The 144,179-nt window shown below is 47.4% G+C and overlaps 1 protein-coding gene across 1 annotated transcript; it reads left to right on the top strand.

Moving 5' to 3' along the window:
* Positions 1 to 11,581: 11,581 nt before the first annotated feature.
* Positions 11,582 to 58,898, top strand: LOC140408758 (uncharacterized). The gene is made up of 2 exons (XM_072496397.1): positions 11,582 to 11,719; positions 56,478 to 58,898. The coding sequence occupies exon 2, from the start codon at positions 56,500 to 56,502 to the stop codon at positions 58,450 to 58,452; it is 1,953 nt and encodes a 650-aa protein (XP_072352498.1). The 5' UTR covers positions 11,582 to 11,719; positions 56,478 to 56,499; the 3' UTR covers positions 58,453 to 58,898.
* The last annotated feature ends 85,281 nt before the right edge of the window (positions 58,899 to 144,179 follow it).

The raw sequence follows: 144,179 nt of genomic DNA on the forward strand, positions 1-144,179 counted from the left end.
CATTATGGAACAAACGACTGAGGGAATAGAGGGTGTATGTGTCTATGTAGATGACATTATCATATGGTCATCAACAAAAGAAGGACCTATCCCAAGACTGAGCAAAGTTTTTCAGCGCATACACAAGTTTGGCCTTAAGCTGAATCAATCCAAGTGTAGTTTTGGCACTTCTACGCTCAAGTTTCTTGGAGACCAAATTTCTGAAAACGGTGTGCGACCTGACGCTGACAAAATCTCAGCCATTCAAGAAATGAAAGTCCCAGAGGACAGTAAAGCAGTTCTACGTTTTCTAGGCGTTGTCAACTTCTTAGGCAAAATCATACCTAATTTATCAAACCAAACAACAGCTCTTAGAAACTTGATCAAGAAATTGACCACTTTCAAATGGACAAATGATCATCAAAAAGAGTGGCTTGATTTGAAATCACAACTGTGCCAATATTGGTATTTTTCGATCCAAACAGGGAGACAAAAATTCTGACCGATGTGAGTCAGGACAGAATGGGAGCAGTGTTGTCGCAAAAAGACAACAGTTCGTCTTGGGTTCCTGTTGCATATGCATCCAGAGCGATGACGCCAACAGAAAAAGAATGTCTTGGTCTACTAACCGGCATATTGAAGTTCCATGTCTATGTCTAAGGACTCCCCACTTTCACTGTAGAAATGGATCACAGACCATTGGTTCATATTATACAGAAGGACCTCACCGACATGGCTCCGTGACTCCAGAGAATTTTGATGAAGCTCAAAAGATACGACTTCGACCTCATCTATACACCAGGAAAAGATCTGATCATAGCAGATGCGTTATCACGCTCCATCACTTTACAAAGTGAACCACTTGAGTTCATACAACATGTTGAATCTCAAGTACAGCTGTGTGTAGACAATCTTCCGGACTCAGATGAACAGGTCAACCTTATCCGAGAGGAGACAAAGAAGGATGCATTGCTACAACACATCATACACTATATCAATAATGGATGGCCGAAAGGGCAGTGTCCTCAATTTAGAAATGTTCAAGCAGATTTGACGATCGTGGATGGTCTACTTCTTCGACTCGACAGGATAGTCATACCACTGCGTCTCAGACCCATGATACTCAGATTCAAGAGTGTCACCTCGGAATTGAGAAGTGTAAGAGAAGGGCTAAACAAGCAGTATACTTGCTTGTTTAATCGGGACATCACTGACATGGTACTTGGATGTGAGACATGTCAGAAGTTTCAGCCTGCGCAGTGCAAGGAGACTCTAGAGTAACATGAGTTGGAAACCTCTCCTTGGGCCAAAGTAGATATAGACCTATTTTATTCAAATGGTCGTGACTATGTGCTCATTATCGACTATTACTCGAATTATCCGGAGGTATTAAAGTTACCTGATCTGGCATCCAAATCTGTAATAAAAGCAAGTAAAGAAACCTTCTCCAGACATGGAATACCTACCACTGTCATGTCAGATAATGGATCGTGTTTCGACAGCAATGACTGGGCCGAGTTTTCAAGACTCTACAATTTTGAACACATCACATCAAGTCCACAATACCAGTCAAAAGGAAATGTAGGAAAAGGAGTACACCTCTTGCGCTGCTACCCTACAGAGCAACTCCTTTATCAACAGGATTGTCACGAGCACAAATGCTCATGAATCATGATCTGAGACCAACATTACCATCGATACAACTTCCAAATCCAGATCATTTGCCAGTGATACAGAAAATGAAACAGCAACGTAATCATCAAAGAATGTTTTATGACATGCATGCTACCAATCTGGACTCACTACTCCCAGATGACACCGTCAGGATTAAGATACCTGATGGAGGTTGGTCTGCTCCTGCCAGAATCATAAGACAAGTAGCACCATGCTCATACATAGTCAAGACAGCTGAAGGAAACATCCTATGTAGAAATCATAGAGCACTTCAGAAAATTAAAACACAGAAAATTTTTCCAGACCAGCAACTCAATGAAACAATCGTTCAAAATACGCTAACCAACAATCAAAGTAGTGATGACATGCAAAGAACTGTGAAAACATCATTGTCACCTCCTCGCCCACTAAGAAGATCAACGAGACAAAGAAAAAACCAAATAGACTGTATTTGTAGATACTTTACAGTACATTGTGTGATCCTTACTCATTTTGCTATAAGAAAGAAATATTTTAAAAAGGGCGATGTAATGATATGTATATATGTAGATAACTAAAGGGTTAATTATTACATCTCAGTGTAACACAACCACTAGACAGCACCACTGGATCCCACTATAAGAACACCTAGAGGATCTTGGTCTCTCTCTCTCTTCCCACCAGGAGTGACTAGACAGTAGAGTGTAAGATAGATAGATCAGAGCATAGTTTAGCACGTGTAGTTTGAATTAGTTAATACTTTAATGTAAATTACTTGTGGGCAGCTCGGTGGTGCAGTGGTTAGCACAGCTGCCTCACGGCGCCAAAGCCCCAGGTTCGATCCTGGCTCTGTGTCACTGTCCGTGTGGAGTTTGCACATTCTCCTCGTGTTTGTGTGGGTTTCGCCCCCACAACCCAAAGATGTGCAGGGTAGGTGGATTGGCCTTGTTAAATTGCCCCTAAATTGGAAAAAATGGATTGGGTACTCTAAATGTATAAAACAATATATATAAATTACTTGATTACTAGTTATAGTTCTATGGAGTGTGCAAACTCAATATTAATTAATCATTACTCAATAAATTAGTTTGCTTTAAGTTGAAGACTCGTTGTTGGTTTCTTCAGAATCACACCATCAGATCGTTCTGGATAAGAAGCAAAGAGTAATGAGATATATTACCAAAAGAGTAATATAACAACCACTGGCCAAATTTAAGTTGTTACGTTAAGGGGTGTGACTGCCTCCTGAAACACAGTGTCCAGATACCTCTCCCTCTCCCTGATGTGTCGCAGCATCTGAAGCTCAGAATCTAGGTCATCAACTCTGAGCCGGAGTTCCTCAAGAAACCAACACTTACTACAGATGTGGTCACTGGGAACCACAATGGGGTCCACCAGCTTGCACATCATGTAGGAACAACACAGCACATGACCCTCCATTTCTATTTTATTGAATTTGTTTTTAATTTGGTTTTTAGATTTAACTGTCTGTTTGTTTGCTGCTGCCTCTTTTGCTTCTGTGGTTTTGAGCAAGGAAAGGGGGGGAGATGACTTCCTGCTGGGGATGGATAAGGGGAAGGGCTGGTGGACTGATCCAACTGTGCAACTTGCTGAAGGTATTGAAGAACTACTTTTTCAGATTGCTGGTGACTTTATTGTACTGTTGACTGTTCAATGTTTAATGTCTGGAAGCAGTATGTATGTTTGCTGCCACCTCTTTTGCTTCTGTGGCCTGGAGTAAGGAAAGGGAGGGAATAATATGACCCACTGCCAGTACTGGAGAGTGGAAAGTGATGTTCTTTCACTCTTCTGGTGTGCTGTGCGTCATTTTGACTTTTTGGTGTGATTATTCCTGCCTTTGAGGATCTACTGCCAGGAGCTGCAAGAGGGGGAGAGAGAGGCGGAGTGACTCGAATGCTGCTGCGGCTGCCTGGAAGCTGTGTATCTGTTGCTGCCACCTCTTTTGCTTCTTTAGCCTGGAGCAATGAAATAGACGCAGTAAGATGACCTACAGCCAATGCTGAAGGAGGGGAAGGGGTGGCGAACCGATTTGACTGAGCAACTTGCTGAAGGTATTGAAAAATGCTTTTGTTGATTGCTGGTGACTTTATTGTATTGTTAACTGTTTAATGTTTAATGTCTGGAAGCAGGTGTGTTTTCTTGCTACCGCCTCTTTTTGCTTCCGTGACCTGGAGCAAGGAAAGGGAGGGAGTAAGATGACCTGCTGCTGGTTCTGGAGAAGGGGAAGGGGTGGCGGACTGATTTGACCGAGCAATCTGATGAAGGTATTGAAGAAATGTTTTGTCAGATTGCTGGTGACCTTATTGTACTGTTGATTGTTCGTGTTTAATGTCTGGAAGCCGTGTGGTGTTTGCTGCCGGCTCTTTTGCTTCTGTGGCCTGTATCAAGAAAAGGAAGGAAGTAAGATCACCTACTACTGGTGCTGGAGGAAGGGAAGGTGTGCTCTTTCGCTCTTCTGACATGCTCTGCCTTAGTGTGATGTTCCGGTGTATTGTTATGCTACACTCAATTGACTTTTCACTGATGCAAATATACTGCTGGGAGCTGCAGGAGTTGGAGAGAGTTATTGTACTGTTGACTGTTGAATGTTTAATGCCTGGAGGCCGTGTGTTTGTCTGCTGCTGCCCCTTTTGCTTCTGTGGTTTGGAGCAAGGCAAATGGAGACATTAAGATGACCTACAACCAGGGTTGGTAATGAGGAAGGGGTGCTCTTGCGCTATTCTGACATGCTCAGCATTGGTGTAACTTTCCACCACGCTGCTTAGTTACGCTGCTCCCAAACGACTTTCCACTGATGCAAGTCTACTGCTGGGAACTGCAGAAGAGGGAGAGAGAGAGGCAGATTGATTCGACTGAGCAACTTACTAGAAGTGTTGATGAAATGCTTTTTCAGATTGTTGGTGACTTTATTGCATTGCTGAATGTTCAACGTTTGATGTCTGGCAGACGTGTGTTTGTTTGCTGCCCCCTCTTTTGCCTCTGTGGCATTGAGCAAGATAAGCAAGAAACAAAGATGATCTACTGTCAGTGCTGATTCAACTGAGCAATTTGATGAAGGTGTTGAAGAAATGCTTTTGAAGATTGCCGGTGACATTATTGTAGTGCTGACTTTTCAATATTCAATGTTTAATGTCTGAAAGACATGTATTTGTTTGCTGCTGCATCTTTTGCTTCTGTGGCCTGGAGCAAGGAAAGGGAGGAACGAAGATGATCTACTGCCAGTACAGGAGAGGGTTAAGGAGTTGCAGACAGATTCGACTGAGCAACTTGATGAAGGTGTTGAAAAAATGCTTTTGCAGATTGCTGGTGACTTTATTGTATTATTGTTTAACGTGTATTCAGTTTTCTTTGTATACATGCACTGTTGTGAGACTTCTGGTAGAGGCCCTGAGTTGAGCGATCGCACAAAAAGTAGCTCTCTCCTTGAAACTTTTTGTTGAATCATTTTATCCCGTCGAATGGGCATCAAAACATGTAAAAGTGACCCAACTGAACCCCCAACGATAACCCGCCCGATTGAGATGCCGGAGAACCAGCAGCCAGGCCTCCAAGCCAGTAAAAAGAAGAAAGGAAAGACCTCAACCCCAGAACAGAGGGACCCGCGTGGCGATGCCGACCTGAACATGGCCTACCCAACATAGTCACCAACTCCGACAGAGAAACTGATAAAGTTTATCTCCACAGAGCTACAAAGGCACAGAGAGGGGGAAAAATTGGATCCAATGGCAAGCATGACGTCGCCAATAAAGGCCTTGCTGGTTCCTATAATGGGAGCAATGGACAGAGTGGAGCGGCTATTGGAGGACCAAGAAGTGACAGTTCGAGACCTGGACAAAGTGGCCACCAACCAGGACGAGCGCATCACTTCGAGGTTGGTGGCCACCCAGAAGACGCTAAAGGGGAAGATTGATGACCAAGGGAACAGGTCCCGACGACAGAACCTTTGAATCATTGGGCTACCAGAAGGCGCAAAGGGTTGGAGCCCAATGGAATTTATCTCGAGGGTGCTCAGAAAACTGGTCGGGGAATAGGGCTTCACTAAAACCCTCAGAAATAGACCAGGGCCACATTTTGCTCCACCAAAAACCAAAGTCAGGCTAACCACCCTGCGCAATAATCGTAAAGTTCCACAAATACCAAGATAAGGAAAAAATCCTGAGGTGGGCAAGGAATATGCAGTCACGTAAGTGGGAAGGACCACCATCCACATTTACGAGGACATTGAAGCTCACCTGGAGCCGAGAAACAGACCGCCAATTGCGCCCAAAATAACATTTTTCCATTAATTCATGCCCCATTGTCTTACATTTAACTCTGCTGCCGACCTGACTCTTAGAATGATGAAAGTTAATAACCTGGGCCTACTCATTCACTTAGACCTGCAAGTACCAGCCTGAATTATCTTCACTCATTGGAGATTTGTCAGGAAGTAGGAAAGACTGCACCTGGATGATGCAAAGCAAAGTTAAACATAACAAAAATATGGTTAGAAAATCCTAGTACAGATCCACAGGTCACTGAAAGGGGCAACACAGGTGGAGAAGGTTGTCAAGAAGGCATATGGCATGATTGCCTTCATTGGCCGGGGCATTGAGTATAAGAATTGGCAAGTCATGTTGCAGCTGTATAGAACCTTAGTTAGGTCACACTTGGAGTATAGTGTTCAATTCTGGTCGCCACACTACCAGAAGGATGTGGAGGCTTTAGAGAGGGTGCAGAAGAGATTTACCAGAATGTTGGCTGGTATGGAGGGCATTAGCTATGAGGAGCAGTTGAATAAACTTGGTTTGTTCTCACTAGAACGACGGAGGTTGAGGGGCGACCTGATAGAGGTCTACAAAATTATGAGGGGCATCGACAGAGTGGATAGTCAGAGGCTTTTTCCCAGGGTAGAGGGGTCAATTACTAGGGATCATAGGTTTAAGGTGCGAGGGGCAAGGTTTAGAGTAGATGTACGAGGCAAGATTTTTACACAGAGGGTAGTGGGTGCCTGGAACTCGCTGCCGGAGGAGGTGGTGGAAGCAGGGACGATAGTGACATTAAAGGGGCATCTTGACAAATTCATGAATAGGATGGGAATAGAGGGATACGGACCCAGGAAGTGTAGAAGATTGTAGTTTAGTCAGGCAGCATGGTCGGCACGGGCTTGGAGGGCCGAAGGGCCTGTTCCTGTGCTGTACATTTCTTTGTTCTTTGTTCTTTGTCCCAATTTTGATGGATTTTATTGAGGGTTAGAGTATTTTGGATTTAGTGGTTTTTGAAATAGCCATCAATAATGCAACAAGTAATTGTGAGGAAACTTTAGGCAACTTATTACGACATTAAAGGGTGGCACCTGTGAATTCATACCAGGGTAAATATTTGCAAAGCCAGGGCAAAGATGAAGCTGGACCACAGTCTAGGCTCAAGTTATTGGACCTATTTTTACATCTCCTATGTTATGAACAATTAGGTTCCTTTAATTCTTATAAATGATTTTTCAGCATAATAAATTCCATTGTAGTTATTTGCTAGTACAGAACTTGAGTATTGATCAAAAAAAGATATTTTGTCAAAGCTTTTTGTCTTGCACCCATCAGGACAATCACAAGAATACCAAAGTGAGGGGGATAACAATTTTATACTGTATGAGAAGAGAGTGCTGATTGGTTGGCAATGGGGCTCTGATTGATAGAGGTGTTGTCATGTAGAATGTGCCAGTTAACGGTGACTGACAGTTACCTTCCAAGCATTTTTTGAAAATTTAAATGAGCCAACTTGACTCTAATTTGTCAAGTCACTGATGTGAGGAATGAATCAATGAATGGCCATCATTTATTTTGTTTCGCTGAAACAGGCGCAACTTGTGAATATGTTCTTTCTGTCTGCAAAGAACAAGGCCCCATATATTACTATATGTAGCTTCTAGTACAAGCAAATTCATCACACTCTGAGCCCAATCTTAAATTGGTTATTAGTGTAATTTCTAGCAGTTCCACAGACTATAAGATTGGTTCTATCAGCAATTTTGTAAGTAAGGCCCAATTAATTTGCTCACCATGCAAGCTTGACGCTGACATGGGGAACATCAAAGACCTCCTGCAGGATAATGGCTACCCTGATAAGATTATTTTGTGCGGTATACCCCACAAACTCATAAATGGGACTAAGGCCTTCATTTGTGACCCAGAAATGTGCGAAGTCTACCAGACCATGCCCTTTCAGGGCAATCTATCTTAAAAATTTGAGCAACAGGTGAAGTTAGCTGTTTCCTGCTGCTATTATGCAGTAGCAACACAAGTGGCATTGACCACTAACTGGATACTGCCGTCAATCCAAAATGATGTTCTGTCTGTCACATAACTGGGCATAAGACCATAAGACCATAAGACATAGGAGCGGAAGTAAGGCCATTCGGCCCATCGAGTCCACTCCGCCATTCAATCATGGCTGATTTCAACTCCATTTACCCGCTCTCTCTCCATAGCCCTTAATTCCTCGAGAAATCAAGAATCTATCAACTTCTGTCCTAAAGACACTCAACGTCCCGGCCTCCACCGCCCTGTGTGGCAATGAATTCCACAGACCCACCACTCTCTGGCTGAAGAAATTTCTCCTCATCTCTGTTCTAAAGTGACTCCCTTTTATTCTAAGGCTGTGCCCCCTGGTCCTAGTCTCCCCTGCTAATGGAAACAACTTCCATACATCCACCCTATCTAAGTCATTCATTATCTTGTAAGTTTCTATTAGATCTCCCCTCAACCTCCTAAACTCCAATGAATATAATCCCAGGATCCTCAGACGTTCATCGTATGTTAGGCCTACCATTCCTGGGATCATCCGTGTGAATCTCCGCTGGGCCCGCTCCAGTGCCAGTATGTCCTTCCTGAGGTGTGGGGCAATGTGGTATATGAATTTCAGTGCCAGTGTGATGCCAGGTATGTTGATAGAGTCTAGTTTTATTCATATATGGGGCTAGTTGAATGCATATAACCAATAAGCAAAATATTAAAAGTGTCTTGAATGTGGGAACTCAGTCATTTCTCATATGATGAATTGTATTCCATTGTATTCAATACTGAGAACAGAGTGTTCCTTGTGTAATCAACTGATCACTTTTTAGTTTGATCACCGCCAAGCGATGGAATATGGCAAAGTGTGAGAAATACATTAATAGCAACTCAGTATTTTTCCGAAGGCTGCACACGCAAACACTAAGCTAGTTTTGATAGGCACCAATCAATCTCAAATAATGTCCAATGTTTGAATAACAAGTTATCCTCTAAGTAACAGACATTCATTTGAACAAACCGGGAGATCCCAGCTCAGGGGAGGGATTAAATCAGAGATACGAATTCCCTTAAAAATAGGACCTCATGATTCAGGTCATTGTCCTGAATTCGTGAAACATTCATCTGCATGTTTGTGTTTAGTGATTTATTTTGTGCTGATCTGGAAAAGATTGATAGATGATCTAAGAATTACCTCATCCCAAGAAACGAGGAACAGCTACATGGGAAGGGCTTGAGTGGTCACAAAATATTTACCATCTTCACCCTGGATGAAATGCAGGTTTTGTCAGTAATGATCCCTAGCCAGGACAGAAGTCAGTTTTCTAGAGATGTTAAAGCAGCACTTGGGGCTGATGGATAACTGTTAGATGCGGGGTGGACTGCAGTTAAGCAGTGGCGGCAAAATACAACCCGCCAAAAATTGATTGGGCAAAGGTCACCACTTGTATTCAGAAGGGGACAGAGGAAGTAGTAGAACATGAAAAAAGGTTCAGAGCAATATGGAAGGAGCACTCAGGAATTGATCTTCCGCAGGGGAAATACACTTGGGACTCGAATACTTTGGGACTGTAGAAGTCTGCCTTTGTTGCTGGTTTAAGAACAAAGTTGTCTATTGGACTAAAATTGGTGTTTCCTGATTGGGACCGAGTAGCAACGTCATATGCTGTATTAATAGACCGATGTATCCAAATTGACCGAGGCATGAGAATTAGGATTCGTATTCTCCTGACCGGATTAAAGCCCAAGGATTTACCATTTCATTCAACAACTAATGCCCCATCGAATTCAAATGCTCCTTGGGAGCCAGGATGACAGGGAAAATGCCACAGTTGGGGAAAGGAAATGCACTGGGCCAGGTCGTACCGGTCAAGGCTGCAGGGGCTTTTGCTAAATAAATCTCAGTGTGCTAAGAATCAGAAGCTCAGCTTGGAACACAACCCTGCTAATTCCGGGTGCACTGCAGTTAGTTTATGCACAAATGTGGGTTTATTGGCAGTAGGCTAGACTTCCGCGGAGGGGAGGGGAGGGTGCGGTTATGGTGGAGGCGGGGAATGTAAAATTCTGGCCCATGATGCTAACAGCCATCTCTTCAGTCAGGTTCAGGTGAAGCAGGTGCCCTTGTCCCCTGTCAGCTCTGATCTGCTCCCTCCTATTGTACGTCACTGTGTCTCAGAAGAGAGAGTGCAGAATGTCGGTAATTGTGTTGCACTGTGTTTAAGTGATGTGCCTAACCATGAATGAAGACATCATCGCAAAGGTCTGTGATATCATGTTTCAGACAGGCTCCTCTAATCTCGGCAAGCAACCAGCAGATCCAGTAATGGGACCTCTAAATTAGCTGTGCGGTTGCTCTCTTCCTCCTCTGTGGCTGCTATGACAGGACAGGCTATTACGTAAAATGAAAGCAGGAAATCAGAAGTGGAAGTTTAATGTTATGGAATGGGTTGTGTGTCAGGGAGGGGGGAGAACATGAATTTCATGTTTACACCATTGCCGTCAACACATTGCGCATTCTCTGCTGCTGCTCAAGAAGTAATAAATTCATCTGCATGCAGCTGAGCTGAGCTATGAGAGACCTATGCCCTTCAAGACAAACCTTCCACTTCTGTCCCTGTCGCAATCACCTCTTGTTCACTTGTTAAGGATGAATCACCAGGAGTAAACACAACAATCTCTCTAAGTTCTCCTATGGAAGTGTGAATGTCTGCAATGTTACATGGTCTGCCTTGATCCTTTCCCCAAGTGCTCTCAGGGGGAGTGAGCTCCTTTGAGGAAATGTCAGTATCATCGGTGGTCTTAGTCCCCTCCTGATGGGCATGTGATGGCTCTGTGGGAGATAAAAGATGTGTATGAATAATTGCAATGTAAGAATGCTTGAAGTTATCATTGTGCACATGATCACATTTTGCTCCCTGTTGTCATGAAGTCAGTGATGCCATGCAGCTGTCTGATATAAAATTCTGTCACCAGATAACCAGCGACCACCTCTCTCCCACTCTAGTTGTCAGGTAATTTGGGACTCCTCTGATTTCCAGTACTTCCCTGTAAAGATGCACTTTCACACACTTCATTAATGAATACAAAAGTATTTGTCATTAAAAATTGTACAGTGGCCTCATGGCTGTGACTATCTCCCAAAATGTCTCTTTGCCGAGGATCCTCTCTCACCATGGGATGATTCCATGCTCTGAATCGCGATAGGTTACACAGGCCATGTGAACCTTACTCTGCTCTGTTCCCCTTAAAAGGACAATCACAAAATCCCTCCCCCTTTAAGTCCTTTTTACATTCTTCAATAACTAATTCACTCAGTCCTCAACACTAATTAAATATATACATAAATTGGACAGTTATACAATCAAGTGTTTGCGAGGGTTTTCTGTTTCTTGTAAAGCAGTGTAATTCTGGCTGGTTTAGTTCAGTGGGCCAGACAGCTGATTTGTGATGCAGAGCAAGGCCAGCGGCACGGGTACAGTTCCTGTAATGGCTGAGGTTCCTCATGAAGGCCTCGCTTTCTCAACCTTGCCCCTTGCTTCAGGTGTGGTGATCCCCAGGTTAAATCACCACCAGTCAGCTCCCCCCCCCCCCCCCCCCCTTCAAAGGGGAAAGCAGCCTATGGTCATTTGGGACTATGGCAGTTTTACTTACTAATTCTATTGTCTGGGATGTTTCCACAGGATCGATGTGATCAATGTGAACAGGAACTGCAATAACGGATATCCATTCTTGCACAGGCGATTCATCACTGTTTGCTTCCACGGAGACATCAATTATGTCGAAAACAGACCAATCAGGTACTTCAGTGCTTACGGGTTCAAGAACATCTCGTGATGGTAATACTGACTGCTGGTGTGTCTCTCTACTCCTCAAATGGTCCATGTGTTTATGAACAATCTGTCCCTCCACGTCCACTTGGTTTGAAAGAGGTCTGGTCTCAGAGATTATAATTCAACTTGATCCACTACTGAAGTTTCTCACGTAAACGGCTTCATTTACTCTAAATGATGGTGCTGTACTATGTGAATCATGGCTTGCTTTCTCATCATTATGCATCTACACGGTGCCCCAGGTGGGTGACGTCACCTCAGTGACTTAAAAGGTGCACTTCTCTTTCATGTTGCAAAGTCCAACCTCCTGAAATATTTTTAATATCAGTTCTAAGTTTGCTAGATGCACGGCCTCTGTCAATCCAGTATAAGGACATTGTGGCATTATAGCATGTGGAGAGTTAATGTCATGTTACAGTCAGCCACTAGATGGAGGTAGGGACAGTACTATAAAAGGTACTGATTCTTAGGCTTCTGGGAGAGAGATTGGAGCAGAGGAGAGGAGACTGGAGTGAAGTGCATAGTCGAGCTAGAGAAGATAGAATATAGTTACAGTTAGAGTATAGAGATAGTTTTAATGAGTGTAGTTTAATATAATCTATTTGTTTACTATAGGAATAAGTGTTTTTAAAAGTTGTGTAACTGGATTTAGTTTTGTCGATGAACATCGCTTCAAGTGTCTTTCTGAACACTACGGTTTCCATCCTGAAATCAACCTCACAGAGATCACTACATGGTACCAGATGGTGTATTCCCAGATAGTAAGCAGTAAGAATAGAGAGAAAATTCAAGAAAAGAAGAAAGAAAAAATCATCACACCGCTACACAAATCTCAGTATCAGCAAGAAAATACCGAGAGCAACATAGAAGGTCTGAAGAAACCAGAGTACTTCGAGATGTCCAGTAAACTAAGCTTAAATTGGAAGAACTGTAAGCAACAATTCAAAGTTTTTCCATCTACCTCTGTGCTTGAATCAGCTCCTGATCGGCTATAATTGTGATACTCCTAAATCTAGCTGGACCACAAGCTATCGACTTGTTTAATTCATTTAACTTTGAAAATGAAGATGATAAAAATAAGCTTGATGTGGTAATTGAAAAGTCTAATTAGCATTGTGAGCCTCACATAAATTAAAACTTCTGTGAAAAACTGCTCAGCAAAAAGAAACTAACTGCAAGATCTAAAGATAGATGTTCATAAATATCGATGTGGGAATGTGGCGCGAAAGTACACATCGTGATTGGTGCTTTTGAAGCTGTGGCACAGCTAGAAACTCAGAGCGCGACAGAAGAAGGCCAGTTTACACAAGTGCACCTGAAAAAAAGCGCGGTTCAAAAGAAGGCCATTTCACCCATGCGCAGTTGAGAAAAAAACTGTGATTTGGAAGTTGACCGTTCTGCACATGCGCACGACAGTGTTGCACGTGCGCAATTGAAAAAAGAGCGCACTCAGGACGACGACCGTTCTGCGCATGCGCATGAAAAGTTTGTGCATGATGTCACGAACGTGATGACGTACATGCATTGTGGTGATGCCCACTTAAGAAATAAATGGCAAGCCTTCGGAAAAAGCTATTTAAAGTGCGACATCTTAAACCATTTTGCCTCACAATGCAGAACAGGGATTACATTTCAACAAACAGCTGAAAAGACATTTGCAGCATTGAACACGCAGTTTTTAGAATGAAACAAGAAGAACATTTTAACAAATCCAAAAATAAAGAAGATAAACTCAACATCATAGAATATGAATTAGATTTGGAAGATATATTGTACATGGATATAATTGAAAGTGTAGACAAAGGTCCACAGGAAATTTCAGAAGCTGAAAAAAATAAACCCAATCACAATTGTTCTAGATGAATGGACAATTCCAGTGATGCTGAATGCCACATTAATCATCTGCAAGCTCGCTACCGGAACGAGTGCCAATTTTCTGAGCCTCTCTGATTTGAACCGCCTGAGAGTTCAATCGACAATTTATGATCGACCGAAACGGCTGATTGACTACAGTGAGAATGCAGTTGAAATGCTATATGCATGGGTGCACAATCAAAGTCACATCATGCAATTCACCATTGTGGACACAAAGCGAGAGTCTATACTGGGAGCGAATGTGTGTGAAGCCCTGAACCTCGTTAAGCGACTGTACGTTCCAGACAGCGTGAAGACTGAGGATCATTGTAACTGGCTACGAGATATGATGCCGCAATCATCCGATGAGGACAGTAAAGAAACAGATAATGAGCCAGAAGAGGAAGACTATGAAGGCCTATCTAGTTTATTTGCAACTAGTGACAACGTGATCACAAGTAGCATACAAGCTGTGCAGGACAATGGCGAGACTGATAGTTTTCAGCTGGACTGTACAGAGGCTGACAATGAGATTGCAACAGTGAACAAATCAATTGAGAGCACATCAATTGTGAACAACCAACAAAAAAAATGAAGACATCTTGGAGAAGTTTACTTCAGATGATAAGAGCTCAAAGATACGTCAGATAATCCAAAGAGGACTGATATCAAAATATTAAAGGTCCATCAGATAATCCAAAGGATTACAGCCCCAAGCAAGCCAAATCATTTCTTGAGCTCGTGGATTTTGTGAAGGCTGAATGAAAACCTCAACCATCAGTCATACTCCAGGGATTCAAATTTAATTCAAAGGTAAGAGCCCCAAGCGAATCAATTGTGATTTACATCACTAGATTGCAGCAATTATCTCGGTATCATGATATTGGAGCCACCTTAAATGACATGTTATGGAATAGGTTAGTCTGTGGCGTGAACAACAATGCTATACAACACAGGTTGTTTGCAGAGGTGGGCATAAATTTTAAATTAGCAATGGAGAAAGCGTTGGCCATGGAATGCACTGAAAAAGATGCACAAGAGCTGAAGATCACACAAAATGATGCCGTTCACCAGTTAGGGCAGGATCCTGTACCCAGCCATGGCGCCAAAGCGTCAAAGCAGCCGCAAAGCCACTAATAAAAAAAAAAGTTTCAGAATAGGCAATCAGCCAGTAATGCTAAAAGTGGAATATTAGTGATGTGGAGGTAACCACACTCTTGAATCGTGTTGGTTTAGGAAGACTGAGTGTTTTTATTGCCACAATAGAGGTCATTTGATAAAAGCGTGCAGAGCTAAGTAAAGATCACGGAGTAATCGATCAACCACAATGTCACAGTTTAAAATGTGGAAGAGCCTAGCACCTATGATTCTGGCATTCACTCTCTGTTTAACCTTAAAACGGGCAAGATAGACCCTATTACTGTAACTCTCCAGGTAAATGGAAAGCCACTCAATATGGAAGTGGATATGGGGCATCAGTCACTGTGATGGGCAATCATACATCGAGAGAGGGTGATCTTTGTGAGGTTGACTTCAGGATGGAAAGTGTAGTGTTCACAAAGACACTTGAAGTGATGTTCATCAACAAAGCGAAATTTATTTGCGCTACTTAAATTAACGTTCAACACTTATTCCTATAGTAAACAAATCGATTATATTAAACTACACTCACTAACACCCTATCTGTACTCTAACTGTAACTATATTCTATCTTTTCTAGCTCTACTATGCACTTCACTCCAGTCTCCTCGCCACACTCCACTCTCTCTCCTAGAAGCCTAAGAGTCAGTACCTTTTATAGTACTGTACCTTGCTCCATCTAGTGGCTAATTGTAACATTACATTAACTCTTCATCAGAGGGTATTTGTTGAGGGGGACTATGAGGGTGGGGAATAGCATTCCATAAGGAGATGAGTGAGTGTCCATGGTGGATGGATAGATGGTGTTGTGAGTTAGTGTACAGAGAGGGATGGATGAATATGTAGCTTAAGTGAGAGGTGATATGATTAAGTAGGCATAAAAAAGGATACTAAGGTGGTTAGGCTGATATGTCCTTCAAGGTGCAGTGAATGTGCTATTGCTGTTATCTTTCCTGCACTGCTGAAGTTATTGAGGTTCTGGCTCTATTGAATCCAAACGTGTGACCTCCTGGGCCATCGTTATGTCAGCAGCTGGCTTCTTCCTCCCCACGGTCAGGAACAGTGGCATGGTGGCATAAAGTTAGCACTGCTGCCTCACAGCGCCAGAGGCCTGGGTTCGGTTCCAGTCTTGAAAGATCGTCTTTGTGGAGTTTTTGCATTCTCCCCATGCTTGCGTGGGTTTCCTCCGGGTGCTCCGTTTTCCTCCCACAGTCCAAAGATGTGCAGATTAAGTGGATTGGCCATGCTCAAGTTTCCCCTTAGTGTCCAAAGATATGCAGGTTAGGTGGGGTTACAGGGTAACAGGGATAGGGCGGGGGAGTGGACCATGATAGGATGCTCTTTCAGACACTCAATGGGCCAGATGGCCTCCTTCTGCACCATAGGGATCTATTGTTCTAAAAGTGTCTTCCTTTGGGTTTTGATGGCTTGGAGCAGCAAGTTCATATTTCTTCAGATTTTGGTTCCACTTGAGTCCCATTTGTAAACTGTAAAGAGAGATGAACTGCAAGTGGAGAAAGGTGACATGGAACTCAGTAACCGGGAGTAACTTTCAGGTGTGGCGTGGCATAAACTGGCCGTACTGAATTGTCAACCACTTTTTATTACATTACCTTTCCCATTGACGTCAATGGGAAGGAAAATCAGGTGATATGTCTAATGAGTTGATGATCAGATATCACCAGTTTTAGCTGCCTGTTCCCGTTGAAAGTATGCACAATGCTTCATGAAAGGCTTTTTTCCTGCAAACATTCCGGCACATTAGGCTAAAGCAGACAATCAAAACACTGTTAAACTAAATGAGCTCACCAGACTGCTAGATTTGGAAATTAAAATCTGAATTTTGAACTCATTGACATTGGGTAAACTGAAACGGCCATTTCTTGTCAACAGGTTTATTAATTAATTTGATTAGTCAGCAATTGCAGACAAATGTTAATTAGATCACAAAATCTGAGTCCTTAAACTTTAAAACTGGTTGTCAGCCAATTAGAGTAAATTACCACAATGTCAGTTTGGAAGCAGCAAAACTAGTGCCCTCAATGGTGTGCTAGACTTAATGGCCCTTGAAGTTTTCACTGCTGATTAAAAACTGTTTTTTACCGGATGGAATTTCAGCTTCAGCCACAAAAAGTGGAAAAGGTCCTCGGACAAATACAAGGGGAAGTGCTATCCCTGATCAAGAATTTAGTAGATGGCCAGCGCTAAGGCAAGAACCAAACCCTTGTGATCTTGGCAGCATGAGGTTTGGGTAATCTGCATGGCCGCAGCCAGGTGCCCACATGTAATAACTTGCATGGGACACAGGGGGCTGGGTTGATGGTTCTCCCCGTATGGCTCGCACAGTATGACCTTCCCTGTTAACTCCGGGGCTGATACCATGTTGTATATAAGCACAGCCAGATAGGAACTGACCAACAGAGGGAGAGCACCCGGTGAGGTTCAACCAGACCCCTTTGTAAATAGTTAGTATTATAAATAAACATCTTCTTTGTGTTACTGGTCTGATTCCCTTCACCTTTATTAAACAGCCCAAACCATTTACAAATAGCATCAGTAGGAATTAGGGTAATTCAACTGGCTTTCCACCCAACAAAATCAGAAAATCTTTATTTCACTCCATGGTTTCCTCATACTAACCTAGTCAGGTAGGACCCTTTTTTCTTGGGGCCCATAACGTAAAAATGTAATAAATGAGATGATCTTGGTGTCTTTACTTAATTTGCTTTGATAGACAAATGCATTCTTTTAAAGATGGAATTGGCAAGGTACTGCTTATTTCGTACAACACAAGCACCGAATCGTCAGAGACATGCACATTTTCCTGAGAAGTGGCATCAATATCAAAACAGACAAAACACATTTTCATCTTCATCACTCAGCTAAATATCTGGCAGAGAGGATCCCTCATCAATTTTAATTTTACGTTCATCTCTTGTGGTTTGCATTGGTGGTTCAGTGGTAGAATTCTCGCCTGCCACCCAGGAGGCCTGGGTTAGATTCCCGGTCAATGTAAGGCAATGTCTTTTGGGTGGCATGGTGGCACAGTGTTTGGCGTTGCTGCCATACAGCATCAGGGACCCAGGATCGATTCTGACCTTGGGTGACTCTCTGTGTGGAGTTTGCACTTTCTCCCCATGTCGACTGGGACTTGGGTTTCCTCCGGGTACTCTTGTTTCTTCCCACAGTCTGAAGATGTGCAGGTTAGGTGGATTGGCCATGCTAAATTACCTCTTAGTGTCCAAAGGTTGGGTGAGGATGCAGGGTTAGAGCGGGGATTGGGCCTTTTGAAGGGTCGGCGCAGACTTGATGAGCCGAATGGCCTCCTTCTGCACTGTAGGCATTCTATGGTGATTCTTGCATATGTTTCCATCAAGAAACAGTTACATATAGTACTTAGGGCAATGGGGATGAAAGGATATGGGGGTAAAGCGGGATTAGGCTATTGAGTTGGATGATCAGCCATGATCATAATGAATGGGGGAGCTGGCTCGAAGGGCCAAATGGCCTCCACCTACTCCTATTTTCTATGTTTCTGTCTTTCTATATAATTGGGAGGATATTTCCTACATGTTTACTGTGGCTATCAAGCCTCAGAGGAAATCAAACATTCAATATGTGCATGATGTAGAATGTGACAGGTGTGAGTAAAGCAACATTATTTTATGCACCACATTCATACCAAACAGCCAAGTGTAATGGTCCCTGATTTTGCAAAACTGTTTGATGGTTTCCTCCACTGCCAGGAAGCAGACAGACTGACTTCTATCACATGATGCCTTTATCAACAAGACTGTGGCATTTCCAGTATACTCTTGTGCTCTGCTCGGACAATACTTTTCATTTTCAGCTCCATAGTAGGCTCCAAGTCTCCAGGACTGAGGTCAATTAGAACTGGCCACCAGCCAATGTATTGTGAGGTACAAAACATGGTTTAACACTCGAGCTGACACGTCAATAAGATGTGACTCACATAATGGTACTATAAAAAAAATGAAGTAAAAAATAAATTCCCATCTTTATATTGCCTAAAGATCTGAGTTCAAGGGAAAACCCTGCATTTAGAATTAAACAAGGTGATAACCCCAGTGTACTCATACAGCCAAACTTTGCACCTCGCGTATGCAACCTAAATCCATCGTCCAGTTAGCAGTTCCCACCTTGCTTTGTTTCATTTTAGCTATAAAATCGTAGTTAGAAGATTTTCAGTCCCCAAGGAATTCCCAGTCCTACACTCTTTCCTATTTCTCATCCACTCTCAGTGACCATCATCTGAAAACACTGCATCAGTTTCCACATGTGCGCTGAAGACACCAATCACATCTCACTACCATCTCTCTTGACCCTTCCACTGTATCTGAGTTATAAAACTGCATGTCCAACATTTAGTACGAGGTGAGCAGAATATTTTTGGGGGTAAATATCGGGAAGACTGAAGTCATTGCCTTTGGTTTCTTCCACAAAATCCAACTCCAAACTTCACCCCTCTACCTGACAATTGTTTGAGGCTGACTCAGAATATTTCCAACCTTGGTGTCATACTTGACCTGGAGTTGAACTTTCAACCATATATCCACGCCATCATCAGGACCGCCTATTTTCACCTCTGTAACATCACCTAATTCTGCCTCAGCTCATCTTCTGCTGAAACCCATCACCTCGCGACTTGACGATTCCAATGAACTCCAGGCCAGCCTTCCACATTCTACCCTGCCAGAGTTCATTTAGAATTCAGCTGCCAATGTCATAACTCTCATCAAATTACTTTCACCCATTAATCTTGTCCTCGCTGGGCGGCATGTGGCAGAGTGGTTAGTATTGCTGCCTACGGCGCTGAGGACCAGGGTTCGAATCCTGGCCCTGGGTCACTGTCTGTGTGGAGTTTGCACATTCTCCCCACATCTGCATGGGTTTCACACCCACATCCCAAAGATGTGCAGGCCACGCTAAATTGCCCCCTTCATTGGAAAATAAATAATTGGGTACTCTAAATTTATAACAAAAAAAATCAAAAAAAATCTTGTCTTCACTGACTCACCTTGGCTCACTGTTTAGTGATTCCTCAATTTTAAAACAATCACAAAAAGGATAAGTCTGTGAATGCTGGAAAACAGAAATGGAGGGAAATACACAGCAGTTTTGGCAGCCTCGGTGGAGAGAGAAACAGATTCAGGGTTGAAGCTCTGATCGACCTGAAACTTGAGCTCTGGGGCTGGAGTCTCCGTTGGCGGGATGCTCCACTTTGCCGGAAGCCCGGGGGGTTCCCGACGGCATGGGGCTGCCCCACAATGGGAAACCCCATTGACCGGCCGGCGTAATGGAGCATCCCGCGGCGAGGTAAAACAGAAATGTGGCGCGGCGGGGCAGAGAATCCAGCCCCTGTTTCTTTCTCCACAGATGCTGCCTTTTGAGTATTCCCAGCTTTTACTGTTTTTATTTAAATTTCTCACAATTGTTTTCAAATTCCTCCATGCTTCACTCCTCCACATCTCAACAATTTACTCTAGGCCTACAACTCAGAAATATATGTGCTCATCTAATTCTGGCCTTTCTTTCATCCCTGATTTCAATCAACCCTTCATTGGCATCAAAGAACAAAGAACAAAGAAATGTACAGCACAGGAACAAGGCCTTCGGCCCTCCAAGCCCGTGCCGACCATGCTGCCCGACGAAACTACAATCTTCTACACTTCCTGGGTCCGTATCCCTCTATTCCCATCCTATTCATGTATTTGTCAAGATGCCCCTTAAATGTCACTATCGTCCCTGCTTCCACCACCTCCTCCGATAGCGAGTTCCAGGAACCCACTACCCTCTGCGTAAAAAACTTGCCTCGTACATCTACTCTAAACCTTGCCCCTCTCACCTTAAACCTATGCCCCCTAGTAATTGACCCCTCTACCCCGGGGAAAAGCCTCTGACTATCCACTCTGTCTATGCCCCTCATAATTTTGTTGACCTCTATCAGGTCGCCCCTCAACCTCCTTCGTTCCAGTGAGAACAAACCGAGTTTATTCAACCACTCCTCATAGCTAATGCCCTCCATACCAGGCAACGTTCTGGTAAATCTCTTCTGCACCCTCTCTAAAGCCTCCACATCCTTCTGGTAGTGTGGCAACCAAAATTGAACACAATACATCCATGCCTTCAATTCCATGGGGCTGGTTTAGCACAGTGGGCTAAACAGCTGGCTTGTAATACAGAACAATGCCAGCAGCGCGGGTTCAATTCCTGTACCGGCCTCCCCGAACAGGCGCCGGAATGTGGCGACTGTGGTATTATAGGTATTACGGTACCTGATAGGCTAGAGCACGATTGGTGGAAACTGTATGCTTTCTATTGGTTAGGATGTATGGTGGCTCCGCCCTGCTAGGGTATGCCCCAGCAGCCTTCATTATGTACCTGAGCTGCTGGGGGAAACATCTAGCTTATTAAAGCCTACAGTTGGACTACAACCTCGCTTTAGTGGTCATTGATCGTGCATCAATTTAATAAGCTAGTTTTTTTTAAGAAGAAAGGATGGAGCTCCGAATCAAGCCGGAGTGTCTGCAACTCAGCCCCCACGCAGCTAACTCAGCGGCAATCTTCAAGCACTGGCTGGCGTGCTTTAAAGGGTATCTCGGGACGGCCGAAAACACACCCACGGGAGAGCAGAAACTGCAAGTCCTGCACTCAAGGGTGGGCCCGGAGATTTGCACCCTCATCGAGGAAGCGGAAGACTTCGATGCAGCAATAGAGCTGCTAAAAGGACACTATATTCGTCCGGTAAACTAGGTCTATGCCCGGCACCTGCTTGCAACAAGGCGACAAACCCCTGGGGTATCGCTGGAAGGATTCTACCGTGCACTCCTGATGTTGGGGAGAAGCTGCAGTTGCCCGCAAGTTTCGGCGAGCGAACACACTGAACACTTAGTCCGGGACGCTTTTGTGGCAGGTATGCTATCCTCACAAATCTGCCAGCGACTGTTATTAAAAGACACTCTGGGTCTCAGGGAGGCACGGGCCCTTGCAGGCTCCCTGAACGTGGCCTCCAGGAACGCCCGCGCTTACGTTCCCGACCGCGCGGCAGCCCCCTGGGCCCTCCGCGGCCGACCCCGAGACTTCCCCCATCCTCCCACAGGCCTGCGCTGCAAGGTGACCTGGCAACCCTGGGGGGTCCCGCTGCTACTTTTGCGGGCAGGCCAGGCACCCCCGCCAGCGCTGCCCAGCCCGCGCATCCACCTGCAAGGGATGCGGCAAAAAGGGCCATTTTGTGGGGGTATGTCAGGCCCGTGCGGTTGCCGCGGTCTCCGGCGGCGAATGCGGACCGCAACCACAAACCTCTCCACGGTCCCCATGCGGCCAGTGGTCGCCGCCATCTTCCTATTCCAGGGCCATGTGCGGACACCGGGCACCACCATCTTGTTCCGCAGATGCCACGTTGGAGGGATGGGTGCCACCATTTTGAGCACCCCCAGCCATGTGCGACCAATGGGAGCCGCCATCTTGGATGAACCCCCAGGACCCCAGCTCGGCTGACCACGCACTGCCCGAAGAGAACTCTCAACTGCTGTGATTAGCCTCGGTGAGCCTGGATCAGTCCTGGCCTCGAACTCTCTCAACTGCTACAACGACCGTATTCATCAACGGGCACGAGACGTCCTGCCTAATTGACTCTAGGAGCACAGAGAGCTTCATACACCCCGACACGGTAAGGCGCTGTTCTCTCCTTATCCACCCCATTAATCAAAAAATCTCCGTGGCATCCGGTTCACACTCAGTGGAGATAAAGGGGTTTTGTGTAGCAAACCTCACAGTCCAGGGAAGGGAGTTCAAAAACTCCCACCTCTACATCCTTCCCCACCTCTGCGTGGCTACACTCCTGGGTTTAGACTTCCAGTGTAACCTTCAAAGTCTAACCTTCGAATTCGGCGGCCCTATACCCCCTTTACTGTCTGCGGCCTCGCGACCCTTAAGGTAGACCCGCCTTCCCTGTTTGCGAACCTCACCCTGGATTGCAAACCCGTCGCCACCAGGAACAGACAGTACAGTGCCCAGGACCGGATTTTTATTAGGTCAGGGGTCCAAAGGCTACTGAGGGAAGGGGGTCATTGAAGCCAGTAACAGCCCCTGGAGAGCTCAAGTAGTGGTGGTAAAGACCGGGGAGAAGCACAGGATGGTCATCGACTACAGTCAGACCATCAACAGGTTTACGCAGCTGGACGCGTACCCTCTCCCCCGCATATCCGACCTGGTAAACAGGATCGCACATTATATGGTCTTCTCCACGGTGGATCTCAAGTCCGCCTACCACCAGCTCCCTATCCGCACTAGTGACCGCAAGTACACTGCCTTCGAGGCAGATGGGCGGCTCTACCACTTCAGTGTCACCAACGGGGTCTCGGTCTTCCAGCGCGAGATGGACTGAATGGTTGACCGGTACGGTTTATGGGCAACATTCCCGTATCTCAATAATGTCACCATCTGCGGCCATGACCAGCAGGACCACGACACCAACCTCCGAAAATTCCTCCAGACCGCAAAAATCCTTAACCTTACAGAAAACAAAGATAAATGCGTGTTTAGCAACGACTGCCTAGCCACCCTCGGCTACGTAGTGCGAAATGGAGTTATAGGCCCCGACCCTGAACGCATGCACCCCCTTATGGAATTCCCCCTCCCTCACTGCTCCAAGGCCCTGAAGCGTTGCCTGGGGTTTTTCAGCTACTACGCCCAGTGGGTCCCCAGCTTTGCAGACAAGGCACGTCTCCTGATCCAATCCACAGCTTTTACCCTGTCGATAGAGGTCCGCCAGGCCTTCAACCGCATCAAAGCAGACATTGCGAAGGCCACGATGCACTCCATCGACAAGTCCCTCCTCTTCCAGGTCGAGAGTGATGCGTCCGATGTAGCTCTGGCGGCCACCCTAACCAAGCTTTCTTCTCTCGTACCCTCCATGCTTCCGAAATCCGTCACTCCTCAGTTGAAAAGGAGGCCCAGGCCATAGTAGAAGCTGTGCGATATTGGAGGCATTACCTGGCCGGCAGGAGATTCACTCTCCTCACGGACCAACGGTCGGTGGCTTTCATGTTTGATAATGCACAGCGGGGCAAGATAAAAAACAACAAGATCTTGCGGTGGAGGATCGAACTCTCCACCTACAACTACGAGATCTTGTATCGTCCCGGGAAGCTAAATGAGCCTCCTAACGCCCTGTCCCGCGGCACATGTCACACCGCACAAGTGGACCGCCTCCGATCCCTCCACGAGGACCTCTGCAACCCGGGGGTCACTCACCTTTTCCATTTTGTCAAGACCCGGAACCTGCCCTACTCCATCGAGGAGGTTAGGACAGCCAACAGGGACTGCCAAATCTGCGCGGAGTGCAAACCGCACTTCTACCAACCAGAGAAAGCGCACCTAATAAAGGCTTCCCGTCCCTTTGAACGCCTATGCATGGACTTCAAAGGCCCCCTCCCCTCCACCAACCGCAACACGTACTTCCTGAACGTGATTGATGAGTACTCCCAGTTCCTATTCGCCATCCCCTGCCCCGACATGACCGCAACCACCGTCATCAAGGCCCTCCATAGCATCTTTGCACTGCTCGGGTTCCCCGCTTACATGTGTCCTCTTTTATGAGCGACGAACTACGTCAATTCCTGCTCAGCAAGGGCATCGCCTCGAGCAGGATGACCAGTTACACCCCCCGGGGAAACGGGCAGGTAGAGAGGGAGAACGGAACGGTCTGGAAGACCGTCCTACTGGCCCTACGGTCCAGGAACCTCCCAGTCTCCCGCTGGCAGGAAGTCCTCCCGGATGCCCTCCACTCCATCCGGTCACTGATTTGTACGACCACCAACCAGACACCTCACGAACGTCTCCTTGTCTTCCCCAGGAAGTCCTCCTCTGGGACCTCGCTCCCGACCTGGCTGGCAGCTCCCGGACCCATCCTGCTCCGAAAACACGTGCGGGCGCACAAGTCGGACCCGTTGGTCGAGAGGTTCCATCTGCTCCATGCTAACCCCCAGTACGCCTACGTGGCGTACCCCGACGGCCGACAAAATACGGTCTCCCTACGAGACCTGGCACCCGCCAGAACCCCACGCACACCCCAGCCACCAGTCCCACCTCCCCTCCACCGGGGCACCTTACAGGAGGATCGGTCCTTCCACCGGCCCTGTCTAGGCCCCCCCACCCACCGACGCTCCCCGCAGGCGCTCCCTTCCCAGGCCAACCGTTTTCCCCACCAGCGCCGTCTAGGGGTGTCAAAGCTGCCATGGAGATCAAAGCCACGCTCCCGGAGTCACAGACACCCGCGCCTCCACCGGAGTCACCGCCGAAGCTCCGACAATCACAGACAACCAGGGCCCCCGATCGACTGATTGCTTATTTTGAATTGTAAACTGTAAACTGTAAATGTAAATCATCAAATGTACATAGCTATCAGAATTGTAAATAGTTACAAAACACTGTACGGAGGTATTACGGTACCTCCATAACTAATTCTACCACGTTGCCATGTTTGTAGCATCAGGCCACCACCCCCGCTGGACTCTTTTTTAACAGGGGGTGATTGTGGTATTATAGGTATTACGGTACCTGATAGGCTGGAGCACCATTAGTGGAAACTGTATGCTTTCTATTGGTTCGGATGTATGGTAGCTCCGCCCTGCTAGGCGGGGTATAAGAGCCCGTGCCACCCCAGCAGCCTTCATTCTGTACCTGAGCTGCTGGGGGAAACATCTAGTTTATTAAAGCCTTCAGTTGGACTACAACCTCGTTTTAGTGGTCATTGATCGTGCATCAGCGACTAGGGGCTTTTCATAGTAACTTTATTGAAGCCTACTCATGACAATAAGGTTTGGCCTCAGGATTACGAATCCAGTGATATTAGTGGCTCAATGCCAAATTTTACTTCACAGTGCTCCTGTGTAGCACCTTGGGGTGTTTTATTATGTAAAAGGTACTATATAATATAGCTTATTGTTGGGAACTGAATGTTAAATTTGTGGAAATATAACCACTTGATAAATCAAATTAGTTGCACAGCTGCAACGATGTGTTATACGGCCATCAATTCACTCGAAGACACATGGAGAAGTAAACCATGGTTTTAATCAGCTTAGAACTGAGCCTGCCTGTGACCGGTACAACACTGAAGGCGGCCCCGCAGGTCGGCAGCTCTTATACTTCCTGTAAAGGGGGTGGAGCCATGAGCGGAGCCCCTACATGCCCCAACATATCCCCTGTGGGTGAAGCCACACAATGGCCCGTAGGTAGAGCCCACAGGGTTAATAACATAACACAGTACACTGGTGAATTATCAGTAATTATACATTCACCACAATGTGGAAGTATTTTACTGAGCACATTGTTTTCTGTGGTATGCAAAAGGTTTGGCTTAGCAGTATTTGTGCCTTCTTCTCTTCTCTTCTCTGCCTGAAAGCAGATCTAACCCACAGCAGCCACAAACTCCACCAAAGGAGGCAGGTCCCAAATCCATCCCAGCCAGAACAGGATCCACTCCAGCCGTCGGGTCAATTGAGCCAACTGCCCGCCCCAGTCCAAGTTGCTGTGGCAACATACACTTACTTTTACATACATGTTGTAGCCTGCAGCTATGGATACTGATGGTAGAGGCTTCACTATCTTTTCATCACATGGCTGACCAGGAATCTCTTTCGCTCTCACCGCTTGCCTTTGGCGTATGCGGGAAGGAAACACAAGTTGCTATCTGTTTGGCCGTGTTATGAATGCAGGCCTTTGGTTTACAAGTTTCAAAACAAGTGGAAATTTTGCACAGCATCTAAGCAACGCAGTTTTCTGATTACATTTAAAAAAGGATATCCCGCCAGCGCAATAATATTAACCTAAAAATACCGTCGATCCCTCATGTTTTATTGAAAGTGGCTTGAAGAATTTATTTTTGCTTTTTATTCCTTATGTTGTTATTTTCAACATGTGAGCCAAACCTCTCACATAGTGGGCTATTCAATGAAAAGGAAGGAGAACTAAACCGTGTAAATAACTGTGAACTATAAACAGGAAGTTTGACAGAAAATTTGCAGCACTACTTCAAATGACAGTGTAGAATTCGGCTTTACAGCAAGACCAGCAAACATGAATGCATGGACACAAGAAGAGATGGGTACAATTTATGACACTGCTTGCCACTCTAAATCCATCAGTCACCTCTTTGAGATAAGGTGCACCACTCAATGAGCAACCTCAACACAAATGACTCACATGCAATGTCCTTTAAGTGCACACCCAGAGAAACCTTGAAACCAGGAGCCAACCAATGCATTTAGCCCTTCTACAAGGAAATTACTGAGCAATAGTGATGTATTAGCTATCAAACTTGAGTTGCCATGCCAACTCAAGCTGCCAACATTCAAACAGTACTTAGTGGAAGTAAGAAATGCACTGTTCATGGCATGAACATTGAGTGTATTTGTCATATTTTACAACTGATCAAGTTCCCAGCATAAGATATTAACTGGGGCAAGATGAGTGCAAAAAATTGAATTATAGAATCCCTACAGTGGAGAAGGCCATTTGGCCCATCAAATCTGCACCAACTCTCTGAAAGAGAACTCCACCCAAGCTTTAGCTCCCGCTCTATCCCAAAAAACCCTTAACCTAACCTACCCATCATTTTTGGATCTAAGGGGCAATTTAGCATGGCTAATCCACCTAAGGGCAGCACGGTAGCACAAGTGGATAGCGCTGTGGCTTCACAGCGCCAGGGTCCCAGGTTCGATTTCCCACTGGGTCACTGTGTGTGCGGAGTCTGCATGTTCTCCCCGGTTTCCTCTGGGTGCTCCGGTTTCCTCCCACAGTCCAAAGACGTGCAGGTTAGGTGGATTGGCCATGATAAATTGCCCTTAGTGACCAAAAAGGTTCGGAGGGGTTATTGGGTTATGGGGATAGAGTGGAAGTGAGGGCTTAAGTGGGTCGGTGCAGACTCGATAGGCCGAATGGTCTCCTTCTGCACTGTATGTTCGATGTTCAACGTGCACAGCTTTGGACTGTGGGTGGAAGCTGGAGCGCCCGAAGGAAACCCAGATAGATACGGGGAGAAAGTGCAAACTCCACACGGACAGTGACAAGGCCGGAATTGAACCCGGACTTTTGGTGTTGTGAGGCAGCACTGTGTCAACGCTGGATATTGCGCTGGATTCTCCGGTTCCCCAGCTGTGTGTTTCTCGGCACGTGCCATTCGTCACCTGCGGGATTCTATCGTCCCTCCGCTTGTCAGTGGGATTTCCCATTGAAACCAACCCCCCTCCCCCCAGAAACTCATGGTACGCAGCCGGTGGGAAAAGTGAATCACACCAGTCGAAGAATTCCGACCATAAAGGTATAGCACTCTTCAAATGCACTCGTGAGAATTTTTCTTAGCTAGTATTGTAGCCAGTTAAAATGGCTAACTCCCGATTTAGAATGGCTAACTCCCGATTTAAAATGGCGAACGGCAATGGCTGATGGGAAAGTCAGCCAACAGGACACAAACGAGCAGCTGCAGGTTGAGTGTGTATTTTCCTCTGGGAAGGTCAGACAAGGTTGATACCGGCAACCATCAGCATAACACAACACCAGCCATCTGCATATTAATGAGCAATCCCCGGGAACAATGAGCAACATTTAGAAACATAAAGCCAAACCAGACTCTTTGGCGCCAGCAGAAGCCTACACAATGGGAGGTGAACGACCACCTCAGGACCGCCCATCGATCAGGGAACCGCTCCAGCATTGGAGAAAATCGAACCAAGTGATTGGGACAAAGTCCAATCACTTGGAACCAGGTACAGGGTCTGCCCCGAAAGGCGGGAAGCCCCTGGGGACTAGAAGAATCAAGCCCAAGTTCAAACCCCCTCTGCTTCTCTTCTGGACCGGGTCACTCAGCAACGCGAACCAACCCTTGACAGTGACCGGTCCAGCCGCCGCCGATATCCAGTAAGTCTTACTTCAACACTCGCTACGAGATAGGCGCTCCTAGCTATCAATCTGTACCAACTTCGAATCCCGCAGGCTCAGAACCCGAACAAAAGGCCATTCGTTTCCCTGACCTGGTGGGCCAGTTCCAAGTTAAGTATTGGCCTGTTAGCTGTAGAAGTAGCTTAGACGTAGAATTTGTACATGAGTAGTGATTACTGTGTATAATAAATGTGCTTTGATTTAAATCTTACTAAGCAGTGTATTGGATTATTGATCATTACTCGGACCTGAACCACGTGGCGGTATCATAAAGATACCTGCCGACTCAAGAGCAAAGGTGATAAAACAGAGCAATTAAACTAAGGCAAAGTTAGCAACATTATGTAGCAAGCCCAACAAGAAAGGGGGAAGTTCTGAACTTTGTTACAGGGAAGGGATCTGGGAGGGTAAAGGAAGAATCAGTGGGAAAGACATTTAGTGGCAGTGATCATAATTCAGTTGGATTTGGAGTAGTTATGGAAAAGCATAAAGATAGACCAAGAATAAGAGTCTTAAATTGGGGAAAGACTGATTTTAGTAGGCTGAAATGTGCTTGGCAAAAGCTGACTGGAAACTGCTACTTGAAGGTACATTATTGTCAGAGCAGTAGGACACATGAGAGTAGGAGCTAGAGGGCTTCAGATCAAATATGTTCCCAAAAAGAAAAATGAGAGACCTCTAAAATCTAGAGTCACATGGATGTCAAACAGCATACAAAGTAGGATGAGACAAAAAGGGAAATTTAGGTCACATAGACAGGGGCGGAATCGTCCCCTCAGTGCAGAATGCTGGCTGAAATGAGAAATCCAGGATGCTGCTTTCCAGCTGCACAGATGTGTTGTCTCTCCATATTTTAGTGCACTGTGTAAATAAAATTGGGAACAAAGTTTTCACAATGACTCTGGTAGGGTGGGCCCTGAGACAGCCGGCAAAACCGGTTCCACACAGATCCGGGCGCCATATTTAAAGACATTCCGATCTGTGAAAAGAATAAGCTCTCCCCAACCCCACAGACATGGGGAAGCCTCCCACAAGCATCGGGGCATGCCCCCTGTGGTAAACACCACTGGTAACACACTACCCGTATTACGGTACTGCCACTGTATTACAGGTACCACAGTAATCCCAGCCTGCTGGCTCCTCCCAGCAGGCGATGTATAAAAGTGTATGCTCTCCTGCGCTGCTCCCATTCTGGTTCCAGCTGCAGGAGGCTTAACATCTAGTGTAATAAAGCCTCTGTTGTTTCACCTATCTCGTCTTGTGGTCATTGATGGTACATCAATTTATTGCACAAGATTTTACAAGATGAACGTCTTAATCAATCCTGATCGCCTGGAGCTGAACCCTCACGCAGCCGAAACCACTGCCACGTTCGAGCACTGGCTAGCCTGCTTCGAAGGATACCTCGGAGCAGCCACTGAAGAACTCTCAGACACGCAGAAGCTCCGGATCCTCTACTCACGGGTAAGCCCACAAGTGTTTCCCCTCATCCGGGACGCGCCCACCTACACAGAAGCAATGGCGCTACTAAAGGGACGGTACATCAAGTCGGTTAATCAAGTGTACCCCAGGCACCTCCTGGCCACGAGACAGCAACTCCCGGGGGAGTCTCAGGACAATTTCTTGCGGGCTCTACGGATCCTCGGTAGGAACTGTAACTGCCAGGCAGTTTCGGCAGTCCAACGCACCGAACTATTAATCAGAGACGCTTATGTCACGGGCATTAAATCTACTTACGTTCGCCAGCGACTATTGGGAGGGGGTACGCTCGACCTTGCGGAGACTGTGCAGCTTGCTAACTCCCGAGAAGTGGCCTCCCGTAATCTGGAGGCCTACACCTCCGACCGCGCGGCACCCTCGTGGGCATCATGGGCCCCACCAACGGCCGACTCGAGTAGACTGCAAGCCTGCGCCGTGTGGCAGCCGACCAACTCCGGAGGGCCCAAATGTTACTTTTGTGGCCAGAGCAAACATCCCAGGCAACGCTGCCCAGCGCGGAGTGGGACCTGCAACGGGTGTGGGAAGAAGGGCCACATTGTTTCCGTTTGCCAGGCCTGGTCGGTCGCCGCTGTTTCCAGGCCCAGCATCACTAGACCCCCCACGTGTGATCCAGGGGCACCGCCATCTTCTCCACCACAAACCACTTGCGGCCCGTGGGCGCTGCCATCTTTGATGTCGCCCGCCATGTGTGCCCCGTGGGTGCCGCCATCTTGAACCGTGCCTCAGGACCCCTGCTCGCCTGGCCATTCGTGGCCCGCCGATACCTCCGCCACCGCTGATCAGCCCGGGACCTCCCAACATTTTCCGCAGCTCGCTTCCATCACCCTGGATCAGTCTTGGCCCCGCAACCTCGCGACCGCTATGACGACGGTAAAGATCAACGGGCATGAGACGACCTGCCTCTTTGACTCCGGGAGCACAGAGAGTTTCATCCAGAGAGTTTCATCATACCGGTACCAAAGAAGAACCAGGCAACGTGCCTCAATGACTACCGACCAGTGGCCCTGACTCCAGCCGTAATGAAGTTCTTCGAGAGGTTGATCATGAAGCGAATCACCTCCCTACTCCCAGAACGCCTTGATCCATTGCAATTCGCATACCGCTGCAACCGGTCCACATCAGACACCATTTCCCTGGCCCTACACTCATCCCTAGAGCATCTCGAAAACAAGGACTCCTACATCAGATTCCTAATTATTGACTACAGCTCCGCCTTCAACACCATAATCCCAGCCAAGCTCATATCAAAGCTCCAAAACCTAGGACTTGGCTCCCCACTCTGCAACTGGATCCTCGATTTTCTAACCAACAGACCACAATCAGTAAGAATGAACAACAACACCTCCTCCACAATAGTCCTCAATGCCGGCGCCCCGCAAGGCTGCGTACTTAGCCCCCTACTCTACTCCCTGTACACACATGACTGCGTGGCAAAACTTGGTTCCAACTCCACCTACAAGTTTGCTGACGATACGACCATAGTGGGCCGGATCTCGAATAACGACGAGTCCGAATACAGGAGGGAGATAGAGAATCTAGTGGAGTGGTGTAGCGACAACAATCTCTCCCTCAATGCCAGCAAAACTAAAGAGCTGGTAATTGACTTCAGGAAGCAAAGTACTGTACACACCCCTGTCAGCATCAACGGGGCAGAGGTGGAGATGGTTAGCAGTTTCAAATTCCTAAGGGTGCACATCTCCAAAAATCTGTCCTGGTCCACCCACGTCAACGCTACCAACAAGAAAGCACAACAGCGCCTATACTTCCTCAGGAAACTAAGGAAATTTGGCATGTCCACATTAACCCTTACCAACTTTTACAGATGCACCATAGAAAGCATCCTATCGGGCTGCATCACAACCTGGTATGGCAACTGCTCGGCCCAGGACCACAAGAAACCTCAGAGAGTCGTGAACATCGCCCAGTCCATCACACGAACCTGCCTCCCATCCATTGACTCCATCTACACCTCCCGCTGCCTGGGGAAAGCGGGCAGCATAATCAAAGATCCCTCCCACCTGGCCTACTCACTCTTCCAACTTCTTCCATCGGGCAGGAGATACAGAAGTCTGAGAACACGCACGAACAGACTCAAAACAGCTTCTTCCCCACTGTCACCAGACTCCTAAATGACCCTTTTATGGACTGACCTCATTAACACTACACCCTGTATGCTTCATCCGATGCCAGTGCTTTTGTAGTTACATTGTATATGTTGTGTTGCCCTATTATGTATTTTCTCTTTATGAGTACTCCCATTTCCCATTCGCCATCCCATGCCCCGACATGACTTCTGCCACGGTCATCAAGGCCCTGCACAGCATCTTCACTCTGCTCGGTTTCCCCACCTACATCCATAGCGATCGGGGATCCTCCTTCATGAGTGATGAGCTGCATCTGTTCCTGCTCAGCAAGGGCATCGCCTTGAGCAGGATGACCAGCTACAACCCCCGGGGAAATGGACAGGTGGAGAGGGAGAACGGGGCGGTCTGGAAGGCCGTCCTGCTGGCCCTTCGGTCTAGGAATTTGACCTCCGGGGTCTTGCTCCCAACATGGCTGACAGTTCCTGGGCCCGTCCTCCTCTGGAAGCATGTGAGGAGCCATAAATCGGATCCCTTGGTTGAGAAAGTCCACCTCCTCCATGCGAACCCACAGTATGCCTACGTGGGACACCCCGACGGGTGCCAGGACACAGTCTCCCTCCAGGACCTGGTACCCGCTGGGTCCCCACCCACAACCACCACCATCTCCGACCTGGTACTGTCCCCTCCCCCTCCGGTTGCCTCCCCCGCCCCTGCGCCGCCCACCCTCCCATCAGCGACCCTCACCACGGCCCCCACCCCAGCAGCATCCGTCCCCTCACCGGATCCACTACATGGTGAAAAAGGAGAGGACAACACGCTCCCGGAGTCGCAGGTCACCACATCGGCGCCCACACCACAACCAGGACTGAGGCGATCGCAGCGGAGGGTCACAGCGCCCGACAGACTCAATCTGTAACATTGTTCTTCACCCCCACCGGACTCTTTTTTAAACAGGAGGTGAATGTGGTAAACACCACTAGTAACACACTACGCGTATTACGGTACTTCCACTGTACTACAGTTAACACAGTAAATCCCAGCCTGCTGGCTCCTCCCAGCAGGCGATGTATAAAAGTGTGTGCTCTCCTGCGCTGCCTCCATTCTGGTTCCAGCTGCAGGAGGCGCAACATCTTGTGCAATAAAGCCTCGATTGTTTCATCATTCTCGTCTCGTGGTCATTGATGATACATCACCCCCCAAACCCATCGCCCATCGAGCATCGAGCCTCCCTACCCGCCACAAACAAGGGGACATGCAGCACCCCACAAGCAGCGGGCCCACACCCTCCCCACAAGACATCAGAGAATGCCCCCACCACACATAAGGGGACCTCGCAATGGGGCTTCTCAAAGGGCCCGCTCCTGGCACTGCCAAGTTCGCAGGGTGGAAGGGGCCCTGCAATCTCCCCCCCCCCGGTTTGGAATCTTACCTGACGTGATGTCATGTCGTCGAGGTATGAATAATCAGCGAGGGAGAGAACATATTGCGGAGAAGCCCTATAATGCCATGTAAATTTATTGAATTGAGAGTCCCACCCTTTTTGGGCAGGAATCTCGTTATATCGTGGGGAGGAGTACGGAAAATCTGGAAACAAGGGGCTGGATTCTCGGTTTGGGAGACTAAGTCCCCAAGCCAGCGGGAAAACGGTGGTGTTTCACGTCAGGAAAACTGGCGCAAAACGGCCACCGATTCCCTGCTCTGGAGGGGGTGGGGGTAGGGGGGGTGGGGCTAGCAGGGAGGCAGCGTAGAGCTCCCAGCTCTAGCTGACGAAAGGGCCCGGAACATTGCCGGATCGGTGGCCGCGAATGCACACGGCAGCAGCCTGTAGCAGCGTGCTTCATGGCGGACGCAGCCCGCGGACCCGGACCATAAAAATAGTCCCCCCTTCAGCCGGCTCGCGTGCCCCTGACGACTCCCCACAGTGCCCCAAGCCCCGAATGAAGCCACGCCTGCCGGCGGTTCGGCCCTCCCCTGACTGTGGCGGCGCTGGACTGAGTCCGCAGCCGTCACGCTAAGTTCTCGACGGGTGAGACCATGAGAGTCCCATGCGGTCGGGAACTCGGCCAGTCGAGGTCGGAGCATCGCAGGGAGGGCCTCAGGCAATGGCTCCTCAGGGGGCGGAGGATCGCAAAAGCCACGCCGCCACCGATTTTGTCGCCATCGGCGATTCTCCACCCCGTCGCCGAACGCGATATTGGTGTCGGGGATCGGAGAGTCCAGCCCAAGATCTTGCTAGTGAGAATCTAGTTTCCCAACTCTTGCGAGATTTAGGTCTGTGTCGCCATTGATGCAGGTGGCTCACGTGGGCTCAAAATCGCCCACTAAGATCAATACTGCAGAAAACATGGAGGAGCATAGAAACAGCAGGGGTGGGATGAAAAGGAAAATCATGAAAGCAGAGAGTAGGACTACCTGAGTTGCAGTTACAGAGAATCAGCACAGACACGGATTCCGAATAGCCTCCTTCTGTGATTCTATGGTTCTTTCTGCTTACAGACGTGGTGCCAAAGGATTAGAAACAGCTAATCATTGTTTAAAAAGGGAGGAACAAGTAATTACAGGCCACTTACCGAACCTGTTTGGCAAATTATTAGAAATAATTCTGAGACAGAATGAGTCCTTTTACAATGCATGAATTAATCAATGACAATCAGCAAGGATTTGCTAAGAGAAGATGGTGCCTAACTAACTTGGGAAAATTTTGAGGTGGCAAGGCGGCCCGTTAAGACTGGTGGGTTTGATGTATCCTTCATAGATATTAGCAAAACTTTTGGAAAGATCCCGCATGGCAGATTGGTCAGAAAGGTAAAAGCTCACAGGATCCAAGGGAAAATAACAAGTGGAATCCAAAATTGGATCGGTGGCAGGAAGCAAAGGGTTTCATGGTTGATAGGTGTTTTTGTGATTATAATGCTGTTTCCAGTGGGGTTCTGCAGGGCTCAGTACTGGATCCCATGCTATTTGTGGTATAGAATGTTTAATAGAATTTACAGTGCAGAAGGAGGCCATTTGGCCCATCGAGTCTGCACCGGCTCTTGGAAAGAGCACCCTACCCAAGTCCACACCTCCACCCTATCCCCATAACCCAGTAACCCCACCCAACACTAAGGGCAATTTTGGACACTAAGGGTAATTTAGCATGGCCAATCCACCTAACCTGCACATCTTTGGACTGTGAGAGGAAACCGGAGCACCCGGAGGAAACCCACACAGGCACGGGGAGGAGCTGTGCAGCAATTGAGCTAACCACTATGCTACCGTGCTGCCCAATATATATCAATGATTTAGATTAAAATGGGGGGGGTATGATTAAGATGTTTGCAGATGATACCAAAAATGGCAATATGGTCAATATTGTAAAAGAAAGCTCTAGATGGTGGGAAAATATCAATTGAATGGTCAGATGGACAGAAGAGTGGAAAATAGAATTCAGTTTGTCAAAGTAAATTAACGTAAATTATAGCCGATGCAGGGATCACAAACAAAAACAGATAATCTTGGACAATCTCAACAGATCTGGCAGCATCTGTGGTACGAGAACAGAGCTAACATTTTGAGTCTGGATAAAAAATCGGGATCGGTGCCGGGTGTTGGCAGACGCCGATCCGAACGTGATGCTCGAACCCCTCGCTAGCTGTGGGATCGAGGTTCACGCCCGCGTGCCACTGGGAGGATGCAAATGAATGCAAATGGGTCTTAATGACCTATTTGCATCCAATTATCGGGCCTTGCACCCTATTCTCCAGCCCTCCGTGATTCTCCAGTCCCCTGGGCCGGGAATCACATGGGCGGGGATTACTACAGGTCTCACTGAACATGAGCCTGACATGGTTGAACACGCGGTGGGCCAAGGGCGTAACTCCTTAAGATAGTTGCCCCAAAAGTCCATCTGAGGGCCACCCTGTTCCTCACAATGCACTACCTGCCCACCCCTCCTCTACAAGACCCTTCCGACACATTCCCCACAGAGACCCCCAAAATGGGAGAAACCCCAAAGAAACCCCCTTAATGGAGAGAAGCACCCAGGGGCCCCCTTAATAGAGAGACCCCCACAGAGACCCCCCTAACAAAAGGAAACCCCCACAGAAGTCCCCGAACAATGGGACCCCCACAGAAATCCACTGAACTAAATTAATCCCTCCCCTCACAGAGACCCCCTAACTAAAGGGACCCCCATTGGGACCCCACAAGTACCCTCCACAGACCCTGCCCCCTGCCAGTAAAGAGACCCCTGTCTTGCAGCGAGAGGGAAGTGAAAAATAATTCAGCTGTAACACTTACCTGGAAGCTCAACCTGTCTATTCCTGGAAGGAGAACAGCTGTGACTTGTATTTAAATGACTCAAGGCCCTTAGCTGCAAGCCAGTCATTCATTTCTAATAGTGGCTGTGATTAACAGCTTCCACAAATCAGCTGCAACCTTGATTCGTTCATCTTCTTACATGGATGAGTGATTCTAAGTGCTGAAACCCCAATGTTTACAAACATCAACTACATCAAAGAGAGGTAAGTGCATTTCAATCACGCACTTGAGTGGAATGCACTTAGTGATTGGAATGGGTAGGGATGGCCGGCCATGGGACTTCGCTGCCAGGCCGCCCACTCAAAAAGGCGGCTTGATAGCAGGATTCCCTCGGGAATCCCTAGTATTCCTCGCCATGAATAGGTTTGCATCGTGAGGGATACTGAATTGCTTCCCGATTTGCATTCCTAGGGGAACATAAATCGGTAGCAATTCTCCTCCAGTGGGACAACAGAGGGCAGGATTCTCCGTTGCCCGACGGTGATATCGTAATCGGTGATCAGGCGGAGAATCGACTCCGACACCCAAATTGGGGCCGGTGCCGGTTTGACGCCGGTCAGCCCTCTGAAATGGCGTAATCGTGCCACGTGCTGCATGCCATGAATTCCCGACCACGTGAGACACGTGTGGCGTCAGCGGTTGGGAACCCGGCGTGGTGGCTGCGGACTGTGTCCAGCGCCGCCACATTAGGCTGGGATCTGTGTCGCTGGCCAGGGGGGGCTTTTACGAGGCCTGAGGGACTGGTGGAATGTGGCCAGAGGGTGTCCTGTGGGGTCGCGGGTGGCGGGTCGAGTCTGCGCACGGCCGGTGCCATGTTGTACAACACAACCGCTGCAGGTCGTCGCCATGTGCGTGCGCAGCCAGGGACCCGGCCATTCTCCGACCGTTTTTGGCACGGGAGCCGGGGGTTTCACCCAACACCGCTGATAGCCCCTCACCAGTCCTGGAATAAGTGAGGGGTGACGCCAATTTTTCCGTCGTAAAACGCCCGCAAATTCTCTGTTCGAGTCAGCACTTAGCTTCTGAAATGGAGAATCCAGCCCATAGTCTCTCAAATGGAGAATCTCGCCCAATATGTAACTGTGCTGGGTAAAGAAGGCAAGAGATTATACAATAAATGTTAAGGATTTGAGACATGCAGATGAGCAGAAGAACTTTGGAGTGTATGTCCACAGATCCCTGAAGTTAGTGGGACAGGTAGATAAGATGGCCAAGAAGGCACCTGGGATTCCTTTCCTTATTAATGCCACAGTCCAGACCATAAGAACAGGGAGGTTACATTAGAAAAGTATAAAAAACTGGTTAGACTGTAGCTGGATAACTGTGTACAGTCCTGATCACTGCTCTCTCAGAATGATATGATGAAACTCAAGATGGTATGAATGAGATTTATTAGGAAGGTGCCTGAAGTGGAGAATTTTAGCTATGAGGAACGATAGGATAGGTTGGAACAAAAGAAAAATACTGCGAATGCTGGAAAACTGAAACAAAAACACAAAATGCTGGAAAAACGCAGCAGGTCTGGCAGCATCTGTGGATAGAGAAATAGAGTTAACATTTTGAGTCCACATGACTCTTCTTCAGAGCTAAAGAGTGGGAGAAATTAGATGGAGTTTATACTGTATAAGAGAGGTTGATTGTCCAGACCAGAATCAGTGGTTGGTGGGAGCTAGAGAGATTTCCAGAAAGATGTGTAGGTCATGAGATAGAGTAAGCATTAGGAGCAGTGCGAAGGGCTAGAGAAGGTGCTAGTAGTGGCATAAAGTAAGATAGCAGAATGGTTTAATGGGAAAACACAGGGCAGTGCTCAGTGAAAGCAAAATGAAAGAACAAGTGACAGATGGCCCTGTGGGGAAGGGTGCTGGAAAGGTTGCCATTTTACTATGAAAACTGGCCGCTGTTCCCAAAAGTCAAGCCACGTCCAGCAACATAAATCCAGCTTGAGTGCGTTGGGTGTTGGAGGAATTAGTTCAGTAACTGGAATATCAAATTGCAACGTTCCTTGGGAGTTCAAGTCACCCTAAGTGCCTTACATGCTTCATGAATTGCCTCATTGGAAGGTTACGGTTGGTTCTCCTACTTTGACCAGGTAAATTCATTCATCGTCTGGTTCTGTTTGAAGCCTTGCTCTATGCTGGAAGTGGCACCCCACCCATTGCCACTTCACCCACTTGCCCCTGGGACCTGTAGCACTCACCATTAAAAGGATCTTGGGGTTCTGTATCATTTCCCAGGAGAATTGTAAACCAATTTTTTGATAAACGAACCATTTTCTGGGCTGCTAGACTTCCCACAGACATTCAGGCCACAAACCTCCTTCTTGCAAAGCACAAAGTTGGACCAGCTAGATCACCGGGTGTGCTCAATGAATGAGACCAATCTGACATTGCAGGTATCAGTCTCCATCATGTAAACCAATGTAATATTGCAATATTCTGTTAATTAGTTCATTTATACCCCAGGATAATATACTTTAATCAACAACTACAGAGTGCTAGAGTATTGCTGGGAGTTAACTCCTTATGGCCCTATTTTACCTCTGTCGAAACATCATTATTATAAATTAATTTAAAATAGTTTATAACAGGGAACCCAGATTTTCGTGACTTGAGATTTACTTTTTTGACAGTCATTCTAGCACAATCTACATGCACGGTCAGTCCACCCTCTCACACGGGAACATTCAAACATATTGCAAAATATAGGCCTTACACTGCCTGTTTATGGATAGGAAGAAAAATTCTTAACAAGGGGCTGGATTCGCCATGCTGGAGACAAAGTGCTGCTGCCAGCGGAGATTCATGACTGGTTTCTCCTGGCACCAGAGCCAGCGCCAAGGGGTGATTCCCTCCTTTTCCATGCAAACATATGCATGGAGGAGAGCTCACGGGATTCTGTCATAGCTGCTGTATCGGGCTGCCATTTTGAGTGTGCGACCCGATACCAAAGTCTAGTGGCTGACCCTTCTCCCCCCACAATGCAATTCCTGCACCCCCTCGGCTGTCAAGTAGTGGCATCCTCTGCCCACCATGCGAATAACAGGCCACAATCCCGCAGCGCGCATGCATGAGGGTGACCCGACAGCTCCAACGATTCCCTAGCCCCCGCATCAGACCTCCATCAGACCCTCCATCAGAGACCCCCAACAGAGACCCTCAACAGACCCCCAACAGACATCCCCACCAGTGACCCCCACCAGTGACCCCCACCAGAGATTCCTCCCAGAGACCTCCATCAGTTCCCCAGCAGAGACCCCTGACACAGACCCCCACCAGACCCCCAACAGAGACCCCCACCAGAGGCCTCCGACCGGGACCCCCAAAGAGACCTCCACCAGTGGCACCCACCAGAAACCCCTGCCAGAGACCCCAATCAGACCCCCACCAGAGACCCCCATCAGAGATCGTCAAAAGAGACTGCCAACAGTGACCCCACCAGCTACCCCCATTAGATCCCCCAGCAGATCCTCCTATTAGAGTTCCCAACAGAGACCCCCATCAGAGATCGTCAAAAGAGACTGCCAACAGTGACCCTACCAGCTACCCCCATTAGACCCCCAGTAGACCCTCCTATTAGAGTCCCCAACAGAGACCCCCATCAGTAACCCCCACCAGAGAGCCCCACCAGTGAGCCCCACCAGAGACCGTCAATAGGGACTGCCAACAGTGACCCCCATCAGAGACCCCCACAATAACCCCCACCAGTGAGCCCCATCAGAGACCCCCACCAGTAACCCCCACCAGTGACCCCCATCAGATACTCCCACCAGCGACCCCAATCAGAGATACCCATCAGAGATCCCCAACAGAGACCCAACAGAGACCCCCACCAATGACCCCAACAGAGACTCCCACCAGAGGCCCCAGCAGAGACTCCCACCAGAGACTCCCACCAGAGACCCCCACCAGAGACCCCCACCAGTGACCCCCACCAGTGACCCCACCAGAGACCCCCATCAGAGACCCCCATCAGAGACCCCCATCAGAGACCCCCTCCAGTAACCCCCACCAGTGACCCCCATCAGAGACCCCCATCAGAGACCTCCATCAGAGACCCCCTCCAGTAATCCCCACCAGTGACCCCCATCAGAGACCCCCAACAGAGACCGTCAATAGAGACTGCCAAAAGTGACCCCAACAGCTACCCCATTAGATCTCCCCATCAGACCCTCCCATTAGAGACCCCCACCAGAGGCCCCCACCAGAGACCCCACCAGAGACCCCCATCAATCATCACTGCTTGAAAACAGAAGAACATTCCAGGCAGCAGGGTGAAAAACCACTGCATTTCCACTTAGCCTTCCCTAACATCTGCTGCTTCAGACAAAAGAGTTTAGAGCAGCAGCTGTTTCAAGTATCAGAGACTTCCTCCAAAGCCAAGTGCACTTCAAAGAGCTTCAAAGCCCTTGACAGCCTTTGAAATGCAAGACCCACCCCATTCTATTTCACACAGCAATACATTGCATTAGCCAGTGATTGACAGTTTTTATTATTTCAGAGACAGGGCCTTGGTGGATTGTTCATCTGTCTTTCCCTTCATGCTTGAAAGCATCTCCGCTACCCTGGTTTAATGATAACCACAGTGTTTATAAACACTCTTTCTATGATTGACAGTTCCTCACCACATCAAAAGCAGCTAAGTGCTTTGACTTCCTCTTTTTCACTGCAATGGGAGAGTCTGGTGGGGCGGTCTAATGGGGGAGTCTGATAGAGGGCCTGGGAGGGTCTTGGGGTGGGTGGTCAGGTGGGGAGGCAGGAATTATGTTATGGCCTTCCGATTCGTGCCCACGTGAATCCCAACTGAAAGGGCTGAATTATCACGGAGGGCTGGAGAATCGGGGTTCCAGCCCATTAATTATCGATTTGCATGTTGCCGCCAGTGTGGGACGTGTATCTCGCTGCCGCTGCTGGCAGGGGACCGGAGCATCGGAACGGGATTAGTGCCCAGTGTCGATCCTGTTTCTCGGCCGAAGTTCCATTCGGAAAACCCGAAGGGTAATGGGGAATCCACTCTATGATAAAGTTTAATTTATCACAAAACTGCAGCTGAAAGTTATGAAAGTAAAAGTGATAACGTTATTAACTAAATTAAAGTTAGAAAGTTTAGAAGGCCGAAAGGATAATGGACAAGGTCATCCTGTGGTGTGTTTCTCAGCAACAGGAGGCGGCAGCACTGTTAGCCAGTGGTGGGAATTTCTTGTCCCACCATTGTCAATGGGATTTCTCATTGAATCCACCCCCACCGCTGGGAAACCCATGGTGGAGGTTCGCCTTAGGCAGGACCGGAAGATCCCACTGGAAAATATGGCTGGAAATTCCCCCTCGATATTCTACTTAAAGATGATTTAAAATCAGTCTCTCGTGAGATATCATTCAGGGACAATTACTTAAATTTCTACTGTCCAAAGTGAAGGGGTTGAAACTTAAGGTTCAGTGTGGCGGCTCCGATGGTTTAGGAAGTTGATTAGTTGGATTTTTCCTTTGAGGTGGACTTGGTAGGGAGAGAATAAAGGCCCCTTCCCTTCCTGGAAACTCTAGGTGCTGACTCTTGAACATTGCCTGGTTTCTTCTCGGCAGATGATGGCTGATTTTCTGGATGCTTTACTCTGTAACTCCCAATGGCAGCGAAGCCCAACTTTCAAGTGGCTGATGCAGCTGAAAGCTCTGTGCTGCTATTATCTCTCACACTGACACGCAAAATACCGTCTTACAGCTTCCTTTATTCTGTTTAAAAACACAAACATGGCTGATATGTTCATGGAGATGAGTCATTGTTCCACAAAGCAAAGAAGCTAATCAAATTGTTGTCTTTTGAAAAAGTCCTTCCCACCAGTATCAAGGGGTCATGAGTTCCCCACACCTATGGAAAATTTAGTTGCCTTGTCCAAGGCAATCTTGAATTATTAATGATTCTCTTGCTGACTGATTCTGAGATAACAGTTCAACAATGTTTAAGCAATCATCAGTGGAGGCAGCTGTCTGCTGCAGCTTCCATCTTGAAAGGATTTTTAAAACTTAAAGGTTTTTTTAAAGCAGGAATGTTCTTTGTATAATTTTCTTTTAAAATCCGCAACTTCCGGTGACGGGGAATGTGCTGAGCAGACACACAAAAGGTGGCTCTCCCCCTAGAAACCTGAAATTAGGCACTTTTAGTCCAAAAATAGGCCACTAAACCTGGGGGAATAAAAAAACCACCCTCCTCCAACACCATAATGAACGAGGCATGCCAGGCAAGAAGACGAGGAGCCGAAAAGATGGCAGGATGAGTAAAACCCTGGACCCGGGCAACATAGGGAAGGGAAACTGTGGGGACCTGTTCAGGCAACTGTTGAAGGAGGTATCCTCCCCACTGGTTGAGACAAGGAAAAAATGGGAGGAGGAACTAGGCATAGAAATAGTGACAGGACTCTGGATCGAAGCACTACACAGGGTGAACTCCACGTCCATATACACAGAGCTGAGCCTTACACAGCTAACCAGAACTTGAATGAGTGGGTTCTTTCCAGAGGTGGAGGACAAATGTAAATAGTGCCAAGGGGGAACAGCCAACCACACCCACATGTTTTGGGCCTGTCCCAAACGTCAGGTACTGGACAACCTTCTTTGAGGCAATATTCAAGGTTGTGGGAGTGACGGTGGAGCAATGACCAAAAGTGTCCGCCTTCGGGGTTTCAGATCAGCCAGAACTCTTCATGGGGAGGGAGGGCGCGACACCCTAGCCTTTGCCTCCCGATCGCCCGCCGGAGAATACTGCTCGGCCGACAATCAGCAGCACCACCCAAAGATGCAGACTAAAGGTGGTGCACAGAGCACAGCTAACCAGACTGGCTAGTTAGACTGAGTTACTGTAGCAAGATTAGCAGGAGAGTCGAACTCAAGTAGGAGAATTGTTAACTATTCAATAAATGTGTTAAACCTATCTCCAAGTCTGAACCTTGCTTTGTCAGAGTATACATCAAGGAAACAGCTTATGCTACATGAAGAAGCATAACACAACAACATCCACAATGAGAGGAAAGACAATTGCCTCCAAATATATATGCTGATTCCTATTTGTCTATTTTATTTTTATTTTTTGGCACGGTTTATGTAACATGTAACCTATGAATTGGGAAACATAAGTGGCGGGATACTCCAGTTGCCGACAGCGAAATCGCGTTCTGCGATAGGCCGGAGAATACCTGTTCACGACCAAATTGGGGGCGGTGCCACTTTCATGATGCTCCGCCCCCTCCAAAGCGGCATACTCACACGCCCCGCGCCGTATCGATGGCCTCAGGGCTTTGCCTGAGGCCTACCCAAGATGCTCTTCCCGACCCGCCGATTTCCCAATGGCGCGGTCACGTGTAGTCTCATCCGTTGCGAACTCGGCGTGGCGGCTGCGAACTCAGCCCAGCGCCGCCACAGTCAGTGGAGGGCCAATCCGCGGCCAGGGGGGACTTTGGCAGGGGCTGGGGGAACAGTTGGGAGGCGGCCCGGGGCGCGCGAGCCGGCCAAAGGGGGGGTACTATTTCACAGGCCGGGTCCGCGAGCGGCCGGCGCCATGTTGCACGGCTAGAGCCGGCTGCTCTACTCTGCTCGGATGCTAGCCCCCAGCTAAACGGAGGATCGGTGGCCATTTTACGCTGAATGTTTGGTTGTAAAACGCCACTGTTCCCACGCCGGCATTGGGGCATAGTCTCAAAATCAGAGAATCCAGCCCAAGATATGAAAACCCAATAAAAACACTTTAAAAAATCCACCACATCACAACTGAATGGTCATGACACAACCATAAAAACCAGCGTCAAGCTCAATTCTCTTTGGGTTGCCAAAAGGATGCCCCTGATAAATATCAGGTGGATAATAAAGTTGAGAATTAGGTTGAGTATAGAAGGTCAGAGGGGAAATGATGATAAACAAATTAGAGAAGCAAAGAAAGAGTACAAGAAGAAACTGACAGCTAACATAAAAGAGTCTTCTCTTGGCATGTAAGTAGTAAAAGGATGGTAGAAGGAGGAGTGGGAGTGATTGGGGAGGCTCAAGGGAATTTATGAATGGAGGCAGTGGCATGGCTGAAGTACGAAATGAGAACTTTGCATCTGTCTGTACCAAGGAAGAAGATGCAACATCATAGTGAAAGAGGAGGTAGTTGAGAAACTGGATGGGTTAAAAGTAGCCATTAGGTAGGCCGGCTGTATTTAAACTTGGACAGAATGAGATGCACTGTAGGGTAGTGAGGTAAGTAAGGGTGGAAATTGCAGAAGCTCTGGCTGTAATCTTCCAGTCCTCCTTAGATGCAGGGACAGTGCCACAGGACTGCAGACTTGAAAATGTTATACCCTAGACCAAGAAGGAATGCAAGGATAACCCCAGTAACTGAAGGTCAATCAGGTTAGCCTTAATGGTAGGAAAGCTTTTAGAATCAATCATTCGGGGCAAAGTTAACAGTCACTTGGACAAATCCAGATTAATTAAGGAAAGCAAGCATGTTTTTTTGGGGTAACTTGCTTGAGTTTTATGATAAGATAAGTGAGAAGGCTGGGGTGGGTTACGTAATCAATGTTGCGACACCAACTGTATGGGTTCAATTCCTGTACTGGCTGAAGTTATTCATAAAGGCCCTGCCTTCTCAATCTTTCCCCTTCCCTGAGGAGTGGTTACCCTCAGGTTAAATCATCACTAGTCAACTCGCTCTGGTTCTCTGGGACTTCGGAAACTTTAATTTCACATGGATTTCCAAAAGGCATCTGACAAAGTGTCACATATGAGGGTTGTCAGCCAAGTTAGAGCCCATGGAATAACAGGGGCAGTAGCAGTATTGATACGTAATTGGCTGATGACAGGGAACAAAGAACAATAGCTAACAAAATAAAAACAACAAGTACTGGAAATACTTAGCAAGTCTGGCAGCATCTGTGGAGAGAGAGACAGTGTTAATGTGCCAAATCTTTGTTCCCAAGAAGTCAAGAACTTTTCTGGCTAATGCTACCCACCTCTTGAAAAAGTGCCCCGTCAGACTGAGGATGGGGTGGTGCTGTTTGTAAAACTGTGACACTTTGACCAGTTTATTACTCAAATGTTTTACCCAGGTGCCTTTCTTTGCAAGATGAACAAAGGACAAATACTAGTGGATGATTCAACAAAATTCATCATTAAACACAGTAAACAGTCACCTGCCCTTAAATTATCCCAAACAATAATAATACTCCCGAGATTCTTAATACTAACCATGCTGATAAACTCAGTCAAGCAGCAACCAATTCTCTGAGTCTCGGTTGTCTCAGGGCCTCTGTCCGTGAAGGTGGATCTCACACGTTGCTTCCTTCCATCTCTGGTCGGTCGTCCAATCATCTTTTCTGCCTCTGCGCCAAATCTTTGCTGGGGAGTGTCCTGGATGGTCGATCTTTGTACCCCTCTTCGTGCCTTTCCAGAAGGTTCTGTGGCCCTCAGCCAATGAGGTCTCGGGCGGGGATTGCAACACACAATGGAATTTCTGAATGCCATTCTGCCGAACACCAGGAACCCACCCCCAGAGGTTCATCTCTAGGTGTATTGTTTGCACTTAACCTTACTCCACATATGGTAACTGGGTACCAGAAAGTCTAACTTTACCTGGGCTATCCACAACAATCAATCCATTTGAATGGGAGCGACAATCTCACGATGTGTTGTTGACCTGACAGACCCAGACATGTCCTGGCAGTCTGTCTGTTTCAGTATATTCGAACTTGCCAAGTTTGAATTCCTGTCAGGCCCCTCTGGAGCTGACTGATTTAATTTAAAATATCTAATTCTTAATTTAAAGTGTCCAATCTATATCAGGCCTAAAATTCAAGTTACTGTCCATTTTACCACAGTGCGGAATAGATCAGACATAGCCACAGGAGCTGCCGAGTGCTGAGTTAACTTGTTTCAAAAGCCCACCTCAGCTCTCTGGGAATTGGCACAGTTGTTTTCTTAGAATTTTGACCCTCACCCATCACACCCGATCACACCTTCCCCACCCAGTACTCATGCCACCTTCATGCCCTATGCTAATTAGGCTCCCCACAGTCAAAGAACAAAGAACAAAGAAAAGTACAGCACAGGAACAGGCCCTTCGGCCCCCCAACCCTGTGCCGACCATGCTGCCCGTCTAAACTAAAATCTTCTACATTTCCTGGGTCCATATCCCTCAATTCCCATCCTATTCATGTATTTGTCAAGATGCCCCTTAAATGTCACTATCGTCCCTGCTTCCACCACCTCCTCCGGCAGCGAGTTCCAGGCACCCACTACCCTCTGTGTAAAAAACTTGCCTCCTACATCTCCTCTAAACCTTGCCCTTCATACCTTAAACCTATGCCCCCTAGTAATTGACCCCTCTACCCTGGGGAAAAGCCACTGACTATCCACTCTGTCTATGCCCCTCATAATTTTGTAAACCTCTATCAGGTCGCCCCTCAACCTCCGTCGTTCCAGTGAGAACAAACCGAGTTTATTCAACCGCTCCTCATATCTAATGCCCTCCATACCAGGCAACATCCTGGTAAATCTCTTCTGCACCCTCTCTAAAGCCTCCACATCCTTCTGGTAGTGTGGCGACCAGAATTGAACACTATACCCCAAGTGTGGCCTAACTAAGGTTTTATACAGCTGCAACAAGACTTGCCAATTCTTATATTCAATGCCCCGGCCAATGAAGGCAAGCATGCCGTATGCCTTCTTGACTACCTTCTACACCTGTGTTGCCCCTTTCAGTGACCTGTGGACCTGTACACCTAGACTTTCAATACTCTTGAGGGTTCTACCATTCACTGTATATTCCCGACCTGCATTAGACCTTCCAAAATGCATTACCTCACATTTGTCCGGATTAAACTCCATCTGCCAGCTCTCCGCCCAAGTCTCCAAACAATCTAAATCCTGCTGTATCCTCTGACAGTCCTCATCACTATCCGCAATTCCACCAACCTTTGTGTCATCTGCAAACTTACTAATCAGACTAGTTACATTTTCCTCCAAATCATTTATATATACTATGAACAGCAAAAGGTCCCAGCAGTGATATCTGTGGAACACCACTAGTCACAGCCCTCCAATTAGAAAAGCACCCTTCCATTGCTACTCTCTGCCTTCTATGACCTAGCCAGTTCTGTATTCATCTTGCCAACTCACCCCTGATCCCGTGTGACTTCACCTTTTGTACCAGTCTACCATGAGGGACCTTGTCAAAGGCCTTACTGAAGTCCATATAGACAACATCCACTGCTCTACCTGCATCAATCATCTTTGTGACCTCTTTGAAAAACTCTATCAAGTTAGTGAGACACGACCTCCCCTTCACAAAACCATGCTGCCTCTCGCAAATATGTCCATTTGCTTCCAAATGGGAGTAGATCCTGTCTCAAAGAATTCTCTCCAGTAATTTCCCTACCACTGACGTAAGGCTCACCGGCCTGTAGTTCCCTGGATTATCCTTGCTACCCTTCTTAAAGAAAGGAACAACATTGGCTATTCTCCAGTCCTCCGGGAGATCACCTGAAGACAGTGAGGATCCAAAGATTTCTGTCAAGGCCTCAGCAATTTCCTCTCTAGCCTCCTTCAGTATTCTGGGGTAGATCCCATCATGCCCTGGGGACTTATCTACCTTAATATTTTTCAAGATGCCCAACACCTCGTCTTTTTGGATCTCAATGTGACCCAGGCTATCTACCCTTCTCCAGACTCAACATCCACCAATTCCTTCTCTTTGGTGAATACTGATGCAAAGTATTCATTTAGTATCTCCCCCATTTCCTCTGGCTCCACACATAGATTCCATTGCCTATCCTTCAGTGGGCCAACTCTTTCCCTGGCTACCCTCTTGCTTTTTATGTATGTGTAGAAAGCCTTGGGATTTTCCTTAACCCTATTTGCCAATGACTTTTCGTGACCCCTTCTAGCCCTCCTGACTCCTTGCTTAAGTTCCTTCCTACTTTCCTTATGTTCCACGCAGGCTTCGTCTGTTCCCAGCCTTCTAGCCCTGACAAATGCCTCCTTTTTCTTTTTGACGAGGCCTACAATATCTCTCGTTATCCAAGGTTCCCGAAATTTTCCGTATTTATCCTTCTTCCGCACAAGAACATACCGGTCCTGAATTTCTTTCAACTGACATTTGAAAGCCTCCCACATGTCAGATGTTGATTTATCCTCAAACATCCGCCCCCAATCTAGGTTCTTCAGTTCCCGCCTAATATTGTTATAATTAGCCTTCCCCCAATTTAGCACATTCACCCTAGGACCACTCTTATCCTTGTCCACCAGCACTTTAAAACTTACTGAATTGTGGTCACTGTTCCCGAAATGCTCCCCTACTGAAACTTCTACCACCTGGCCGGGCTCATTCCCCAATACCAGGTCCAGTACAGCCCCTTCCCTAGTTGGACTATCTATATGTTGTTTTAAGAAGCCCTCCTGGATGCTCCTTACAAACTCTGCCCCGTCTAAGCCCCTAGCACTAAGTGAGTCCTAGTCAATATTGGGGAAGTTGAAGTCTCCCATCACAACAACCCTGTTGTTTTTACTCGTTTCCAAAATCTGTCTACCTATCTGCTCCTCTATCTCCCGCTGGCTGTTGGGAGGCCTGTAGTAAACCCCCAACATTGTGACTGCACACTTCTTATTCCTGATCTCTACCCATATAGCCTCACTGCCCTCTGAGGTGTCCTCCCGTAGTACAGCTGTGATATTCTCCCTAACCAGTAGCGCAACTCCACCACCCCTTTTACATCCCCCTCTATCCCACCTGAATCATCTAAATCCTGGAACGTTTAGCTGCCAATCCTGTCCTTCCCTCAACCAGGTCTCTGTAATGGCAACAACATCATGACGAATGTGATATAAAATAGTTACTTTAGAGATACTAGTTAATGTAATGTAGAAATAAGCCACTTTGATTCTGGCTGTTAGGGACAAAGGGGTTTGAGACCGCATGGAAAAAGCAGGAAGAGGTGTGTCTATGAGAGTGATGCTGCATTGATAGGGGCCAGAGAAAGGGATTGGAAGTGAGCCAATCAGAATAGATCAAACAGGTCAGGAGGGACATAGGCTGACCTATGTCCGTCGAGTATGTGAAACTTAATACCATTTGAATTGATTTTACAGAGATCCCTTTGTCTTTTAGTTCAGTCGTTTTTCTGGAGCTTAAGAGGCTGGAGGTCTCTTACGTTTCTGTAAGATGATTTAAGCTTGCAAGCTAAATAAATAACTTCTTTTTACGTGCGAATCCATCTCAACTTTTATTGAGGCCAGACTGACAGAGAAAGAAATTTGGGGATCAACATTTGGTGCCAAAAACCGGGATTTCTCAGGGCGATCCTGATCCAACTGCGAAATCAGAATTAGACTGATTATGAACAGGAGGATGGGGAACAAAGGGCCCTCAATGTAGAACTGGAAAACGACCGCGCATTGATTGTTCCCCTCTTCTTATCGTCTGATTAGTCTGGTCACTCGCGGTTGGCACAGAAAGACCGCCTCGATGAAATCACAGGTCAGTCTGGGGATAAGCATTTTAATTGATGGGATTTCATAGAGTTAATTCGACTGGGGTAGGCTGTACTGTTGATGTAACATTTAAGATATAAATGGTTCAACTTTATTTGTGAGTTAATTCGGCTGGGGTAGGCTGTACTGTTGATGTAACATTTAAGATATAAATGGTTCAACTTTATTTGTGAGTTAATTCGGCTGGGGTAGGCTGTACTGTTGATGTAACATTTAAAATATAAATGGTTCAACTTTATTTGTGAGTTAATTCGGTTGGGTTACGTTATGAGAGGTAGATGTAACATTTGAAATTGAAAAAATGGTTCACCTCTATATGTCTGTGTGTTAAAAATATAGTTGATTAAGCTAAAAAAAATTTCTTTGGACTGTAGTGGCGAAAAAACGCAGTTCCAAGGACTAGTTGAGATTATGGGAAATTCCTTGGATAGCACAAATGATCCAGGCATGCCACTGCAAATATTATGTGATAAGTATCCGGACAAAGCGAAGGACTTTAGAAAATTGTCAGCACAGTTAAGAACTAAAATGGGAGATGAATGGCCACTAGGGGGAACCAAAGACCTAGAAATGGTTAAGAAAATCCAGGGACAGATATGGAAAAAAAATCAAGGTATGAAAACTAAAGAATTAATTGGATTATGGAGGCAATATTGTCAAGAGGAAAAAGATAAGATTATGTTGTCCAGCTGGCAGGATAACGCCCTTAAAATGGGGATTTCAATTAGTGAACAGGGTAATCTAAAAACATTACAGATCTTGAAAAAGGAATGTGCATTTAAAAAAAGAGCAAATAGAGACAGGAAGGACCCGGGTCACACAAGAGGTGAACTACGTAGTTCAATGGCTGGCCTTGAATTGACAGAAGAAGGAAAATTCAATAATTCGGAAAAGTCAGTAAAAATTCCGTCTGCACCCATAGTATGGTCTGCGCTCATTCCAGAACCACCAGAGTACAATAATATATACCCAGCCATTGCTCCCCAGATTTCAAATATGCCAGAAACTCAAGCCCTTTTGGGTGATAGTGTGGGTCCTGATTTACCAACTTCACAACCGAAAGAGCAAAAGGAACTTTGTCCCACAAGCCCAGTTAGCTCTAGGACAAGATCTCGGACAGCGAGAGAGGGGCTTGAAGCTCACCAGAAACAATTAAGCATATCACCTAAGTCTCCCCAAACTAAGGAGAAATCACAAGATTTGGGAACAAAGAAAGCTGAAACAACTTCGGTTGAAGAGAAAGAACTCCCCCTAGTGACAGGGAGAGACGTTGAAGTCTTGGAACAACCAGGGGAAATAGCTAGAGTGCCCCCTGGTGACATTCGGAGACAGTTACTGATTAGGAAGATGCGAAACCCCGATCCAGGGACTGCGGCAGCGAACCCCACAATAGACGTTTACTTCCCATGGACACCCAGTGAGATGATGGCTATTATGGCTACAATTCCAGATAGAAAAAAATCTCCTGCTGCGTTCGTGGATTCATTGAGAACTACCATCTCAATTTATCAAGCTGATTCAAGGGACCTCTGGGCCCTAGTCCAGCAGATTTTAACCCCAGCAGAGTACCGCAATTATCTTAACCATCTGAATTATGCTAGTCATGCCGCACTCCAGCAGGCCTATGCGTTAGACGACGATAGAAGGACACAGATCTTGAATGCGTTGAATAGCACATTTCAAAGGCCCATAAATCTTTCTGTTATCTTAGACCTAAAACCTAAGAAGACTGAAGAGCCAGAGGAATTTCTGGAGCGTTTTAATGAAATCTACCGGGGGCAGTCAGGCGATTTGCTGTATCAAAATGGTCAGAATTCCCCTCAATACTGTGCTATGTTAATGCATTGCCTACCACCTTCTGTGGTTACTGCTGTGAAATGTAATAACATGAATTGGACAGAGAACGACCCTTCCCAGATGGCAAGGGCAGTCAGATTTTACTGGAAGGAAGGTGTAGGCCAAGAAGGAGGCTCAGTTACAAAGGTTAAGACTGAGTATGTAATGAAAAAGGATGATCTGCGACCCCAACAAGCGGCAGAAATGGTAGTTTACCAGCAGGAGCCCCAATATAGTGACTTTGGGTGGGTGGATCAGCGAAGAGGAGGATACCAAACCCACCCAAAGGGACCCTCACCCCATTTTTATGGCCCACCGAACGAATCAACAGCTCTACAACCGCAGCCCCCTCTGAGGGGCCATTGGTCTACTGGAAGATGAGGCCGGGGCAGAAATAGAGGGAGCAATGCATGTTTTAATTGCAGCCGTGTAGATCACTGGCAACAGGAATGCCCCTTTAAAAGACAGACAGTAGAAGGAGATTATTCGACCCAAAGGAGAGGGTACCCACCAAGGGGAGGACAGATGAGATACACTGACTTCTCCCAGGAAAACCCTTTCCCAACACAGGATTGACTAGCTAATTTAGCCATAAGGACTCTCCAATCCGACAGGGAACCTATTATCTCTCTGCAGATAGGAGATCAACATCACTCATTTGTAATCGACACAGGGGCAGCCATGTCTTCTGTGCAATCAGCACTTAAATTACCACTATCCGACCACACGCAGCAATTGTCAGGGTTCCAAGGACAGGTGTGTGAGTATCCTATTTCTGAACCTGTGACAGTCACTTACGAGAATACGTCTGCAGAACATCAGTTTGTAGTGACTACTGGATTGGACTGTAACTTGTTGGCCCGGGATTTACTGTGTATCTTCCAGCTACAGCTAGAATGCGGAGATGAGGGGGTAACGGTTACATCATGGAGGATGAGACAACAGTGCTATATTTCTATCACCCCCCAGTGGTGGACGTTAGACATTGAACAGTCACTGCATCACGTTACCCTGGCCTATGACAGAACTGGACGAAACAGGGAGTTAGAGGACAAATACCGGCCATTACTTGAGACCGAATGGCCAGTCAAGGTGACAGCCACAGTCATGGGAAAAGAAGGTACAGCCGATTTTGTTACAATATCACCACATTTATGGCCACAGTCAGCTTCGGTAAGCCCTCATATTACACGTCAGGTCCATGACCAGTACCATGCCAGGGATATGGGGCGAATGGTCAGGAGGGCAGTGGATCATTCAGATCCAACAGACTACGCACTTCAAGCCATGCCAGACGGCACTGCCATAAAATATTTTGAGGTCCCTGAAACGATTAACACTCGACTGCAGCATCACAGGGGACATGATGTGTTGGAATATGTCAATCCACAGGTCTGGGCGGAATACCCATCACAAGTGGGAAAGACAAATGTTACACCTATCAAGGTAATGATTAAGGATCATGCAAAGCTACCTTCCATTCGGCAATACCCCCTGAAATCTCAAGCTGCTCCATCAATAGATAAATTAATTCAAGAACTGTTGAAACAGGGTATTTTGGTCCCTTGCCAATCAGAATGCAATACCCCAATACTTGCTGTGCCTAAACCAGCCAAACCAGACCAGTACCGATTAGTACAGGATTTACGTTCAATTAATGCCATCGCACAGCCGTTACATGCTCTCGTCCCTAACCCTGCCCACATACTGGCTCAAATTCCAGCTCAAGCCCGGGTCTTCGCCGTAATTGACCTTCAGCACGCCTTCTTTGCCCTCCCACTTGCGACTGAAAGTCAATATTTGTTTGCCTTCACTTACAATGGACAGCAGTATACCTGGACCCGACTGCCACAGGGGTTCGTCAATTCACCTACACTCTTCTCCAGATGTCTGCAGACCCAACTCCAGGCCTTGACATTGGAGCATGGTTCCACTCTAGTGCAGTATGTAGATGACATATTGGTGGCAAGTCCTGACGAGCCCAGTAATAGGGATGATGTGATCCAATTATTGAACCACCTATCCTCGTTGGGTTATGTTGTTTCACAAGCAAAGGTCTTGGTGGCTCAGAGAAAAGTTAAGTTCTTAGGAGTTTTACTTACAGCCACAGAAAGAAGTCTCGAACCCAGTAGGATTGAACCAATATGCCAATTCCCCGCCCCTACAATAGCCAAGGAGGTTCGTCATTGGCTGGGTATGGTGAATTATTGTCGGCAGTGGATACCAAACATCGCTGTCTATACAAAGCTGCTGACACCTTACGCGAGTAAAGAGGGAAACTTTACTCTCACCACCGAGGCACTCGAGGCCTTCTGTTGCCTGAAGCAGGCCTTGCTACAAGCACCGGCCCTTGGTAGGCCCCTATACGACCGACCATTCCAGATATACCGTACTGTCCTGGAAGGATATTCAACAGCGGTACTCACCCAGCAACATGGGGACAAGCACCGGCCCGTAGCATATTACTCTTCCAAACTCGACCCAGTGGCGTTGGGCCACCCTGTTTGCACCCAGATCTTGGCAGCGATATACAATAGTTTGCAGGCTGCTGCCAACATCACTCTCCAACAGGATATTACGGTGTATAGCTCCCACTCGGTAATCGCACTATTGGGGCAACTGCAGACTCAGCATCTTACCGCAGCTCGTCAGAATAGGTATGAGATATACCTTTTGAACAATCCACGTCTGACATTTAAATACTGTACCACTATCAATCCAGCCTGTTTTCTTAGCGGTCCCCCTGTCCATGAGGATACGCCTGGTCACGACTGTTTAGCCTTGATTCAGGAAACTACAACAATAAGGGACGATCTGAGCGATATTCCGTTAGAACAACCTGACATGATTATGTATGTTGATGGCAGTGCATTAGTAAGCCCCACTGGCCGGAGACTGTCCGGTAACGCAATCATAGATCAGGATGGTCTGATTTTAGAAGCGGCAGCTTTCCAGACCCCTTACTCAGCACAACAAGCCAAACTTTTTGCCCTCACCCGTGCATGTATACTTGGGGCAGATCGCCGGGTAAATATCTACACTGACTCCCTATATGCTTTCGGGGTAGTTCATGCCTTCGGACAACTCTGGAAGAATAGGGGATTCCTTACCTCGGCTGGCACAGAAATATCCAACCGGGGTTTAGTTAATGACCTACTGCAGGCCCTCCTTCTGCCAGCGCAGATTTCCATTATTAAATGCGCTGCCCACACGAATGGTACAACCCCAGTTGACGTTGGTAATGAACGAGCAGATCGTGCAGCGCGCACAGCCGCACAAATTCAGCAAGTGATGGTGCCTAAAATGTTAAGTCAGACTAAACGATCTACTATAAATATGTCTGCTTCTGACAAGTCAATGCCAACCATCCAAGACGTCATAAGGTTACAGGAGGACGCTCCTGAGAGTGATAAACAAATGTGGAAACGGTTAGGTTGTACATATGATTCTGTTTCCTCTTTATGGACCACGCCAGCACATCAGACTTGTATGTCTGATGTGCTGGCTTTATGGGTCATTGAATGTGTACACTTTGCAACTCATTGTGGGGCTCGAGGGACTAGTGATTTGTTGCTGGACACTTGGTGGCACCCTAAAATGCAGGGGTTGGCCCAAAGTATCAGTAATCGGTGTTTGATTTGTCAGCAATATAACACCGGAAAAGGTATCCCTTGTGGGAAGGGGCAAACCCCGTTGCCCAGTGGTCCCTTTGAGACGCTCCAAATGGATTACATTGAGTTGGAAAGGTGTCAATGTTACAAATATGTTTTGGTCATTGTGGATGTGTTCAGCAGATGGGTCGAGGCGTATCCGACTATCTATAGTAAAGCTGCTACTGTGGTTAAAGTCTTGATGAGGGAAATCATTCCCCGGTACGGTATACCAGCTCAGTTAAGTTCTGATAATGGGCCTCATTTTATTGGACAAATTAACAAGGAGTTTTGCTCCCAGTTGGGCATACGCCAGCAGTTACACTGTGCTTACAGACCGCAGGCGGCCGGGTTGGTTGAGAGACACAATCAGACCCTCAAAACTAAATTGGCTAAATTAAGAGCAGACACGGGACTGACATGGCTTAAGTTGCTCCCCGTTGCCCTCTTCCAGCTGCGGGTTACACCTGCGGGACCAGCCCGGCTCTCTCCCGCCGAGATTCTTTATGGCAGGCCTCTTAGAACTCCTTGGAGCCTGCAGGTTCCCAGACGGGTTCAGTTTCATCAGATGACTGAAGAAATTACCACCTATGTTCTAGCCCTTACGCAAGCGCTCAAGGAACTCCATGGCCAAGTCCGCGCGGCTCACCAGCCATTGCCCCTAGTACCTAGCTCACTTTCAGTCCAGCCCGGTAGTTATGTCATGGTCAAAAATTGGACTAGGAAGGGGTCGGAGCCGCGATGGGACGGGCCCTTCCAAGTTCTCCTTACCACCCCCACAGCAGTTAAAGTGGAGGGGCGAAGTGCTTGGGTCCACCTACATCACTGTAAATTGAGTCCATCTCCACTACTGTAAAAGGTCGGATACTAACCTGCCTCCCTTCTCCAGTGCTATTTTACAGGTGTGGAGCATGATGGAGTGGCTACGCATCGTCTGTCTGATATTTGGCCTCACTTCGCTTGGCGTGTTATTGGCGATGGACATGGAAAAGGGGAATATTATGTATCTGTGTAGCCCCAACCAATCTACAAGGATACATCACCTATGCAAAGGTGATGTTCTTCACTGCCCCCATACACGAGGACATGGTATCGACTCATGGAAGGTCATCAAAGTTAAGGAGAATGCAGGAGTCATGAAGCAGCTGCACCGGTCCCGGCGATGGGAAGGGAACATTATATGGACATTGCCTTGTTTTTGGAATACATGTAAATTTGATTTTGGATGTGTTAAAAGTGGTACAATAAAGGTAACATCAGGCTGTCAGAAGAGTGTAGGAAGAGGCTATGAGAAAGAGAAAGGGACTAGAGAGAGGACGGGGCGTATGAGAAGGGAAGTACAGCTAGAACGTAGGTTACCGGGAGATACACTTAAGTTAATTAAAGGCCAAACTGAGGAAAACCCGGGTAGTATGAATCTCTTCTACCAGATTTACCACCGTCTGTATGGCCAGGGACGGGTTGTCTGCTACCCAAACCCCGCAGCGGTGTCTAGGTTATTTTCTGTTTCACCGCTTTGGGGCACTCCCCAAACGGTGGTTCATTGTCAGCATTCCGAGCCATTGCCCGAGCAAGTCACTCTTCCTTACGATCCGGATTCAGCACCACCGTCTATTTGCCTTCCCCTTCCTCGGGATAATTCCCATTCACAGTACGATAGGCTGCGACGGTGGAGGGCGTACATACCTAGCCACTTCACTCCCAATAGGGATTCCCGGTCGTACGAGAATTGCTTCAGCAGTGAAGGATATGGCTGTTTGCTGGTAGAGGTGGACACAAATATAACATGTCTGTTTCCCACCTGTACGGACAGGAGGTGCCATATCACCCAGGCGTCTGGCCAATGCGTTTGTTACAACACCACTTGCGTTCCATTGAACGCCGGCCTCCAGCTCCTCTGTGGCTGGGCGAATGTCTCTCATATCACTGTTGGGACTAGGGCTTTCCGCATTGCTGGGCGGCCCGAATGGGCATTTCAAAGTTGGATAAACTGGGCTACTGGGAGGTCCTTACGCAACCGATATGCTGATTGTGATGCTAGTCTCCACACGGAACAAGGATACTACTTTTTATTTAATGGTACGGCGACCAACGTTTTGTCACCCCCATTTCCCCGCCGAATTGCTATAGGGACTCTAGTCCCTACCACAGTCCCCTGCCCTTCGGCGTGGAACCTGCATAATCAGTTAGCACGCCGGGCAGTCTCTGCTGAATTTTGTGAGAACTGGAAAAAACCTCAGGTTCTTGCACCCAACCGGGGCCACTCAGCCAGGTGGGGCATTCTGAGCGTATTGACACTGGGAGGTGTGGGGGGTTCCTTGGCTGTCAGTGATCGGAATTATTTTATTTGCGGCCTTACCATCTTGGGAAATGAAACCTTGGGAGCCCTCGGGGCAATAACTAAGGAGTTGTCTCAGCTACGGTTGTTTGCAATGCAGAACCGGTATGCTCTTGACTATCTTCTGGCCCGTGAGGGTGGGGTATGCGCCATAGTACAGGGCAAGTGTATCATGGGAGTTCAGGACTTGACCGCTAACATCACTAAATTTATGGATCGCATACGGGATCACTTGGACGGGATGCAGGATCCTGGCTCTTGGGGTAACTGGGGATTTGGGGGATGGAAGGACTGGTTGATAAATATGGCCATGTATCTAGTGGTAGCTATCGGCTGCATCTTTGTGGGCCTGGCCATCCTTAAATGTGTGATGGGTAGAATGCGGGGTGCACTGGATCAGATCACCGCCCCAATCACCGAAAAAAAATTTTTAACTGTTAAAATCCATGAGGGTGAGGCAGATGAAGGGGGGCTAAGACAGGAATTGGAAATGCAGCGACGGATCTTTTTAGATGAGGAACCGTAGCTATGGATTGGATAGTTCGGTTATCATGGAATGATAAAAGGAGGGAATGACGAATGTGATATAAAATAGTTACTTTAGAGATACTAGTTAATGTAATGTAGAAATAAGCCACTTTGATTCTGGCAGTTAGGGACAAAGGGGTTTGAGACCGCATGGAAAAAGCAGGAAGAGGTGTGTCTATGAGAGTGATGCTGCATTGATAGGGGCCAGAGAAAGGGATTGGAAGTGAGCCAATCAGAATAGATCAAACAGGTCAGGAGGGACATAGGCTGACCTATGTCCGTCGAGTATGTGAAACTTGATACCATTTGAATTGATTTTACAGAGATCCCTTTGTCTTTTAGTTCAGTCGTTTTTCTGGAGCTTAAGAGGCTGGAGGTCTCTTACGTTTCTGTAAGATGATTTAAGCTTGCAAGCTAAATAAATAACTTCTTTTTACGTGCGAATCCATCTCAACTTTTATTGAGGCCAGACTGACAGAGAAAGAAATTTGGGGATCAACAATCATAGTTCCAAGTACTAATCCAAGGTCTAAATTCATCTGCCTTACCCGTAATACTTCTTGCATTAAAACATATGCACTTCAGGCCACCAGCCCCGCTGTGTTCAGCAACATCTCCCTGTCTGCTCTTCCTCAGAGCCATACTGGCCCTATTCCCTAGTTCTCCCTCAATGCTTTCACCTTCTGACGTATTGCTCCGGTACCCACCCCCCTGCCATACTAGTTTAAACCCTCCCGTGTGACACTAGCAAACCTCGTGGCCAGGATATTTATGCCTCTCCAGTTTAGATGCAACCCGTCCTTCTTATACAGGTCACACCTGCCCGGAAGAGCTCCCACTGGTCCAGATAACGGAAACCCTCCCTCCTACACCAGCTGTTTAGCCACGTGTTTAGCTGCTCTATCTTCCTATTTCTAGCCTCACTGGCATGTGGCACAGGGAGTAATCCCGAGATTACAACACTAGAGGTCCTGTCTTTTAACTTTCTGCCTACCTCCCTGAACTCCTGCTGCAGGACCTAATGCCCCTTCCTGCCTATGTCGTTCGTACCAATATGTACAACAACCCCTGCCTGTTTGCCCTCCCCCTTCAGGATGTCCGCTACCCGTTCTGAGTCATCCTGGATCTTGGCACCTGGGAGGCAACATACCATCCTGGAGTCTCTTTCACGTCCACAGAAGTGCCTATCTGTGCCCCTAACTATAGAGTCCCCTATGACTATTGCTCTTCTGCGCTTTGACCCTCCCTTCTGAACATCAGAGCCAGTTGTTGTGCCACTGCTCTGGCTGCTGCTGTTTTCCCCTGATAGGCTATCCCCCCCGACAGTATCCAAAGGGATATACCTGTTCGAGAGGGTGACAACCGCAGGGGATTCCTGCACTGACTGCCTGCCTCTTCTGGTGGTCATCCATTTCTCTGCCTGCACCTTGGGTGTGACCACATTTATATAACTGCTATCTATGACACTTTCCGCCACCTGCATGCTCCTAAGTGCATCCAACTGCTGCTCCAACCGAACCATGCGGTCTGTGAGGAGCTCCAGTTGGGTGCACTTTCTGCAGATGTAGCCATCCGGGATGCTGTAAGCCTCCCGGACCTGCCACATCTCACAGTCAGAGCACTGCACCCCTCTAATTGACATTGCGTTAATTAATTAGTAAATTAAATTTTAAATTTAAAAAAAAAAAGTTACTCTTAACTATATGTTTCCTAGCACTAGATTTCTACTATAAACGTGAAAGCTAAATATAGTACTCTCCGATCTCTGGCTTAGATACCCCTCTAAATTATAATTAATTAATTAAGTAATTATGTTTAATTAGTTTAACAATGTTTAATTTTTAAATTTAGTATAGATTCCCAACCAGTCAATCAGGTCACAGCTTTACTGTAATGTCATTTCAGTTTCCCCCCCCCCACACAATTTGAAAAGGTAATAAAAATAAAAATAAAAATCACTTACCTTCCCAAAATGCTCACTATTTCTCTCCCTGCAGATTAAAATTTACAGGCCAGAAGAAAGAGAACAAAAGGGCAGGGAAAAAGCACCTTCTCTCACTCTGCACCGAATTACCTCACTGCACCAAATTACCAAGTTCCAATTCCCACTCAGGATGTGTCTCCTTCACCTGCGCAAAGCTATACAGAAGTAGAAATTTACACTGTTAACACTGGTGAAACTCTGTGATAGTTCATTTACCTTTGATGCATTAATGGAAGAGAGAATGGCCACTACTGCTTTCAACAATGAATCCCCACACAGATATTGTGCATTGTGTTTCTGCAGCTGCTATTGTATATTTCCTACAATTAGATGCAAGAGTCAATCCGACATAAATGAAAGAACAGAGGTGAAACTGATCTTTGCAAGTGGAAGGAAATAGCTTCATAGTAAGTTGGCTAGCCATTGAAATCAATAGAAACGAAAATTGGACGTGGTGTAAAACAGGCTGCCTATTGGCTGGCCCCCCATGTTGTGCTCTTGGTAAAGATCAGTTGCTTGGCCAACAACCCTTGTTGAGCCACAGAGACAATATCCAATGAAGTCAGTCCAACATTGCTAGCTGCAAGTATTGAATACGGAGAAAGCCATTTTCTTAGCAATCCAAAAGTCACAGTTGTGGTATCATTTGAAATTTTTTATTTATCTCACCTCTTTTATCTTGGAGCCAATTATTGCCTCCTGTTTTAACCAGGTTTTTTATTGAAGCTGAACACTGCATCAAATAATATTCTGTTTCCTCCAAAGTTAAAACACATTGGGGATAAATCCCTCTGGGTTGTCCCGTCAATTCTGCTTTAACTATGGACATGTTTTTCAATTCTGTTTTTCAGAGGGGCGCCCCTCCCACCAAGAAAATTATCCACTCACAAAGCAGGATATTTATTTTACATCCAAGAGGCCTGTTTCCTTCTGTGTGCTGCTGTGAAATAACATTTTTTTCCCCCTGTCCTTCATCTTTTCATCAGCACAATAACGGTGGTCAAGGTCTGACCTCCCACAAGTTCTGGCAAGGTTTCATTGGTTACCGTCCCACTTTAAATTGAAAGTGAATGGAGGAGAATTGCATCGTTACTCATCAGTGACACAGCCGGATTCCAAACAAGGAAGCAGAATCAATCAGCTAGTCCCCACACACAAGCCGCTTGAATAATCCACTATTAACCTTCAATGACCTTGTGTAACTTCTCCCTCTATAGTGAACAATACTAGGAACAGCATGTTTGTTTACTGGGAGAGATAGCATCACTAAATTGGAAAGTGTGCAAGCGTGATATTAGTTTTGGACCTATTTGCTGATGCTTTCACTTTGGAGGTTTGGGCGACAAATGCATTGTCAGAAATCATGATCAAAAGATAAAATAATGTTAACAAGCAAAAAAAAACAACCAAAAAACTAAAAATAAAACCACAGAAAATGCTGCAAATACTCAGCAATATATGTGGAGAGAGAAACAAAGTTAATATTTCAGGCCATTGGAATCTGATCCTATCAGAACATGGTGCATGTTATTAAGAGCCTGTAAACAAGTTGAGTAGAGTGAATAAATAATGACATTGGCCGGAATTCTCTGGACATTCATCAGCAGCGGGATTCTCTGGTCTTGCGACAGCGCACCCCCATCCGCAGGTTTCCTGTCAGTGTGGGGTGGTTTCAATGGGAAGTCCCATTGAATATCCTGCTTTGTGAGTGGATAATTTTCTTGGTGGGAGGGGCGCCCCTCTGAAAAACAGAATTGAAAAACAAGCGGTAGGTGTATGGCGGTAGCGGGGCGGACTTTCAATGGAGAGTCCCGTCCATTGATTCTTTTTCCATTTTCTTTTCCATTTCTCTGCAGTCGTGAAGACACTGAGGGAGGCATTCAACTCACGGTTGACATATTTGTGGCTGAGGAACAGGTAGTAATGAGTGGACAATTCAGCCATCGCATTGAAGCCCATGCTTGATATCATATTCAATTTTAGTTTTTATTACATTGATTTCAAAAGGAAATGTATATTGAGGGGGAGTAATATGCTTTCCTAATTTGCTATCACCCATTTCACATTACCACACAAAGTTAAGATTCACCTTTACATTCAGCTCCACCCATCAGAATTAAAATGCTCACTGACTTTTTTTAAGGACTCATTTTCCAAATATGCACTCATGGCATGAATGTTTGGGAAGTGTACAATGGAAAAGAAAAGTCCTGCTCTCCATGATCCTCTCTCCCTGTTTGTTTTCATGGATACAAGGGCACAGGTTGCCAATTAGTGCTCCCAATTGCAGGGCACCATGCCAGGAGTGTATATGGGAAAATTGGCCAGTTTCTCTGCCATTCAACTCTAAAATTTGCTTTCCACCAGTTTTTCTCCCCCCCCCCCCCCCGCCCCCACCTCTTCGCTGTTACTTTTCATCCAACCTCTTGTTTCTCATCCCCTCTCTGCCTTGCTCCATCTCTAGAATCATTGAATCCCTACAGAGCAGAAGGAGGCCCATCAGCCCTCCGATAGAGCACTCTACCTAGGCCCACATCCCCACCCTATCCCTGTGAACCCGCCTTACTGTTGGTCACTAAGGGCAATTTATCATGGCCAATCCACCTAACCTGCACACCTTTGGACTCTGGGAGGAAACCGGAGCACCCGAAGGAAACCCACACGGGGAGAACATGCAAACCGCACACAGTCACCCAAGGTGGAAATCGAACCTGGTTCTTTGGCGCTGTGATGCAGCAGTGCTAACCACTGTGCAACCGTGCCGACCTAAAGTTATCTAAATTCCACCGGGTGCTGTGGATGTAAACAATATTCTCTTAATCAGGGAGGGAGTCCCCCTTCCCATTACCTCTTAAACTTCCCTCTTCCATTCCTTTCCTCCTCTCCCGCCTGTCTCCCATTCCTAAAACCTCCTACACTCCATTTTTGTTATCTTTCCCCCCCCCCCGCCGCCCACCCCCGCCCCCCCTTCTCCTCCCCTTCACACTCCCGTCTTTCCTTCCTCCCAGTCCTCCTCAGCAATGGAAAATAAAAACAGATACTACACAAGACATGGTGCCAATTCACATTAGAAGTAGGCTAATTTCCTACAAACGATCCTTAAGCAGACATGGAATTGGAAACTACAAGGAAAAAGTTTGCGAGTTCAGCCAAGAGGTATTTTATGCAACAAAACAACTAACAGCATTTGCAATTTGTTACCTGAATTGAGTGGTGTTGCTTTACGCACCTTAATGACACAGGAAGAATGATGGTGACGATATCCTGGTCTGGAGGCTCAGGAAAATCCAGGTGCCAAGTGGTATCCAAATAGAATGACAGGAGCAGCCCTTAAAATGCGTAAATACGAGGGCAGCACGGTGGCGCAGTGGGTTAGCCCTGCAGCCTCAAGGCGCTGAGGTCCCTGGCTCTGGGTCACTGTCTGTGTGGAGTTTGCACATTCTCCCCGTGTTTGCGTGGGTTTCGCCCCCACAACCCAAAGATGTGCAGGCTAGGTGGATTGGCCATGCTAAATTGCCCCTTAATTAGAAAAAATGAATTGGGTACTCTAAAAAAATTTTTAATGCGGAAATACAAAAACAGAAAATGTGGATAACTGTCAGTGGGTAACGCTGCATGTACAGGCCTTGCTGCAATGCCAACCTTGAAGAAATCCTGCCTCACTCTATTTCTTTTCAGATTTCGAGCACCTGAACTTATGTGCATTTTATTTCCATAAAGCTAAGAGACATAGGAGCAGAAGTAGGCCACTTGGCCCATCGAGTCTGCTCTGCCACTCAATGAAATCATGACTGATCTGATAATCTTCAGCTCCTTTATCCTTCCTACCAAAGTGCGCAACTTCACATGTTCCTCCACTATATTCCATCTGCCACGTTGCCTCTGTAGACTTTTTATGTCCATCCTCAGCATTTGTCTTCCCAGCTATTTTAGTGTCATCTGAAAACGTGGCAATAGTGCATTCACTTGCCTCATCCAAGTCATTAATATATATCATCAATGATTGTGGCCCCAGCATGGATCCCTGTGGCACTCCAATAGTTACAGGTTGCCATCCTCTTCACCCAACTCCCTGGGCGTGATTCTCCCACCGCGTGAGAGGCCCAAATCTTGCTCTGCGCTGGGCATGGCGGGTGAATTGTGGGAGGGGCCCAAATGAGGCTTTCCATTGGGCACTGAGCTGATCGCGTGTCACGCGACTCGTGGCGCCTAGCGCGATCTGGATCATGCCCAGTGAGGTAATCGTATTTAAATGAGCCATTAGGATCATTTAGAAATGTGTGGCCACCTTGACGCCGCATTCATCTGGCCCCCGGAGGTCACCGGCCGCATTGGCAATGCCTCAACTAACTTGCCGATTAGTCTGGTCTCCACAAGCGGAGACCGGTTGTGATCGCCACTTGGAGCCCCCTGCGTGATCGGGGACTGGACATTACCCTGGCACTCTCCTGGCACCTGGACACCCTGGGCGGGATTCTCTCAGCCCATGCCGGGCTGGAGAATTACCGGGCCGGGCGCGAATCGCGCGACGCGGTCCGCCGATTCTCCGGAGTGCAGAGGATCGGCGCCATTGGCACCGGAGTGGTTGGCGCAGCGCCATTCGGGGGCCGCTCTACATGGGCCCCCCCAGGCAATTCTCCGCCCGGGATGGGCCGGAAAAAATCCGAGCCCCGCCGGCGCCGTCCGCGTGTGGTCTTACCCGGCGGGACCTCGGCGTGCATCCATCTGGGGTGGCCTGGTGGGTGGGGGGAGGGGGGATATGACCCCACGGGGTGGGCCTCCGCTGTGGTCTGTCCCACGATCGGGGCCTACCGATCGGCGGGCCAGCCTCTCGGGCTGGGGGCCTCTTTTGTTCCGCGCCGGCCCCTGTAGCCCTACACCATGTTGCGTCGGGGCCGGAGCGGAGAAGGGAGCCACACGCATGTGCAGACACACGGCACCCATCTGACGCCAGGATCGTCAGCTGGATCGCCGTGGGTCGCTCCAGTGCCGTGCTGGCCCCCTGACGCCTTTGAGAAACGCTTAGCCTCAGGATAAAGAATCCCGCCCCCTGTGTCCAGTTGTGTATCCATCTGGGGGCACTGACTGTCTACCAGGCTGGTAGTGCCAGGGTGCCCAGGTGCCAGGCTAGCACTGCCAAGGGTCAGGGCCTGAGCAGAGCCTTGCCCTTGGAAGGTTAAGTGAGGGGTGGGGGTGACAGGGGGTATGAAGGGGCCTCATATATGTTGGGGGAGAGCGAAGGGGGGTCCTGAAATGTGGGGGCCCTAAAAGAGGGTGGGGAACCCGAAAAGCAGGGCCTTCAGTGAACCCATAGCTGGGTTTCTTCACTTCGGGGAGGGGTAATGCCCATGTCTGCGGTGGGTGGCATTTCTCAAAGGTGGGGAGCATGGGGGACCATCAAGCTCACTTCGAGATCGAGCATCCTTTCAAAATTGAGCCTCGATCTCTGAGAAACCAGTTTCGCCAGCGAGTTCCGTTCCCCACTGCTGAAAAAAATTCTAAGTGTAGGCTAGACCAGGAAGAAACTCCACAAAGCCCAACAGTTGACTGAGTGTGGGTGAACTCAAATACCCCCAAAATGACTTAGAAATTGTTTGGTTGAATTGTGCTCCCTGTCTTCTACCAGTTAGGCAATCCTTTACCAATGTTAATCTACTACACCCAACAACATGGGCTCTTTATCTTATTCAGTAGCCTTTTGTGTGGTACCTTATCGAATGCTTTTTGGAAATCCAAGTATATAAAATCTACTGGTTCCTCATCATCTAAGTTGCTCGTTATCACCTCAATGAATTCTAATAAATTTGTCAGGCATGAGTTCCCCTTCATGAAGCCATGCTGAATCTACTTGATTATGTTATTCATTTCCAAATGCTCTGCGATTACATCCTTTATAATGGACTCTAACATTTTCCCAATGACAGAAGTTAAACTAACTGGTCTATAGTTTCTTGCTTTTTGTCTCCCTCCCTCCTTTTTTGAATAAAGGACTTTTGGGACTTTTTCAGAATTTAAGGAACCTTGGAAGATTACTACCAGTGCACCCATTATCACTGTAGCTACTTCCTTTAACATCCTGGGATGCAGGCAAACAGGTCCAGGGGACTTATCCATCTTTTGCCCCATTAGTTTCCCTAGTAGTTTTTCCCTCGTGATTGTAGTTGTATTTATTTCCTTTCCTGCTTCAATCCCTTGGTTATTTATTTTTGAAATGTTATTAGTGTCTTCCCCCGTGAAGACAGATGCAAAGTATTTGTTTAACTCCTCTGCCATTTCATGGTTCCCCATTATTATTTTGTTTTGGCCTTTCCCTGCCTTTTTATATTTTTAAAGAAACTCTTGCTGTCTGTTTTTATATTACCTGTTTATCCTCATAGTTTATTTACTCCCTCTTTATTTTTTTGGGTCATCTTTTTGTTGGTTTTTAAAGTGTACCAATCCTCTGGCTTACCACTTATCGCTTCCACATTATGGGCGCGATTTAACTAAGTGGGAACAAAGTCTCATAATGAGCGCGTTTAGTCACTTGTTTCCCATTACTCATAGCACTGGGAAACACAGTGCTATCTAATGTCACTCAGGCTAGATAGGCGGCCTCAGCGGGGAATGCGTGGCCGAGGCCACACATAGCCCTGTTTTCAGCACTGAGGAGCTCCGCTTGCCGGAGATCGAGATGGCATTTTTAAAAAGCATCCCAATCTCTGGAGCCCCCAACACAACCCCCCCCCCCCCCCCAACGCAGGGCATCCCCGGTCCGATCACCACCACATGAAAAATGGAAGCATGGCACCTTGGCAGTGCCAACCTGGTACCCTGGAAGTGCCCCTGACAGTGGCCCTGCCAGCTGGCAGTGCCACCTGGGTAACTTGGCAGTGCCAGCCTGGTACCCAGGTGACACTGCCAGGTGCCAGGATGGCACCAGCAGTGCCAGGGTACCACCCTGCCTAAACAGCAAGCATCTAGTGGCCTTCAATCCCCTGGCAGACCCACGAGTGCCGTTCCACCTGGTCCCCATTTGTGGAGACCAGTATTGAACGGTGCTTGCCCGAGGTCTCCGAGGCGAAGGGGATTGATCCCAATGCCTTGGATGCCTCGGGAAACTGCATATTAAAGTGAGACTAGCTGTCTCGATCTAATATGCAGATTTGCCACAATGGGCGGGATTTACATCGCAACGTCTCGTGAGATCGTGTTAGATCTCGCGAGGCGTTGCAAGCTGGGTAGATCCCGGGAGCAGGGTCTCTCGGCTTCTACTGGCCCCGCTTTTCAGTGCAGCGGGGCCGTTCGATCGCGCCCTATATGTTTTTTCTGTCAGTTTAACATCATCCCTCACTTCTTTGATTAACCATGGTTGTTTTGCCCCTTCCTAGCATCTTTAGACATAGACATAGAATTTACAGTGCAGAAGGAGGCCATTCGGCCCATCGAGTCTGCACCGGCTCTTGGAAAGAGCACCCTACTCAAGTCCACACCTCCACCCTATCCCCATAACCCAGTAACCCCACCCAGCACTAAGGGCAATTTTGGACACTAAGGGCAATTTAGCTTGGCCAATCCACCTAACCTGCACGTCTTTGGACTGTGGGAGGAAACCGGAGCACCCGGAGGAAACCCACGCAGACACGGGGAGAACGTGCAGACTCCACACAGACAGTGACCCAGTGGGGAATTGAACCTGGGACCATGGAGCTGTGAAGCAATTGTGCTAACCACCATGCTACCGTGTTGCCCCCTTTCTTCCTCACTAGGATATAACTTTTTTAATTAGCCTAGTATCAAGAGAGCAGCTGAACCTTTTAAAGGCTCTTCTGCTTCTGGTTCTTCCTGAGGCCTTGTCACGTGCTTTGTGGTTCTGGGATGCTGGAGATCTGGGACCGGGGTTTCTTCACATGGTGGACACAGAAATGAGGTTGGGAATTAATGAATTAAATTTAATTAATGAATCTAAAAAACTTAGAATTCTTGCAGATTTTAAATTCAACGTGTCTTCCCAATTATGCACTGTTTTTGTGTGGCCTTTTCAAGGAGCAGGAAGGCCTCGGGTTACAAAACCATATGCACCTCTTCTGAGGTCAGGGCCACCATTGTGAAAGGAAATTAGAATTTCCTCCTCCCTCCCCGCTTTTTCTGTATGTTAGTGTGGGTTTTGGTAGCGTTAAAAAAAACATTTCACTGGAGAGTTTGTGACCATTGGGGAAAGCTTGTTCAGCAGTTGGGAATATTCCAACAGGTAAATGTTTTGACAACTTCAAATACCACAATTATATGCTGCACTGGAATGTTGATGTGATTTAACTGCAGTGATTGACATTCAAAACTGAGGAAAACACTGTTTGGGATCTCTAGTGTAATAATTTTTTTTAAATTCTTTTACGGGAGGTGGGTATCACTGGCAAGGCCAACGTTGGTTGCCCATTGTTAATTTCCCTTGAGAAGTTTGTGATCAGCCACTTTCTTGAACTGCTGCAGTCTATCTTGCTCGGAAGGGAGTTCCAGGATTTTGATCCCACGCCAATGAAGAAACAGCATTATAGTTCCAAGTCAGGATGGCTTGTGGCTTGGCAGGGTAGACTTGCAAGTGGTGGTGTTCCCATGCTTCTGCTGCCCTTGTCTTTCTGGGCCCTGGTATCTGGGCCTGCAAATGGCTTGAAGCCTATTCTTTCTTCTGCATGCAGTAATGAATTTCCACGCTGCTTTGGGCAGCAGCTCAAAAAGTCTGCTTCAGGTCCAATCCAAGGAGTGAGTGGCATCTAAAACAAGAAAGAATATGGTAGCATCGGATTCTTCCAGGTTTCAGTATCTCTACCATCTGTTAACCGGCTCAAAACCAGGAGGCAGGGAGATGATAATCATACTTCTTTCATCGTAATGCCAGAGTCAACTAGTATCTGAAAAAGAGTAATTATGACGAACGATCCCCTACCTCTCATGATTAATAGCAATGAGACAAGTTTCCCACACCATAACATTAATGGCAAAATATACCTGAGATACAGAGGGTAAAGTTTACACTTGTTCCTTGAATTCATATGCTTCTCACTCTAACATCTGAACAAGCCTGTTTTCGGGCATTGAAACCCATTATTGAATTAAGTCCAGACAAATCTCAGGTCAACTAGCCAACACCTGTTTTCACATTAATTATCGAGTCTCCAGTAAACCATTAGCATTGCTCCATACTAATATTGCATTTTTAATTATTTTGTTTGTGTTCATGCTAATACTACTTTGAGCTTAATTGCCAAAACAATGCATATATAATTTCTAAAATAATTGATATTCTCTTGTAATAATAAATAGCATTTTGCAGCTGATTTTACCCTACTGAGCACAGCAGTTTGATTCTTTCAAACATTTTAATCTGTCTACAAAGAACAAATAAGACAACTTCCAAAGCAAGCCACTGTAACAAGCCATACAGGAGACAGACTCTGGAAGTGGAGCAATATTAGCACTATAGCTAATGTGAAATATTTTCCAGGACCCAATCCCGAGGGGCACTACTGTCAGACCTAGGCCCATTTCTGAATCTCAAACATATTTTCCAGCTCCCGCAGGGTGTTTTCCAGGAATGGAGTTGGCCTGCCATTGGCCGTTGGCGGAGTCGTCCGGTCCTGCCAATGTCTGCCACGTTTTGCATGGCTCACACATTCCGCCACCGGGGAACCCACTGCGGGGTGTCGCCTTTCGTGCGACTGGAAGATCCCACGAGAAGGGAGGACTGGACAATCCCACCCTTCAGTTTTGCAAATCCAGGATTGCAAGAAAAACACTGCCAGAATCAATTTCTCACTTTTACTTTGTTTACAGGTTCCATTCACTCGAGGAGCCTTTCCTTCTTAATTAACAGATTAATTGTTGGAAATTCCAACAACATCAGTCAAGAACTTGGAATGAATCATTCATTCGGGCCAATCTTGCAAAATTCTATGAATTTTGTCTGGCAGAATATTAATGAGCATTATTGCAACCCAGCCCACATTTAATTTATACATGGTGAATCCATGACTTATATTGGAAATGGTGCTGAACAGGGGTCGATCTTCCTTCCAACATAAGGTCAGAAATGGGGATGTTCTCCGATGATTACACAATGTTCAGCACCATTCTCAACTCACCAGATACTGAAGCAATCTACGTCCATACGCAGCAAGACCTGGACAACATTCAGATTGGGCTGATAAGTGGCAAGTAACATTCATGCCACACAGTAAGCAAAACAGGTTTAGTGGCTGTGAATTCTGCAAAGAATAACTCACCTCCTGACTCCCCAAAGTCTGTCTACTTGCCTGGATGAATGCAGCTCCAATAACACACAAGAAGCTCAACACCATGCAGGATGACCCACTTGATTGACACCCTATCCACCACCTTAAACATTCACGTCCTCCACCACCGACGCAGAGTGGTGGCAGTGTGTATGATATACAAGTGCACTGCAGCAAATCACCAAGACTCCTTCAACAGCACCTTCCAAACCTTTGACCTGTATCACCTGGATAGACAAGGGGAGCAGGTGCATGGGAACACCAACCTGCAAGTTCCTATCCAAGCGGCACAACATTCTGACTTAGAACTATATTGGCGTTCCTTCACTGTCACGGGATATTCCCAGCAACATTGCAAGTATACCTGGATCAGTTCATAAAGGAGACTCACCACCACCTTCCCAAGGACAATTAGGGATGGCTAACAAATACTGATCTGGCCAGTGACGTCCACATCTCATGAAAGAATAAAAGAAAAATGAGTACATTAGAACACAAAAACAACTCAGGTTAAAATGTAATGGTGAATGGTTTAATGGGGGGGGGGGGGGGGGTGGATAAAAGATTTTGCATCTATCACAAAGGCTATAAATATTTAAAAATATCTTCTAGTGTTTCCAACAACTAATGGGATAAATAAGGCTGGGAAAATAAATGTGGAGAAAGAAACATTTCCCAAATGCTGCCCAACTAATGCAGCAACCAAATTCCTTGTATGATGGCTAGGCAATGGGTGGTGACTCCTCAGAGATGTTTCTCCATTTAATGGTCCAGGTAACCATCCTTTAAGGATATCTCCATCTATCTTCAATCATTTCTATGGCAAACACTGGCATATCATTTGTATGTGTATAAAGTATTTCACAAGTGACAAAAAATGAATCTGTAATGATAGGAAATCTTGAAAGAATAACGTCCTTGATCTGCTACCCCGTGCTATTTAATATTGTACTGATGAGCCATCAAAATCAATGACTATCTCTGAAGCTGTGCTGCCACAAAAGATGATACTCCATTTTTTGAACCAAATATGATTGTAAAAGCTCGGTAGTCAGTTAACAAAGTGAACTTTCTACTGTACAGGTAGTTGTGGAATTTAGGAACACCATGTATGATCACTAATGCCTCTTTCTTAACTTGTGAGTAAGTTTGCTCTAATTTGGTTAAAGTACACAAAGCATGTGCCACATGTTTCTCCACAGCATCTTCCATTATGTGAGATAATACTATTGTTATGGACGCCTGGTCAGATCCCAACAGTGGCTAAGATACGGGAGCAGAACTGCAACGTTCTTTTAAATTTTAAGACTGCAGAAAGATCGATTTGCTCCAGGAGTGATTGCATAAAAAATAGGGCTTGGTTATTTTTAAGCTTTTAAACTTCAAACCTAACAAGACGAGCTTACATGGACCTCTTAACCCAACATACAATTTCTCATTAAACAGCATGTAAAATGAATATACAGCTGTCAACACCCCTCTTGCGGCAAACAAAAATGATACTTGCATTTACAGAACATTCTCTGTGACAGCTTTTCATGACGTCTCCCGATGGCTTCCCAAATCCTTCTGCCCCACCTGTTCGAACAGGATTCTTTTATGTCTCGAAGCTCTGCTCAGCCCCTTAAAGATGGTTCTGTCCAGGCATGTCCAGACTTGAACTCATCACCGCTTTCTGGACTTTTGATTGCCCACTTCTATTTACACAAAAGAATAGGGCGATGTTCTGAATATGCAAGTAACCTCCAATTTATTAACAAGAGGCCATCAGACTCTATAATGGGCTAATAGCTGGTCAGATCAGAGTGTCCTGGAGGACAATGGATCTTGAGTGAATCACCCTGTTTATTCTCATAAACAAGTTTAAGTGGAATGGGACAATGTAACTCAAGCCAGGTGTGGCTCAGTGCTAACAGTTTTGCCCCTAAATTGCCCACTACATCTTTGATCCAATTTCCTAACATCTCCCTATCATAAGACTATGCCTAACTCTTGTAGCATTGCACACTAAAACCAATATTTTGTTGGGATCATTGTGGTCAAAACAACATAACTTGACCATACTGCCTTCATTTGTTCAAAAGCTTTTCGATACTCCAAACATCTGTGAGCAGTTGATACAATAGACTGACCGCATTATCTAAGTGCTAATTAGGCGGTGGACTTAGTGTAATACACAACTATCCCCATGAATTTTATACATTCTTCGTTGTTCTCTTTGCTTTCAAAATACCCTCAACACTCTCCTGCATTGCGTGGAATCTTTCACCATCTATTTGATGACACAGCTATATTATACTTAGCACCATGAGGCAACACTTGTGTTTTTTGAACTCAACTAGTATTTTGTTTAATTTTACAATGTGTTCTTTCTCTGTTTTACTGCTAATTAGAATGTCATCTAAGAAGCAGCATATTCCTACCATCTCACTTAACATCTGATTCATGATACCCTGGGACAATGCAAGAACTTTCCGTATTGGTACAACACTCTTTGTGTGCATGAATGGTAAGCAATTCCTTGCTTATGTCAGTAAATATTAATTGCAAAGGTGCATTTTGACAAATGATCTTACTGAAAACCTTGGGTGCGATCATCCAGAAAGATTTTGAGATGTGGTAGCGAGCGGGAACTGTAGCGAGCTTCCCAGCACTTGGCCTGCGAGGCCGGCAACTATTCAACATTAATTGGTCCACGTAACGAGACCCCACTAGCTTCATGCTGCAAATGAAGGGCACCGATTCGTCGGGATCATGCTCGCCAGCCCCCCGCTATCCAAGTTGAGCAGCACTTAAGCAGCACTTGCTCAGCCAACTACAGCCAGCTCACAACAATGGCACCCAGGAGACCAGCTCCAAGATTCGGGAATGCAGATCTGGGGAGGATCCTAGACGTGGTGGAGGCCAGGAGAGATGTCCTGTTCCCCCTAGGCTCACGGAAGGTCAGCCATAGGGTAGCCAGTGCTGCCTGGAACGAGGTGGCGGTGGATGTGAGTGCCAGGTGTGTGACCAGGAGGACGGGCGTCTAGTGTCGAAAAAAGGTCAACGACCTACACCGGGCAGCACGAGTGAGTAGCCACAAATGCCCCCACGCGAACATACACCCCCAACTCTCCATGCGACCCCCCACCCTCCCTCCACCCCAACTCTCCCTTCAACCCCCCCAACCCTTCTGTCACCCAACCCCCACCACCACCACTGTGAACCACACGTGTGGCTAATGATGCCCTTTCTGTGTCTCCTCAGGAAAAGCTCACCCACAATCGCCAGGAGAGAGTCCAGACTGGCAGACATAAGAATCCTCACCTTCTTCGAGGAGCAGGCCCTGGAGGTGACTGGGTTGGCCAAGGACAGAATGGACACCAATGCAGAGGCTGGCAGACGCCGCAGAGGTGAGGGACCACTCTTGTTGTCATCCTTCTGTGCTTGTTGACGCCCCCTGCAGCCAGCCCTGCCAGCGACAGGACCAGCAGCCCAAGGTCCTGCCTCTGCATGTCCTACCTCCACCCCCCCCTCATCAGCCATGGCGCCGTTTTCCAGATTTTTAAATCCACAAGTGAAACTCATTGTCGGTAATTCCTCTCAACGGAGGCGGAGCATTGCAGTGCCCAGAGAAAACCAGGTCAGGCCCGCTAATGATATGCCAACGGTATTTACTGTATGTGCGGAGTATATGCCCAGCACCGGCCACAATTTTCACCTTACGTGTGATTTGCCACCCAATTGTTTTTCCCGATTCCAGCATGGGCCGATGAAGAATCCAACCTTTAGTCTCTGAAGAGGAGAATCCCACCTCTGGTCTAGCTTCAGATCGACCGCAACCCCTACCTTGTGTGCAGCTGCAACCTGAATCTTCACCTCAACGTTTGGCCTGAATTTTATTGTTCTTTAAACCGCTTGCATGTCTCTAAAGTTGATTTCTAAATTTGCACCATACCCAAAATGACAATTTAGTTATCTTCTTTAATTTGGGAATATAATCTTCAACAGTCTCACTTGGCAACTGTTTCCTTTCATTCTTACTGTAGCACACTGCTTAGCACTGTTGCTTCACAGCGCCAGGGTCCCAGGTAGGATTCCCAGATTGGGTCACTGTCTGTGCGGAGTCTGCACATCCTCCCCGTGTCTGCGTGGGTTTCCTCCGGGTGCTCTGGTTTCCTCCCACAAGCCCCGAAAGACGTGCTGTTTGGTAATTTGGACATTCTGAATTCTCCTTCCGTGTAACCGAACAGGCGCTGGAGTGTGGTAACTAGGGGCTTTTCACAGTAACCTCATTATAGTGTAAATGTAAGCCTACTTGTGACAATAATAAAGATTATTATTATTATGAATCCAGAATCTCATTAATTTCAGTCCATAGTATTGGAGTCTCACAACCAACAACCTCAAAAGCATCTGGCCCCATCATGGTGAGGAAAACATTTACATTACCCTCATCTCCATTTTAATTTGCTTTCAGCCAAATGTATTGTGATGAATGGTTATTGTACCCTTAACACCATGTAGGTGATGCCCCTTCAAGACCGTGTTTGGAACCCTGGGGGACTCTGCCTCTGGCTCCACCCACCAGGGAGCCGTATATAAGGTGACGCCCTGTAGGTGGCACTCAGTAAGCACACATCTTGGTCACTGACTAGTTCTCTGCTTATTAAAGCCTTCATTCACTATTCTACACTCTCATGTTGTTATTGAGGGTATTACAATTTAATAAGCAGACTACGTTAGGATGGACGCCGGTTTCAAGCCCAAAAAGCTCAACATGGAAGCACGGACACCGGAGGCCAAAGACATTTTTAAGTACTGGCTCCGCTGCTTTGAAGCCTATCTGGAATCCTCGGAAACTCCCATCCTAGGGCCTCGCAAGCTGAGCCTACTCCATGCCCGGGTGAGCCATAGAATCTCCGCCATGATCGAGAAAGCGACCACTTACGACGAGGCAATCGAGATCCTGCGACAGCGTTTCGTCAAACCCATAAACGAGGTACATGCACGGCACCTGCTCTCTACCTGCCGGCAGGGGAAACACTAGGCGAGTACGTGGAAAAGCTTACCGCGCTTACCAGGAACTGTAATCATCAGGACGTGACAGCGGAAGTCCACATGCACCTGCATATCTGAGACGCGTTCGTGTCCGGCATCCGTTCCACCTATATCAGGCAGCGACTCCTCAAAAATGGAGCATAAGACCTTCAGGACACGGTAACACTCGCTACCTCATTGGAAGTGGCCCGCCACAACCTAGGCACATACCCCGCGGACCCTGCGAGCCCCTGTCGGACTTCCCCAGACTTGGCCACACTACGGGCCTGCGCCACGCGGCGACCCACCCAAACCGTGCTATTTCTGTGGGCAGGGACAGCACCCACGTCCACGCTGCCCAGCCCGCTCCGCCATCTGCAGCGACTGCAGGAAAAGGGGCATTTCACGAGGGTCTGCCTAGCCAGGCCCAAGGCCCAGAAACAAAAAGATCACCAGGCCCGAAAATCAAGCTCACAGGCCCGCAGGCCCCGCAACACTGCTGCGCACCGGCCAGACACGCCCATTTCTGACACGTCATCGGCCTCGTGCGAGTCATGGGGGTGGCCATCTTGGTGACGGCCATCTTCTAGACCCGACACATGCGACCGATGGCGGTGGCCGTTTTGTGAATCCGACTCGGCTGAGGACTACGACTACCCGCAACTGGGAGCAATCACACTCGACTAATCGCGGCCAAAGCACCTGCAGAATTCCATGATGCAGGTCCAGATCAACGGGCGCGACACTCCCTGCCTCTTCCACTCCGGGAGCACGGAGAGAGAGCTTTATCCACCCAGAAACGGTAAGGCGCTGCTCCTTGCGCACCTATCCCGCCTCCCAAACCATAGCCCTCGCTTCCGGGCCCTACTTGGTCCAAATCAAGGGGCATTGTATGGCGGATCTCACGACCCATGGCGCCAAATACGCTCGCTTCAAGCTCTATATCCTCCCTCACCTCTGCGCCCCCCCTGCTGCTCGGTCTGGATTTCCAATGCAGCCACCGAAGCCTGACCCTGAAGTTCGGTGGACCCTTGCCCCCCCTCACAGTATGCAGCCTTGCAACACTGAAGGTTGGACCCCCCCGCACTATTCGCGAACCTCACCCCCGACTGTAAGCCCGTCGCCACCAGGAGCCGGCGGTACAGTGCCCAAGATACGACTTTTATCAAGTCAGAGGTCCAGCGTTCACTGGCAGAGGGGGTCATCAAGGTGAGCAACAGCCCCTGGAGAGCACAAGTGGTGATAGTACAGTCCGGGGAAAAGAAACGGATGGTCGTGGACTACAGTCAGACCATAAACCGCTTCACGCAGCTCGATGAGTACCCACTTCCCCGCATAGCAGAGATGGTCAATCAGATCGCTCAATATCGTGTATTCTCCACTGTTGACCTCAGATCCGTCTACCACCAGCTCCCTATCCGACCAAACGACCGCCCCTATACTGCTTTCGAAGCAGCCGGCCGGCTCTTCCACTTCCTCAGGGTCCCCTTCGGCGTCACAAATGGGGTCTCCGTCTTCCAGAGGGCGATGGAGCAAATGGTGGACCAGTACGACCTGCGGGCTACTTACCCGTACTTGGACAATGTCACCATCTGCGGCCATGATCAACAGGACCACGACGCAAACCTTGAAACGTTCCTCCAGACCGCCCGGGCCCTCAACCTGACCTACAATGAGGGAAAATGCGTTTTCCACACAACCCGACTAGCCATCCTCAGCTACGTTGTGGAGAACGGGGTCCTAGGTCCCCACCCCGACCGCATGTGCCCCCTTAAGGAACTTCCCCTTCCCCGTAGCCTCAAGGCCCTCAAACGGTGCTTGGGGCTTTTCTCCTATTACGCCCTGTGGGTCCCCAGATATGTTGACAAATCCCGCCCACTCATAAAGACCACGACATTTCCCCTGGCGGCTGAGGCCCAGTCGGTCTTCAGTCGCATGAAGGCCGACATCATCAAGGCCGCTATGCACGCAGTGGACGAAACCATTCCGTTCCAGGTAGAGAGCGATGCTTCAGACACCGCCCTGGCTGCTACCCTCAACCAGGCAGGCAGGCCAGTAGCGTTCTTCTCCCGGACACGCACCACCTCTGAGATTCGGCACTCTGCAGTCGAAAAGGAGGCACAAGCCATTGTGGAGGCTGTGTGGCGCTGGAGACACTACCTCGCCGGTAGTTACCCTCGTCACCGGGGTTGGCCGCCTTCACGTTTAATAACGCACAACGGGGCAAAATTAAAAATGATAAAATCTTGAGGTGGAGGATCGAACTCTCCACCTAGACGTACGATATCAAGTATTGTCCTGGGGAGCTCAACGAGCCCCCAGGTGCCCTGTCCCGCGGCACGTGCGCCAACGCGCAGGAGGATCGCCTGCGGGCTATCCACGACGACCCCTGTCACCCGGGGGTTACCCGGCTCGCCCACTTTATCAAGTCCCGCAACCTACCTTACTCCACCAAGGAGGTCAAGGCCATGACCAGGGCTTGCCAGATCTGTGCGGAGTGCAAACCGTACTCCTACCGGCCGGACAAGGCTCGCCGTGTAAAGCCCGCGGGGCCCTTTGAGCGACTAAGCGTGGACTTCAAAGGCCGCCCCCCGTCCACCAACCGCAATATCTACTTCCTAACCGCCATCGACGAGTTCTCCCGCTTCCCATTCGCCGTTCCCTGCCCCGACATGACCTCGGCCACTGTGATAAAGGCACTGCACAGCATCTTCACCCTGTTTGGTTTCCCCGCTTATATCCACAGCGACCGGGGTACATCGTTCATGAGCGATGAGCTGCATCAGTATCTGCTCAGCAAGGGCATCGTCTCGAGCAGAATGACCAGTTATAACCCGCGGGGAAAAGGGCAGGTGGAGAGGGAGAATGCAACAGTTTGGAAGGCTGTCCTTCTGGCCCTAGGGTCGAGAAGTCTCCCAACCACCCGCTGGCAGGAAGTCCTACCCGATGCCCTCCACTCTATTAGGTCGCTCCTCTGCACGGCCACGAATGAGACCCCTCACAACCGCTTGTTTGCCTTCCCCAGGAAGTCCACCTCCAGGATCTCGCTTCCACCTTGGCTGACGACTCCGGGACCTGTTCTCCTCCGGAGGCACGCAAGGAGCCATAAAACGGACCCCCTGGTCGAGAGGGTTCAACTATTACATGCGAACCCCCGATACGCCTACGTCACGCACCCCGATGGCAGGCAAGACACGGTTTCCCTTCGGGATCTGGCATCCGCTGGTTCCCCCACTACTGACGCCCACCCCCCCCCACCCCCTCGCACGGGACCTGCACCCGCTGGTTCCCCCACTGATGCCCCCCGGGATCCCCGCCCCATCGGTAGACACCGACCGTGCCCCCCCCCCCCCCCAGAGCCCCCCCCCCACACTCCCCACCGATGCCGGCACCGCTACCCCCAGCCCCATCTATTCGCCCAGCTATTCCCCCAACCCCCAACCCTCCAACCCTCTACCCCGACCCGGACCAAAGCTCTGACCACCATGCTCTTGGGTGTACTCTCACCAAAGCTGTCCGTGTCTGTCGCACCACCGCCTGAGCTGAGAAGGTCGACGAGGACGATCCAGTCGCCGAAAAGACTAGACATGTGATTCCACTTCACCCCCGACGGACATTGCGTGTTTTTTAAACAGGGGGTGAACGTGATGAATGGTTACTGTACCCGTAACACCATGTAGGTGTTAAGACTGGGTTTGGAACCCTGGGAGACTCCGCCTCTGGCTCCCCCCACCAGGGAGCCGTTTTTAAGGTGACACCCTGTCGGTGGCACTCAGTAAGCACACGTCTCGGTCACTGACTAGTTCTCTGCTTATTAAAGCCTTCATTTACCATTCCACACTCTCGTGTCGTTATTGAGGGTACTACAATTATAATCTTCATTTGGAATTACACTAGTCCTCTTTGTTCGGGTTGAATTCACCCAATGTTCTCAAATATGCCTTCAATGCCGTGACTTCAATGTACACTGTGCTGACTCACAGTGAGCCTGAATATGATGTGCACAAGGATCAATCTTTTAAATTACTGAAACTGTCTCAAAATCAACTTTAAAATTCCAAAGTCGTGCCAGTCCTTAAGTTCTCAAATGAAAGAAGAAAATTTGATCCTCGTCTCGTTGTCATCTTTCTGTTGTGTTTTTCATTGAGCAGTGTCATGATGATAGCTGATTGTGGGTGTGGGCGTGAATATTAGATACAATACGGCACTAGGATAAGAAACCGTAAAGTACAGTCTGTACTAAATATAGGGTCACCTGACCTGGGGTGTTGAAGATCAGATCGCACAGATTAGGGAGTTCGCCGGCAAGGCACTTTAAATTATGTTTATCTTGCACTAAATGTGTGACTTCAAGGGTTGTTCTTTCAGCCTGAGATGTGGCAAGTAAGGGTAACACATGCTCAGCAGCAGACAGCCATTGTCGACCTAATTTTATTTGGACGGCAAGGGAGGGCAATATAACAAAATGCTCATATTTTGCAATATGTTCTGGAGACTATTGTCAAAATGTCACTGTACACATCTCCAACAGACAGGGCTCCACTGTTGTATACTGTTGTATTATCTAAATATCTGCAAAGAATGAATTAGCTATGAAGTGTTCCAGGGCTCCACAGTCCATGGCTGCATTGAACACTCATGTGAAGCATAACAGAGCAAGTCCACTCGGTCCTTCTTTGTACCAGGCAGCATGGAAAAACTCAGCATACAAACCGCAATGTAGTGGCTGCGCCGGCCGCTGGTGCAAATCCCATAATGGCTGCTAAATCTTGCGAGAGGCCAAAAATGGGATTTGCCCCAGTGACATTTTAGTGTGCGATCTGCCCCACCTCCCTCTGATGACACGATTAGGTTTGCACCCAGGAAGGGCGTAAACATGATTTCCATGCATTGGGCGGCACGGTGGCACTGTTGTTGCCTCACAGCACCAGGGACCCGAGTTCAATTCCAGCCTTGGCAGACTGTTTGTGTGGAGTCTGCACTTTCTCCTCGAGTCTGCGTCGGTTTCCTCCGTGTGCTCGGGTGTCCTTTGGGAAGAATTTGCCAAGGAAATTGACCCTCCCCAGGAACCGCAGTACTGCCTTCTTGTCCTCGGGGACTTTCAATGCCTCGATGGCTTTAATTTTGTCTGTGTCCGGGCGCACACCGTGTTGCGAAAACTGATCGCCCAGGAACTTCAGCGTGGATGTCCCAAAACAGCACTTTGACCTGTTTAGCTTGAGGCCATGTTCATGTATGCATCGGAATACTTTCTTGCGTCGCGACACATGTTCCTCTGGGGTTGTGGACCAGATTATGATATCGTCAACGTAGACACGAACCCCTTCTACTCCCTCCATCATCTGTTCCATGATGTGATGAAAAATCTCTGATGCCGAGATGATGCCAAATGGCATTCGGTTGTAGCAGAACCTGCCAAAATGCGTGTTGAAGGTGCAGAGCCTTCTGCTGGATTCTTCAAGTTGGATTTTGCCAAAATCCTTGGGATGCGTCCAATTTTGTGAAGAAGCGCGTGTGTGCCATCTCACTCGTGATTTCTTCCCTCTTCGGGATGGGGTAATGTTTCCGCATAATGTTTTTGTTTAGATCCTTGGGGTCAATGCAGATGTGTAGGTCTCCCGAAGGCTTCTTTACGCACACCATCGAGCTGACCCAGTCAGTTGGTTCAGTGACCTTGGAGATGATGCCTTTTTGTTGTAGACTCGTGAGCTCTGCCTTCAGGCACTCTCTCAGTGGATCAGGGACATGGTGTGGTGCGTGGACCACTGGCTTGGCATCAGGCCGCAGTAGAATCTTATACCCGTACGGCAGCGTGCCCATCCCGCTAAATACATCTGGGTACTGGGTTGGGATGTCGTCGATGCTGGCTTTAAGATCCGAATGGGACGGCGTCGTGGTGTAGACCCTTTGAATGAGGTTCAGTTGCTTGCAGGCATGCGCACCTAGCAGGGATGCCCTGTCTGGTTTAACAATCTCGAAGCGTAAGCTTGCTTGTGTGTGTCGGCTGGACACCTGCAGATGGCAGGATCCCAGTGCCGTGATGGCATTCCCGTTGTAATCCAGGAGTTTGCAGGCAGCTGGAAGGACCGTGGGGGGCTTCTTAATGCGTCTGAAGTCTGCCTGTGAGAGGAGGTTGGCAGAGGCACCTGTGTCCAGCTTGAACTGGATGGGGCAGTGGTTGACCTTCATCACTGCTCACCATTCGTCCTCGGAATTCACGGCCAGGATTGATTGGACTTGCGATGTGTCCGGTGAGGCGTATTCGCACTTCGTAATAATGTCCACTCGGTAAGTGTCCAGGTATTCATCATCTGGATCTGTCGCACTGCCTGGATCAGAGTCATGCATTCGGTGTTGCACACTTCTGATGCGCCGCTGTTGGAATTGGGAGCGCTGGCTCCTGACTGGTGGTGCAGATCTGCACAGGGCTGCATAGTGGTTTGGTTTCCCACAGTTTAAACAGCGTTTGCCTCTTGCAGGGCAGTTTTTTTAAAAATGGGAAGTGCCTCAGTTCGCACACGTCATGACGTCGGCGACATGATGCTCAGTGCATCGTTGCGCATACGCGGTGCGGTTCGCGGATGTTTGCACCTGCACAATGTGGTTTACGGCCGCTTCATGGTCCCGATCGCATTGTGCACGCGTCGGGCCCCGGGAAGAGTGTGTGAAATGGCTGCTTTCGTCAATGTGGAGGCACTGCATCCAGGAGATGGCCTGAACACTCTCCACCTCGTGGGAGGCTTGTTTTTCACTTTCTGCCATTTTGTACTGTGAATAGCGATTTTTAGAGTGCTCATGCACAGTACACGTTTCAATTGCGACTGGCAGGGTCATGTGCTTGATTTTCAACAATTGCGCTAGCAGAGGATCAGAGTGGACTCCAAAAACGATTTGGTCTCTGATCATGGAATCAGTGATATCACCAAAGTTGTAGGATTGCACTAGCAGTCTGAATTAGTTAGATAGGAGTTGAAGGATTAATTTTTACCTTGCATCCTCTGCTTGAAGATGTAGCGCTCGAAGATTTTGTTGGTATCCACCTCGCAGTGGCTGTCGAATTTGTCCAGGATGGTTTGGTACTTCGTTTTGTCCTGCCCTTCGGAAAAGTGAAAGGAGTTGAAGATCTCTATCGCATGATCACCCGCAGTGGTGAGTGGAAGAGCTATCTTCCGAGCATCGGTCGCGCCATTGAGGTCTGATGCTTCCACGTATAGTTGAAATTTCTGCTCGAATGATCGCCAGTTGGCACAAAGATTGCCGGTGGTCCTGAGCTGATGAGGAGCCTGAATCTTGTCCATTGTGCCTGTATTCAGTAGCTGGTTGTCACGGATCTTGCTGAGTTGAACTAAATAGATTGAACAGTTACTCCTGGTATCATGTTGTGTTATGCTGCTTCGGATAACACAGGCTGCTACTTGATGCAGTCTTAACTAAAGGATGCTCCAGACTCTGAAATGAGTTCAACGTGTTTATTGAACTATTAACTATTTGACTCTCTGCTAATCTAACTGTAGTAACTCAGTCTAACTGCACCAGCTTGCTCTAAGCCATGTGCTGGGGTGTGATGCTGCTGATAAACCCTGTCTAACTCTCTGGGTGTCTGTCTGTGGAAAGAGGCAGGGTGTGAGTGCCTCATCCTTTTTATAGTGTTTATGTCATGCCCCCTTGTGGTGATGCCACCTCTGAGTGTCCTGACTGCCCATTGGTTGTGTCCTATTCTGAGTGTTCATTGGTTGCATGTTTGCATATCATAACTATAAAGAGAGGGTCAGTCACATTCTTCTGTGGGCCGGGGATATAGGATTATATTTATTTCACAGCTGGGAGCATACTGAAGGACAGAAAAAAGGCAGACATAAGTTTTGAAAAATTCAGCACCCATCTCCAAAAAATGGGCAAGCTTATTGATAGCTTTGTAACCAAATCAAAAAATGCAGCTGGAAAATGTCAGTTTAAGAACACAGACAAAAGGCTGATACATAAACTGATTGGGGGTTCTGCACACTCTGAAGTACAGGAAGTGCAAACCGGAAAGGGGAGCTCACAACATAGCAGGCACTGCCACAACACACAAAGACATGAGCAAGCAGATGAGGACACTGACTCCCCAAATGGCTAACCGTCACATTAAGCAAAGAGAAGGGCTGCGGGGAAGATGCAGTGCAGCAGAAATAAAATAATGTGCAACAAACAGAGAGAAGGTCCTGAGTCCAGAGAGTGGGTGGCCATGTAAACTGACAGTCGGAGAGAAATGTTCTGCGTAGGGATCGATCTGGAGTGTTTGTGGACGACGTTGTGCAAGACAAAGGCAGAAGGTGGTGAGTGAGGCACCCGAGCCAGGGAAACTGGACAAGAGACAGGAGAATCTACATAACACACAACAAGACTGCAAAGGTTATGCTCGAGGCTTCAGAGTTATGATTTCACTCTGAAATACAAGCCAGGAAGAGAAATGGTGCGAGCAGATGTCCTATCTCTGTTGCTGGCACAGGAGAACCATGAGATAGAAGACCAAGGTATAAAGATCCAACACCTATTGTATGCAACACCACTGAAACTAAATCATATTAGAGATGAGACCAGCCAAGAGGAAGAGTTACAGATGCTCTCTCATCAAGTGACCAAGTTGTGGTGTTCTTTGTGATTCTTATTATCAGGATGGATGTCCACAAAGACCACGAAAGCTGTTTTCAACAACAAAGCTAACATCACTCTACTTATTAAAGCTCGGCCACGTAATCCTGTAGCAAGCAATAATCTAGTAATCTACAATCTACACTTTATTAACACTAGTCGCTGCACTCTATCTATAACTGTACTCTGCACTCTCTAGACCGCTGCTCTACCCTCTCTCCAGCCCTCTCCCAGAAGCCTGAGAGTCAGTGCTTTATATGGAACTGCATCTAGCTCCATCTAGTGGTCAATTATGATATTACATGAACCCTTTATATTCTAGACATTCTACATAATGTCACACAAGTGATAAGATACATCAAGCCCAACCCGCAATATGACACCTCGGGCGGGATTCTCCGCTAACCGGCGGGGCGGGCCATACCAGTGCGAAGGTGTGGCGTGAACCACTTGGCGTTGGGCCGGCTGGAAGGTGCAGAATTCTCTGCACCTTCGGGGGCTAGGCCGCCACTGGAGGGGTTAGCGCCACACAAACCGATGGGTGCCGAAGGGCCTCCGCCAGGCGACGCGAGTTGGCACATGCGCAGGAGCGCCAGCGTGTTCTGGCGCATGTGGAGAACCTCTGGCGTGATCCCAGCGCATGCGCAGGGGGTATCTTCCCCACGCCGGCCATCGCGGAGCTTCACAGCGGCACAGAGGGAAAGAGAGCTCCCACGGCACAGGTCCACCTCCGGATCGGTGGGCTCCGATCGCGGGCCAGGCCACCGTGGGAGCCCCCCCCCTCGGGGCCAGATCCCCCCGCGCCCCCCCGAGGACTCTGCAGGCCGCCCGCAGAGCCAAGTTCCGCCGGTAAGGACCTCGCGTAATTTACGGCAGCGGGACTGGCCGAAAACTGGCGGCCGCTCGGCCCATCGCAGGGCAGAGAATCGCCTGGGGGGGGGGCGCTGCCAACGGCCACCGACCGGCGCGGCGCGATTCCCGCCCCCACCAAAAATCCGGCGTCGAAGAATTCGGCAGCCGGCGGCGGGCGGGATTCACGCCGCCTCCCAGCGATTCTCCGACCCGGCGGAGGGGGTCGGAGAATCCCGCCCCACTAGTCTTTAGTCTCTGACATTTCACTGGAAGATGGCCTTGTGCTAGCTGAAACCGGAATAGTCATAGACAAAACAATTCAGGAAGACCTTTCCCAGAAGATAAGTGAATGCCACAGGGGAATGGAGAAGTGTAAGAAGAGACCCAGGTAAGTGCTGTACCAGATAGGCATCTGCAAAGACTATGTAAATATGGTGTCTACATGCAATGTATTCCAGAAGTATAGAAGTATAGGGGCGGCACAGTGGCACAGTGGTTAGCACTGCTGTCCCACAGCTCCAAGGACCCGGGTTCGATTTCGACCTTGGGTGAATATCTGTGTTGAGTCTTCACATTCTCCCCGTGTCTGCATGGGTTTCCTCTGGGTCCTCCAGTTTCCTCCTACAGTCCAAATGATGAACTTGTATCTGTGATCACCATTTCAGACGTCAGAGCAGCCTTCTCGAAGATCAACCGTCGGAAAGTCACTGGCCCGGATGGGGTACCCGGACGGGCACTCAAATCTTGCGCGGATCAGCTGGCGGGGGTATTCGCAGACACCTTCAACCTCTCTTTACAACAATCTGAGGTCGCTATCTGCTTCAAGAAGACGACCATCATCCCTGTACCAAAATAAAGTCAAGCAGCGTGCCTTAATGACTATCGTCCAGTGGCTCTGACATCCATTATCATGAAGTGCTTCGAAAGGTTAGTCATGGCACAAATCAACTCCAGCCTCCCGGATTGCCTTGATCCACTGCAGTTTGCCTACCGCTGCAACAGGTCCACAGCAGACGCCATCTCCATGGCCCTGCACTCTACCCTGGAACACCTAGATAACAAAGACACCTATGTCAGACTCCTATTTATCGACTACAGCTCAGCCTTCAACACCATCATTCAAACAAAACTCATCTCCAAACTCCGTGGCCTTGGCCTCGGCTCCTCCCTCTGCGACTGGATCCTGAACGTTCTAACCCACAGGCCACAATCAGTAGAGATAGGCAACAACACCTCCTCCACGATCATCCTCAACACCGGTGCCCCACAAGGCTGTGTCCTCAGCCCCCTACTATACTCCTTATACACCTATGACTGTGTGGCCAAATTCCCCTCCAACTCGATTTTCAAATTTACTGAAGACACCACCGTAGTGGGTCGGATTTCAAACAATGATGAGACAGAGTATAGGAATGAGATAGAGAATCTGGTGAACTGGTGCAACAACAATAATCTCTCCCTCAATGTCAACAAAACGAAGGAGATTATCATCGACTTCAGGAAGCGTAGTGGTGAACATGCCCCTGTCTACATCAATGGGAACGAAATAGAAAGGGTCGAGAGCTTCAGGTTTTTAGGTGTCCAGATTACCTACAATCTGTCCTGGTCCCCCCATGCAGACACTATAGTTAAGAAAGCCTACCAACGACTCTACTTTCTCAGAAGACTGAGGAAATTTGGCATGTCAGCTACAACCCTCACCAACTTCTACAGATGCACCATAGAAAGCACTCTTTCTGGTTGTATCACAGCTTGGTATGGATCCTGCTCTGCCCAAGACCTCAGGAAACTACAAAAGGTCGTGAATGTAGCCCAATCCATCACGCAAACCAGCCTCCCACCCATCAACTCTGTCTACAATTCCCACTGCCTCAGAAAGGCAGCCAGCATAATTAAGGGCCCCACGCACCCCGGACATACTCTCTTCCACCTTCTTCCGTCAGGAAAAAGATACCAAAGTTTGAGGTCACGTACCAACCGACTCAAGAACAGCTTCTTCCCGACTGCCATCAAACTTTTGAACGAACCTACCTCATGTTAAGTTGAACTTTTCTCGACATCTTGCTATAACTGTAACATTATATTCTGCAGTCTCTCCTTCCTTCCCTATGTACGGTATGCATTGTGTGTACAGCATGCAAGAAGCAATACTTTTCACTGTATACTAATACATATGACAATAATAAATCAAATCAAATCAAATCAAAAGATGCTAACCACTGTGCCACTGTGCCGCCCCAGAAAGGTATGGATTACATTAGTGGTGAAACAAAAAAGTAATAAAGCAGCTGACACATTACTGTGTTAATTTGTAGCACTGTAATCATGACAACTATCTATCCAGCTGACCTCTCTTTCTGAAAAGGGCCCAACATGGCTGAACCAACCAATGATTGAGACATTGCAGTTGCTATGATTGCATTGTGCTATCGCATCATTTTCACTTTAAGGGATTCACTAAGCCTGGGATATACTGTGCAGTCTCATTTCCTATGCAATACCAAGCCTGAGGCCTAAGGCCTGCTAATCTGGATCACTTGAATCTGATGCACAAATGAACTACCAGCACCAAACATCACATTATCAACTCCATAACCTATTATTTCTATATATTACAACGTGTTTGAGGCTTTTGCATTTCCCAATAGAAACTCTACTCTCTAGAGCACTGATGGATTACATCCAAACAGCATGCCCAGGAGACAAGAACTCTGCTAACAATTCAAATGTAATTTCCAGCTTCAATCGAACTGGAAAATAATTACCTGGTAACAATGTGTAACCATCTTCAGAAGAGAATCATTGTGGAGCTTCATTATCTGTGGAAAGTGCGGGAAGAAATTTGCTTTGAAATGAAGAAGAGTCCAAAATCAGAACAGAAAATCAGCAAATTGAAACAATGGGTGGGATTTTCTGACCTTGTCCATCGCCAGGATTGTCCACTCCCGTTGAAAGTCAATGTTGGCTGGGCCACTGAATCTCCTGTGGCAGATTCCGCCACAACGGGGCTAAAAAAAACAACCATTATCTTGATTTCTTTCTGCCCAGGTGCTGCCTGGCTGGCTGAGTATTTCCAGCATCTTTTGTTTTTGTTTCATATTTTCAGCATCAGCAGTGTTCTGCTTTTTGAAGCAAAGTCCAATATTTTCTTTTCTGTCACTTTTGACGGAGTTATCAGCAAAGCCTATTGTCTGTGAATGCAACACATTTATTTTTTGCACAAGACAAGTGGCAATGTGTTTCTCTTCTATCTTCATTTGCAAAATTTCTCTTGAAGAAGGTAGACCGAAATTCAATATTTCCCTCATTTTCTGTGATTTGTTAGCAGCATGGTTGTTGTGATATGCATTAACAAGTGCATGTGTAAATATGTATAGCCTCCGACCAGTAGGTGTCAGGCAAGTAGTAGCATAAGACACTGTAGCCTGGGGGAATCTTGAGGAGAAACCATCGTGGTCAATCGGGTTTGTATTAGTTCCAGTTTTATAGCATTAGTTTCCTACCCACAGTTTATTATACTATTAAAAAATTCCTTTACCTACCTGGCAGGGGAGGACAAGGGCAAGCTGGAAATAATCATCAAAAAATTTGATACCCACTGTCAATCTGAAGTCAATGAGATATTTGAAAGATTCAAGTTCATCAGGCGTTTGTAAAAACCGGGAGAATCTATCAGCAGTTTTGTAACTGATTTAATATTACTAGCTCAATCCTGCAACTTTGAAAACCTCCCTGACTCCCTCATCAGAGACCAGATAGTCAATGGTATATGTGATGAGGGACTTAGAAAATCCTTACTTAAACGAAAAGACCCTAGAAACAGCCATGCAAAGATGCTCTACTTATGAAAAAGGTAAAGAAGAATATGAGGAGTTTACTTACCGGGACCAAGGCCTTCATCACGAAGTCGAGCCAGTCAAATTGGTGGCCCAGGCATCCAGAAAGGCGCTCCTCGAGCGGCAATCCCGTGCGCGCGAACCTGGATGCAGGGCACACGCATGCGCAGTTCTCCCGAAGATTTGATACGGAAGAAAGGCCTACTGCGCATGCGCGAGCGTGGAGGGACAGCGTCATGACGTGTCCCCACTGCGGACACGCCCACTTAAAAGGGCAATGTCCCGCTTCTAGAAAACAATGTTTAAAGTGTGGCAAATACAATCACTTTGCCTCAGTGCAGAGCTGTACTGCTAATGAAGACAACTAGACAGAAACACATGAACTTCAATGTAAAAAGCATAGATTCAACGGAGCACAAAAAACCCAATGATGAGTATTCCTCGGATGAGGACAACCTCGCTTGCGACAACTCGCTTGTCGTGGACACGATCGAGACAATTGAGGAACATGACGCAACAATCGCCGCGCCTCACCCGGTCAACAGCATTGATTCCAGCAGTGAGGGGACTGCGATTGTGCAAGTCAATAACTTTCCATTAGTCTTCAAGTTTGACACTGGGGCCTCAGCTAATCTCCTCACCAGCAAGGATCTCCATTCAATTCCAGGAGACCATGAAATAATACCCGCTGCATGCCGGCTGAAGGACTACAACGGCAATCAGATCGCCTCAAAGGGATCGTGCCATCTCCGGGTGGACAGCAAGGACACGCAAGCAGCTACGATTCGAGATTGTAGTTGACAATAAATCATCACTGTTAGGCGCTCAGGCCTGCAAAGACCTGCGGCTGGTGCAACGCATTTACATGCACACCCAGGATCCATCAAGCCTGGAAGCTAAAATCCACAGCATGCTACAAGAATTGCCCCGACATATTCAAAGGCATGAGCACCTTACCCTGCCAATACAAAATCATGCTGAAGACAGACGCCAATCCCGTCGTTCAGCCGCCCAGGAGGGTTCCAACTCCACTGCGGGAGAAGTTGAAAGCGGAACTCAACAGACTGCAGTCACAATGCGTAACATCGCGAGTCACACAGCCGACTGACTGGGTTGGCTCCATTGTCTGTGTTAAGAAACCTTCTGTGATCTTCGCATATGCATAGACCTGAAGGACCTGAACCAGAACATTCACCGGGAACACTACCCCATCCCCAAGCGTGAAGAGATCGCGGCTGAGATGGCGAATGCTCGTATCTTCACCAAGCTCGATGCCTCGCAGTGATTTTGGCAGATACAGCTCGATGATTCGAGCAGATTACTGTGTACGTTCAACACGCCATTTGGACGTTTCTGCTTCAATCGCATGCCCTTTGGCATTATCTCTGCGTCAGAGATTTTCCACAGGATAATGGAGCAAATGACCGAGGGCATCGAGGGTGTCAGAGTCTATGTGGATGACATCATCGTATGGTCCGCCACTGAAGAACACCTCTGTCGTCTGAAGAAGGTGTTTCAGAGGATTCATAAATATGGTTTGAAACTGAACCAGGCAAAATGCACATTTGTGAAGGAGTCTGTAACCTTTTTGGGTGACACCATATCATCTCAGGGTGTCAGCCCTGATGAGGTGAAAATCGCTGCAATCGGGACCATGAAGACGCCACACGACAAGAAGGCGGTGCTACGATTTCTGGACTTCGTCAACTTCCTCGGCAGGTTCATCCCAAACCTGTCCGCATGGACGGCAGCTTTACGCAATCTCCTACGAAAGACCACTGTGTTTGAGTGGATACAACGTCACCAAAATGAATGGGTGGATCTCAAACAGCAACTAACAAGGGCACCAACCTTTGCTTTCTTTAATGCAACCAGACCCACCAAGATCTCCACTGACACCAGTCAGGACGGGATTGGCACCGTTCTCCTCCAACAGTCTGACTGGGTCACGGTGGCATACGCGTCCAGGGCCATGACCCCAACTGAGTGCAGATATGCACAGATCGAAAAAGAATGTCTCGGACTCCTCACTGGGATTCTGGAGTTCCATGACTATGTGTACTGCCTGCCCACGTTCATAGTGGAAACCGACCACAGACCGTTGGTCCATATCATAGACAAGGATCTAATTGACACGACACCTCGTCTGCAGCGCATCATGATGAAGCAGTGAAGGTATGATTTTGCCCTAATATACACCCCGGGACGAGACCTTACCATTGCCGACGCACTGTCCCGATCCATTGGCACTGGCAACGCACCATCAGCCCCTATCAGAGAAATCGAGGCCCAAACACAGTTATGCATGGAGAATTTGCCTGCTTCGGATGAACATAAACACAGAACAGTACAGCACAGAACAGGCCCTTTGCCTAATCCGACAGGAGACGCAGAAAGATGCAACCTTACGGAGGGTGCTGCACTTGCTCCAGCACGGTTAGACGAGGGGACAATGTCCACAATTTCAGAATGTCAAGTCAGAACTGATTGAAATTGACGGCCTGCTGCTACGCAATGCGCAGATTGTGATTCCGGCCACACTCCGCGCCGAGATGCTACGTAAGATTCATGAAGGCCACCTAGGCATTGAGAAATGCAAACAGCGAGCACGACACGCTGTGTACTGGCCCGGCATGAATCAAGACATAATGGACATGGTCATGACATGTGACACCTGTCAAAGACATCAACCCGCACAATGTAAAGAACCACTGCAGCAACACAAACTCACAATTGCGCCGTGGACAAAAGTGAGCATTGTTGCTAACTTTGGTTGGCTCTTAATTTGTTGCCCGTTGTGTCTTTACTTAATTTGCTCTGTTTCTATAACCTTTGCTCTAGAGTCGCCAGGTATCTTTATGATACCACCACGAGGTTCAAGTTCAAGTACTGATCAATAACTCGACACACCAATTAGTAAAATTCAAATCAAAACACATTTATTATACATAGTCAATCACTACTCATGCATAAAACTCTACTTACTAGACTACCTCTAACACTAAAAGGCCTATACTTAGCTTTGGGACTGGCCCACCAGGTCAGGGGAACAAATGGCCTTTTGTTCGATTCTGAGTCTGCAGGATTCAAAGCTGGTATGGACTGGTGGCTAGGAGCGCCTATCTCGTAGCGTGCGTTGACTGGAGACTTACTTGGTTGATGCGGCAGCTAGGCAGGTCACTGTCAAGGGTTGTTTCACGCTGCTGAGTGACCCTGCCAAGAAGGACGAATTGAACTTGGAGTCTCTACTTTATAGTCCCCAGGGGCTTCGTGCCGTTCGGGGTGGACCCTGTATCTGGTTCCCAGTGATTGGACTATGTTCCGATCACTTGGATCGATTTCTCCAATACTGGAACCGTTCCCTGATCGCTGAGCGGTTTCTGAGTGTCCGTTGGCCTTCCTTTGTCTTGGCTCCTGCTGGCGCCGAGGAGTCTGGCTTGTCCTTATTCACCTTAAATGTTTCCAATTGTTCCCGGGGATCGCTCATTAATATGCGGATGGTTGCTAGTTTCAGTGCTGTCTGGGTTTCTGCAAGTTCTAATACACAGGAGACTTTGCACCTGCTAGTTTTTCCTGACTTGGCTGAATTTTCCTGCATTCTTTGCGGACCTCCAATTTAAGTCGGGAAGCGGCCAACCCAGGTGGCTACAGCATTGACCTATTTCATGCCACAGGGCGTGATTACGTCTTGATCATGGACTATTACTCAAACTATCTGGAGGTAATGAAAGTCCATGATCTCACGTCGTCATCTGTCATCAAGGCGTGCCAGGAGACATTCGCGCGACATTGAATCCCGCGTGAGGTAATGTCAGATAATGGTCCCTACTTTGCGAGCTGGGAATGGAAAGAGTTCTCAGACAGATACAGCTTTCGGCATGTAACGTCAAGCTACCCACAGTCAAATGGGAAAGTGGAAAAGGGTGTCCGAGCAACCCCATTGAGCTCAGGACTGTCGCAAGCGCAGAACATCTGGACAACCCTACTGGCGATTCAATTCCGAGACCTCGATAACACTCTGGTACTCGACAAAATGCGGGTACTATAGTCCAAACAAAAACAATACTACGATCAACATGTGATCCCACTCAAGCCACTGAACATGGACGACATCGTCAGGATCAGGGACCCAGAAGGCGGATAGTCTGAGCCAGCCACGGTGATCAGGCAGGAGGCACCGCGGTCCTACATTGTCAAGTCGTTGGTAGGAGTACCCATTCGCCGCAACCGCCGGAATTTGTTAATTCTTCGGCCTACGACGCCAGTGTTTCCCACACTGGACTTGACTAAGTCCATTAGTCCACAGGACTAGCCAGACAACACCAGATAGTATTCTTGATGACATCAAATCGGCATCCCCATCTCCACCGTTACGCCGCTCCAGCAGAAGCCTCAAGGCACTCGACCGGCTGGATTTGTAACAACACTTCAACACACCCACAAGACGAATATGAACATTTCTAACGATGGACTCATAATACTGTTAATTGTTTCTGTATTCCTTTATCATTTTCGCAGTGTGCAGATTTGCTTATTCTCACCACTTGTTCTGTACAGTTTTCTTGCGGTCAATTTAGGAAACATATCAACTCAAAAGGGGGGGATGTAATGATCTGTACATCTGTACATACATCTGCACATACACCAGGGACTGCAGCACAGATGTAACAGTCACAGCACCACTAGAGGGCAGCATCAGAGATGGGTATAAAGGGTCGAGCCCAAGGTAGGATCCGCCTCTTGGAGAAGCACAGAGCTCTGTTAACTGTAAGTCTTCAATCTTCATTCAGACTTAGAGAATAACATAGCACAAAAGGCGGTCATTCCCCATATAATTTTGTATACCTCCCAGTCTTCCATCACATTCCGACTACATACTGACAGAAACTCTTTTTAGTTATTCCTCAGAGCACCAATTGTTTGCTGCATGGATGCCATGCTGATGCCATGGTTTCCCCCTCTTTTGCCTATTTGGCAGAAGAAGAGGAGAAATATCACTAGCCACCTTGTCAGATATGTCTGAATATATTCACCTGACTCTCCAAAGGACCACCTTTAATTTATTCCTGAGCAAAGGTCAGAAATCCTTTTCCACCTCTCCGTACAGTAATGACATTCCAAAATCAAAACAGGAAATACCTGCAGTCAAATATTCACCCTATACATTCCCAAATCTCCAGTATACACATCAACAATTAGCTTTCCTTACTTATCTCAGTGCAATTCTTCTGCTATCTGCCGCAACCTGCTTTCTGCCCAGAGGCTTTGCCACTTCTATTCCTGAGGAAGGACACAACTCCACTGCATTTTTCTCTCCATTGGGACATCAGGGCTGTTCCTGTCAAACAGTGCATTCATTACCATCCTCATTATGCTGCTACCGTGGTCTCCTGCCAGCGAGGCAGAAAAGTACATTAGAAAAGGGATTGATTTTCAAAGTCAACAAAGAGCACTTACATTCTCGGGCAAACTTCACTCAAAAGTACATTTAAAACATTTTAGTAAAACTGATCAAGAACCTCAAAAAAAAACATTTTAAAACTATCAACAGCATTCTTACCAGTTCACTTGTTGCAAATATCCCAGAGCCAGAACACAATGATTCTTCAGCATGCAACCATACGATTTAGGATTATGAGCAGGAAATTCAGGCCTCAGGCCTGCCCTACCATTCAATAAGGTCATGGCTGATTTGATTATGGCCACAACTCCACTTTCCTTCTCAGTTCAGAATCTTATCGAACTGACCATTTGTACTGGTTTATGTCTCCAGTTGCCCCAGGGCCCTTTAACCAGACTCCTTTAATGGGAAATGACAACAAATTCCATTTACATCGTTCCTTCAATGCAAAAACATCCCAAGATGTTTTTAAAAATATTGACGCCAAGTCAGGAACAAATAATGTGGGAGGGTGGTGATCAGGAACCTGGGCAAAGAGATGGGTTTTGAAAAGATTTTGAAGAAGCTAAGGGAACTCAAATGGCAGGCGAGTTCAGGGAGGGAATTCGGAAGAGGAGGACTCAGATTTCTGAATCCACTGCCACCAATAATGGGGGAAAGGGAGTGGCAGATGCACAAGAGAGTTGGTTTAGAAGGTTCCGGAGACAAGGCTATTTAAATGTGACGCACTCAGGTGAAATTAGTTAAAGTACTCCAACAAGGACAAGGTGACTGGCAAGTGGGGCCTGATGTAGCAGTTGATACGGATAGCAGAGTTCAGGACAAGCTTTGCTTACAGCAGATGCAGGATGGGAGACTGGCCAGGAGAGCATTGGACTAGTTTATGCTGGTGGTGACAACAGCATTAATGAAAGTTTCAGCGCAGATAAATGATGGACAATGTTATAATAGCCTTTGTGATAGGGAATATATCATGTCAGGAGTGTAGCTTAGAGTCAAATAGGATACTGTGGCGCACAAAGACTCCGTGAGACGAATAGAGTGAAGTCGATGAGGCTTTATTAAGCGTGTCTGTTCCCCAGCAGCCCGATAGTAAACTGGCCTGCGGGGGAAGGCACCGGCTTCTTATACTTCGCCTTCAGGGCGGAGTATGAGGTCAACGGCCAACCAGGACCCGGGATCTGTCAGCCAATGACATTAGGGCTTCCAGTCCCACATGACCCCCAATACATACTACCACAGATACATAGGTTGTAAGCAAGCAGGTTCGACCTGCCAAGGTGGTCGAGTTGTTACTAAGGGGGAAGATTGTGACAGGGGCTTTAAGTGATAGCTTCAACCTTCTCAAAATTTAGCTGGAGGGAATTAAGATTTAATCCAAGATGGATGTAAGACATAAAGCCTGACAATGAAAAGCTAGTAGAGGGGGAGGTGGGGAGAGAGTGTAATTAGAAATCATCTGAAAACATATTTATTATATATTCAGCAGACATGATGGGGTAGGTGGGGAGGCAAAGCGGACAGTTCTGGAATTGAGGAGGACTCCACGCAGTCAACGGATCCCCAGCTGCATGGAGCAGTTCTGGAGGTCCGCTCACTCTGGCACTTATACCTGCCTTCCCCTTGCAAATCAGATGTCATCCCAAGGACCTCCACAAACTCAACATGGGTGGATACATTCCTAGTCTAACACTGGAACCACATCTTAGAGATTTTCAGGGTTGAAGTTATAATGAGTTCTCTTAAAATCTGAGGGCATACATCAGCTGAATGTCTTTGAATCCTTTCTTTATGGTTGTCCGTATGCATTATTCAAGTGCAGGTGTTGACAATATCCTTGAGTTGCAACATCCTCTGACAAAGCACAGATCCCATTTGGTTTATATCCTGATGCAGATCAGGAAGAACAGCACACTGTACCTTCATCTATAACCTGCTAAACCTTGCAGGAAACTACTCAGCCTTCAGAACAGTGACCACGACACCACACAACCCTGCCATGGCAATCTCTGCAAGACGTGCCAGATCATCGACATGGATACCACCAATACACGTTAGAACACCACCCACCAGGTACGCGGTACATACTCGTGCGACTCGGCCAATGTTGTCTACCTCATACGCTGCAGGAAAGGATGTCCCGAAGCGTGGTACATTGGCGAGACCATGCAGACGCTGCGACAACGAATGAACGGACATCGTGCGACAATCAGGCAGGAATGTTCCCTTCCAGTCGGGGAACACTTCAGCAATCAAGGGCATTCAGCCTCTGATCTCCGGGTAAGCGTTCTCCAAGGCGGCCTTCAGGACGCGCGACAACGCAGAATCACCGAGCAGAAGCTTATAGCCAAGTTTCGCACACATGAGTGCGGCCTCAACCGGGACCTGGGATTCATGTCGCATTACATTCATCCCCCACCATCTGGCCTGCGAAATCCTACCAACTGTCCTGGCTTGACACAATTCACACCTCTTTAACCTGGGGTTACCCCATCTCTGGATCTGTAAAGATTTAATCACCTGCTCACATTCCAAGCATTGTCTGGCGTCTTTGAATTTGTCGATATATATGTTTCTGGAGCATACCTCTTCATTCACCTGAGGAAGGAGCAGCGCTCCGAAAGCTAGTGACATCGAAACAAACCTGTTGGACTTTAAACTTCTTACTGTGCTCACCCCAGTCCAACGCCGACATCTCCACATCACTGCTAAACCTTCTAAGCCCTAACTAACTCTGTGATTTTTGAAGTGTTTCCTCATCATTATATAAATATTGTGAGGAGTGAATGTTCTTATGTTTCATACAAGTGAGCATGGTAACAGTTATTACTATGCAGAATCTTTTAAAGCTGCTGGCATTGCAGACAACTTACTTCTTCTTGTGGAGGCCGGTACGGGAATTGAACTGCTGCTGGTCTTGTTCTGCATTACAAGCCAGCTGTTTAGCCCACTGTGCTAAACCAGCCCCAGTTGGGTATTGTTTCGACATTACAGGAACAATTTAGTGTGCACAATCACATTACATAGAATAGACAATTAATAGACACATTCTACTTGGCCTGTAAATCTTCCCATGCATTTCTCTGACCTCCTCGGCCCAGTGTTTTCAAAAGTCTCCCTCCCAATTAGGCGAACAAGCCTTGATCTCATAGGCAGGTAATGATCTCTCCTGGGAGACTGAATAACCTGTTGTGATTCTTGACCTCCAATTAGGTGCCATTTTTGCTTTAATGGTAAGAACAGTAAGGATCACAGTGGAGTGAATTAGCAGTTTGAAATTCAGACAATGTCAAGCCCTTTAAATTTCTAATCTATATACATGTCCATCATACTGTGTCTTTCCTTTCTTGATATTTCGCAGCATCCTTACTGTGAGAGTATTTGTCATGTTGTAAAGTTTCTTTTAGACCTTTCTCTAGATCCTCTGTGAAATGTCCTTTAAGGTTACCTGCTATGTTATGTATTGTATTGCAATTATTTTAGTCTGTGGTATCAGAGTAGCAATATTAATCATAATAAAGCCAACATTTATGTCACACTTTATCATGTTGAAATATCAAAAAGTGCCTCACGCAGTGAATGAACATTTTTCAGTTTGCTGAGATAAGCCTGATATTATAGATAGACTACCCAGAAACGCCCCCAAATAAAAGCCTCAAAATTGTGACACTATGGTGTGGGCTCAGAGTCAATTAACTTTGAGGGCAGGAAAATCACAAGCGCTTCAAATTGGAAGCAGCGACCTGCACACCCAGTCTCCAATCTGCTTCACTTGAACAAGTTCTGTGATAGGAGCAATCCTGCAATTTCGAGCAAATTGCTTTTCTCAAGTATACCTTCTACTATCACCCACCTATCACTGCCATTAATTCTGGCTTTGCCCAGAGTGACCAGTGAAACATCATTGCATAATTGTGCTCTGTCTAGTGCAATCCACAGCAGTATAATTGAAACATCCGCTGTTTGCACTGATGAAAAGGCACTTTAGGAGCTGCTTAGATGTATGAGACGAACGGTGCATCAAGATTCCTTAGTTTTGCCAACTGTTGAACTTGAGATTCATAAAATCAACTGTGAGAAAATTACAGTGTTCTTTAAAATTGGTGGAGATTAGAATCTACCAAAATATGTTTACGGAACTCTAAAACATCCCTGTAGAAGTAATGTAGCCATCTGGGATGGCCACGTCCCGATTACAAAACGGACACTTGCAAAGAATGCAGGGAAAATTGGACAATACTGAGAAACAAGCAGGTGCAAGGTCTGTCTGTTGATTAGAGCCTTGGCTCTCAGACAGGACAGAAACTGCTAAGCCATCTACATACTAATGAGCCATCTCCGGGGACAAAAGGGAAACATTTAGATAAACAATGTTAAGGCAGACACCCCGGCGCCAGAGGAGACTCAAACAAAGCAAACCAACGGCCACCTAGGACACGCCCAGCAACCAGGGAACCCACCCCTCTATTGGAGGAAGATCGATAAGAATGATTGGGAAAGGCCCAATTAATTGAGGCCAAGTTCAAGGCCCACTCAAAAGCACGCAAAGCCCTTTCAGGTATAAAAAGCATTCCCCAAGAGAGAATCTTTCTTCTTTGGCCTTGGCTTTCAGCGAAGAGGGACCAGCTGAGCAGCTACGCCAGACCAAGTAAGTTTCAAGTCAACGCACGGTTTGAGATAGATGATCCTAGTTGCTATCCTGTAAACAGCTCAACCCAGCAGCCTCAGAACCGAGCAACGGCCATTGTTCCTCTGACTGAGTGGGCACCCGAAGCTATGTATAGGCTTTAGTAATAGTGATAGTTTAGTTTGTAGAATTTATGCATGAGTAGATTTGACTGTGTGTAAATAAATGAGTATTGCTTTTGAACTTACTAACTGGTGTATCGAGTCTTTGATCAGTATTCGGTTTGAACCTTGTGGCGGTATCGAAAGATACCTGGCGACTCTTGAGCAAACATAATTAAACAGAGCCAAATTAAGAGACAACACCAAAGAGAGCAACAGTAATTGGCAAAGTTAACACCAGATGTGAAGAAAAAGAGCAGGGATTTTAACAAGTGGATTTACTGGCATCATCTAATTTAATAGTGATGAGTAGATTGCCATCAAAATTCCCACCATGATAGGGCAGCACGGTGGGGCAGGAGTTAGCACTGCTGCCTCATGACGCCGAGGTCCCAGGTTCAATCCCAGCCCTGGGTCACCGTCTGTGTGGAGTTTGCAGATTCTCCCCGTGTTTGTGGGGGTTTCACCTCCACAACCCAAAGATGCGCACGGTAAGTGGATTATCCACACTAAATTTCCCCTTAATTGGAAAAAATTAATTGAGTACTCTTAAAAAAGAATTCCCACCATTAAGCAGCATTTGGACCAGAGAATGGGGGAGGTCGAAGATTGGAAAACTCACACTGCTGCAGGATTGCAAGTTTTACAGTAAGTTAGAGGGCCAGGCCAGACCAAAATTTTTATCACAGCATCAAACATTTATGTGCATGTTGGAAACACCATGGTGTCAATTTTTAAAATTGATATCTGGAAATCTTAAGATATGAAGCTTGGAAGGAAATACCTATTTTCCATTGGCTAAACAGGCGATACAAAGCACTGCCTTAGGCCTAATGAAGAGAGGTAGCACAGACATGCTTATGTGAAACTAAAGGACTTTAATGACCTCATTGAAGCAGTCAAGATAATAGGATGCACCTACGACTTTTAGGTTTACTATCATATGTTCCAGTCCCCCACAAATTATCATTGCTCAAGGTCTTAAACGAAGGACCGCTAGTGGACATCAGTGACTGTGGTCACCTTTAATTGCACCTTCTCTCACAGCTTTATAAGCCTCAACTGGAATATTACAGAACGGTTCTGTCATGTCTTTGCACATAAAATCACTTGTGTGGATAACGTGGCTGGCGGTAACAGAGAATGGTTTAATCCAGTTTTGCCTTATATACATAGATACATGCATGGTCACCAGAGGGCGTCAGGAGTCCAGAATTTATCATCACCTTATCTTGCTCTACCTGCTGACAATTGTGTTTCATTGCCTATCCTGCCAAAGAATTATTCTACTATTTGTGTTTTTTCTTATAGGAAAGGTGAGGAAGAAACAAGTACTACAATCCTTGACCAGGCCCAACAGTGGCTAGGATACTGGACAGAAATCCTAATATTTTATTTTAATTTTGCAATCCTGTGATGAAAGGATACTCACTCCAGAAGTGACTTCCCGCAAAATCGGGATATGATATATTGAAACAAACTTTATGACTGACACAGTATTAAAATATCTTTGACATCACACAAGAAAATAGCTTTTAATTACCCCTGAAAAAATGCTAATCAATACAGTTACACAGTAACCCTTATCTGCTATCTTTATTCTCCCTCAAACAACAAAAACATCTCAGATCTCAATCCATTTTCAAATATAGTTATCACTCAGGAATACCTTTGGAAGTGAATAGGTTTTGTTATTTGTTTTAGATCTGTGAAACTATTTAAATCTTCACTATATTATTATATAACTTTATGTGTGGCATACTTAAAATGTATGTTTAAAATTAGATTATGGTCATAAGATTTTAAAAGCACCCCAGGGCCTTTTGCTGTCACTGTCCTTGTAAACCTGATATTTTTTATAGAATCATAGAATCACTGCAGTGCAAAAAGAAAGCCATTCAGCCCATCGAGTCTGCACTCGGTGCTCCGAAAGAGCACCCGACCCAGGTCCATGTCCCCATCCTATCCCTGTAACCCCCCCTAACCTTTGGGAACTAAGAGGCAATTTAACATGGCCAATCCATCCAACCTGCACATCTTTAGACTGTGGGAGGAAACCGAAGAAACTGGAGGAAACTGCGGCAGCACGGTGGTTAGCACTGCTGCCTTGCAGCACGAGGGACCTGGGTTCAATTCTGGACCTGGGTGACTGTCTGTGTGGAGTTTGCACTTTCTCCCCATGTCTGCGTGGGTTTCCTCCAGGTGCTCTGGTTTCCTATTACAATCCAAAGATGTGCAGGTTAGGTGGATTGACCATGCTAAATTGCACCTTAGTGTAAAGGGATTTACAGGTTAGGTTCCAGGGTAGGGTGGGGGAGTGGGGCTAGGTAGGGTGTTCCTTCAGAGGGTCGGTGCAGACTCAATAAGCTGAATAGCCTCCTTCTGCACTGTAGTAATGCTATGGCTACAGGAAACCCAGGCAGACACGGGGAGAATGTGCAAACACCACAGAGTCACCTAAAGTCTGAATTGAACCAGGGTTCCTGGTGATGTGAGGCAGCAGTGCTAACGAGTGTACCACCGTGTTATCCATGTCATGTTTCTGTTTTGATTACTTCAATCATCTTATTCATTTAAAATTGTCTCATAATTAAATGTCTCTTAAAGTTTCAGTAAGGCATTTGTAGAAGCTTGTAAAGTTTAATGGAAAACATTTATTCACAAAAATAATTTTATAAATACCAATTAACATTTTGCTTATCATTTATCTTTATCAGCTGAACAATGACATTTTAGGTCAAAACCTCAACTTTTACAAATTTCTTGCAATAAAATATATTTTCTCACCTAAATGGTTCTATCTATGTGTAAAGGGGAGGGGTGGGAAGGGGGAAAGGGGAGTGAGAGAAGGGGGGAAGGGGAGGAAGGGGGAAGGGGTGAGAGGGAGGGAGTGAGATGAGAAGAGAGAGAGGGTTCAGACATATCAATTATTAATTTTACAAGCTCAAAGTCTGAAAGCAGCAGCTGCTGAAGTGAAGTATCCTGCATACATCTCCTTAGACATCATTTTGGGATGTCCTTTGCCTGTACACTCTTCGGGGTGGGTAATTTAAAAAAAATAATTTATGGGATATGGGCTTCGTTGGTTGGACCAGCATTTATTACTGATCCTTAGTTGCCCTTCAGAAGGCAGTGGTGAGTTGCTTTCTTGAACCGCTGCAATGCTTGAGGTGTAGGTACACCCACTGTGCTATTAGGAAGGGAGATCCAGGATCTTGTGCCAGAGACAGTGAAGGAACGGCTATATATTTACAAGTCAGGGTGCTGAGTGAATTGGAGGAGAACATCCAGTTGGTGGGGTTCCCAGATATCTGCTGCTCTTGTCCTTCTAGATGGTAGTGGTTGTGGGTTTGGAAGGTTTGTCGAAGGAACCTTGGTGAGTTACTGCTGTGCATCTTGTAGATGGTACACACGGCTGCCACTGTTCGTCGGTGATGGAGGGTTTTAATGTTTGCAGAAGGGAGAGCAATCAAACAAGCTACTTTGTCCTGGATGGTGTCAAGTTTCTTGAGTGTTATTGCAGCTGCACTCATCCAGGCAAGTGGAGAGTATTCCATTACACTCCTGACTTTAACCTTGTAGATGGGGAACAGGCTTTGGGGAGGGGGTCAGGAGGTGAGTTATTCGCTGTAAGATTCCTAGTCTTTGACCTGCCCTTGTAGCCACAGTATTAATATGGCTTGTCCAGTTCAGGATGTTGATTGTGGAGGATTCAGTGATGATAATGCCATTGAATGTCAAGGGCTGGTGGTTGGATCCTCTCTTGTAGGAGATGGTAATTGTCTGGCACTTGTGTGGCGCAAATATAACTTGCCACTTGCCAGCCCAAGCCTGGATATGGTCCAGGTCTTGCTGCATTTGGACATGGACTGGACTGCTTCATTATCTGAAAAGTCGCAGATGGTGCTGAAGATTGTGCAGTCATCCTCAAACATCCCCACCCCTGACCTTATTGATGAAGCAGCTGAAGATGGTGGGACCTCGGACACTACCGTGAAGAACTCCTGAAGTGATGTCTGGAGCTGAAATGATTGACCTCCAACCACCACAGCAATCTTCCTTTGTGCCAGGTATGACTCCAACCAGCTGATAATTTTGCCCAGATTCCCATTGACTCAGTTTAGCTAGGATTCCTTGATGCCATACTTGGTCAAATGCTGCCTTGAGGTCAAGGGCAGTCATTCTCACTTCACCTCTGCCATTCAGTTTTTTTGTCCATGTTTGAACCAAGGCTGTAATAAGGTCAGAAGCTCAGTGATCCTGGCGGAACTCAAACTGAGCTTCCGTGAGCAGGTTATTGCTGAGTAAATGCCACTTGATAGCACTGTTAGTGACTCTTTCAATCACTTTGCTGATGATGGAGAGTAGACTGATAGGGCGGTAATTTGCAGGGTTGGACTTGTCATGATTCTTGTGTACAGGACACACCCGGGCAATTTTCCAAATTGTCAGGTAGGTGCCAGTATTGTAGCTGTGCTGGAACAGCTTGGCTAGAGGGGCGGCAAGTTCTGGAGCACAAGTCTATTGCCAGAATATTGTCAGGGTCCATAGCCTTTGCAGTATCCAGTGCCTTTTGCCATGTCTTGATATCACGTGGAGTGAATCGTATTGACTGAAGACCGACATCTGTGATGCTGGGGACCTCCGGAGGAGACCGAGACAGATCATCCACGTGGCACTGCTGGCTGAAGATTGTTGAGAATGCCTCAGCCTTGTGTCTTGCACATATGTGCTGGGCTCCTCCATCATTGAGGATGAGGATATTTGCTAAGCCTCCTCCTCCAGTGAGTTGTTTAATTGTCCACCATTATTCATGGCTGGATGTGGCAGGATTACAGAGCTTAAATCTGATGCGTTCTTTGTGGAATTGCTTAGCTCTGTCTATAACTTGCTGCTGAAGTGGTAAGTGATGTGGCACTTTGGATATACATGTATACATATGCATTATAATACAGTTGCCTGGTAAAGGTAAAGTCGCCATAGTCCCAGATGACAAAAGGCTGTTTTCCCCTTTGAGGGGGCGAGCTGACTGGTGGTGATTTAACTTGAGGATCAACACATCTCAGGCGAGGGGCAAGGTTGAGAAGGCGGAGCCTTCATACAAAATAGTTCCTTAATTATATTGGAGTGACAACAGCATCACGGTGGCGGAAAGGGAGAAAATTGGAAAAAGAACAAAAGGAAATGAGGTGTTTAAAAGTGAAAAAGGTAAGTATAGGTGAGAGAGGCTATTCCAATTGAAATCAGGCTTGTCCAACCTTTTCAGGTGGGGGGCCCATGTGTCAATATTTTTCTCAAGGTGCCAATGTGCACATTTCAGAAAGACAAAGTTGGCACAACATTAAACATGAATTTTTAAAAAATCATCTGAGGTGCGATAAGGAACAACTTGCTGAGCAACAAAATCAATGAGTAATAAATAAAGCAGAGTATTAGAGTGTAATGGGGTGAGAGTCTGGCTAACCCCCTGGCCCAGGGTACTCACTCCGTCACCTTCACCAACTGTGAGAATGGCTGAGACTGTATAATGGTGTGTGTGGGTGAGGGTGAATGAGAACCCTGAGCCTGGGAGTGAGGCAGACTTATAGACACATTCTGCAACCCCCCCCCCCCCCCCCCACACACACACATACACACACTCCCCTCACACACACACTCACCCTCGTCCTCACACATTATTCCTCACACACCCTCACACTCTCAACCCCTCACACACTCACTCCTCCTCACACTCTTAGCACTCCTCACAATCTCAATTCCCCACACTCTCACCCCCTCACAGTCTCAACCCGCTCCACATCCTCACACCCCTCACCATTCTCTCACCACCTCCATACTCTCTACCCCTCACATTCACTCACCCCAATCACATTCTTTCATACCCTCTCACACTCCCTCATAACCCCCTCACACCCCCATATCTCATCACACTCTCTCCCCCTCCACACCCTCTGCACCCCTCTCAAAATCTCTATACCCCCTCATACTTTCTTCTCCACACACCCCTTCCCCCATTATGCACTCTCTCTCCCTTCCCACACACTCTCTCTCACACAATCTCCAGTCGCTCACTTACTCAGACAACATTGGGCCCCCCTCCGGCTTCCTCATGCTTTGATCTGTCGAGCTGGAGCCCCTTTCTGTATGCCTGGGCTCTTCTGCAGAGGCCTAGGCCCCACTTTGGTTGCTATATAGCTCCACTCCAATCACCTGAGCCCTGATCCAGACACCTTTGCTTTACTCCTGGGGAATTCTGGTCCCTGTGCCCTGCTCCCCAACATCTCTGCTGCTTAGGCTCTGCTTTCTGGTCCTCAGCTCCCTAGCTCCACAGGCCAAGCTCCTCAACTCCTCAGGCCCTGCTCCTTGCCCCCCCCCCCAGCCCCCCCCCCCCACCCCAGCCCTTGGCCCCCTGGCCCTTGGCTCCGCAGGCCCTAATCCTCGACTCCCCCAGCCCTTGACTTCCCTGGCCCCAAACTCCCACGACTGGTGTTCGCTGTTCCTCCAATCACAGATTTCTCCCACATTTGCTGTCGGCAACAAGGATGGGAAAGAAACAGCCTTTGATTGGAGGAGCAGATCCATGAAGATTCTTCCATTCAAACTTACTTGTTTGACCGACATTTTGAAAACTGGCTCTGGGGGCCGCATCCGGCCCTGAGGCTGCACGTTGGACAAGCCCGATCAAACTCATCCTTTTACTGAAACCTATGTTCCCCACATCACAGCATCCAATTGCCTCTTGAATGTATGTTTCTAAAGGTTATGCTTCCATTAATTTGCCCATTATATTGGTGTAGGTACATTAAGACACATTTCCCAGAATTGTCTCCAATGTGATTTTTGATGAAGAAAATGTTAATATTCCTGTATTTTTAAGTAAAAGAGAACTTAATGGATACAAGAAAGACACATCTTATCACAAACCAATGTTTTCTGAAAGTTAATTGCTTGTGAACATAGCAGGCAGGTAGAATACACAGGAACTGAATACAAGTGTCAAATCAAGCGGTTACAATTTTGGAACAGGACGTGCTGTCAGCTTTGATAAAACACCAGGCCTCACTCTCACTGCTGAAGCATTAAGGAGCTTGCATATAAATAAAGCTTTTGCTCTTCTATAAAGCACATGTCTGATTTATATCTGACAAATTGCATCTGATTTTATTTTTAGCACTGCAGAAATAATCTTTTCCTCTGAGGATCCTTCCTGATGCCTGTCCATGAGCGCATCACCTCGACCTTCCTCGTCTATATTTAGGATTGACGTAATGATATTAATGTTGATGGCATAAAAATTATACATTTGGGGAATGAGAAAGTGACTGAAAAAAAAAGAGACTTTGCTCCCTGCATCCTCAATGGAAAGTCCTTCCCATCATCTGTCAGAAAAATAACAAAGTGATTTTCGGGGTTGAGTCAGCAAATCGTCCTTCAGATCTCAATTTAAACAGCAACCAGCAAAAGGATGCTCACAGCAGAAATGCAGTGTAATTTGCAAAATCTCCAAAAGGAAAGAAGCATCCTGTGTTTGAAAATTTAATTGTGTCATTTACTGTGATGGATTAGAAGCATAAAATAATAGATCATAGACGGAAGCAATTGAGGCCATTTGCCTGTGCTGGTTCTTTGGTTATGCAGTCCAATTAATTCCACTTCCCTGTTCATTCCCCAAGTCCCCTTAATTTTTTTTCCATCAAGCAATTATCTAATCCCCTTTTGAAAGTTACTATTGAATCTTCTTCCACCTCCCTCTCAGGTATTCCAGATCCAAAAACTCATTGTGTGAAAAAATGTTCGCCCGTATCGTCTCTGGTGCTTTTGTCAATCACTTTAAATCACCGAATGCAGGACATTTACTTCTGTTTGCCAACTTGCGTGGCCGTCAACAGCTCTTGAATGACTTTCTGTCTGTCCGGTGCGCAATTATTTTGTGGTTGCTTCACTGCCTCAACCCTACTGTCTTTCCATTGTCTGAACTCAAGGCTAGCCATTTGATAGTCAACATCTTCATTTGTCCACTCATGGCTTCATGTGCTCTGGCAGTGTCTGATATTGGGTGAGATTCTCAGTTTGGGAGACTATAGGTTGGATTCTCCGTCCCAGGACACCCGAAGCGCGATTCCCGAAGGGACGTAGAATCAGGCGTTGGAGGAAAATCAGGATCGGTGCCGGTCGCTAATCTGAATGAGATGCTCCAGCTCCCCTGGCGCTGGATCATGTAAATGAATGCAAATGAGTCGTAATGACCAATTTGCATCCATCTAGCAGGCCTGGCGCCCTATTCTCTGGTCCTCCATATTTCTCCTGACCCTGGGCCGGGAATCACGTGGACGTGGCTTACTTCTGGTATTTACCAGCATTGCCCTGATGTGGTAGATTTTGCTGTGGACCAAGGGGGTAACTCCTTAGGCACATTGCCCCCAAAGTCCATCCGAGGACCACTCTGCCCCCCGCAATGCATTACCTGCCCACCGCTCCTCTACCAGACCATCCTCCCACCCCATGCCCCCCCCTGGAACCCTCTAATAGGGACCCCCCCAGGACCCCCTAACTAAAGGAACCCCTCACAGAGATCCCCTGACAAAAGGGGCCCCTACAGTGACCCCCCGACTGAAGGGAGCCCCACAGACCCCCTTCCACCCACCCATCCAGAGAAGAGAACCCTAGAGAGCAATCCAGCCAGGGGCAGTGAAAGAAATTACAGTTCTAACACTTACCTGGAAGTCCATTCCTCAAAGAAGAACTGCTGTGGGAGGAAACCACAGCGTGGGTTTCCTCCGGGTGCTCCGGTTTCCTCCCACAGTCCAAAGATGTGCAGGTTAGGTGGATTGGCCATGATAAATTGCCCTTAGTGTCCACAATTGTCCTTAGTGTTGGGTGGGGATACTGGGTTATGGGGATAGGGTGGAGGTGTTGACCTTGGGTGGGGTGCTCTTTCCAAGAGCCGGTGCAGACTCGATGGGCCGAATGGCCTCCTTCTGCACTGTAAATTCTATGTAAACCCAAGCAGACACGGGAAGGACATGCAAACTCCACACAGACAGTGACTACAATTGAATTCGGGTCCCTGGCACTGTGTGGCAGTAGTACTAACCACTGTGCCACCGTTCCACCCCGACATGTGATGACTTGGGATATATAGGTGAACAGAAATATTTGGCTTAGCAAGGGAGGACAAAACAAAATTATGCATGAACAAAATTATCAAGCCTCAAACAAAGTTTGTTTACAAATCCCACCATGATTTTACCCCACACTATTTCTGTAATCTGCTATTCTCCCCGTGACTGTCTGCTCTAATCTCTACTTCAGGCTGGAGTCCAGTTACTAGTGGTGTACCACAAGGATCTGTTTTGGGGCCACTGCTGTTTGTCATTTTTATAAATGACCTGGAGGAGGGCGTAGAAGGATGGGTGAGTAAATTTGCAGATGACACTAAAGTCGGTGGAGTTGTGGACAGTGCGGAAGGATGTTACAAGTTACAGAGGGACATAGATAAGCTGCAGCGCTGGGCTGAGAGGTGGCAAATGGAGTTTAATGCAGAAAAGTGTGAGGTGATTCATTTTGGAAGGAATAACAGGAAGACTGAGTACTGGGCTAATGGTAAGATTCTTGGCAGTGTGGATGAGCAGAGAGATCTCGGTCGGTGTCCATGTACAAAGATCCCTGAAAGTTGCCACCCAGGTTGAGAGGGTTGTTAAGAAGGCGTACGGTGTGTTAGCTTTTATTGGTAGAGGGATTGAGTTTAGGAGCCATGAGGTCATATTGCAGCTATACAACACTCTGGTGCGGCCGCATTTGGAGTATTGCGTGCAATTCTGGTCGCCGCATTATAGGAAGAATGTGGAAGCATTGGAAAGGGTGCAGAGGAGATTTACCAGAATGTTGCCTGGTATGGAGGGAAGATCTTATGAGGAAAGGCTGAGGGAATTGAGGCTGTTTTCGTTAGAGAGAAGAAGGTTAAGAGGTGACTTAATTGAGGCATACAAGATGATCAGAGGATTGGATAGGATGGACAGTGAGAGCCTTGTTCCTCGGATGGTGATGTCTAGCACGAGGGGACATACCTTTAAATTGAAGGGAGATAGATATAAGACAGATGTCAGAGGTAGGTTCTTTACTCAGAGAGTAGTAAGGGCGTGGAATGCCCTGCCTGCAACAGTAGTGGACTCGCCAACACTAAGGACATTTAAATGGTCATTGGATAGACATATGGACAATAAGGGAATAGTGTAGATGGGCTTTATAGTGGCTTTTAGGTCGGCGCAACATCGAGGGCCGAAGGGCCTGTACTGCGCTGTAATGTTCTATGTTCTATGCTTTAATACCGTGGTGGAAGAGTCTCAGCTGGTTTACTCTCCAGAACACTTTAGACTGTCCACTTTGACACTTTGTTATGGGCCAGGGTTTAGAGAACCCCAAAGTGTATCATGGAGTTCGTCTGACCCACAACTTTTAATAGATTGTGGTATGGGGAGCACATGGCCCACTATACAGGTGTGGTACAGCAGAAATGGAAAAGTATTTTTTAAAGCAAAACAATATTTATTCTATGAACTCAAGTTAACCTTTTTAAAACAAACAGTGAACATCTTAGCAACCATTAATTCAAATACAACCCCCCAAAGACTACAACACTAAGTAAACCTTTAAGCTTTTCTTTTTAACATCCATACGACTTAAAAACAAAACCTTTATCAGAAGCACATCAGGTTAAAGTCACTACTGAAAACATTTATAATTCTGAATTCACCAAATGATCAAGAGATAGTCTTTTGATGGCAGAGAGAACAGCAGTACACCTGCTTGGTCTGGTTTCAGCTCCAACACTGAAAACGAAACTAAAACACACCCTGCACCTGCTCAAAAACGAAAGTAAAAAGCTTACAGATAGCCCAGCTCCACCCACTCTCTGATAATACCCATTTCTTAAAGGTACATTTCTTAAACACCCATTTCTTAAAGGTACTCTCACTACAGATATTTATATACACACGCATTTATAAACACCCATTTCTTAAAGGTACTCTCACATGACAACTTCTCCCCCTGTCTTTACAGCTTCTGCAAATCTTTTCAATTCTCAAATATTTTGCATCATCTCAGAAACCCTTCAGTTGCAATTTATCATCCGTTTTTGTTGTGTTATGGGTTTGTTTGATGTCACATTGATGAGATCTTGAGACTTATATCTTTAAGCATGAAACATTTATTGGTAATCCTTTTCTATGTACAATCCCAGTTACTGCCATCCATGGTGCTGTTCCCCTGAAGTTCCTTCTAGACTGTTGTCTGAGTCTATTACCATGTGACTCTATAGATCATACCATGGATGGAGCTATTCTCCAGTCTCATGTTAACACTTGCACTGCTGAGCACCTTTACATTGCAAAGACAAGCAGGCATGTACAACACACCCACCCCCCTTTCATCTCAAAATAAAACTTTACTCCCTTTCAATATTGTACAGCTATAATAAAATCTTTACTTGTTATCCTTTCTCTCTCATCTCAAGTGTCTGACTTTACAAATTTAGATGGTCTTGAGGCATGACATTTTTGGACGAACGGTAATAGTTCTCTGTGTTCCTGGCACATGGTTAGCTCCATTTGATTCACTTTTTGCACTCCCTCGAGTTGTATTCATCTTTATTATTTCCCCATTTGCTTTTTATGGATGCTGCAGGTTTGTCCTGTTCCTTCCAAAGTGTCGTGTTGGGTGTTCCGATATACAAACGAACCAACACGGTTGTAGATGGTACAACTCTGTTTTATTGTTCTGAATAAGAACAACTGTTAACTTCTGGCTGTGGTTCGTACTTCACCAGTTAACCTGTGGACCCAGCCCTAGCACTATCTTAGAGAGGCACTCAGCACATGGTGTATGTCTGAGTGGCACGCTGTGAGCTCTGTGCTCTGAGCTATCTCCTGGTGGAATGAGCGGGAATTGTGGTGTTCCCTGTTTTATAGTGCGTGTGCTCTCACTGGTGATTGGCTGTGATGTTGTGTGTGAGTTGATTGGTCCGTCGACCTGTCCATCAGTGTGTGTGTGTGATTGCACCATGATATGTTAATATGGATATCATGACACAAAGGAAATGTGCATCTCGTTCATTACCAGAGTGGACTTGGATTTTCTTTTCCCATGTTTGAATGCTGACGTTTCGCAAATGGGTCCTTCATTTCCAATTGTTTCACAATTGCAGCCAAACATTTGTTTGCTGTTTTATTTCAAATTATTTTGTAAGCTTATGATTTTTTGCATTCAGCTCAGCAGCTACTCTGGTGAGTTTAGTTGCCTTTGTTTCACAGTTATCTGTAAAATCTGTATGTACACTTGGCAACATCACCTAAGCATTCAGTTCCTTTCTTCCTTGGTGACTGACTGCTTCTTAAATTCTTCCAATTCATTTGCTAGATCATCAATCCATTTCTCAGGATTTTTCTTTCCTGCTTTTACAATCTGTAATTACTCTTCTATACTGCACATCACAAGCAGAATTCTCCAGCTTGGGATTCTCTTTTCCCACTGGCAGTGCACCGCTGCACGCGGGTTTCCCGGAGACATGGGGTGGCTTCAATGGGAAATTCCATTGACAAGCGGCAGGAAGAGAGAACACCACAGCTAGCGGACGGCGCGCCGGAGAATCCGCCCCTCATCTTATTTACTTCAGATTGGATCGAAGTTCAAGAATATAATTGGTCTTTTCACGATGATCTTTCAACATTTCATCAAACTCATCTCACATATGTGAAATGAAAAATGAAATGAAAATCGCTTATTGTCACAAGTAGGCTTCAATGAAGTTACTGTGAAAAGCCCCTAGTCGCCACATTCCGGCACCTGTTCGGGGAGGCTGGTACGGGAATTGAACCGTGCTGCTGGCCTGCCTTGGTTTGCTTTAAAAGCCAGCGATTTAGCCCAGTGTGCTAAAGGAAAGTTGGTTCTCTACATTGACCAGATTTTCCTTAGCAGAGTCTCATTTGTGGGCGCAATCCTTCATGCTCAAATTGTTTAATTTTACTTTTGCTAGTTGTATCTGAGACTCAGAACACTCCTTTGTGAGAACTTGTACTTTTCCTTGCTAACGCTCAACCTTTTCTTGACATTCTCGATTCTTGATTTGCATTTCAGCCATTTCATTTTTCAACAATTCTCTGTACATCTGAGACATCCAGTGCTTTTCATAGATTATCATAGAATTTACAGTGCAGAAGGAGGCCATTCGGCCCATCGAGTCTACACCGGCTCTTGGAAAGAGCACCCTACCCAAGGTCAACACCGCCACCCTATCCCCATAACCCAGTAACCCCACCCAACACTAAGGGCAATTTTGGACACAAAGGGCAATTTATCATGGCCAGTCCACCTGCACATCTTTGGACTGTGGGAGGAAACCGGAGCACCTGGAGGAAACCCACGCACACACGGGGAGGATGTGCAGACTCCGCACAGACAGTGACCCAAGCCGGAATCGAACCTGGGACCCTGGAGCTGTGAAGCGATTGTGCTATCCACAAGGCTACCGTGCTGCCCCCTTCATTATTTTCCTTCTTCTAGTTCCTGGCACCTCAGTATCTGAGTTACATTTACCAATTTTATTTAGACCATAAATCATACGACATAGGAGCAGAATTAGGCCACTTGGCCCATGTAGTCTGCTCCGTAATTCAATCATGGCTGATAGTTTTCTCATCCCAATTCTCCTGCCTTCTCCCCATAACCCCTGATCCCCTTATTAATCAAGAAACTATCTATCTCTGTCTTAAAGACACTCAATGATTTAACCTCCACAGCCTTCTGCGGCAAAGTGTTCCACAGATTCACCACCCTCTGGCTGAAGAAATTCCTCCTCATCTCTATTTTAAAGGATCATCCCTTCAGTCTGAGATTGTGCCCTCTGGTTCTAGTTTTTCCTACAAGTGGAAACATCCTCTCCACATCCGCTCTATCCAGGCCTTGCAGTATCCTGCAAGTTTCAATATCTCCCTCATCCTTCTAAACTCCAACGAGTACAGATCCAGAGTCCTCAACTGTTCCTCATACGACAAGCTCTTCATTCCAGGAATCATTCTTGTAAACCTCCTCTGCACCCTCTCCAAGACCAGCACATCCTTCCTTAGATGCGGGGCCCAAAACTGCACAAAATACTCCAAATTGGGTCTGACCAGAGCCTACAGCCTCAGAGGTACATCCCTGGTCTTGTATTCTAGCCCTCTTGACATGAATGCTAACATTGCATTTGTCTTCTCAACTGCCGACTGAACCTGCACGTTAATCTGAAGAGAATCATGAACAAGGACTCCCAAGTCCCTTTATGCTTCTGATTTCCTAAGCATTTCCCCATTTAGAAAATAGTCTATGCCTAAATTCCTCCTTCCAAAGTGCATGACCTCACACTTTTCCAGATTGTATTTCATTTGCCACTTCATTGCCCACTCTCCTCGCCTGTCAAAATTCTTCTGCAGCCCCTTTGCTTCCTCAATATTACTTGTCCTTCGACAGATCTTTGTATCATCTGCAAACTTAGCAACAGTGCCTTCTGTTCCTTCTTCCAGGTCATTAATGCATATTGTGAAAAGTTATGGTCCCAGCACACACCCCTGAGGCACACCACTAGTCACCGGCTGCCATCCTGAAAAATACCCCTTTATCCCCACTCTCTGCCTTCTGCCAGTCAGCCAATCCTCAATCCATGCCTGGATCTTACCCTTAACACCATGGGCTTTTAAATTATTTAACAGTCTCCTGTGCGGCACCTTTTCAAAGGCCTTCTGGAAATCTAAACAAATCACATCCACTGGTTTCTGTCTTGTTCTTACTCTGTCTGAAACAGAACTTTGTCCATCTCATTCCTTTTAGTTTCTGTGCTGACCAGGTGTGCCTCTGGTGAAATCTTATCTTGTTTTAGTTCTGTAATTGTGCTACTCATGGCTTCATTATCCACATGCAGCTTGGAAAGTTCTTTGTCTTTTCCTTTCAATGCCTCCTCATTGTTGATGTGTTGGGTGCTCTGGATCCTTGGAACACATACAGGCCACCAACACTTAAAATAGCGCAACGCTATTTTATTAAGTTAGAAACTGTTGAACATACTTTCACTGTGGGTTAACACAATATTAGATTAAACTAAAGACCTATGCCTGTCCGAACCAGTCTATGCACTCAGCACATGGTGAAGATCTGTGCTGTAAGCTGTAAGCTCTGTCCTTCTGAGAGGCTGCATCCCGAATGAGCGGGAACTCTGATGCCCTCTGTCTTTATAGTGAGTGTGCTCTAACTAGTGATTGGCTGCGGTGTGGTGTGTGTCGATTGGTCTTGCTATGTGTCCATCAGTGTGTGTATCTGCACCATGATATACTGGTGTATATTATGACATCCCCCCTTTTATAAAAGAATGTATGTGTGTGGCAATAAATAATGCGTGGTGAGAATGTTCCTAACTACGTGTGGGGTGCGAAGACAAATTTACAGGACTACGTACATGAGAACTAACCTATTTACATGGGAAGGTGCCTGGTGCAGAGAAGCAGTATGCAACAAGAATAATGAGATCAACACTATATACAAACCAGGGAAATGATCAAACAAAGCAACAAAACAATTCAGAGAGTCTCTAAGTCCTCAAAGTTCATAAATCAAGTCTCTGAGATGGGCGACCAATTCTGATTGACCATAAGAGTGGCACACCACTCATCGTCTGGATCGATGCTGTGTACCGATAGAGGTTGGATTCTGTGCTTCGGGGACACCCTGTTTTTTGTAACGGTACCGACTCGAAAAGGTGCCTTCGGGTCCTCGGTGTCAATATCGGGTAGAAGGTCCGCATCGGACTCGGTGACCGTGGGTTGAATGGCCCTGACATTCCTGCGGGGCTGGCTGGAGCGATACGAATTGGCAGGCTGAGCTGATCTGCATAAAGCAGCATAGTGGCCAAGTTTGCTACATCTCAGGCATCGTCGGGATTTGGCAGGGCATTGCCGCGTTAAGTGGGCAGAGCCACAGTTGCCGCACGTTGTAGCATCAGTACATTTGCTGCGCCACCGCGCATGCACGGTGTGGCCATACGTGGTGAGCGCCTGCGCAGTACGTTCGTCGACATCGCCGTCCACTCGTTCGGTGCGCACAAGCGCGGGAGTCCGTGAAAAGCGCGCGAAATGGCTGTCCTCATCCAGGCTGAGGCCTTGGAGTTGCTCGATTGCTTGGACCCGTTCTGCCTCGTGGGGACCTTGCTGCGCCGTTTCAGCCGCTTGGATGTGGGAATACCGACTAATGGCGTGTTCGTGTATCACGCAGGTCTCGATGGCGGTCGCTAGGGTGAGCTGCTTCACTTTGAGGAGCTGCTGGCGTAGGGGGTCCGACTGAACACCAAAAACGATCTGGTCGCGTATCATGGAGTCGGAGGTGGGCCCGTAATTACAGGACTGCGCAAGGATGTGGAGGTGGGTGAGAAAGGACTGGAAAGGTTCATCCTTACCCTGCAAATGCTGTTGGAATACATAGCGCTCGAAACTTTCATTCACATCGATGCTGCAGTGAGTGTCAAACTTGAGGAGGACCGTGTTGAATTTTGATTTATCTTCATCATCAGCAAAGGTGAGAGAATTGAAAATGTGGATGGCATGTTCCCCGGCCGTGGATAGGAAGAGAGCGATCTTCCTCATGTCTGAGGCATCTTCCCAGTCTGTGGCTTCAAGGAAGAGCTGGAAGCGCTGTTTGAATATCTTCCAGTTGGCCCCTAGGTTACCGGTGATGCGGAGCGACAGCGGCAGGCGGACGCTGTCCATTTTGCAGGATGGCTGTATGCTGGTGGAAGGCAGATCACTTGCAGATAGGTCTAAGAAGTTCTAATATCCCTCAACTCCTGGTATCATGATGTGTTGGGTGCTCTGGATCCGTGGAACACATACAGGCCACCAACACTTAAAATAGTGCAACACTATTTTATTAAGTTAGAAACTGTTGAACATACTTTCACTGTGGGTTAACCAGTCTATGCACTCGGCACATGGTGAGGATCTGTGCTGTAAGCTATAAGCTCTGTCCTTGTAGGAGGCTGTATCCCGAATGAGCGGGAACTCTGATGCCCCCTGTCTTTATAGTGAGTGTGCTCTAACTGGTGATTGGCTGCGGTGTTGTGTGTGTTGATTGGTCTTGCTGTGTGTCCATCAGTGTGTGTGTGTATCGGCACCATGATATACTGGTGTATATTATGACAATTGTCATTCAGCTCATTTTTCAGTTCTTCTGACTTTTTCTTGCAGCTTTTGGCTTCCTCCTGGAATATGGAACATTGCTAAGTCTTCTCCACCAACTGGTTCTTCACTTTGTTCAGAGTGCCGTCACGCTGGCAAGGTATGAACATTTGGTGGGGGGAATCATGTGGTTGGTAATGATACTGGATCAGTAATGATACTGAAATTTATTAGAATGCTCTTTTGAACATTGTTACGTTACCAGCGAGTGGCGGGGGAAATCGGGATAAATCGAAAAAGTGCCACCTATAAATTACAAATTTTTGTCATTTCTGTCGAGGTGGTAAGCATTTCTTTTTTTCACATTGTAGCATTGGTTAAACTCACAGCAAAAAAGCAGTTAATGCCAATTTTTTATCAACTCTTTTTAACAGGGGTTATTAAATTAAGTAAGAGAATGAAGGCTATAGGCATTAGTACAACATATAAATAATCTAATTGAGTTTTTTGATGAAGTAGCAGAGATTGATGAAGGGAATACAGTTTATGTTGATTATATGGATTTTAAGACAGCGTGTGACAGCTCATAAAAGGCCGGTTAACAAAATTGTGGCTCATTAGGAGTCAGTGTCAGCATGGATAAAAAAATATTGTAAGGACTGAAAACAGAGACCTATGGTCAATAAGTATTTCTCAGACCGGAGGATGGTAGTCAGTGGCCTGAAACACAGGGGTCAGTGCCAAGGCCACTGCCTTTTTTGATGTATACATATACAGAGTATATATGGGGAAAATTAAAAATGTTGCCAATGATACAAACCTTGAAGCCGTGGCAAAAGTGAGAATGATTAAAATTAACTGCAACAGGACATAGAATGGCCAACAGAATGGACAGATAAGTGAAAGATTGCATTTACTACAGAGAAGTGTGAAATGATGTATTATGGCAGAACAGATAGGGAAAAGCCAGATAGATTTAACAGTGCCGTTCTAAAGAGTGTTTACGGATAGAATGACATGAGATGCATGTGCATAAATCTTTGAAGGTGGCAAGGTATATTGAAAAGGTGGTTAGCAAAACACATGGAATTGAGGGTTTCATCAATTGAGGTATTGAGTACAAAAGCAGAGAAGTTAAGCTAAACCTTTATAAAGCGCTACTTAGGCCTGAATTTGAGTTTTGCGTCCAGTTCTAGTCATCACACTTTAGGAAGAATGGAAGGATCCTTGAAAGGTTGCAGAGGAGATTGATCTGATTAGTTCCAGGGAGATGGGATTTTAGCTGGTTGGAGAAGCTGGGGTTGCTCTCCTTGAAGCAAAGGAGATTGAGGGGAGATTTGATAGAGATCTACAAGATTATGACAGGTTTAGAAAAGGTCGAAAAGGGAAAACTTCTTACTAGCTGATGGCACAAGGACCAGGGACACAGGTTTAAGGTTTTCAGCAAGAGATGCACGGGATGTGTGAAGAGGAACTTTCTGCCATATTGAGTGGCTGTGTGCTGCAACCTGTTGCCAAAGAAGGTGATAGAAGAGGCAATCAATGATTTTTTAAAAAATGGTATGGACACTTATAGGACAACAGCAGTGGGAATAGGACTAACTGGTTTGCTCTACAGAGAGCCAGCATGAAATCGATGGACCGAATGTCCCCCTTCTGGGCTGTAAATTATTCTGTGGCTTTAGACATGGATAATCAAGCTGGTCAGTTCCAGGATGCAACCAGTCATTCCTGGACAGGTTAACAGTCTGATACTCAATGAAGATTTTCAAAGTAAAATATATAAAACAACATGACATTGGTTAGAAAATCGAATGTTCAGATTATAAGGTTAAAATTCAGAGAGTTGTACAGAAATTTAGCAATTACATAGATGAATCACTTGTGACATTTAAAAGAGAGAAATGTGTCATGTACGTCATATTGGGAGTAAAATAGAAAACATGATTGCAAAATGAAAGATACGTCATTAAATGAGGTGATTCAGAAAAGGATTATCTAGGTATCAAACAGCAAAGTATCGTCACAGTGAATGTCAGCAGTGTTGGTATCTAAAAATTTATTCATAGAACATAAACCCAATGAAGAAATACTGGCATTCTCCAAAGTATAAGTGAGATCTCACATACATAGTTGTGTTAATTGCATTCTCAAAAAGATAGAAACAGTAGAAAGCACTCGAAGATGGCAACAAAACATATTTCAGCCGTTTGATCACAAACATGTGAAGACAGAAAAAGGGAAGCTAAATATTTTGCATAATCAATCAAGAGGGATAAAAGGGAGATGCTTACAATAGACATGGAAATCTTTAACCAGGTTTCACAAGGGCATGATTTAGAGCTGAATCTTAAATTAACTCTTTCCCCCAATAGATAGTTTTTTCATAGAATCCATAGAATCCCTACAGTGCAGAAGGAAGCCATTCAGCCAACGTATCTGCACCAACCCTCCGAGAGAGCGCTCTACTTAGGCCCACTCCCCTATCCCCGTAACCCCGTCAAACCTTACTACTCATGGAGCTATGTTTAGCAAGAGGAAAATATAAGTCAGGGATTTGAATGCTGAATGTATTGTGTTCAATTTATGTTCCACTCAATTTTCTGCCAATCAATCTTAGTGGACAAAATTGTGCAAGCCGTGAATCCGAATCACTGGCTTCTGCACCTGAAATCCTGATATACATTCCTGTCTCATGAAGCCCAGCATCAGCAGCATACCACATGCAATGGGCGGGATTCTCCGCCGGCAGGATGCTCCGTTCTGCCGGCAACCCGGGGTTTCCCGACGGCGTGGGGCAGCCCCACAGTGGGAATACCCATTGATCGGCCGGCGTAACGGAGCGTCCCGCTGGAGGGGTGAGGCAGAAATGTGGTGTGGTGGGACGGAGCATCCCGCCCAATATTCTTGGGTAGGAAGACTACTGTCTGGTATTTGTAGCGAGTACATTCCTTTGGGTGCTATTTTAATGGCGATGCATTCCTCTACTTCCTTTCTGCTGCCAGAGCCCTTGATTTTTAGTGTTGGGAAGTCTGTAATTTCCTTCAATCAAACATCAGGAAGGCCGAAGCCATCATCTTTGGCCCCCACCATAAACCTCTGCACCAGCCACTGTCTGCGTTTGAAGCTGACAATTTGCAATTTCAGAGTCTTATTTGACCTTGGGATGCACTTCTGACCCGACCTCCACCTCTACCTTTCCTTCCGCCTCAATAGCATCTCCAGCTGTGAGCCTCTGCCTCAGCCCCTCTGCTGCTGAAACTCTATTATCACCTGCAGACTCCACACTTCCCAGAAGGTCACCACCCTCCAAGCTCTGTAAACTTCAGCTCATTCAAAACTCTGCTGACCGTACCCAATCCTGCATCAAGTCCCATTTGCCTATCATGTCTACTCTTATTAACTTACCTGGCTGCTAAACCCTTCATTGCTTCCAATTTAAAATTCTCACCCTCATCAATAAATCTTGAAATGGTCTTGCTTCTTCCTACCTCTGTGACCTTCAACTGTTCAACTCCCATTCGAGCTCTTCGGTCTTTTGACTTTGGCCTCTTGTGCATTGTCAACCCACCTCTTTCCCAACACCTCTCCTTTCCTCACCACTGGTGCCTTAGCCAGCTGTGCCCGACACTCAGGGATTTCCTCATGAATCTCTATCACCTCACTGTCATCCCCTCCTGCTGAAAAACCCTCTTTAAAACACAACTTTTTGGCCTTCCTACTAACTCCTTTAATGGCTTGACATCAATTTTTATCAGACTCCTTCCCCGTGAAGGATTCTACATTCATTGCAGGCTATTGTTGAAGGTGCCAATACATAAATTAAAACAACAGAGAGAGGAATTTGTTATGTATGTGTGAATGTGTTTGTTCCTGATCTTGCACAGTATGATTTCAGTTTGAGGCGGGTATGTCAGATCCTACCACTTACTGCAGTAAATACTGATTCAGTCAGGTGGAGCATTGGAAACGAAATTGGATCAATGTTTAATTCAACAGGGTATAGAGGGATAAGGCTTCTTTAACCAGAGGAAAATGAAAAATGCTGAAGTCTAATATAGGTGATGGATGATCAATGAATTTTTTCCGTTACTTAAGTCTTGTGGTTTATGTCTGTGACCATTTTATTGTATGACCCTCACCAAAGAATATTAGGGATGCACCAATCAAAATACATAGATATATAGAACATACAGTGCAGAAGGAGGCCATTTGGCCCATTGAGTCTGCACCGACCCACTTAAGCCCTCACTTCCACCCTATCCCCATAACCCAATGTACCCTCCTAACCCTTTTGGACACTAAGGGCAATTTATCATGGCCAATCCACCTAACCTGCACGTCTTTGGACTGTGGGAGGAAACCGGAGCACCCGGAGGAAATCCACACAGATATGGGGAGAACGTTCAGACTCTGCACAGACAATGACCCAGCGGGGAATTGAACCTGGGATGCTGGCGCTGTGAAGCCACAGTGCTAGACACGTGTGCTACCGTGCTGACCCTCAAATGTTGCAGGACAGCAAAATATTTTGGACCATTGGACATTGCACTCATTTGAGTTGTAAAGAGATGAAGCAAAATATTTTACATGTGAATTATAAATTTGACATTTGATGAGCACATATTGAAGGAAATGTTAATGTCAGATTTCTTTCAGATTGAGCTTTTCCGTTTTTCAATGTTTTTCCAATGTGTTTGATTCACATTTGGGAATGTTGCTAACTTTGCCTTAGTTTAATTGCTCTGTTTTATCACCTTTGCTCTTGAGTCACCAGGTATCTTTATGATACCGCCACGTGGTTCAAGTCCGAGTAATGATCAATAATCCAATACACCGATTAGTAAGATTTAAATCAAAGCACATTTATTATACACAGTAATCACTACTCATGCACAAATTCTACGTTTAAGCTACTTCTACAACTAACAGGCCTATACGTAACTTGGAACTGGCCCACCAGGTCAGGGAAACGAATGGCCTTTCGTTCGGGTTCTGAGCCTGCGGGATTCGAAGTTGGTACAGATTGATAGCTAGGAGCGCCTATCTCATAGCGAGCGTTGAAGTAAGACTTACAGGTTCAGTCGGCTGCTGAAGAGTGACGAGAGCTGGAAGAGCTGAAAGCGAGCCGAAGATGAAGAGCTGGAAGCGGTGGAAGAGAGCGCCTTGAATTTGGGGCTCAATTCTTATAGTCCCCAGGGGCTTCCCGCCTTTCGAGGCGGACCCTGTACCTGGTCCCAAGTGATTAGACTTTGTCCCAATCACTTAGTTTGATTTTCTCCAATGCTGGAGCGGTTCCCTGATTGATGGGCGGTCTTGAGGTGGTCGTTCACCTCCTTTTGTGTCGGCTTCTGCTGGCGCCAAGAGTCTGGTTTTGCTTTGTGTGTCTAAATGTTGCTTATTGTTCCTGGGGATTGTTCATTAGTATGCAGATGGCTGCTGTTTTGTTATGCTGATGGGTGCTGGTATCGATCTTGTAGGCCTTTCCAGAGGTAAATACACAGTCAACCTGCAGCTGCTCGTTTTTGTCCTGTTGGCTGACTTTCCCATCAGCCTTTGCCATTCGCCATTTTGAATCGGGAGTTGGCCATTTTAAGTGGTTACAGGAACTGAAAAGGAGACTGATATCACCAAAATTCTTATTAGGTATCTCAGTTGTGGAAATTTTCTCCCACATCCTTTCTCTTCTGAAGTAATAGATCATGGGTGGGATTTTCCGTCCAGCGACACCGGAATCGCGGAGCAGGATCGGGCGGAGAATCGCGCGGCAGCTGAAAATCGAGGCTGGTGCCGGGCGCTGCACGGAATACCAAACTCCGGTGCCTCGACAGCGGCGTGAATGCATTCTACACTGCACGACAGCATGGGGATGCAAATCGGACAGTAAACGCCATTGGCATATCATTAACAGGCCCGCACAGGTATTCTCCGGGCCTCCAGCGATGCTTTTCCTCCGCCAGGAGAAATTACCGATGGTGAGGTTCAATTATGGTATTTAAAATCAGGAAACAGGTGCCATGGCTGCTGAGAGAGGGAGAGGAGATAAGATATATTTCCAAAGGTGGAGCCATGGGCTGCCAGTCCTGCTGCTGGCCGGAGGGGATGACCACCCAGGTCAGGAAGAGTAGCGGGGGGGGTGACCAGAAGATGGTCCGTGGGGCTGGGGTGACCGGGATCAGGATGTCCAGATACGGACCGCTATTGCCGCGGCCTGCAAGGCAGCCAATTTGCAGCGCACCCCATTGACCACCCACCATGGCTCGTAGTTGCATTGAGCGCCACCAGCTGTATGGGTGCCCCCCCACAAGGCCACCGCCGAGGAGCACACGTACCACGTCTCCCCACAACCAGGCGCCACCTTGTTGGCGGGTACCACACGGCGCTCCCCAGGAGACACCCACAGTAGATACGACAGAAGGGGGCAGGACAGATCAGACCTCTGGCATAGGTGGTGCCAATTATCGGTACCCCTGCGGGCAGAGATGGGTGCCAGGGCCGAACCCCCAGTGCCAGGCGCCGAAGGGATCAGATGTGCGGTGCAGAGGGCGACATGTCCGGAGGACTGGCTGTGTTGGGGGTGGGGATTAGAATGAGGGACGAGGGGGACATATGGGGGCAGGCTGCAGTGCAGGACAGGGCTACCGTGTAGCTCGTTGGACCTGGTTGCACACGGGAGTACTCTCATGCTAACATGTCTGCCTTTCATCCCCTACAGAGAATGGGTTTCGGTATCCAACAGGAATGGTTGGAGTCTACCTAGCCACTGCAGCCCAAGCGGATGCCATGAGGCGGTACGAGCAGGAACAGAGGGCACTTCCAAGATCTCGAGTCGTCAGGTTCCAGATGTCAAATACAACCTAAAAGGACCGTCCAACAGGCCGAGGAGGAGGTGGGAAGTCTGGGCTGCAAAGGCCTCATGTATATCGACAGCGACATCTCTGCCCCATCCTGGAGCACCTGGAACCGCGGGAGTATGGGAGAGGGCACCCACTCCCGGTCCAAGGTGACGGTTGTCCTAAACGTCTATGGCGTCATTGTGCAGTGCATTGGCGTCCTGAAGATGCGGTTCAGGTACCAGGACCATTCTGGAGGGGCTCTCCAGTATAGCTCTAGCAGGATCCCGCACATCGTGATAGCCTGCTGCATCCTCCATAACAGGCCAGAATGGGCAAGGCATGGGGCCCGGGCAGCCACTGGAGGCTGCACAAAATGTGCGCCTGGGCCTCCGCGCACAGGACACTCTCATCACCACCAGGTTCACCGCCTAGGTGGCCTGGAAACCGGCGACTCGAAAGTCTCATCCCACACCACATGTCCAAGTCTTGTCCAATCACCACACACCTGTACACCCTCCCTGCACCCCCTCCGTGTTTCCTACATGACGAACTACATGGTGCGGCCCTGGGTTCACAGTATCAGCGGGTCTAGTCTATTGGATGGCGGATGATGATGGCCCACATCGTCAGAAGCAGGAAGACTTCTGCCCTTGGGATCATTCTTCACTGTCCGTTCGGGTGATCCCAACATGCGTGCTGACCATTCTATCTCATGGCCCCATCGAACCCCAGTGGTGGCGGGCGTGGGGACGGGGTCCAAGGTAGTGTGTGTGGTTGGTAAAGTGTGATGGGTGGGGCCTAGTAATGGGGCAGTGTGCGGTGGCCGCCCTGGGGGCCTTGGCCACTGGCTACCTCCAATGCTCGCACCCCACACCAGCGGGCTCCCATCACCACCACCACCGCCTCCACGCCTCCACAAACCCCCCCCCCCCCCCCCCCCCATACCCCACCCACCCGGCACACCCTCTGATCCCAGCCCAGCTCATCCCTCACACCCGTGCCAACTTAACTGGTGTCTACCTTTCTGGCCTTAACACTATGGTGGTTCTAGGTGGTTCCCCAGGCGGTACATAAGGAGTGGAGATGGCCTGCTGCGATTGCTGCCCTGTGACCTGGGCCCCCTTTTCCGACCATCCCCTGGAACGACCGGGCCTGGATGAGTCCGGCAGTCTTCTGGGTGTCACGGGTGGTGTGGTGCCACTCTGTTCGGCCAACTGCCATTCAGATGTGCCAGGAACAGGTGGGAAAGGGCGGGGGGGATTCAGAGGCGTTCAGGTGTTCCAGCATGTCCGCTGCGGGAGTCACCATTATGGACCCCATCACTCTCTCCTCCCTCAGGGTGCCCGATGGCCCCTCCTTGGGACGGTGGTGCGGCCGGAGTGAGCTCCGCAAGCTCCACCGTCACCTGGCCAGTCCTGGAGGACCACTCTCCTATCGACCAGGGTCTCCATTCTCGCAGCCATGGAGCAGAGGGTTTGTGCCACGTCCCTCTGGGACTGTGCCACATCGCTCAGGGACAGTGCCAGGTCCCTGTGCATCTGATTCACTGCAGGCAGCACCAGGCCAATGCCATCAACACCCGCAGCAATGTCCATGTGGCTCTGGTACATGGCTGCCTGTGATATGGCTGCCCTGTCCTGTGCCTCGGCCACTGCCCGCACACTATACCCCAGGCTCTTGACATCCTGATCCATGGCCGATAACCTCACACCCAAGGCCTCCATCATGGACGTCACCTGTGCAGTGTTGGCCTGGGTGGCTCGCATGGTCGGCACCGCCTTCTGCCCCTGCAGGTGGTTGGACTCCTCCAACTGCACCCGCAGGCACTGGACAGTTGCTGACACCCCCTCCTGTATCTCCGGCTATGCACCTCCATCTCCAACACTGATGGGACCGCCTTCCAGAAGACCAACACCCATCTGGACGGCAGCTGGTCCCAGTGGTCAGGCCGCCCTCTGACTGTCCGCTCCCTTGGGGGTTCCTACCTCCACCTGATGTACTGCAGTATATGTGTGGTGTGCACCAGATAGCATCCCAGGAGGCTCTTCACTAAAAGGTCCAACCGAGGTATCCCTGGGATGGTGGAGGGTGCCAGTGACAGCAGTGCTGAGAAGCCGATGTCACCCCCCAGATGTATCCTCCAGCGTGTTGCAGGCTTGTTGCTGGAAGCCCGCGGAACCAGCAGGTCCTGCCTCATCGCCAGATGAGTCTTGGGGTTGTGGCTGGGGACGGGGTAAGCCCGATAGCCCTGCCTTGTTGCCGGGTGATCCTGTAATACAAAAGACTAGACCCACGGGTGGGAGTGGTGGGTGTGTCGGGGGGTGGGGGAGGGGGTGTTGAGGAGGTGGGGTTGTGGGGGTGTTCTGGATGTTGAGAGTGTTGGGGGGGTATTGGGGTGGTGGGGGGGTGGGGGATGTAGGTGTGGTGGGGGTATTGGGTGTGGTTGGGGTGTTGGGTGTGGTTGGGGTGTTGGGTGTGGTGGGAGTGGTGAGAGTATTGGAGGGGGTGGGTATGGTGGCAGTATTAGGTGTGTGTCTGTGTGTGGTGGGTGTGGTGGTGGTGTTAGGGGCTGGGGGGGGGGGTGGAGGTGCCACATCTGCCGCAAGGACACCACAATCCATTGGGTGCTCACTTGCTTCCTTGATGCCGACATCCGCCTCGGCAACTGGATGGGATCTTTCTTATTTAAGTAGCTCAATATCATACTAAACAATCCCTTATGCAACAACAGCATTTCTTAAGCAAACAAATACATATTTCAAGATACGAATTTAGATGATATTCCAAAGCTCTGATGCAAAAATATCATCAGAGCACAAACCAATATGACAGAGAAACTAGTGTAAAAGGACATTTCAGAGATTGATTTATAGGCTACTATGTATGAGATGATCAGGAAACACTCCATCTCAAACAATAATTCATCAAGGTGCATTATCTTACTTTTTTCCGCAATAATCTTTGCTAGATTTTAGCCATGTACTTAATTTCTTTAGATTTGTTTGAATGCTTTCAATTTCAGTTACATTTATTTGCCTGACCATAAGGTTTAGCATCATCAATAAATTGCACAATATTACTAGACCTACTTACCTATTATGAACAGCGTGACAAGCTATTAATCAAGAGTAGACATTTGAGGGACGCTATGAGGAATTAGTCCCTCTCTGTTCTTTTTTCAGTTCTTTTATTCGTTCATGGGATGTCGGCATTTCTGCCAAGGCCAGCATTAATTGCCCATCCCTAATTGCCCTTGAATAGCTTGCTAGCCCATTTCCGAGCGCAGTCAAAAGTCAGCCATAATGCTGTGGGTTTGGAGTAACATGTAGGCCAGGTCAGGTAAGGATGGCAGATTTCCTTCCCAAAGGACATTAGTGAAATAATTATACACCAATATATCTGAAATTTCTTTGCAGAATTTACTTGAGCAAGTAAAGTATATATTTTGATCCATCTTTCACAAGGGAGACATGAAAGAAGGAGGCCATATCGCTTATCTTAGTTTGACCATCCAGGAAGAGCTTAGAATGACCCAATCATAGCACCCGAGTCTTTTTAAAATAATTTCCAAGATCTTGTCCACATGACCAAAAGATTAGTTGTCTGTATTTTCTCTGCTCTGCCTCCAGGCTTGGAATATTTCCACTGAGTGTTGGGGTGAACAGAATTGGACACATGACATTAGGTCCAACTCCATCACAGCACATAACTCTACTATGGTACAAACATTCTCAGTGATTGGATACATTTGGCACCAAATCGAATGCGTGGGCTTCTCTCAACTTCTCCTTGCTTGAAATTACTTACATTACTTACCAACTGCTAATTATTTGCTCAAGTAACTACTGCTACTACTGTACTAACTGAGTAGTGCCCTGGCACTTCCTCCTGGCACCCTGGCAATGCCAGCTTGGTTGGCACTGCCAGTGTGACACTGCCAAATTGGCACAGGCAAGGGACGACGCCTGAAGGGGGTCCCTGAAGGGCGCGGGGCCTTGGGCGACCTATAGCAGGGTATTGATCACTTGTGTGGGAGGGAGGAGGGGCCAGCGATGACCCAATTCAGCGAGGATGGAATGGGGAGGTGGAACGAGTCACCCTCATGCCTACGAGGTGTGGCGGGGGAGAGGGAGGGGTGACGGGACTTTTAGTGAGAGGGGGAGTTTGCCCCTCTGGGTTCAAGGTTTAGGGTGTTGCCTATGTGTACATCCAAAGATGTGCAGGTTAGGTGAGGTTACGGGAATAGGGCGGGAGAGTGGGTCTATGTTGGGTGCTCTTTCAGAGCATTGGTGCAGACTCGATGGGCTGAATGACCCCCTTCTGCACTGTAGAGAGTCTATGGATTCTATGTCTGCAAGGGAAGAGGGACTGTCAACTTAACTTTGAGATTGGGGCGCACTTTCGATCTCTGAGCAGCCGGTCTTTAAAAAAATCACACTTAGTCATTTTTTGGGAGAGTTCTATGCACGCTATTATTTGGTTTCCTCTCCATTCCTAAGTTTTCCCTGAAGTTCCCACTCCTTTAAACTTTAGCAGTAACCTTTCATGTGGAACATTGGGAAAGGCTTTTAGAATTTTATGAACGTTACTTTTTAGGTCTATTCATGTTTTACTTCCATGGTCACTTTCTCGAAAAGTTCAAGAAGATAAAGCTGTTATATCTTTGAGTTGTCCGCAAAAAGAAAAGGTATGGAGGTGCCACGCTCTGGATTCTTACAATCACGATGAGAGGTTTTATTAGGAGATGCTGCTCATACAATCTATGATGGAGAACTGAAGCCCGCACAAACACTCTTTGCCGACGTCACTACAGATCACGTGATGCTTCACCAGCAGGGATGGATTCTCTGACACATCACACCCCTCCCACTTGACTTCTTTCGTGCAACAATAACTGCTTAGTACTTTTACAATAGACACACTTATGCATTATCTTTATAAATATATAGACAGCTCAATAAGACAGTCTCTCTGATGGATTCCTTTTAGGTTGTATTTGACATCTGGAACCTGACTACTCGAGATCTTGGAAGTGCCCTCTGTTCCTTCAGTAGGTGGAACTTCCTGAGAAGTTACTCCAATGTCCATCTCTGTAGATATTGGTAAAGTCTTCAAAAACAAAATCTGAACTTGTCTCTGGGTCTGGGTATTTACACCAATACTGTGGCTACCAGGGCAGGTCAAAGGCGAGGAATTCTATGGCGAGTAACTCACCTCCTGACCCCCCCCAAAGCCTGTCCACCATCTACAAGGCACAAGTCAGGAGTGTGATGGAATACTCCCCACTTGCCTGGATGAGTGCAGCTCCAATAACACTCAAGAAGCTCAGCACAATCCTGCACAAAGTAGCCCATTTGATTGCTACTCCTTCCACAAACATTCAAACCCTCCACCACCGATGCGCAGTGATAGCCGTATGTACCATCGACAAGATGTATTGCAGGAACTTGCCAAGGTTCCTTAGGTAGCACTTTCCAAACCCACTACCACTACCATCTCAAATTACAAGAGCAGCAGGTACCTGGGAACCCCACCACACGGAGGTTCCCCTCCAAGTCATTCACCAGCCCAACTTGGAAATATATCACCGTTCCTTCACTGCCGCTGGTTCAAAATCCCAGAACACCCTTCCTAACAGCACGGTGGGTGTACCTGCGGTTCAAGAAGGTAACTCACCACCACCTTCTGAAGGGCAACTAGGGATGGGCAATAAATGCTGGCTGAACCAGCGACGCCCACATCCCGTGAATGAATTTTTAAAAAACCATGGGCAGTTTGTCATCTCAATTACTGGCTCAAAGGGCATCCTGGCTATCTCCATAGCCCAATTTCCAATAGGGCAAATCACCCTGAGGCTTTCACGCCCCCAGCTTCAGACTATCTCCTTGGCATTCTGATCCCTCTACTCCTGCAAGTAAACAATACATTGGGGTATTAGGGGTATTGCATCTAGTATCTAGGGATGAGCCTCATCAATTTGGGGGTGGGTCACAGTGGGCATTCAGATGCCACCCCATTAATGTTTGGATATATAAGAGTGGCATGTTTATTTCTCTGTCCTGCCATGCTTTCTTGCTTATGACTAGAGAGTTCCTTTTACCTGCTGGATACGTAGTACACCCCCAGCCTTCTACCTCTTGGACCAGGATCTCCAGGTTCTGGTCATGGAACCTGGGTGCTGTGCCCACTGTGCTGCTGATGCATTACTCCTCTGTGACATTCTGACATGACAATGAAGGAAGCAAGTGGGTAAATACGCTTTCCCACTTTGTGTGGTAGTGCATGCAACCTGTGTGTGATCATATGCTGGAAACTGAATATCAAGTTGGTTGTTGTTGGAGGAAGGGCTGGGGGGAGTCAGTGCTTGGCGTGGGTTGGTGGATTCTGTTTAGGCATGAGCAGCACAAAAGAGCATGGTGTGTTCTTGAACTTATATAATTCTACTGGTCTGCTCCCTTAAGCCGTACATGCCTGTGATGACAGTGGATAGCTGTAAGGGTTATGGATGTGGAATTCCCAGATGCTCACACTTGGAAATGTGAGAGGTAAAAGAGTATGTGGCAGGACTAAGGATCTACATGCAGGGTCCTGAGAAGATCCCCTGAGACATCATGCTCGTATTATTTGCTCCAGAGCGTTGTTACTGGTCAAGGTGCCAAGGTGCGGCCAACTACATGGCTGGGTTTTGGCAGAACTTTGCCAATGGTGATTGACTGCTGTGTAGTCACTCCTTACACATGTGTAATAGGCAGACTTCATGATCTATACGTTCCTATGGACGAGCCAATGCTGGTCCATCTCTTTACAGCATTGATAACCAGGCGACCAACATTTACAGCTTGTACTCAAATGACAGTGTTCTGAAGTCTCTCAAATGGTGACTGCTGCAACTTCCTGAGGTTCAGAATGAATGGCATCCAGAGCAGCCCTTTATATCAGGCTTCAGACATGAATACCCCCCCCCCCCCCTCATTTGGGCTCTCTTCCATCTTCAAACTGTTTTCGGTGCCTGTGGTCCTAATTCCAGTCTGCGCTCTCCCACCCCAACCCCCCGACAAAGTCAATGGCACTTTTTCCCTATCTAAGCACGCCAAGCCGGGGAATTTCCTGACTCTAACTGTCCATCTCTAAGATGAAAATCTAGCCCATAGACTGCTTATTTACTGTGAGCCTGAGATCCATTGGATCAGTTCGATATTCCAGCTGAAGATACATAAGGTACAGAGCACAGTGATGCAGCAGCAATCAAACAACATGAGTCATCAGCTATTTTTAGTGGTACTTTTATTATTGTATCTGAAGCTGAAACTTACCCACTGATTCAAGCTTTTTACCTACAATTTGATTGTCTGTGCCAATGTTAAAAGTTCATTATTATTATCTTCAGTCATGATCAACATGCTACAAAGGAACTTTAATGTTACAGATTACAAATCCAATATGGTTCAAAGAGTTCTTTGAATATATATATAATATATATTCAGTTTTGGAACATGGACATAATTGGCATTTATTGCTCATGCCTAGCTTCCCCTGAGAATGTGACAGTGAGCCACAACAGCTAGTCCGACTGCTGAAAAGATTCCCCAGTGTTGTTGGATAGATAATTCCATGATTTTGACCCAGTGACAATGACGAAATGGTGCTGTATGTTTAAGTTGGGATGGTGTTGGAAGTCAACTTCCAGGCGATGGTGTTGGCATTAACCTGCTGCCTTTGTCCTCTTAAGCAGTCATGGGTTTGGGATGTGCTGTCAATGAAGCTTTGGTGAGTTGGTGCATGCGATTGGGAGGACATTCTTCAGCCATAGTTCCTGGTTCAGGGAGGAGTGGATATTTAAAATGTCGGATGGAGTCCAGCTAAGTGAACTGCTTTTGTCCAGGATGTTGTTGAGTGTTGTTGGACCTGTACCTATTTAAGTTACACTCCTGACTTGGGTCTTGTTGATGTTTGAAAGGCTCAAGAAAATCAGGAGGTGAGCCCCTCATTTCAGAATACTGAGGGTGAAAAATTCTGAGGCTTCAAATGAAGTTACTGTGAAAAGCTGCTAGTCGCCACATTCCGGCATCTGTTCAGGGAGGCTGGTACGGGAATTGAACCGTGCTGCTGGCCTGCCTTGGTCTGCTTTAAAAGCCAGCTCTTTAGCCCTGTGCTAAACCAGCCCAAGCTCCACCCCATCGGGGCTGGCAGCACACAAAATTTGTGCTGCCTCCTCATTTCAATGACTTCAGCTTTCAGGGTGGCCCTACAGTTGCTACAACACCAAACAGGCGGGGAGGGCCTTAGGCCTGCCTGGAGTGCTGGCCTCCTAGTCTGCCAATGGGAGGCCATCTCCAAGCACCTGAACTGGCCCCATCACCTGCAGGAACTTGGAGGCTGATTGGAAAGTCCAAGACGAGTTCCTTTAATTGGCTTTAGGTAGCTGTTAATTTTGTGGATTGGTTCATCACCACATGTGGGTGAGCAAGTTTGCCATAGCCCCATTCCCCCTCTGTGAGGATGGCCTGCGGCATGACGGAACCTGGGAAGCGGGCATGTCACCTGGCAACACTATTTGCAGCACCCACCTGCCTCTGTTCCTGGCCTGTGCGGCAAAGGGTTCAAAATCATGCTCCATGTTTCTGCACAGGACCAAGATACCTTCAAGCAAAATCCTGAGAAAAGGTGGCAAGTTTAGCCCCAAGCACCTAACATCACTGAAGGAAGAGGTCAATGACTTCACACGAGTGGATATGTCAGTGACTGCATCTTCACAGGACATCAATGCTCACTGCAACACCAACCTCTTACTCTGCTCAATACATCACACCATCACCAGTCACTCTTCAGCATTCCCTCGCATTAGGACCCAGGTCCTGATTCAGAAACTCCCAATGCAATCAGTCTCAAACACCCCCCTCATTGTCTTTCCATGTCTCCAACTGCTCAAGAATGGCAGGAACATTTGGGGCTCTCTCTTGCAGGACAAGGAAGTGAATAATAGCAGAGAGCAGATCAGAACTGGAAGAGGATAGGCAAGCCTGCATTTCCTGAGTCCTTTGAAGGAGAGAACATTGTGTGTCATAGGGCTGAGTGTGACTAAGGTTGTTGCATCAAGCTTAGAACATTGCGGTAACTGCAAGGTCCTTTCTGGTTTGTGATGGATGGCAAGAACGGCTAATTGCCTCAGGATGAAGGTGGCCCAGCTGCTGCCTGAATAACAGGCATTCACCAACATGGTCAATTGGGTATTGTTGCCCACCAACTGAATGTTGCTGGATTGGTAGCTCTTGTTATATCAGTACATCTCCCTGGTTACATGTGGGACCCGCGGAGCCAAGTGCCTGGTCTCACTGCACCATTGCCATCCCGCTATTCTGGCAAAGTCATGTGCCCGCACCTCCTGCCTCTCTCTGATATGAGAGAAGATGATAAAGTTCTCTCTTGCGCTGTATAGGGCCTTTGTCACCTCCCTGAATCAGCAATCAACAGCCAACTGGAGACGTTTACAATATTGTCAGCGCCCACCTTGAGGGATCTGCTTGCATAGAGGTTGAGAATAATAGTGACCTTGATGACCACTGGCAGCATTGTCCTCTCCCTTCCATAGGTCCTATTGAAGGAGGCGATACAGTTCAGTGGCCATCTCCTTGGTGAACTCTAGGTCCTTCACACTTTGCTCCTGGCTAAGGTACAGGTAGGGTAAGTTCCCTGTAAACCTTTGCTGGGCAGGACTTTCTATTGAGAATCTTCCTTTCTTGCACTCAACATACAGCTTTTCCATGCAAACCTTACTCCCTGGGCCAAATATTTTTACCAGTGTGGAAAGAGGGTGGACATGATTCATACAGGCGGCAAACCCAAACTCAGCAGGGCCATTTGAACTTAATGCTAGGTTCAATCAAACCCCATTTTGACTGTTTCAAGGGCCTTAACCCGCAGTGTTGGAGCCATGAATTGATGGAGTAGATGTAAATGCTCTTGATGGGAGGATAAAGTCTGCCTAACTGTCATGATCTGAAGTTTATTTGCATCCCCTGCTCTTTAAACTTGGAAGGAAAGCCTTAAACTATTAGTCAGTGTTTAAGAAAACAGTCTGTTGGACTGTTTTGAATTGTGTAGTTTCAAAAAATGGCTGCCAGATCCACAGTTCTATATTCACATTTCCAACAGACTATTATTATGTCATTCTAACAATAATCGCTTCTTGCCGCAAATAGGCTTCAATGAAGTTACTGTGAAAAACCCCTAGTCGCCACATTCCGGCGCCTGTTTGGGGAGGCCGGTAGGGGAATTGAACCCGCGCTGCGCCTTGTTCTGCATTACAAGCCAGTTGTTTAGCCCACCATGCTAAACCAGCCCCTGAATGCTTGGCTGTGTTTCAAAAGCTATCGAAGCATTATTTCAGCAGGAAGTTCTGAGTTCATGGTTTAATTGATAGTTTAAAGAATCTATTATATGACTTTGATGTGACTATTGAATGGTAACATGTGTGCTTTTATAACAAATTTAGTAGATTTGAGTAGATTTAAAAACTTTGAATGGTAGTTATTTCACTATCAAGGGTGCATGAGTGAGAGCTGCAATAGATGTCTTCTTAGGCCTGCCGAGGCAAGATGTTGGGTGGCTGGCTATGGAGATGGCATGGGATATGGTAGGGCGTGGGGGTATTTGGGGACTGCACTTGACAGAGAGGCAGCATGGGAGTATGAGTTTGCATGGGGTGGGAGGAGGGCATGGGGATTCAATGGGGGCATGAGTGAGAATGAAGGTGGCATCGAGGTATGAGGGGCATAAGGTGTGGGTGGGGTGAGGGATGTAAGGGGTGAGGGATGGAGGGTCAAACACCTTCTAAACAACTAGGACAAAGTCCCAGAGAACCTAGGTGGGCCTTCTAACCAATCTGCCTTGGCACTCGCCCAACCCAATGGTCGCCTACAATCTGCTTCCAGGTTCTGCATGCCAGATTCTTAGAGGTCTTAGAGTTTGATATTCCATCCCTGATTCCCCCATGTGAAAATTGGGCCTAATGTGACCCTTTAAACGAAGGCACATCTGCCGAGTTGGGAGATTTCCCGACTAAAGCTATATGCTTCGGCAGTGAAAATCCGTCTCTGTTATGTTGCAGCCCAGGAAGGTCTGCAACTATAGTCCTTACAACTTTAACACGCTTTGTTTCGCCAGGAGAGAAAACTGCCCTGATTGCCCCATCAGGATGCAGCATCGCCCACTTCAAGGAGAAAAGTAATAATATTAATAATCTTTATTAGTGTCACAAGTAGGCTTACATTAACATAGCAATGAAGTTACAGTGAACACTCCAGCACCTGTTCGGGTACACTGAGGGAGAATTCAGAATGTCCAATTCACCTAACAAGCACATCTTTCGGGACTTGTGGGAGGAAACCGGAGCACCCGGAGGAAACCCACGCAGACACGGGGAGAATGTACAGACTCCGCAGATAGTGACCCAAGCCGGGAATCGAATCCGGGTCCCTGCCGCTGTGAAGCAACAGTGCTAACCACTGTGCTACCTTGCCGCCCTGCCCAATGCTCCCCATCTGCAAGTTGGATTGCTGTCCCTCTAAACAATGCTTCATGCAACTGAACACATGTTCAGTGAATAAATAGGAAAGGGCATTAACTGGGTCAGCATGATCCATATTGCCAAATTGTCCATCAATTCAGTCTTAGAGGTTATTTGATATCATGATCTGCCCACTCAGCGCTTCCAAGATACCAATGGTCCATCTGCGCCACTATCCTTACAGGCGTGATGCGCCATCTGGGTCCAAAGGGAAATAGTTGAAAGTGACAGCTGCCACTTTCATTATCGCTGGCTTCTGTGCCAGCTCCAGTGACACTATAGAGGCGAATTTGGTGGATTCTGCCCCTTAATTGCTCTAGTAGCTGCAGTATTGATGTGACTGGACCAGTTGAGTTTCATTAAAGCAATTAAGTATTGAATTGAAATCATTAAAGCTGCAAGCCTTACTCAACTATCTGTGTTGAGTTCGTTTTAAAGCTGGCCAGCAATTTCTTAAATTGGAATTTATTCCGTCTAAAAAGAGCAACGCAGCAAAAATGTGACTTAAAGAGAAAATTAAACAGAATATAAAAGCAAACAAAAATCCATTGAACAGTAGAAGAATACAGAAACTTTGGGCATTTGCGAAGGCAACTGAGGAAATCTAAAGAAATGAGTAGAAATTAAGTTGGAGAAGGTAGCGAGAGAATCCCAAACAGCTGTAAAAATAGTAGGTTGAAGGTCAATGAAACAATTAGTCCATCAAAGACAAATTGGGTACACTATTGGTCCTGTTTATCCAGTCACACACCAAGCTGAATCTCAATTGTCCTCTGAGGTAGACTCATATAACCAGTCATTTGTATCAAAAATGACAAACAAGAGTTTAAGGAGAAGTTGGCTCGGGATGCTAGCTTTGCAAGAGATGTCCACTTCCTGAGACTGAATAAAAACTAATTATAGATCAAGGGTTGGCAATGAATGGATTCTTTGAGCTTGACTCCACTGACCTGAAAATCGCTTATTGTCACAAATAGGCTTCAAATGAAGTTACTGTGAAAAGCCCCTAGTCGCCACATCGGGCGCCTGTTCGGATACGTGAATTGAACCGTGCTGCTGGCCTGCCTTGGTCTGCTTTAAAAGCCAGCTCTTTAGCCCTGTGCTAAACCTGCAGGGGGATTTCCATCTCCTCCCAATTAGAAGGCCAGCAGTTCTCTTATCCCAGCAATAGACACTGCTGGGTTGCAACGGTGTATGAGGAAGATGCACAATGACGGAGCCCAGGCTGCGATGAGCTGAAGATTTTCTGGGGTGAGACTCGCAGGCCTCAGCAAGAGAAAAGAGTTGGTGGGTAGGTGCAGGTGGTGATAGGTCAGGCGGACAGCAATGCAGTTGGGGGAGCTCACACTTGGGTGAGGGGCTCAGAGGAGTATATGACCAGAGGCACCGCCACCCCTCCAGCACATTCACCAGGCAGAGCTGGGCTGACAGACATAGGGTATGGAGCCAATGCCATGGTGTCATTGCCATGGTGTCACTGCCATAATGCCATTGCCATGGTATCACTGCTATGGTGTCTTTGCCATAATGTCATTGCCATGGTATCACTGCCATGGTGTCATTGCCACAGGGTCACTGCTATTTTGTCACTGCCATGATGTCACTGCTATGGTGTCACTCCCACGATGCCACTGCCATGGTGTCACTGACATGGTGGCACTGACATAGTGTCACTGCCCTGATGTCACTGCCCTGATGTCACTGTCATAATGCCACTCCCATGATGTCACTGCAATGGTGTCACTGCCATAATATCACTGCCATGATGTCACTGACATGATATTACTGACATGATGTCACTGCCGTGGTGTTACTGCCATCAAGTCACTGTCATGGTGTCAATCCCATGATGTCACTGCCATGATGTCACTGCCATGATGTCACTGTCATGGTGTACTGCTATCGTCTCACTGCCATTTTGTCACTGCTATTTTGTCACTGCTATTTTGTCACTGCCATAGTGTCACTGCCATGGTGTCACTGTCATGGTGTCACTGCCATGACGTCACTGCACTGTCATTTTGTCACTGCCATTTTGTCACTGCCATAGTGTAATTGCCATCAAGTCACTGCCATTTTGTCACTGCCATGACGTCACTGCTATAGTGTTACAGTTTATCCAATCTCTCAGGGTTGATTCTAACAATTTGCCCATCATTGAAGTAAGACTAACCGGCCTATAATTGTTTGCCATTTCCTTTGTACCCTTTTTAAACAACGGAACCACATTTGCATTCCTTCAATACTCCGGCACCTCTCTGTGTCTAGTGAAGACTGGAAAACAATCCTCAAGGCATCTATTATTTCCTCCGTGACCTCCTTCAACATCCTGGAAAATAATCCTTCTGGCCCTGGCGAGTTATTCATTTCAAGGATTCCAACTCCTCTAACACTTCCTCCTCGTTATGATTATCTTGTCCAATATTTTGCACTGCTCCTCTTGGATTACTATATCCACATCATCCCTTTCCTTTATGAATACCACGTCGACTATCATCAACTGTTATAAAAACCCATCTGGTTCACTAATATATTTTAGCAAAGGAAATCTGCCATCCTTACCCTGTTTGACGTACATGTGACTCCAGAACCAAAGAAATATGGTTGACCCTTGGTTACCCTCTGATATGGTCTAGCAACCCACTCAGTTCAAGGGCAATTAGGGATGGGCCTTGCCGATGATGCCCGCATCCTATTAAAAAATAAATGTTTTAATTGGCCCTTTCAGGGACAAAGGATATTGGATTTTCTATTGTTGGACTCCCCAATATACAACATGTCATTAATTGTATCCCTGTGGCCATCAAGGCTCCAACTGACTAGCCAATGAGATTCAGCAACAGAAAGGACTTTAACTCCCTCAATGTTCAGCTAGTCTCAATGCACAGCAACAGCTTCCTGCATATGTGTGTATGTTTTCCTGGCAAATGCCATGACTCCCAGTGGTCCAGGGTGGAATAGATGCGCTCCCATCTCCAAAAAGGATACACTTCTGAGCCAGAGGTTTCACTGTCCTCTTTCAAAGACCTTTTCTCCCCTTCAAGGGCAGCACGGTAGCATGGTGGTTAGCACAATTGCTTCACAGCTCCAGGGTCCCAGGTTCGATTCCCGGCCTGGGTCACTGCCTGTGCGGAGTCTGCACGTTCTCCCCGTGTGTGCGTGGGTTTCCTCCGGGTGCTCCGGCTTCCTCCCACAATCCAAAGATGTGCAGGTTAGGTGGATTGGCCGTGCTGAATTGCCCTTAGTGTCCAAAATTGCCCTTAGTGTTGGGTGGGGTTACTGGGTTATGGGGATAGGGTGGAGGTGTGGGCTTGGGTAGGGTGCTCTTTCAAAGAGCCGGTGCAGTCTCGATGGGCCGAATGGCCTCCTTCTGCACTGTAAATTCTATTAAAAAATCTATTCACCATTTTATCCACCTTTTCCTGTCTCATCATGCAAAAGGGGCAGCTCACATGGTCAATATGTACCCATGACAAACCAGGTATTGTCGACTGGGAGACAAGAGCTATCCGCTGACCACATGACTATTATCTCCAGTATACAACCAGCCTACATGTGGGCAAACATTAATATAATAAAAGCCACACTAGCACGTGAAATGTGATCAAGTAGCACATTTGGGTACTTAGACAATGCTTTTACTGCATGAATCAATCTGGAGGAGTCTTACAGTACTCATCAGAGTGAGTGTCAAAATTTGTTGTGGTCTGCTGCATGATGGACTCATGAGGGCAGAGCTGTTGGCACTAACTACACAGTGACCAGTTGAGGAGGAACATGAAGGAAAAGAGGTAACTAACACCCACCATTTCTGTCTAGAGCTGCCCACTCCATTTATCAGGCTGCACCACCAGTGAATGCAACCCTAATCCCCAGCTCACCAATAGTTTCACAACTTGACTTCCCTCCCTTACAGATCATGACAGTGTTTTGTTGGCCACAAATCTAAATAATAACCCCCATGATGCACGATCAATGACCACTAAAGCGAGGTTGTAGTCCAACTGAAGGCTTTAATAAGCTAGATGTTTCCCCCAGCAGCTCAGGTACAGAATGAAGGCTACGGGCTTTTATATCCCGCCTAGCAGGGCGGAGCTACCATACAGCTTGACCAATAGGAAGCATACAATATCTACCAATGGTGTTCCAGCATTACCAGGTACCGTAATACCTCTACACAGACTACCACATTCACCCCCTGTTAAAAAAGAGTCCGGCGGGGGTGGTGGCCTAATACTACAACATGGTAACGTGGTAGAATTATAGTTATGGAGGTACCGTAATACCTCCGTACAGTGTTTTGTAACTTTTTATAATTCTATTAACTATTTACAATTTATGATTCATAATTAGCTATACACTTTAAAATGAAGCAATCAGTCGATCGGGGGCCCTGGTCGTCGTCTGTGATCGTCAAAGCTTTGGTGGTGACTCCGGTGGAGGCTCGGGCGTCTGTGACTCCGGGACAGTGGTCTCAATCTCTGTGGCAGCTCCGACACCCCTAGACGGCGCTGGTGGGGAAAACGGTTGACCTGGAAAGGGAGCGTCTGCGGGGTGCGTCGGTGGGTGGGGGGGGCCTAGACGGGGCCGGCGGGAGGAATGATCCTCCTGTAAGGTGCACTGGTGGAAGGGAGGGTGGGACTGGTGGCTGGGGTGTGCGTGGGGCTCCGGTGGGCACCAGGTCTCGTAGGGAGACCGTATCTTGTCGGCCGTTGGGGTACGCCACGTAGGCGCACTGGGGGTTAGCGTGGAGAAGATGGACCCTCTCGACCAACGGGTCCGACTTGTGCGCCCGCACGTGTTTTCGGAGCAGGATGGGTCCAAGAGCTGCCAGCCAGGTCGGGAGCGAGGTCCCAGAGGAGGACTTCCTGGGGAAGACAAGGAGACGTTCGTGAGGTGTCTGGTTGGTTGTGGTACAAAGCAATGACCGGATGGAGTGGAGGGCATCTGGGAGAACTTCCTGCCAGCGGGAGACTGGGAGATTTCTGGACCGTAGGGCCAGTAGGACGGTCTTCCAGACCGTTCTGTTCTCCCTCTCTACCTGTCCGTTACCCCGGGGGTTGTAACTGGTCGTCCTGCTCAAGGCAATGCCCTTGCTGAGCAGGAATTGACGCAGTTCTTCACTCATAAAGGAGGACCCCCTATCACTATGTATGTACACGGGGAACCCGAACAGTGCAAAGATGCTATGGAGGGCCTTGATGATGGTGGTTGCGGTCATGTCGGGGCTGGGGATGGCGAATGGGAACCGGGAGTACTCGTCAATAACGTTCAGGAAGTACGTGTTGCGGTCGGTGGAGGGGAGGGGGCCTTTGAAGTCCATGCTGAGGCTTTCAAAGGGACAGGAAGCCTTTATCTGGTGCGCTTTCTCTGGCCGGTAGAAGTGCGGTTTGCACTCCGCGCAGATTTGGCAGTCCCTGGTGGCAGTCCTGACCTCCTCGATGGAGTAGGGCAGGTTGGGGGTCTTGATAAAGTGGAAAAAGCGACTGACACCTGGGTGGCAGAGGTCCTTGTGGAGGGCTCGGAGGCGGTCCACTTGTGCGGTGGCACATTTGCAGCGGGACAGGGCATCAGGAGGCTCGTTTAGCTTCCCGGGACGATACAAGATCTCGTAGTTTTAGGTGGAGAGTTCGATCCTCCACCGTAAAATCTTATCGTTTTTTATCTTGCCCCGCTGTGCATTATCGAACATGAAAGCAACCGACCGTTGGTCAGTGAGGAGAGTGAATCTCCTGCCGTCCAGGTAATGCCTCCAATGTCGCACAGCTTCTACTATGGCCTGGGTCTCCTTTTCGACTGAGGAGTGGCGGATTCCGGAAGCATGGAGGGTACGTGAGAAGAAGGCCACGGGTCTGCCCGCTTGGTTGAGGGTGGCCGCCAGAGCTACGTCAGACGTGTCGCTCTCGACCTGGAAGGGGAGGGACTCGTCGATGGCGTGCATCGTGGCCTTTGCAATGTCAGTTTTGATGTGGCTGAAGGCCTGGCGGGCGTCTATCGACAGGGGAAAAGCTGTGGATTGGATCAGGGGATGGGCCTTGTCCGCATAGTTGGGGACACACTGGGCATAGTAACTGAAAATCCCTAGGCAGCGCTTCAGGGCCTTGGAGCAGTGAGGGAGGGGGAACTCCATAAGGGGGTGCATGCGCTCAGGGTCGGGGCCTATATCTCCATTTCGCACTACGTAGCCGAGGATGGGTAGGCGGTCGGTGCTAAACACACATTTGTCCTTATTGTATGTAAGGTTAAGGATCTTTGCGGTCTGGAGGAATTTTCGGAGGTTGGTGTCGTGGTCCTGCTGGCAGATGGTGACATTATCAAGACATGGGAATGTTGCCTGTAAACCGTACCGGTAAACCATCTGCCTCGAAGGCAGTGTAGGGGGCATTGAAAACAGCGCGAGTGGAGAGAGAGCGGGAGATTTAAAAAGCGCGGGAGGAGAGAAAGCTGGGACATTGAAAACAGCGCGAGTGGAGAGAGAGCGGGAGATTTAAAAAGCGCAGGAGGAGAGAGCCGGGACAGTGAAAACAGCGCGGGAGGAGAGAAAGCCGGGACATTGAAAACAGCGCGAGTGGAGAGAAAGCCGGGACAGTGAAAACAGCGCGGGAGGAGAGAAAGCCGGGACATTGAAAACAGCGCGAGTGGAGAGAAAGCCGGGACATTGAAAACAGCGCGAGTGGAGAGTGAGCCAGGACACTGAAAACAGCGCGAGAGGAGAGAGAGCCAGGACATTGAAAACAGCGTGGGAGGAGAGAGAGAGCCGGGACATTGAAAACAGCGCGAGAGGAGAGAAAGCCGGGACATTGAAAACAGCGCGAGTGGAGAGAAAGCCGGGACATTGAAAACAGCGCGAGTGGAGAGAAAGCCGGGACATTGAAAACTGCGCAGGAGGAGAGAAAGCCGGGACAGTGAAAACAGCGCGAGAGGAGAGAAAGCCGGGACATTGAAAACAGCGCGAGAGGAGAGAAAGCCGGGACATTGAAAACAGCGCGAGAGGAGAGAAAGCCGGGACATTGAAAACAGCGCGAGAGGAGAGAGAGAGCCGGGACATTGAAAACAGCGCGAGTGGAGAGAAAGCCGGGACATTGAAAACAGCGCGAGAGGAGAGAGAGAGCCGGGACATTGAAAACAGCGCGAGAGGAGAGAGAGAGCCGGGACATTGAAAACAGCGCGAGTGGAGAGAAAGCCGGGACATTGAAAACAGCGCGAGTGGAGAGAAAGCCGGGACATTGAAAACAGCGCGAATGGAGAGAAAGCCGGGACATTGAAAACAGCGCGAGAGAGAAAGCCGGGACATTGAAAACAGCGCGAGAGGAGAGAAAGCCGGGACATTGAAAACAGCGCGAGAGGAGAGAAAGCCGGGACATTGAAAACAGCGCGAGAGAGAAAGCCGGGACATTGAAAACAGCGCGAGTGGAGAGAAAGCCGGGACATTGAAAACAGCGCGAGAGGAGAGAAAGCCGGGACATTGAAAACAGCGCGAAAGGAGAGAAAGCCGGGACATTGAAAACAGCGCGAGTGGGGAGAAAGCCGGGACATTGAAAACAGCGCGAAAGGAGAGAAAGCCGGGACATTGAAAACAGCGCGGGAGGAGAGAAAGCCGGGACATTGAAAACAGCGCGAGAGGAGAGAAAGCCGGGACATTGAAAGCAGCGCGAATGGAGAGAAAGCCGGGACATTGAAAACAGCGCGAGTGGAGAGAAAGCCGGGACATTGAAAACAGCGCGAGTGGAGAGAGAGCCGGGACATTGAAAACAGCGCGAATGGAGAGAAAGCCGGGACATTGAAAACAGCGCGGGAGAAGAGAAAGCCGGGACATTGAAAACAGCGCGAGAGGAGAGAAAGCCGGGACATTGAAAACAGCGCAAATGGAGAGAAAGCCGGGACATTGAAAACAGCGCGAGTGGAGAGAAAGCCGGGACATTGAAAACAGCGCGAGTGGAGAGAGAGCCGGGACATTGAAAGCAGCGCGAGTGGAGAGAAAGCCGGGACATTGAAAACAGCGCGAGAGGAGAGAAAGCCGGGACATTGAAAGCAGCGCGAGTGGAGAGAAAGCCGGGACATTGAAAACAGCGCGAATGGAGAGAAAGCCGGGACATTGAAAACAGCACGAGAGGAGAGAAAGCCGGGACATTGAAAACAGCGCGAGAGAGAAAGCCGGGACATTGAAAACAGCGCGAGAGAGAAAGCCGGGACATTGAAAACAGCGCGAGAGGAGAGAAAGCCGGGACATTGAAAACAGCGCGAGTGGAGAGAAAGCCGGGACATTGAAAACAGCGCGAGAGGAGAGAGAGCCGGGACATTGAAAACACTGCGAGTGGAGAGAAAGCCGGGACATTGAAAACAGCGCGGGAGGAGAGAGAGCCGGGACATTGAAAACAGCGCGAGTGGAGAGAAAGCCGGGACATTGAAAGCAGCGCGAGTGGAGAGAAAGCCGGGACATTGAAAACAGCGCGAGAGGAGAGAGAGCCGGGACATTGAAAACAGCGCGAGAGGAGAGAAAGCCGGGACATTGAAAACAGCGCGGGAGGAGAGAGAGCCGGGACATTGAAAACAGCGTGAGTGGAGAGAAAGCCGGGACATTGAAAGCAGCGCGAGTGGAGAGAAAGCCGGGACATTGAAAACAGCGCGAGAAGAGAGAGAGCCGGGACATTGAAAACAGCGCGGGTGGAGAGAAAGCCGGGAGATTTAAAAAGCGCGGGAGATTTTAAAAGCGCGCGAGGAAAGAGAGCCGGGACATTGAAAACAGCGCGAGAGGAGAGGGAGTCGGGAGATTTAAAAAGCGCGGGAGATTTAAAAAGCGCAGGAGCTGTGAGTCAGAGCGGAGATTTTAAAAGATCGCGGCCTAGTTTCGGGAGCCGTTCGGAGGAGGAGGAGCAGTCTCTGTCAGGGAGAGAACCTTAGAACATCTAAGACACTCAGAAGGTAAGAAGGTAAGTAAGTGATTTTTACTCATTTTTACTTTTATACCTTTTTCAAATTGTGTGTGTCGGGGGGAAACTGAAGTGACATCACAGAAAAGCTGTGACCTGAGTGGCTGGTTGGGAATCTACACTAAATTAAAAAAATTAAGCATTGGTAACTAATTAAACATAATTACTTAATTATAATTTAGAGGGTTATCTAAGCCAGAGATCGGAGAGTACTATATTTAGCTTTCGCATTTATATTAGAAATCTAGTGCTAGGAAACAGATAGTTAACCGTAACTTTAAAAAAATTTTAAACATATATTTTTTTAAAATTTTAACTTTTAATTTTCATTAATTGATGCAATGTCAGTTAGAGGGGTGCAGTGCTCTGACTGGGAGATGTGGCAGGTCCGGGAGGCTTCCAGCGTCCCGGATGGC

Source organism: Scyliorhinus torazame, chromosome 3 (genome assembly GCF_047496885.1).
Source record: "Scyliorhinus torazame isolate Kashiwa2021f chromosome 3, sScyTor2.1, whole genome shotgun sequence".
NCBI lineage: Eukaryota > Metazoa > Chordata > Chondrichthyes > Carcharhiniformes > Scyliorhinidae > Scyliorhinus > Scyliorhinus torazame.

Excerpts from the sequence above, each read along its gene's own strand:
- LOC140408758 (XM_072496397.1), top strand. The coding sequence starts at position 56,500 with ATGATGGAGTGGCTACGCATCGTCTGTCTGATATTTGGCCTCACTTCG.